At 33.4% G+C, this 112,514-nt stretch overlaps 6 protein-coding genes and 2 long non-coding RNA genes across 13 annotated transcripts; 4 read left to right on the top strand and 4 right to left on the bottom strand.

The window, feature by feature from the left end:
* Positions 1–12,075: 12,075 nt before the first annotated feature.
* LOC120577675 (uncharacterized) lies at positions 12,076–13,637 on the bottom strand. The gene is made up of 3 exons (XR_005643645.1): positions 13,463–13,637; positions 13,197–13,254; positions 12,076–12,857 (listed from the first exon to the last, which is right to left on the bottom strand). It is a non-coding gene; the product is annotated as an uncharacterized lncRNA (long non-coding RNA).
* A 6,964-nt stretch (positions 13,638–20,601) lies between these two features.
* Positions 20,602–26,300, top strand: LOC25501109 (TMV resistance protein N). Of its 2 annotated transcripts, none has more exons than XM_013589708.3 (6): positions 20,602–21,220; positions 21,390–22,497; positions 22,690–22,989; positions 23,110–24,033; positions 24,417–24,941; positions 25,085–26,300. In XM_013589708.3, exons 1-6 carry the CDS (start codon positions 20,748–20,750, stop codon positions 26,156–26,158), a joined length of 4,404 nt encoding a protein of 1,467 aa, XP_013445162.1. In that variant the 5' UTR covers positions 20,602–20,747; the 3' UTR covers positions 26,159–26,300. The 2 variants fall into 2 exon arrangements, with proteins under 2 accessions (XP_013445162.1, XP_024628998.1); XM_024773230.2 differs by having other exon boundaries at positions 24,417–24,947.
* Positions 26,301–28,075: 1,775 nt separating this feature from the next.
* Positions 28,076–35,153, bottom strand: LOC112417469 (uncharacterized). Of its 3 annotated transcripts, none has more exons than XR_005643710.1 (4): positions 34,849–35,153; positions 34,471–34,754; positions 32,139–32,312; positions 28,076–28,555 (listed from the first exon to the last, which is right to left on the bottom strand). It is a non-coding gene; the product is annotated as an uncharacterized lncRNA (long non-coding RNA). The 3 variants fall into 3 exon arrangements; XR_005643711.1 differs by lacking the exon at positions 28,076–28,555 and adding an exon at positions 30,087–31,545; XR_003007948.2 differs by lacking the exon at positions 28,076–28,555 and having other exon boundaries at positions 31,873–32,312.
* Positions 35,154–38,537: 3,384 nt separating this feature from the next.
* LOC112416067 (TMV resistance protein N) lies at positions 38,538–44,385 on the top strand. Of its 2 annotated transcripts, none has more exons than XM_024772132.2 (6): positions 38,538–39,129; positions 39,562–40,663; positions 40,901–41,200; positions 41,306–42,247; positions 43,341–43,428; positions 43,709–43,928. In XM_024772132.2, the coding sequence occupies exons 1-5, from the start codon at positions 38,642–38,644 to the stop codon at positions 43,392–43,394; spliced, it is 2,886 nt and encodes a 961-aa protein (XP_024627900.1). In that variant the 5' UTR covers positions 38,538–38,641; the 3' UTR covers positions 43,395–43,428; positions 43,709–43,928. The 2 variants fall into 2 exon arrangements, with proteins under 2 accessions (XP_024627900.1, XP_024627899.1); XM_024772131.2 differs by lacking the exon at positions 43,341–43,428 and adding an exon at positions 44,288–44,385 and having other exon boundaries at positions 38,539–39,129; positions 43,709–44,194.
* A 12,397-nt stretch (positions 44,386–56,782) lies between these two features.
* Positions 56,783–61,168, top strand: LOC25501105 (transcription factor MYB33). The gene is made up of 5 exons (XM_013589704.3): positions 56,783–56,937; positions 57,128–57,211; positions 58,199–58,574; positions 59,149–60,121; positions 60,513–61,168. The coding sequence occupies exons 3-5, from the start codon at positions 58,215–58,217 to the stop codon at positions 60,818–60,820; spliced, it is 1,641 nt and encodes a 546-aa protein (XP_013445158.1). The 5' UTR covers positions 56,783–56,937; positions 57,128–57,211; positions 58,199–58,214; the 3' UTR covers positions 60,821–61,168.
* Positions 61,169–61,587: 419 nt separating this feature from the next.
* LOC11426110 (serine/threonine-protein kinase BIK1) lies at positions 61,588–66,291 on the bottom strand. The gene is made up of 9 exons (XM_003628036.4): positions 66,125–66,291; positions 65,822–65,937; positions 65,464–65,558; positions 65,197–65,345; positions 64,239–64,859; positions 63,812–63,960; positions 63,363–63,578; positions 62,818–62,967; positions 61,588–62,098 (listed from the first exon to the last, which is right to left on the bottom strand). The coding sequence occupies exons 1-9, from the start codon at positions 66,288–66,290 to the stop codon at positions 61,844–61,846; spliced, it is 1,917 nt and encodes a 638-aa protein (XP_003628084.3). The 5' UTR covers position 66,291; the 3' UTR covers positions 61,588–61,843.
* Positions 66,292–71,372: 5,081 nt separating this feature from the next.
* On the bottom strand, positions 71,373–79,254 carry LOC11411805 (SAC3 family protein C). Its single transcript, XM_003628037.4, has 8 exons — positions 78,970–79,254; positions 77,490–77,590; positions 76,679–76,900; positions 74,030–74,251; positions 73,855–73,940; positions 73,610–73,706; positions 72,688–72,780; positions 71,373–71,897 (listed from the first exon to the last, which is right to left on the bottom strand). The coding sequence occupies exons 1-8, from the start codon at positions 79,199–79,201 to the stop codon at positions 71,739–71,741; spliced, it is 1,212 nt and encodes a 403-aa protein (XP_003628085.1). The 5' UTR covers positions 79,202–79,254; the 3' UTR covers positions 71,373–71,738.
* A 5,671-nt stretch (positions 79,255–84,925) lies between these two features.
* LOC112416111 (zinc finger BED domain-containing protein RICESLEEPER 2) lies at positions 84,926–90,868 on the top strand. Of its 2 annotated transcripts, XM_024772445.2 has the most exons (11): positions 84,926–85,217; positions 85,334–85,341; positions 86,171–86,257; positions 87,055–89,151; positions 89,236–89,332; positions 89,425–89,465; positions 89,542–89,677; positions 89,778–89,864; positions 90,060–90,119; positions 90,212–90,298; positions 90,379–90,868. In XM_024772445.2, the coding sequence occupies exons 3-5, from the start codon at positions 86,176–86,178 to the stop codon at positions 89,319–89,321; spliced, it is 2,265 nt and encodes a 754-aa protein (XP_024628213.2). In that variant the 5' UTR covers positions 84,926–85,217; positions 85,334–85,341; positions 86,171–86,175; the 3' UTR covers positions 89,322–89,332; positions 89,425–89,465; positions 89,542–89,677; positions 89,778–89,864; positions 90,060–90,119; positions 90,212–90,298; positions 90,379–90,868. The 2 variants fall into 2 exon arrangements, with proteins under 2 accessions (XP_024628213.2, XP_039685464.1); XM_039829530.1 differs by lacking the exons at positions 84,926–85,217; positions 85,334–85,341 and adding an exon at positions 85,420–85,468.
* The last annotated feature ends 21,646 nt before the right edge of the window (positions 90,869–112,514 follow it).

Here is a 112,514-nt window from a genome sequence, read left to right as displayed (position 1 = left end):
TTTTGTGTCGGGACATTTAATTACTGATAATGCCTAACTAGCTTTTGAATCTTTTCATTATATGAGGAAAAAAAGAAAAGGCAAGATGGGGTATGTGGCGTTAAAGCAAGATATGTCAAAAGCATATGATCGTATCGAGTGAAACTTATTGATTGAGGTGCTTCAGTCTATGGGTTTTTCTCATAACTGGCAGAACTTGATTTTCAATTGTATTTCCCCTGTTTCTTTCTCTGTTTTGTTAAATGGAAGTCCTTGTCAGAAGTTTTATCCTCAACGAGGCCTCCGTCAAGGGGACCTTTTATCTCCTTACCTATTCATCTAATGTGCTGAAGTTTTTATGGCTTCTAAATAAGGCAGAAGCAGAAAAGGGCCTTCATGGAATTCAAATTGCTAGAGGAGCTCCAAAAATTAATCATTTATTTTTTGCAGATGATAGCCGCATTTTCTGTAGGTATTCTTTTCAAGATTTTCAGACCATTCAAGAAATTTTTAATACTTGATGAGTCATTTATTACCTATTTCTAGATATTATTTAGTTTAGTTTTAATTAGATTTTAGTTTATTTTATATTAATATTATTTCCTTTTTAAGATAGTTTACTACAAATTGCATTTTATTATATTTCATGAATGAATATTGGATGGATTGAGTCTTGGAGCAAAAGAAAGGGACTTGGAGCTGATTCGGTACGAAAATACAAAGATTGGAAGACAAAATATGTCTCCCCTAGAGTCAGAAGCTTGGCATGGCCCGTGCTAGCAATCCTTACCAATCTGCTTCTGCTCAACTTATTAATTTGGACAAATCTGAAATCTCTTTTAGCCGAAATGTATCTGATTATCGTAAAATTTTATGCCATGCTTGGATGCAAATTAAGGATGTTGAGTGTTATTCAAAGTATTTGGGGCTGCCTGCTTTTGTTGGTAGGTCTAAGAAAGAAGTTTTCAATTTTGTCCAAAATAGGGTGTGGAAGAAGCTGAAAGGTGGAAACAAAAATTTCTATCAACTGCTGGGAAGGAAGTTTTGATCAAATCAGTGGTTCAAGCTATTCCTACATATGTGATGAGTTTTTTTTTCTACTTCTGATGGGTTTATGTGAGCATATTGATGAAGGTGAGAAAAACACAAGAAGGGGGGGTTGAATTGTGTTTTCTTTTTCTCTCTTAAATTCTTCTTCTGATAAACCTTCAGAATCAGTTTGTGAATGCTTCTGATGAAATAATCAGAATAAGATATGCAGCGGAAAAGAACAGAGCAGAGAAAAGAAAGACAAAGACACAAGCAGTTATCCTGGTTCCTTCCACAACACGGAAGTAGTCCAGTCCCCCTTGCACTTCCAAGGAGATTTCACTATAATCACAAAAATTACAACTGCTCAATACTATCTAAGTATGAGACTTCACAAAGATGCTCAAGCACACACGCAAGAGTCTTCCAATGCTCAAGCACTAAGCAAGAGACTTCTAATGCTCAAGCACGCAGGCAAGAGACTTCTGATCAAACAAAAATACAGAGAATTGAGTTTGACTTGAACACTTGATATACAATCAGTGGTGTTCTCAATACAATACAGTAAAGACTCTAGACTTTGAATTTCTAAGATGTATCAAATCAGTGCAGAAATTCTGTGTGCTTTGTAGAATCAATTTGACAGAGTTTTGGCGCTTTTGAACTTGTATATGTCTATCTACTATCTTCAAGTCTTCACTCCTTTATATAGAGGCGTGAAAGAGACGTTGAGATAATCAGCACGTCTAAAGAGTCGTTTGAAAACCTTTGATCATCCACCAGTAATCCTTTGCCTGATTTGGGTGTAGTCCTTTGAAGAATAAGCTTCAAATTCATTCCCATCTTGAAGGCGCAAATTCTGCAGGCAAGGCTGTTGTCTTGTCTTGTAGCGTAGACAAAAGCAGAGTAGTGGAGGTAGTGGTTGTACACTTGTACTTTGTCAACTCTGTTAATAGGAGACAAGTGCTCAGTGATATCCATATGACCGTTGATACCTCCCTTTCAATTCTTCGTTCTTCTTGGATAAGACTGAATTGAGAGACAGCTACTTTGAATCTTCAGTTTGATTGAGGGATCAAATGTAGCTTCTGGTGAAGATATTGCTTCTGATGAAAACCTTGCTTCTGATGATCTTCTGCTTCTGATGACGTCATCTCTTCAGAAGCACTTCAGCTTCAGGAGCAGTTTTCTTCAGATGCTTGGAATTCTTTTGCTTTTTATTGTTCTTCCAAGACCTATTGAAATTGCTTGACAAGCTTTTGGTCCTGTATACTTGAACAATCATTAGTAATAACCAATTGACAATTTTTAATACCTTGTTATCATCAAAACTTAATAAGGTTTATTGTGAAACACATTTTGTTCCAACAATTGAAAGTATGATTGGTAAGTTATGTGAAGAGTTCATACCATTTCTTAAAGGCAAGGCGTGAAGCAGATGGCTCACATAGCTCAATGCAGAACAATAATCACCAAGTGTGAAAAAAATTATGAAAAATAAAAAGTATCCAAAGACACGTCCAATTTCTTGGAGGATTCTACATGAAAAACAACCAGTAAAAAATGATCTGTTTGAAAAGGAATAAGTAGTGATCCATTATGTGTTCTTTGTGGGAACATAATGAGACAATTTCACACCTCTTTATGGAATGTCATTGGTCAAAGTAGGTATGGTTTGCTTCTTCTTTAGGTGTGGTATTTAATTCGCATGATTCAGATACGTTCATTTTCATAAGTGGTTGGTGGAAGATATTATTGTTGTCGATGAAGATATTATAGTCCATATTTTGGCCTTGTGTTATAAGATATGGTGTGCTAGAAATAAGAAATGTTTTGAGGGGACTGATGTTGATGTGGCTGCCACTGTTCAAAAGACACAGAGATCTATTATGAATAATTTTAAGAGTGTTAGTACGGTGTTGGTGGAGACACTGAGTGGAGGTCCAATTTTGCCAATATTTGATGTTCATTAGATACCTCCTTTTAGTGGTTTCTATAAGCTTAATGCTGATGCAGCAAGTCTGATAGAGGGTGATAAGTGGGGTAGTGGTGTTGTGGTGAGAGATAATGAAGGTGTTGTCGTTGGTGCTAGTTCCTGACATGGCTTTTCATTACCAAATTAAGAGGTTGCAGAAGTTTTAGCTATGGGAAAGGGTTTGAAATTTGCAAAAGACATGTCTTTTCTGAATCTTATAGCAGAATCAGATGTTTCTAATGTGGTTTTAGCGTTGAATGCTCACTAACAATCTCCCAACTATGTTGACCTTATTATTCGAGATTGTATTAATTTTAAGGGTAGTTTTTGTATGTTCTTAAAGAATTTAGATTTCATATGGGTCGAAGTAACTCCTCCTTGTAAAAAATTATACCCCAGTATTTATACCTTCATCCAACAAATCATTTAAATTTCTGATTTTACCCCTTTTATCTTTTGACTTCACCCCAAATAATATTTTCCACTTAACATTGCATGATACCCTCACTAAGGATTGAGGTTTATCATCTTCGAGAGATCAAAAGGCCGCCACTCGTAACACCATCCAAAAGCAAAAGTTGGAGCATCAACAAAATTCAAATCGCCGACGATGACCGCCGCAAATTGTGTCACGTCCTTGGATTGGAAAAACAACCGTTGTCGCAATTTAGTCGTGGCTTGTGCTTCCATTTTTGCAAAGCAATCACATATCTTGTGATTGGGATTTATCCAACCCTTATGTTTTGTGCTTTCTTGTTACAATGTTAACATATCAGGCAAACTTTGAGTTTAATATTAGTCATCTTGTTTATTAAATTTTGGAATTTAATCCAACACAATTTATTGAATTCATTGGGATTAACTCTATAGATAAGCATCTTCTTGTTTCAAAATTGTTAGTTTCAGTGAAAATCAAAATCCAATTTAACCTAATTACCATTTACAATAAATAAATCTATTACATTTTATTTTCTTCTTTCATCGATTTTTATTTTTTAGATTTGTGATCATGTATTGTTCCAATTTACTGTTGCGACTTGAAATATGATTTATTTTTTTATAAGGGATAAATTTTGTTTGTTAATTATCTTTTATTTTATTTTATACAACTTCATAAGGATTAATTTTTAAAAAATTATGTTAAAGTGTTGCGGTTTAAAATTTGGAGGAATACGATGAATTTTAGTTCCGGAAATCTTTCTTCAATTGTTCCCCTATACAATTTTGACAATTCCCTATTCGTGTGGGTGAAGTCAAATGAAAAAACCTTCTATTTTTGCGGTCTTAGCATTTGATTTATTGTCTGATTTTAGTTAATGAAATTGCCTTTAATGTTAAAAAAAAATGAAAAATAATAAATCAAGTGGAAATTTGTTATATTTCCAAAATTCAAGCTTCCGAAAGCAAATCCAATATGCAGAGTGTATGCTCGCACAAAAAGAAAAGGGTTAATAGTGTTTTTGGCCCCTGTAATATAGTGCACTTTTGGTTTTAGCCCCTGTAAAAAAAAAAATTAGATTCCACCCTTGAAAAATGAAGATTCTTCAGGACTGGCCCCTCACCCCAATGACTCAGCAGAATCTCCTACGTGGCGCTGATGTGGATATTTCTTTTTATTTTTCATTGGCCACATGTACAATTCATTTAACACATCATATTTAATTAAAAAAATAAAAAAACCCAAAAAATAAAATATAATTAAAAAAATCTGAGAAATAATTTTTGAAATTTTTGAAAAATAATTTTCAAAATAAAAAGTTCAGATTTTTTTCTCAAAATACTGAAAAAATAATTTAAAAAATCTGGAAAAATTATAAATAAAAATTTTCTGTATTTCTAAATAAAAATTAAAAAACGAAAAAAACTTAAAAAATAAATTAAAATACTCAAAATTTTAAAAAAAAATGGAAAAATTAATAATGATTTAAAAACATTATATTAATTTTCCAGAATTTTTTGAATTTTACCGGAATTGAAAAAAATCTTGAAATTTGATTTTTTTTCTAAATATATTAATTTTTAGAAACTTTATTTTTTCAAAAATTAAAAAACATTCAGATTCTTTTAGAAAGTTTTTTTATATTTGGATATTTTAGAATATTTTTCATAATTATTTTATAATTTTTCGAAATATATTAAATTTGAGATTTAACACATCATATTTAATTAAAAAAATCCAACAAAAAAAAATAATTAAAAAAATCTGAGAAATAATTTTTGAATTTTTAAAAAATCGAAAAAATAATTTTCAAAATAAAAAGTTCAGATTTTTTTTTCTCAAAATACTGAAACAAATTTAAAAAAAAATGGAAAAATTAATAATGATTAAAAAAATCTGGAAAATTATAAATAAAAATTTTCAGTATTTCTAAATAAAAATTAAAAACGAAAAAAACTTAAAAAATAAATTAAAATACTGAAAATTTAAAAAAAAATGGAAAATTTAATAATTTTTTTAATACAATTAGGGTTGTCTAACATGTGCAATATTGCACATCTTTTTTTTTTTAGCAACCCACAAATGAAAATTTTCCAGAATTTAATAATGATTCAAAAAACATTATATTAATTTTCCAGAATTTTTTAATTTTACCGGAATTGAAACAAATCTTGAAATTTGATTTTTTTTTCTAAATATATTAATTTTTAGAAACTTTGTTTTTTCAAAAATTAAAAAACATTCAGATTCTTTTTTAAAGTTTTTTTATATTTGGATATTTTAGAATCTTTTTCATAATTATTTTATAATTTTTCGAAATATATTAAATTTGAGATTTTTTAACAATTTTCTTCTAAACTAAAAGAATTATTTTTTTCCTAATTAATTCATTTTTTGTAATTTGTCATAATTATCTTGAAATATTTTTCCAGAATTGAAATCAAAATCTTAATTTCAGTTTTTTTTCAAAATTTTTAATATTCTGGAAAATAATATATATTTTCTGAAAAAAATATTAAAAAAAAAATTCTGGAAAAAAAAATCATTCTGAAAAAGGTTGTTTAGACTTTTTATTCCATAATTTTTATATTGAAAATAAATCTGAACTTTTTTAATTTCAAATATATTTTCTATTTTTTTTATTTTGAAATTATGTTCCAGATTTTTTTATTTTTTAGAGAAAAAAATCTGAACTTTTTATTTTGAAAATTATTTTTTTCGATTTTTAAAAAATTTTGAAAATTATTTCTCTGATTTTATTAATTATATTTTATTTTTTTAATTAATTATGATGTGTTAAATGAATTGTACATGTGGCCAATGAAAAATAAAAAGAAATATCCATATCAGCGCCACATAGGAGATTCTGCTGAGTCATTGGGGTGAGGGGCCAATCCTGAAGAATCTTCATTTTTCAAGGGTGGAATCTAAATTTTTTTTTTTACAGGGGCTAAAATCAAAAGTGCACTATATTACAGGAGTCAAAAACACTATTAACCCAAAAGAAAAACCTTTATTCATCATCACTCATTCAATCCCTAATCCTAACCAACCCGAATTCAATTTTTTAATCTCCATTTTTTAATAGCAAAATTTATCATCCAATGTTTGGTTCGAGAGTAGTACATCATTTAGAGAGTACAAGTGTGAATTTTTCCTTCGATCACGAGACGGTGTGAATCTTATAATGTTTAGAAAAGTACGTGAGCAAAAATCAAAAGCATCGAAGAAACATCATAAGATTCACACTCGTCTCGTGATCGAACGCAAAATTCACACCGACTAACTTGCATCACTCAAACAAGAACCTCAATATGTTATATGGTTCAGATGTGAAAATATAATGGTTGGTATCTAAAGGGGTTGTTCTCATTCATGGCAAAGTTCTATTAGAAGGATTGTGCAGCTATCTCCGTGAACTTAGCTCAGTTGGTAGGGATATTGCATATTATATGCAGGAGCCGGGGTTCGAACATCGGACACTCCACTTCTCCATAATTTAATTGTGTGAGCTCTAGCCACTAGGCTACTTGACAAAAAAAATAAAATAAAATTGTGCAGCTACTTATTGTGAAAAGGGTTGTTGTAGGATTTTTTTTGGTAAGAATGTAAAGATTCTTGATTTTTATGGGTTTGAACTTTGAAGAAAAAGTTGATGAATATTTAAGATGACACAATTATTTTTTTATATTTTGTGAGATTATTTTTTTAATAAATGATTTAAGAATAAAATTATTATTAATAATCTTATGGGGCATCCAACTCATATTTTTTCTCTAAGACCATTAATAAATTATTTAAGCATAAATTTATTTTAATAAATTATTTCCTGCATGTTTATGTTTAAGTTTTAGAAAAGGACCTACACGTATTGTGTTGAATAACTTCTAATACTTTCTTCTAAGTCAGAATTAGAAAAGAACTTTTAAAAAGTATTATCCATTACAATAGACTCAACCTACATGAATTGTTTTAGAAAAGAACTTTTATAAGTATTTAATGAGTATTTCTTTTTGTCGGATTTCAACCTTAGTTCGCATGTTGTAGAAGTAGGGGAAGACCCACCATAAGGCACGGTGTGGCAGTTGCCACATAAGATTATTTTCCATTTTTCTTCTTCTAATACTTGACTTAAATAATTATATATATAATATAAATCGTCAAAATATCACAGTTTCTTTCTTGGTCTAGTGGTATGTGCTTGATAGATGAATCGAAGGTCTTGTGTCAATGCTTTACATTGTTAATATACTAGTGTAACGTCCCGTGCCAAGCACGGGATACATTTTATTTAATTTTTTTTTAATATGATTTAAGTTTTAACAGATTTTTTAAATATTATTGTTTTTGTTTCTTTTCATCCATAATTTTGGCGTTATGTGGTATTTTATCTTCGTATTTAAAATTGAAAAATAAATAATCATTTATTGAGATCAAAAAGTTAAATTTTATAGATGACTATTTTTGTGAGAGTGATAAAATAATCAACAAAAGTACAATTAAACACAAAAGGTAAAAACACTATAAATAATTAATATATTTCTAAAAAATTAACTAATTAGTAAGAGTTTGTATTAGCTTTGGTTTGTCAGTCATTCAATATATCAAATGGATATGATTACCTATGTTTTAATTTTTCACTCTTAATAAAAATATTAATTTTTTACTTAATCACAATGATCTCTATGAACGCGATTATAAATAAAAAAAAACCTAATTTCAAAATTTTAGTTACATCTATTATTTTTATTGGTTTCATAAATAATATTCATTGAAATTATTTTTTTAATTTATCAAAATAAGCACATTTTTGAATAAAATTTACCTCATAAATATATGTATATTTTGTATTTCATTAAAAAAAAATGAACTTTTATGTTATATTTTGAATATAAAAAAAGCATTAACAAATCATGTTTGGTTTTATATTTGTGAACAAAAAATAAGATTAAAACACAAAAACAATATTTTTAAAATAATAGGTTATGGCTAATTATTCACACTTAGGGAAACTTAATTTTTGTATTTACTTTAGAATTTGTGTAAAGTTTAAGACATAAGTAAATTGTAAATTGAAAATATGGAAACTGGTTTTTTTTTTATTGAAGTGTCAATACATGCAACAAAAACGATTTGTTCAATTGAAAATTGAAATTCCCAAGACAATAAAAGAGGTGCCCTGCATCACCATACAAAATAACATTATACCAAAAGGTGTACAAACTTTACAAAAATAGACCTGTAATAAAAAATAAAAAAAAAACCTTATTAACATTCTTCAACTCCTCAATAGTGGTCCTAGGAGTAAGTAAGAGAAACTCCTCATTTATAGGTATGCGAGATGAATTTGGTAACTGGATCAATCCCGATGCAGGAGAATTTGTATTTGCACTAAGAAAGCTATAATAAAAAGTATCAATCAATAATATTATAACTTAAGGAAAAAAAATGTTATATTAAAAAATATATATATACCTTTTCCTTAGTTCCTTTGTTTCACCAATTTCAGGATTGAATGTGATTCTAGAGGAAGAAAATGCATTTTGCAATGCTGGTTTTCCTATCATTAAGATTCAAAAGTATATGAATCAAGTATATATATTCGTATAAACAAACAATCACAATTGCTAGTCATAAATTATTACCTTGAAACAATTTAACTTTTGCCAACATAATGACTACAACAACATTTTGAGATTCACCGGACGATAGGAAAGAGTGCAGCTCTTCAACATACTCTCCAAAAAGAGTACATTTAAAACGGTACCTATTTAAAATTGTCAAAGATTATACAAATATTAATAAAAATACTATAATACAGGTCTTGAAAAATTACAATTACAAAAAAAAAATAAAAAATCAAACCTTCCCATTTGAATCCAATTCAATGACATTCATTTTAGTTTTTACACCATCTCTTTCGCACTCTCTTTCAACTCCAACTCCAATCATGACTCCAATTACATTTGCATATATAACACACATTAAAATATCGATCAAATTACTATTTATTATTAAAAGAATATAACGTACAATTGAATCATATTAAACAAAACATTTTATTAATTCAATATATAAATTATTGTGTTATTTTTGTAAGCAAAAATAATATTTAAAAAAATCTACATGAAGAAAATTATAGTCACTTACCAACTAAGTAGTTGTTGTCGTAAGATTCATTGAAAACATCTGGTGCAGGTGTAAACGAATACACGTTTGTTGGGATCAAAACAGTTTTAGATAGTTTGACTTTTGTGTTGATTGTGAAATTCAGTTTGTATTCGTTGCGTGATGGTCGATACAAACCACTGTTGCTAGCAACATCAAATGAGGAAATCGTGAACGCATTCCCTCTTGGAGTTGCTCCTTGAACTTGTAGATCAATGTTCTTCGTATAGACGCACCAATTCGATCACCCTAGATAAAAAAGATGAGAACACTATACTTTAAACAAAAAAATACTAAAAAAAACAAAAAAGAAAAATGATATGAAAAAGGTACCTTTCGATCCATTAGAACCAACTCCATGGAAAATGGTAGTTTTTTATTTTTGTAGTCTTGACCAAACCAAGCACGAACAACCCTCACAACCAATGTCCACGATTGTTTTCTTGGCGAAACATTAGAGATGAAGTCGTGTTTCGTAGACATTTTCCTTTGCAATAGAAAAATTACAAAAATAGTTTAGAATATAGATATCAGAGCACCAAAGAACAGAAAACGAAGAACTATATTTTGTGATTGTTGTGTACTCATACCCAAAATCTCTACTATTTATATAGAAAAATAGTACCATAACGGTTAATATAAATTAATTATCAATTTGACCGTTTTAAAATTAATATAATCAACGTCTTTAATATTATAAAATGTGCATTAAACGATTAAATTATATTTCATGTAATGTACAAAAAATTAACTTCATAACATTTGAAATTTAATTTAATATTTAATAATATCTTATAAATAATTATGTAATATAGTTTTGTAACAAACAAAAATTAATTATACAACCTTAAAAACTAATTAATACAATTAATTTTTTAATTAGTAGGTTAATGCCTTAGTGTAACGTCCCAAAATTCAAAATATAATTTATTCAGTTTATTTATTATAATTTTGTAACCAACCAAATTTTGAATGTTACATATAAATGTTAATTGAATACTAATTAGATTAATAATTATTTGATTTGTAACGTTCAAATTTTTATTGTAAAATATAAATTTGAATCGAAACAGTAATTATATTAATCATTATCTGATTGTAACCAACTATTTACTTTATGTACAATTTAATTTTAAATAAAAAACGATTTTTGATAATAATTAAAATTATTAAGCTTGTATTAAAAATTAGGAGGAATTTTGGGAACATATGCCAAGTAGGCTTTTGATGAGGTGGACATCCTTAGAGGAAAGGAATTTGAAATAGGCTATTTCTAAGAACTCTAAATTGTTAGTATAAAGATATAGTTTATTTGAAAGTTTTGCCACATCAATATCAAATGTCTGGATCCGCCCTTGTGTAGAAGTATAATCCATTACGGTAGACTCAACCTCATTGATAAGTTTGATATATTAGTTTTAAATGTTCATTTTATTTTATTAGTCAAAAAGAAAATTGACATTTTACTATTTTTTCTTTATATTTGATTCCTCGTAAAATTATTGTTGGATTCCCACATCTCATACTAATAAAAAAGTATTGAAATTTATGTGTTTTGGTTCGATTTAAACAACAAAAAAAAAAAGAATTCAAAATCTGATCCCAATCCTAATTGTTTGGCAAAAGGAGATCCAAAAATATTATAATATTCGGTTTTCAATTTGGAGTTTTAATTTGGATAACATAACTTTTTAAACAAGCATATAACACAACATTTTAAGCAATCATCATAACAAAACTTTTTATACTTTTAAGGGAGTATAACCCTTAAAAAAACACTAAGTACACAATCAAATAATATACAGACTCTAAGGGTTTTGTCTAACACTACAAAAATAGATGAATCGAGTTTTGTTAGTTCTTTGAAGGGAGATAATTATAGTTCTTTTTGTGAGTGTTCTTAATCTAAGGTATCATCTAGTTTCAATAAAGACACCATCTCCTCACCCTAGTTGAATATCTATTTTTATGATATTTATGAACAAATAAAATGACTAAAACCACATAAAACTCTCACATAAAATTACACTTTAGATTCAAATACAATTGAAGATACCTAACATAACAATATTAACATTATCTATTACACTAAACTTTGCCAAGTGAATTTGTGATTTACTGAATAAAATTACAATCTTTTTTAATATAATCGTTTTTAATTTAATTACGTTCTTTTCTCTTTGATCTTGTTCCTCCCGCTTCCTCTTTATTTTATTCTATTGTATTGTTAATTTGTCCTTCACTTCTTAATGTAGTTCAGTCCAAAAACATTGAAACACTACTCCACCAACTCTCTTCATTTCGTTTCTAATCCTAACACTGTCACCACTTCACACGTAGATCTTGCGACAATTTTGCCCCTCTTGTTCTAAAATATTAGTACTGTAATAATCAAATGTATCAATTCTCCCCAACTCTTTAATTTCAAAAGGTGCATTTCAATCGCCGAAGATTAAGACAAAGTACAATAAACATGTTGGTGCTAATCAATTTCCTTAAACAAAATTAGACACAAACAGTCTATTTCTGACTTTCAATTCCTTGATAACTGATATGGTTGGATACAAATCAGAATCTAGTTAATATTACATAAGATTAACAATAACAAACATGCAAGAAGTACAATCCAACATAGAGCCCACCAAACACACAGCATAACAATCCACTAACACACATGACTCCAACCTTTGATTGAAAGTACTTTATTAGTAACTAATCCAACATTCAATAATCATCATTCTTTCTCTTTTTTCCTCTTCTTTTATCAGCTCTTGTGCCCTTATCAGTTGCCACAGCCCTATCAGCCTCCGACTCTTCCTTCTTCTGGTTAGCTAAAGGGCTTTCCACGAACCAGTCATCGTCCGAATCTTCCTCCTCCTGATTAGCTAAAGGACTCATATTAGTTGCCCTGTCAGCCTCCGAATTTTCCTTCTTCTGGTTAGCTAAAGGCCTTGCCACGAACCAGTCATTGTCCAAATCGTCCGAATCTTCCTCCTCCAGCTTAGCTAAAGCTTTGTTTCGCTCATTTTCATAGTGTGCTATTATATCACGCCTTCGCGGCCTTGCTATTCTTGTTCACTTCATATTCCTTCTGCAAGTATAGAGATTGATATACTTAAAGAATTCAAATATGCACATAGAAACTACTAAATTTGTGAACCTTGTATCAAAAGCATTACTTGCCTCGAAGTATTTAGGATCACGTTCCCATGACGTATAATCCTTAGTGGGGCTTTTTACTACGAATGTAGCATCTGCATCGTTATCCTGAAGCATATAATCATCAATATCATCGGTTTTGGTGAATGATAAAAGCGCAAAGGGTTGATTAATATTCAGCAAAATAGTGAGCTTGTTGTATTAATATACGGCAAAATAGAAGAGAGACAGAACATCAAAAAATAAACTAGGGTTGATTTCCCAAAAAAGAGTTTGCAGATTCATTCATCATATAAAAGGTAAGTCAAAACAAAAGAAAAAGAAATGTATGTTCAAAATCATGAGAGATGGGTGACATTAATACATGCATGTTAATTGAAATGCAAAGAACATATTAAATACATGAATATTCAAGAAAGAAGATAAAGAACATAGAATTGAGTTTACCCGTTTCGGGCACTTCATCTATTTCCTCATCTGACATGATACACTCGATCGGCTGCAGCTGGAAATATGAACTATCAAAATTCTTTAAAAAAAAGAGAGAAGCTCTAATTCAAAGGTTTTAAACCCTAATACCAGAAGATTTGAATGTTTCCAACCATCACATAACATATTCGAATATTTAGGGTTTAATTTCATCAAAACACACTCAATCAATTTTCCAATTCATCAAAGGCAAAAGAATTATGAATCAACTAAAATGAAAATACCTGAACGTGAGAATGCAAACAAAAGAAATGTGTGAGGCCCACAAAAGTCATTTCTCCAACTTAAAGCTTTTAAAAGAATTATAAATGGAAAATGATAGATCGACCATTCCTTTTGTACACACATTATGCCACTTGCTGATGTGGATGACAATTATGTAATTTTATTAAAAAGTAAGGGGTAAAATTGAGATTTCACGTTCCCTTTTTCCTCACCCTCTGTCTCTCTCGCCTCAAATCTTATATGCATTTTTTTTCTACTCCTTCTCTCTCTAGGCTGATATCGATCTTTTTTTCTCTTCTCCCTCGCCCGAGTTTTCTCTCTATCTGACGGTGGCGGCGGCATGGACGGAGTGAGAGGACAGTGACGAGGACGACGATGTTGATGGAGTGTGGTGAGAACGGCGACTATGGTGTGGTGGTGAACGGAAAGAGTTGCAGATTGTGTGATGGCAACGATAGTGGTGGTGCTGATGGGGTGTTGTGTTGCAGAGGGGGTGGGGCGGAGGTACGATGACAGGGAGACGATGGTAGTGGTGAGGGAGGATGGAGACCGGTGGCTAGGACGGCGGCGGAAAATGAAACGACAGTGGGGAAAAAGAGAGGCACAAGAGTGAAAGAAAGAAAATATTGATTTTTTTTTCTTCCATTTTTTTCGTTCAGATCTGACAATTTCTAGGGACATGGTAAATCCGGCGGCCATAAGACGGAGGGCAACGGTGGGTTGCTCGGAGAAGAGACAGAACTGAGTTGTAGAGAGAGAAAGTTCTGAAAGAGGGCAAATAGAGATTGTGGTTTGAGGAGAGAAGATGTCTGAAATAAAAAAAATAAAAATAAATAAATAAATAAAATGCCACATAAGAGTGGTGGAGGAGTGGTATGCTATCTATGGGTGTATGCCTATCACTACTCTTATAAATTGATCCGACAGATAATTCTATATCGTTACATTTTCAGAAACATTTATTAAAATATTGAAATGTGTGAGGCCCACAAAAGAAATGTTGGTGATTATTTGAGCATCTGAACTCAACTAGCACCTTCCACTTTTTCTCCCAAAGAGGAATGTGTATGTGCAACTGATGTTTAGATATATTATATGATTTTTTTTTTAATAAAAATATTTAACGTGAGGAATTGGTGTCCCGTCGAAGATAAAGAAGATATTAGACCTCTAAGAAAAAGATTTATAATTATCTCATCTAAGACCTATCTTTTTAGTATTAAACAAAATTTTAGGCTTTGTTTGGAAGAAATTTTTCACATTTTTTGAAAGAGTATCTTTTTAAAGAGCAATAAATTACTGCTTATAATTAATATATTTTTAATTTTAAGAATATTATAACTACATATATTAAATTTGAAGAATTCATATAAACCCTCTCAAAATCCTCCTCTAATACAATTTTTTAGTTCCTCGAATGATAATGGTTTCTTATTTTGAAGAAAAATAAGCCCTCAAAACCCCCTTTCAATGTCTTCTATTTCTTCCACTTACTCTTTCCCTTTTCCAAACCCTCCACTCCTTTCTCCTTCAAACTCGCAAACAAAGCCTTGTACGTAAACTATTTGATTATGGTTGCTAGTATGGGTGTGCGAAAGGTATCGCCCACAATGTACAAGTGGAGAAAATTTCAATACTTTTAGTTCGTTCTTCGAGTCAAGATTGATTTTGTTCTCCCTTCTTTGATTTCATTTCTAGAAGGAGTTTCAATTTCGGTTGAAAATTGATGTAGACACGTTAAAGAAGGCTAAAACACACCCGTGCATTACTCAAATTCCCCCTCAGCAGTTAACTGCCGCAAAAATTATCCGGCAATAGTTAACTGCGGAAATTCAATTTAATTCATCGACACTTAAATGCCGTGGAAATCATTTGAAAATCTGCAAGCTTCCTGGAACGATTTGCATAAAACGAGCAGTTGTAGGTTCTGTTTGGTAAAAATAGTGGATAGCTGATAAGCTAGCTGAAGCTTTTAGCTGATAAGCTAGCTGATAACTTATAGCTGATAAGCTAGCTGATAAACTAACTGAAGTGTTTGGTAAAAATAACGGTTCAACTAGCTGATAAATGTAAAATGACATAAAGGATATTCTTAATTCATAATAAAAATTATATCATTAATTTAAGTATTTGTAATTTTGTAAACTAATTTTTCTTTAAAAAAATACTTTAAATTTATTAATTTAATATATCCTATGTATTATAAATTAAATTAAATTTTATTCACTAAAATTTTATCTTATATTTATTATCATTTAAGTGTTTCCACTTTATAAAAAAAATAACATTTACCTCAAAAACAAAAAAAAAAGGTAGCACTAATAGAGTAATACTAATAACAGAGAATAAAGAAAATAACACTTACCTCAAAAAAAAAAAATAACACTAATAGAATAATAGTATTTTGTTTCGTAAAAAAAAAACGAAGGTATATATTTTTTCAAAAAAAAAAAGGTCAGCTGATATATATACAAAAATTGGAATAAAGGGATAGTAGTCTTTATTACGTAGCTTATTATAAAAATTATAATGGATAAAAATACAATTTAAATGAAATAATAAGGGTAAAATTGGAAGAAAAAGTGAGAAGCTATAAGCTATAAGCTCAAACGCTACTTGGAATAGCTTCTGAAAAATAGTTTATAAGCTCGTGAAATAAGCTATAAGCTCATGATGAAAAAGTGTTACTAAACAGAGCTTTTTTTATCAAACGAGCTTATAGGCTATAAGCTAAAAGCTAAAAGCTCTTTTTTGGGTTAACCAAACAGACCCGTAGAGAGATGGGGCTTCACCTCCGCAGCTCTAACGTCCTCCGCCGCCGCAGTCATCTCCGATGGTGGTCCCTTGTGGTTTCACCTCTGGTTCGGACTACGACAGAAAAATCATCCGTCATCACACCTAACTCATGGTATGGCAGAAACAAAAAACTTTTGTCAATTTTCTTAACAGGTTTCTGATGCCTAAACACGGAAACACAAAATTCGTACACCTGAGGAATTCACAGCGGAACAGTTTTCTTCCATTCATTTTTCAATTTATTTGTTTCAATGAATCTAATAGAATTTACAATCTTTAATTTGTTTTTGGAGGTGAATTTTGTTGTTCTTCTTCTGTTACCTCTTGCAAAGTGTAACAAAGTGTTTGATTTGGAAGAAGAAGAAAAGTGAAGCTTGTGGTTGTGAAAGAAAAAAAACAAGAAAAAGGGATTGAAGTGGAAGAAGAAGAACACGTTTTTTTTTCCTCCAAGCCCTTTCTATCAAATGATTTCCACTGCACTTCAGTGCCGATGAATTAAATTGAATTTTGATAGTTAACTACCGCCGAATAATTTTTGCGGCAGTTAACTACCGAATGAGCATTTGAGTAATTTATGGGTGTGTTTTAGCCTTCACTAATGTGTATACATCAATTTCATTTCGGTTTTACTCCCTCCGTCCCAAATTGTATGATATTTTGGGCATTTTACACGTATTAAGAAATGTAATTAATTTTGTGTGGGAAAGAGATATTATGAGTTGTTTTACAAAATTGTCCTTAATAAATGATATGGGAAAAATAAATGAACGACTTGGAAGTAGAGAAGACAATAAATAGTGAAGGATATAATAGAAAAAGTAACATTAATGATTCATTGGTATTGTAAAGTGACATACAATTTGGGACAATTTTTTTTTCCAAAGTGACATACAATTTGGGACGGAGGGAGTATAGGTTTTGGGTATTGTTTCACGTGATGGTTTTCTCGGTTGTTGGGTTTTGTTTTCACGATAGATAGAAATCCCCAGATTTTTGGGTTTCTCAATTTAACTTCATATTTTAATTCTTTTGATTTAACTTTATTTGATATTTTAATCTTTTAATTTAAATTGTTTTTTTTTTTGAACAAGCCAAAATGGAATTATATACGAAAAAGGATAGTCCCAAAAGCACAAGATGTGCCTTAGAGACTACCTCAGAAACCAAGAGTTACAACGGTTACAAACAAAACACAACAGAAAATATTAGCCAATACCCAAACAAACAAGAGGGCTTGACCACCACTGCTGAGTTCCAAAAACAAAGGTAGCTTTTTTAGCTTTCAACCAACCTAGAGATAGCAGCTTAATCTTATCTAGTAAACAAGGGATGGGGGTAACAATATGATTAAACAAACGGTTGTTACGCTCATTCCACACAACCCAGACACATAGAAGCCATATTAGTTGCATAAAAGAACGTCTAGCAGCACCACCACCTGTCAAATGAGTGAACTGGAAAAATGATCTGATATATTATCGGTGTCCACCCCACAACAACCAATCCAAGCTCGCACCAAATGCCACAGAGAACCAAAAGTATCACACAACAAAAATAGACGTCGTGCCGATTCAGGATGACCACAGCCAGCAACACACGAGGACATGTCCGGCGACAACACCCGTCTAGCAATCAAATTTGTCCTTGTTGGTAAACGATCACGGAGGAGCCGCCACGCAAAAACGGAAACCTTCAAGGGAACCTGTTTGTGCCACACCAAATTCAGAGCATAATCGACGACCTGAGACACCTGAGAGATTAACAAACTATATGCACCTCGAACTGTGTGACCACCAGATGGGTCCGGAAGCCACACCCAGCTATCTGAAACATTAGGATTCAAGGAAACATCGAGAAGTAAAGCCCTACGCTCATCTAGCAACTCCTCCTCCCACTGCCATAACCTACGTCTCCACCTCCACACCTCCCCCCACCGCTCCGAATCAACAGAGAGCAAGTCGGCCACAGACATAGACTTATTCTCTGTTAACTCAAACAACCGCCTAAACCGCACACAAAGAGGAGCCTCCCCTATCCACCTATCAGACCAAAACGAAGTGTCAACCCCATAACCAACTCTCCTCAACACCTGATCCTCAAACCACCCACTACCACCATCACCTACCCTGTCCCTAAATCGCCTCACCTCCGACCACCAGCAAGAAACTCTACGGCCCCCAACCTCCAACCTGCCACCTAATTCGCCATACCTGGCAACTAAAACCCTATACCACAAACCACCTCTGTCCACCAACATCCGCCAACACCATTTTCCTAACAAAGCTAAATTAAACTCCTTCAATTTCCGCACCCCCAAACCTCCAAACTCCTTTTTTAAACAAACAGTTTGCCAACTTAACCAAGAAATTTTTCTATTATCCTCACTCCCCCCCCCCCCCAAAAAAAAAAAATTAATTAACAAAGATTCAATAGAGGAGATTATACCTGTTGGAGGTTTGAAGAAGGAAAGTGTATAGACAGGCAGAGAGGTCAAGACAGATTTGAGTAGAACCAAGCGACCACCAAAAGAGAGAAACCGACTATTCCAACCTAACAGTCTAGATTTAATACGGTTCACAATAGGTTCCCAGAAACACAATCTTCGAGGGTTACCACCAATAGGCATACCAAGGTACAAGAAAGGGACATTTCCTACTTTACAACTCAACACGGAAGCAGCTTCGTTTAACCAAGACGACCCAATATTCACCCCCACAAGCATACTCTTATGAAAATTCACTTTCAAACCCGACATAGCCTCAAACAGCACAAGGGCCGCCCTTAAAGCACGGACATTGGCCCAACTTTTAGATCCTAACAATAAAGTGTCGTCAGCAAATTGGAGGTGAGAAACAACAACCGGATTAACGGCCCCAATGCTGTAGCCAGAGAACAAATGAGTCTCAACCAAAGATTTCATCACAATATTAAGCCCCTTCGCCGCCAACAAGAACAAAAAAGGAGATAAAGGGTCGCCTTGTCTTAACCCTCTCTTCAACGGGAATTCATCAGTTGGACTACCATTAACTAAAACAGACGCTGTGGCAGTGCTTACACATTCATTAATCCATTTTCTCCAAAGAACAGGAAAAGACATGCGACCCATAACAGAATCTAAGTAACCCCAATCCACCGAATCATAAGTCTTTTCAAAGTCCACCTTAAACAACATAAGCTCTTTTTTAGATTTACTAGCTTCATCGACAACTTCGTTAGCAATCAGAATACCATCCAAAATTTGTCTATTCTTGACAAAGGCCGACTGAGCCTCTGAAACAACAGAACCAATGACCCCCCGCAATCTATTAGCTAGCAGCTTAGCCAAAATCTTATAAAGACTCCCGACCAAAGAAATAGGACGAAAATCATTGAGCTTCTGAGGGCTAGCTACTTTAGGAATGAGAGCAATGAAAGTAGTATTGATACCTTTGGATAACTTCCCATTGCGGTGAAATTCAGATACAAAACGCACAATCTCATCCTTCATATCAAGCCAGAACTCCTTAATGAAGCCAAAATTAATCCCATCAGGACCAGGGCTCTTATCACTATCACAATCCCACACCGCTTCGTTGATCTCCTGCACGGAAAAAGGCTTGATTAAGCTCCCACCTTCCGACACAGACAGGGACCGAAAGTTCAAGTTCGCCACACTAGTACGCTCCACATTGGGAGCCGGAAAATGGTTCGCAAAATGCGTGTAAACAACATTCCGAATAGGCTGCACACCCTCAACCACCACCCCATCAACAGAAATAGAACACAAGGCATTATGGCGGCGCCTAGAAGACATCAAAGAGTGAAAAAATTTCGAGTTGGCATCCCCATCACGTAACCAACGCACTCGAGACTATTGCCAACAAATACTAGCATTAAGACGGGACAACGAATGAATATCAGATGCAATGCTTCGCACCTCATCACACTCACCATCAGACAACAACTCGCCTTCTCCTTTCCCATCTAACTCTGCCAACCTGTCCTTCAGAGCGGTTATCTTGCCTGGTAAGTTTTTTTAATAAATAGAATAAATTCTAACGTTTTTTTTTTTTTAATAATAACGTGTCTGAGCCAAGTTGGCGTCTGTAGGGCACTTAATTGACTAAAATCTATAACATAAATTTTGATAGAGACTTCTTTCAAAAAAAATTTTTTGATAGCGACTAAAAAGTGTTATTATATATATTTAAGAAAAGTGTTATTTGTTTTTATAGAGTAAAAACAAACATATTTATAGAGATCAAGAACTTAACTCTAAAAAATTAAATTAAAATACATTAATTTAAAAAATAATTTTACTTTTAACTTATTAATTTGTGTCTAAAATCCCATTTCTCTCTTCTCAATTAAAACGTAGCTGAAGTCCCAAAATAGATGATTGAGCGAAGGCATCGTGGCATTCGATTCAATCTTCCTGCTACGTTCGTTGACTTTTAATAGTGTTGAAACTCATCTCCAGCACACAAAGACGTCATCTCCATCGATCTAATGGATGTGCAAGCTTTCTTCACCTACGATGTGTTCCTCAGTTTCAGAGGTTCAGATACGCGATATGGTGTAACGGGATATCTGTACAAAGCTCTGACTGACAAAGGGATCCGTACCTTCATTCATGATTCGGAGCTTCAAATAGGAGATGAGATCACTCCATCGCTTTTTAAGGCAATCGAAGAGTCTAGGATTTGTATAATTATATTTTCTACGAACTATGCCTCTTCTAGCTTTTGCTTGGATGAACTCACCGCAATCCTATACAGCTATGAGGAGGAGAGAAATGGTCGTGTGGTTTTTCCAGTGTTTTATCACGTGGAATCTTCTGTTATTCGACACGGGAGAGGAAGTTACGGTGACGCACTCGCTAAGCATGAGGAGCGGTTCATGAAGGATGGCGTGCATAGGGTCAAAAAATGGAGGACTTCGCTGTGCAAAGCGGCTAATCTCTCCGGCTATCATTTCACGGGGTATATTTGTTAATTTCTCTATTCTTTCTTTTTTTCCTCATTCCAATTGATTTCATTTTACTGTTTTAGTTAGAAAGAAATGCTTCTTTATCTTATCCTTTAAAGTTAAGAATGAAATGAAAGTGAAAACATGCATTATAACTTCACCCAAGCTTCTCTGATTGCGCAGGGACGGATATGAACATGAATTTATTGAGGCTATTGTTGAGTATGTCTGTAAACAAGTTACTCATGTTGTTCCTTTACATACTGCTGATGCTGATCAAGCTGTTGGAATTGAGCCTCGAGTGAACAACGTAAACTCACTTCTGGATCTTGGTTCTGATAATGTACTCCTATTAGGGATATATGGAATGGGTGGGATAGGCAAAACTACAATTGCTCGAGCTGTTTATGATTCAATCAGCGACCAGTTTGAAGGTCTGTGCTTTCTCAATAATGTTAGAGATGATTCAGATAAATTTGGCCCAATGCATCTCCAAGAGACCATGCTTTATGAGACATGTGGATTGAAGATTAAACTTGGAGGTGTGAATGAGGGAATTAGAATCATTAAGCAGAGGCTCAGCAAGAAAAAGGTTCTTTTGGTTCTTGATGATGTTAACAAATTGATGCAGCTAGAGGTTATTGCAGGAGCATACGATTGGTTTGGTCCTGGAAGCAGGATCATAATTACAACACGGGAACATCATTTGTTAGTAATGCATGGGGTTGATATAATATATGAGGTAGATGAATTAAGTGAAGGAGAATCTCTTGATTTGCTTTGTCGGAGTGCTTTCAAAACAAACAAAGTTGATCCAAGTTATGCAGACATTTTGAAACGTGTATTCACTTTTACCTCTGGGCTTCCATTAGCTTTGAGAGCAGTAGGCTCCTACTTGTTTGGCAGAAACATAAATGAATGGGAAAGTGCATTGGATCTGTATGAAAGAATTCCTCACAACGATATCCAAACAATACTCAGGATAAGCTTTGATTCCTTGGAGGAAGAAGAAAAGGATATATTTCTTGATATTGCTTGTTTCTTCAATGGAGATAAGTTAGAATACGTCGAAGATATACTTTTGGCTCGTTATGGTGTATCTGTGCGCTATAGTATTCGTGTATTGATTGAAAAATCTCTCATATACATTGATAAAGGTCTTGTGACATTACATAACCTGGTAGAAGACATGGGTAAAGAAATTGTCCGACAAGAATCACCAAAGGAGCCAGGCGAACGTAGTAGGTTATGGTTTGTCAATGATGTAGTTCAAGTTTTAGAAGACAATTCGGTAAGTAACAATTGATATATGACGGTTTTATTTTATCATTCCCTTTGTTTCTTATCTTCTGTTGACCGTACCAGTTCACAACAGATTCATTTTACTTTCTGCTTTATCATATGTTAGTTTTTCTTAGTATGCATGTTGAATTCCAAGTATTTATAATTGTATTGTGATCAACCTGTACTTTTTTCTTAAAAGGGATCTGCTGCAATTGAAATCTTATTTCTGGATTTTCCCATACATGCAATGAACTCAAATGGATCCAAAGGTGGAGAAGTAAATTGGGATGGAGAAGCTTTAAAGAACATGCGAAACCTCAAAACACTTGTTATTAGAAATGGAAGTTTTAACCAAGGCCCCACACATCTTCCCAATAGTTTAAGAGTGTTGGAATGGTGGGGGTATCCTTCACCATCATTACCAAATGATTTTCATCCAAAGAAACTTGCCATGCTCAAGTTACCTGAAAGTTGCCTAAGGATAAGTGAACCAATTCAGGCAAGTATTGTGTGTGCATGTGCGCGCATGTGCGGCTTCTTTGTATACTAATAAATGCACTTTAAATTATTATGATTTTTCATTGGTATCTTTTTTTATTTCCTTCTTTTTTCATTGCAGGGGGTCATAAATTTGACAGTTCTGGATTTCAGCTACAGTGATTGGATAACTCATATACCTGATGTATCTGGCCTCCAAAATTTAGAAAAAATATATTTTAAACAATGTGAAAACTTAACTCGAATTCACGAGTCAGTTGGACTGCTGGAAAAACTTAGAATATTGAATGTTGTTCATTGCAAGAAGCTCAGTGCTTTACCGCCCATCAGATTGACCTCTCTTGAACACCTCAATCTTTCACATTGCTCAGTTCTTGAGAGTTTCCCTGAAATATTGGGGAAGATGGAAAATCTAACAGAGCTTCATATAATGGGTAGTCCTATAAAAGAATTGCCTTATTCAATTCAAAACCTTATTCGGCTTCGAAAGTTAGAACTACACATCTGTGGAATGGTTCGGTTACCAAGTAGCATTGTTATGTTGCCAGAACTTAGTTTGATGTGTGTTTCGAAATGCCAAAGGTTGTGGTTTTCTGAACAGGACAAAGGTGAAGAATTGGAGTCCAAGTCATCAAAGACAGAGCATCTTACTCTGTCATATTGCAACATATCAGATGAGTTACTTCCAATAGGTCTTGCCTGGTTTGCCAATGTGAAAGATTTGAACCTATCAGGGAATAATTTTGAAACTCTTCATGCATGCATCAAAGAGTGTCCCTTTCTGAGGAACCTTAAAATGGATTATTGCGATAATATACAAGAAATTAAAGGGCTACCATGGAAATTAGAATCATTTTCTGCAAAAGGATGCACATCCTTGAAATACATGGACCTGGCAGGAGAAAGTCACTCTTTGAGAGAACTTATTCTAGATGATTGTGTGTTTCTTCGAGAAATTATAGGGGATCTTCCTAACTTGAATCATTTCTCTGCAAAAAACTGTGTATCATTGACTTCCCAATGTACAAGCATGTTAATGAATCAGGTTCCTCTTTTGATTCCTATTTCATTTAGTCTAATAAAAATGCAGAGTAGTATTCTTCACAATTTCATTTTAGTGTTTGGAATGTGATGATTATTATGGTATTTTCTCTGAAAAATGGCTGATGCTATGGAGTATCAGGCTGATTTGTTGATGTAGTGTTTGGGTATAATTGCAAAAATAGTTGCATAAGTCTAAAGTGCATGATTATGCATTGGCTTTTATCACGACCACAGTTTATAGACGTTGCTGAATTTCTGTTTCTAGATTCAAGTCTTCACTTCTGTGATCAGTAAAATTAGTTTCTATCATATGGTATAAATTTTTATCAATCTCTCAGACTTCCTAGATTAACTTTTAACAGTTTCTGAACCTATCACTGACAGGAATCGGTAGAAGCTGGAAACAAGATGTTTTCTTTGCCTGGGAAAAAGATACCGGATTGGTTTGCACTACAATCAAGGGAAGAGTCAACCGCTTTCTATTTTCGCAACAAATTCCCTGCAGTATCTGTGTGTCTTGTTATTGGACATCTGGATGAGAAACCTATCGCAGTTAATTTTAGCCCAAAAGTGTTTATCAATGGTAATAAACTATCCTCTGGCAATCAGTTTGTCTACAATTTCAGGGTAGCAACGGATCATATACTTTTATTCGATTTGCGGCTGTTAAAATTTGAAGATAATGGGGATGCATTGTTTTTAGACAATGAGTGGAATCATGTGGTGGTTTCATATGTGGATCATATTACTGACAATGAAGTTCCAATAAGAGTGGTTTCCAAATATAGCGGAATCCATGTATTTAACCAAATAAGTGGAATGGAAGATATCCGATTCACCATTCCCCAGAAAACATTGATAAATGCAACTTTGGATTCTACAAATTCAATGATGGTGCCATCTCAAAAAGTAAGGGTAAACATTATACTTGATTATCTTCTCTTTTCCTCCCTTTTTTTATTTAATTTCCCTTTTCCTCTTTTTTTTATTGGTAACTTCCCTTTCACTCCTTTCCTAACCCCCTCAAGGTCTTATTTTTGATTTTTTTGAAGATCATGACAAAGAGACCCGAGGAAGACCAGACCGTGGTGCTGTCACCCACACTCAAATCAATCCAATCTCCCTCTCCAACTTCTGAAGTCGTAAAAGGCCTTGTCCCTCTACCCACATTTCCAGTTAAGAGGCCTTTGCCAGATGTGGGAGAAGAAATTTCAGAGAATCTTTCAGATGAAGAAGTTTGTGTTACTGCAATTCAAAAAGACCTTCCAGTCATTCAAAGATGTAGTGAAGGCGATGACGTCGAGCTGGAATCCATATCCTGTGAAGAAAAGTATTCTTCAAACACTGAAGGTTCTGACTCAGATGATCCCTTCGACTTGGTTAATAGAAAACTGTATGACAGTGGCATGGCAACCATATCTTCTGGGGAAAGATCTGGAGATGCATCTATGAGATCAATTAGAGAGGCTATTAATGGCTTGGAGCTGTTAATGGTTAACGACTTATCCGAAGTCTCTTCTGATCCCGCCAAACTGTCCGAACTTCATCAGTTGTTGGATCTACTGAGTACAAGTAGCCACCCCAAGGTGACTGTAGAGGTGAAGGAGGCTATTGTAGAGTTCAAGAAAAATGTCTTTTTATCATTCCAAGAATTCCAATCTGCTGCTGAGTCTGTCAACAAACTGAAGAATTTTGAAAGGCAGCTGGCCGTAATTCAGCAGAAGACTATGGAAGGCAAGGGTCAAAGAACGGACCTCAAAAACACAATAAAAAAGGTTTCTTTGGCCATGACAGCTGAAATTAGTAGGAAGAAGGAGCTAGAGGCAGAGAATGCAACTTTAAGGATACAGCTAGATACCAATGAAAGGGAACTTGAACAAGTTGTGCTGAATCTCAAGAATCAGGAGGAAATACTCTCAACCTATTCAACGAGTTGTGCTTCTCTCAACGAGCAAGCTCGAGCACTATTAAAACAAACTGATGATCTACTTGCAGCAAGCAGTGGGATCAAGCAAGATGGTGAAGCGGCTGAATTAAAGCAAAGTAGAATCAAGTTGACCTGGTCTATTGACCTAACTAGCCAGCTTAACAAAATGAAAAAAACCATTCTTGGCTTTTTTGAGTAAGATGTGTTTTTTTTTTTTTTTTGACAATGAGTATGATGTGATATTTGTTTTGAAGAAACTAGATCGTCTACCCGTGCTGCCGCACGGGTCATATATAGTTTAAAACATTACTTGCATAATGAAAGTATTTCGTTGTCAATAACGTTAATTGCATTTGGAAAATATTATACATACGCATACATTTTGGAAACATATCCTACTGCAACTTCCATCTAACGATATCAATTCGAAATCCTTGTTGTTCCTATTGGGTATTGATGGAATGATCCAGCAAAATCTGCGAACTTAACATCCAAATCATTTGCAGACCTTCAATAAATATAAGCAGCTGTAAGGTATTAGTGAAGACGTTAACATGCATAAATAAACATTATCATGGTTCAATTCGTAATCTGCCCATTGCTGTTGAACATACCAATAAATATATATGTTCCACTGTATTGACACAATTTTCAGTAACTTTATAGCATGGTAATCACTCATAATTTATATTGTAATCTCACGCATATTTCATCTATACGAAAACAACACATGACAGCTTCACCACCATTTATAGCCAACATCCTCACGTGCACATTGAAATGGCCTACATAAATAGGGAGAAAACAACATGAATTATACACAGTACACAATTGGTATTCTCGGTATGTAATTAGTTTTAGTAAGCAAGCATTTACCTCTTTCCGTGCCAAAATAACTACTGAGCCAAATCAATGGAACTGATATGATTTCATAATTCATACATTACAAATTTTGGAAAATTTCTTTATATACCACATTTGATTTGATGTTGTGGTGATACAATTAGCATCCTCATCGGTCATCAAAATTTTCAATCCATTTCTTGATGTAACTCTCGATATTGCAACATATAGTTGACCATGTGAAAACACTTATTAAGGGAGATATATGCCAACTTGCTTGAGTCATAACTGGCAGCGGCGAAGGGCTTCACACCCATGGGGTAGCATTGGCTGCCCCAAGAGAAAAAATAAATCTTCGAATATTTAACTTAGGTATATATGTAACTACCCCATTATGATGTTATTTGACTACTCCAAACAATTTTGTTGGTTAAAATAGAGATGATATTATAAAAATATTGATAATCTATTTAGTTTAGTGTTAATTATAGATAAATTTGAATTTTAAAAACTTCTTAGGGCTCAACTTTTATAAATAACTATTGTTATCTTTTATTTTATTTTTTTGTTGCAGTTTCGTTAAATATGAGTAAAATTAATTAAGTTTCATATATTAATGTTTAATTTTTTCTTCTTCTTTATATTTGACCCCCTCATAAAAATAGTGCTAACTTCGCCGCTGATAACTGGTGTCAACTAAATAAATTCAGTAGCATTTAGTTTCTCATTTTCGTAAACTTCACCAAAATATCTCTTCAATAAAAAAATAAGTGTGTAAAACCATACATTATCAACTTATAAAAAACAAATCCACAAAGTTAGTAACTTTTAGAGTACTATCATGCCACACATCAACGATCAAAAACTATATCCCATATCTTATCTTATGGGATAGGACAATTTCAGACCACCTTAATTCTTTCAAATGCGCTAAAGGCATAACTAATTAATTGCCCTAGCTCCATTAAACTTAACAACATTGACCATTTCTTTTGTTTCTTCTACATTAGCTGCAAAACCAAATTTAGATTGTATCAATGTGTCTATAGTATTCTTTGCTTATGGGACAGTGACACATTGACAAATTAATAGAATTATAGACCTGAAATAAAATAATTTAAATTTCCTCTTTTTGCATGTTATTTATCAAAGGTAGGATGTAGCTTTTTTTTATCAAAGGCAAGATGTAGCTTTTTAGCATGTCCAACAATAACTATCAGTTCAATAAGAAAGGGATGAAAATAAAATTTTCAGTTTAGTTAAAGAATTGATATTAACAAAATCAGAGAATTTTTTATTTTTGTATCGACAAATATTATTGATACCGAAACTCTCGCAAGATGCTAAGAGGCGGTGAAAGAAATACAAAGATGCCGTACATAGACTTAACATCCACACAAAAACACCTCAATTCACCCGTAAAACAAAAACGGCTAAAAAACACGTCAAAGGAACAAAGACTAAGTAAGCTATGACTCTGAATTCTCATAAGAGTCACCAGAATTCAGTCCCATAGCCATACCCCAAACGCTTCAAGGCGGCCGGTTTCGGTTATTGGTATTGGCTGCTATGGGCAGTTTTTTGTTGTTGCTGTCTTGACAGTTCAGCATTTTTGCTGTTCTGTTTCTGCTGTTCAGCAGAGGCGCTGCAGCAATGCTGTCCTAATCTCCCCTCTGGTTTGGCTGCTGCTAGGCATGTTTTCCAGGGGGTTCCTTTTAGGTTTTTTGTGCTGGAAAAAAAAAAATCAAAGAATCTAATAGACAATGATTAATATATTAGAAAGGGGGTTAATATGTTAGAAAAAACTTGCCAAGATTGATAACACAATCAATTAAAACTTTAAACCAATGACACTCACAATTAATAATAACTGGAAGAAGAACTGAAAGTAGAAACAGAGAAATATTGATATAACAATCATCATCATTGACATAACGCGACGCAGGTTCAATTACTAGGGGGTGTATTGAATTAGGATTTTAAAAGACAATTTTAATAAAAAAAGTCTTTAAGATTTTAAAAGACTTTGTGCGATTGTATTGATTCTGTGAGATTTTAAAAGACTTTTTATGTAAAAAACTTTATACACTCAAGATTTTAAAGGATTTATCACATACTTATAAGGATTTTAAAAGATTTTATGTGATTTTAAAATTTCAAAGGATTCAATGAATTTTAGGGGAAATAGAACAAACTTTCAAGCGTGAATGATAAAAATAATGAATAGGGGTGGGAATAGGCCAGGCCAGGCCAGACTTTGATAGGCCTGAGTCTGGCCTACGAAATAAATCACAAGCCTGAGCCTGGCATATGGCCTATCATAGGCCGTTTTTCTAGGCCTGGCCTGGCCTATTTAAAAGCCTGGACTGGCCTGAAAGCCTACTTACAGGCCTACTTCACATTAAGGTCATCAAATAGTTCATTTGGCCTACTAAATAGGTTAAACATGTCTTAAAGGCTACTTAAAAGCCTATTTCACTACAAGTAAATTTCAACTAGATTAAAGCCTACATAAAAGCTTATAACAACAAAGCCTATTAAAGGACTAATAGATAGAGAGAAAAAGATGTTTATATTTTTAATATATGCAATTATTTTAATATAAAAAAAAATATTTTTTAATAAATAAGTATTAATAGGCCGGCCTATTAGGCTTAACAGTCCTTTTTTGAAGCCTAAGCTTGACCTATTTAACTAAACAGGCTTTCTAAAAAGCCTAAGCCTAGGCCTATCTACTAAACAGTCTAGGTCAGGCCAGGCCGTAGGCCCCTGTAGGCCGGCCTGGCCTATTCCCAACCCTAATAATGAACAAATAAATTCTAGCATTTGAATAAAGAAAAATAAAATAAATAAAAAATTCTTTTACATTGATTTTCAAATTTTAAGAATTTTATGGATTTTATAAGATTTTACGGGACTAAAAAACACTCTAACACATTATTCTCAATACACATTTTTTATTTGTTAAAAATGTTATTCCCACAAAATTCAATTTTTATGCCAGCACTTACAAATCTTTCAAAAAAAAATATTGTGTCAGCCATTGCAAATCGGTCGAATTTACACGAGTTTACCGAGTGTTAATTTAGTCAAACTCGTTAAACCTTCCGATTTTACTAGAAACCGAATTTACCTTAGAGTTAACACGATTTTTGTACCTAAAAACGTAAATTCGATAATCTCATAGAGTTAACACTCGATTTGCGGAACATTGATTACGACATACTCTGTATAATAATATTTTCAATACAATTTTTTATTTTTTTATGAGATAGAGAGAGGGAGAGAGGGAGGATGAGAGATAATGGAGAGATAGAGAAACGAAGAGAGAAATGAGATAATAGGGAGGGGAGGGAGAGAGAGAGAGAAAGGAGAAGAAAGAGATAATAACTTTTAGGCTTAATATATAATTTGGTCCCTTAACTTATTTTTGGTTTTCACTTTGGTCCTCTAACTATAAAGTATCTCAATTTGATCCCATAAATCGTCTGCTGTTTACTATTTTGGTCCTCTCCGTTAGTTATTAACTTTAAATGTCTAAGGTGAACCAACTTTACACTGGTCCACCGTAGACCTCATAAATCTTTCTAATTCTAACCATTTGATTTTTTTGTCAAAAATAAAACCGTTTGATCTTGAAGGTCTATTGAAATTAATAGTGAATCACCATCACCTAATTTATTTATCTTTCTTCATCTTCTTCCCCTCCTCTTCCTTCTCTTCTTCATCACTTTCATCATTATCTTCATCAACTCCATCAAACAAACCCAGAATTTTTTTTCTCCAAAAAATGGATAAAAAATAAAACTTTAAATCATCAAACTAATTACTTAAAAAAAACCTCTATTTCTTGATCTTTATTCCTAAATTCTAAGAACCCATAAAAAATTTAGCACAACACATAATATAGAGGGAACAAATTAGCAAGCAAATAATCCAAAAAAAAAAAAAAATCAAAAAATCAAAAATGGAGAAATCATAAAACTAAAAACAAATTTTTTTCTTAAAATAAAATAGTGATTTCTCCAGTTTTCGATGCTATCTTCTTCAATTTCTTCCTTCATAATCTTCAACATAATCATCATACCAACCCATAAAAAACAACAACTTAGAAAAAATAATCACCATTTTAATGTTTTTTCTCTTTTCTACCCTTTTCCCCTAATAGATTTCATTCATATCAACACATCAGATTCAAATTGAAAGAAGAATCGACGCAAGAAGAGAAGGAATGTGAGCAATTCTGAATTGAATAAACAAAGGATCCTTTATGGACACGTTCAACCACAAGGAAAATTAGTGTCAATCAAACATTTTGGTTGAATTTATCCCTTTGGGATTTTGGTTGAATTTATCTCTTTGGTAGTTTCGTGAACTTATTGTCTATCCTCACTCACGCACGCACAATGTCAACGTGGGATTTGTGCATACAAATTGAAATGGAAATGTTTGAACATTCAATCCATCTCCAACACAACAACACTGTAGTCCGCACCCCCACTTCCAATTGGACATACAAATTGAAATGAAAATGTTGGTACAAGTTGTAATGGAGGAAGAAATGAATTTGAGTTTTAATAATTTCTTGTTCTTGTTTTTTATGGGTTTGTTTGTTCAAACTTTCCTAGGTTTATATGAACTTAATGATTAAGATGGTGAAGATTACGAGGAAGAAGAGACAGAGAGAAGAAGAAAAGGAAAAAATAATTAGGTGTTGTTGGCTCACTGTTATATACAATGTACCTGCAATCGAACGGTTGAAATCATATCAAAAATATTAGACATTAAAAAACTAACGGAGAGGACCAAAAGATGTAACGGTGGAAGATATAAGAGACCAAATTGAAACGTTTTATAGTTAAGGTACCATTTTGAAAAAAAAGAATTAAGTTAAGGGACCAAATGATATTATTAAATCTAACTTTTAAAAGAAAAACAATCTCAAGAAATCTCATCTTTTTATAAAAGATTTTTTCTTGTTAAAATTACACTACAAAATCCATCAAAATCCAATTTATTAAACAATCCTTCGAAATTTGAATGATTTTGAATACCACGAGACTTTTTTTAAGTAATGAAAAGTCTTGATTGAATACCTCAAGACTTTTTTAAAATGACAAAGAGTCTTGATTGAATATCACAAGATTTTTTTTAAGTTACAAAAAGTCTTGATTGAATACCACAAAACTTTTTCATAATTAAAAAGTCTTTTAAAATCCCATAGAATCCTAATCTAATACATCCCCTAAGGTTGCTAATTTATCAGTCCTAATCACTAAGCTTGACACAAATGCAAACCATTGAACCAACTTCACACTAATATAATTCTCACTTACTCTTCTTTGCTGGTGGCTGGGAAGTCTCCTCATCTTCCTCTTCCTCCTTGTCTGACCAAATTCATATTCGCCATTTATGGTGTTCCAGCCACTTTACCCAACACTGTTAGCTTATGTGTGGTCCAGTATTTCTGCGCCAATTTAATCTGAACACACACACCAGAGCATGGCAACCTAATGCGCACATGTAAATACACAAAAAATGAGATTGCATACGTAGAAATAGTTGTCTTCTAAGCAGTTCTAAAGACTATATGTGTGTCCCTTACCAAATCTAGAAGCTAACCCAAACAGTAGCAAACTCATTAGACCATTAATTTTATAAAATAAAATAAAAACTACTAAGAAATTGGAAATCATAGGATAACCGAAGCACAATTAATACAGTGGAGTAAGCAATAAAATAAAGGCAACTCAATACATCTAGAAACATGAGAGAGCCTATAAAATAGGTTAGTGCTTCTTTATAAAATTCATTCTTTTTTTTTTTGGAGGGAATATAAAATTTATTCTTAACAGGGCTTCGTTATCATTTTATCACCTCAACGACTGAGATAAATCCCTTTCTGCCTTAAAGAACATTTGTTTGTCTAACAAAAATTTCAATTCTGCTGATACCCTTTGTCATTATTTCCCTAGAAAGAAAAATCATATCATAACTTTAATTAGACTGATTTATAAAGAAGTTGCCGTAAGTATATTAGACTGATTTATAAAGCAGTTTCCGTAAGTATCAAACTATAGCATATTTTAAATACCTTGACATTTTCAGCAATCTAATCATCAAACAAAACAAATGTGGCAGATCATGTTTCATCCATTACAATAAGTGGAATGTTGAATCTGAATATTAAAAAGAAAAAAGCACTCCTAGTAGCATCAATCTAAACATATCAATAATGCAAGTAGCATTGTGAAACATAAGATCAGAACATTATAAGCATATACCTTCTGAGGCCTAAAATGTCTAATTAAAGAGAATTTTGAGGATGTGTTTGCAATTTTGATACAAATAGGGATTATAATGATATCGCATAACACATTCAAGGAGAAAAATGGTGGTTTACTCTAAATCAATCAAAGCCATAATAGAACCAAAAAATATAAAACCATGTAAATGACCAGCTTATCAAAATTTGAAGAGGTAAGATATACAACTGGGACAACAACTCTCATATGCACTACTGTCAAAATAATTTCCAGAGTGCTTTTTTTTTATCATCTAGTTTGAGCTATTTCTACTACTCAAAAACTGAAGTGAAGTTCTAAATTATTTCAAAAAAACAATAGCACATCAAAAACAATAATCATGCACAGAAAGTCTTCATAAGAAGTTTCACAAATCCTATTTATTTCCCACTGACTTCATTCTTCATTTAAGTGAAATGTGATATATGAACAAATGCAACTTAATGTCTACAATAACGTTCTTTAAAAATAATGACATGTATAGGTAGATTAATAAAAAAAAATAAGGATCAAAGAACACACTACTATGAGTTGTGACATGTCATAAATCCAATTTGGTCAGATGAATTTAACCATTGGTTTTTATGTCTTAATGAATCTACACCAAGGCCTACTCAAGTTCCTAAATACTATTTAGATAGAGATATAAAACTCAATGTAATTAAGTATACGATGTTATAGAATGACATCAAAATTACAAAACCTTTCCTAAGTTACCATGGTAGCAGATGTATCAATATAGAATTTAAATGTTTGCAAGACACTCAAAAACATTTTATAATAAGACCTATAATCAGATGTTAATTAAATTACTGCAATTTTCAAAGCTGCACATTTAGTTTATGTCCAACACATGGGAATTTCATTAGATATGGGCTACATAAAGATGAGCTCTTCATTATTGGTTATAGTTTTTTCTCACAATTTATCCTTCTTGACCTCTTCTTAAACCCTTCTCACAACTTTAGAACTTTTTTTTCTTATTAGTAACCAATAAAAAGGTTGAATAAAGAAAGAAGAAAGTTATCTAAAAAAACCACTGTCATCCAAAGTCATAAAACATAGCAACAAACATTGTGGCATCAAGCAAGCTGTCTTCGGCTATAGAGATATCTTCTTTTCAAACAACAATTGATTCTAAAACTCCTATTTCATGGTTTCCTTTTAGACCTATTGTTTTAATTGTAGGTACTGTTGTTTGGTGAATAGGAATACTACAAAGAACTTTTTCAAAACTAACAAAAAAATTGAGTATTCCATTAAGAGAAAATGCAAATTAAAAAGTTCAAAGGAAAAACAATTAAAAACATAAAGACATAACTTGTGAAAAACAGAGTCTATAAGAAAAAAGTAAGTCATGTACCTTCAACCAAAAACGATGAAAGGAATTAGTCCAATCATGTGACCTTCCACCTTTAATGGTAAAGGGTATTCCGTTCAACAGAGATCTTCACATCTTCCATACCAAGTCCAGTCATATCCAAACGAAGGAGCATAGAATCCTCTGTCTCTTTCGCATCCCAACCACGTCAAGCTCCACCGTCTCCAATTCCACGTGAAGCAGAAAGGACTGGATTGTCCATTAATTGATTCACCATGTTAAGCACTGGCTTAAACTTCTAGTTGGAGAAAACGGATTAAACACATCTAAAAACACAACAGTTTAGTATTTATTTAGTATTAGTTAATCAAATCAATTAAATAAAACAGTGAAATTGAGTAAAAGAGCGATAACAACTACCTGAGAGGAAATCGTTGCGGCGAGTGCAAGGGAAAGAGCGATCAGCGCGACGTCGATCAGAGACGATTGCGGCGGAGACAAAACGATCGAAGGATTAATAGGAAGTTGAGAATAGAAGTAATAGCAATTGCCTGGGTGAAGATGAGAAGAAGGAAGATCCAATTGGTTTGGCCATGGTGATGGCAGCAAAGTCGTTGAGAGAGGGAGAGAGAACTGACCGTGGCAATTTTCTTTATTGGCATGTAGAGAAAGTGAGAGAGAGATAGGTGTAATGAAGTGAAGTTAGGCAGAGAAGAGAGTTTCATAAGAGGAGTATCTTGGAAAACAAAAAACGCGTGGAAAAAGAAAAAGAAAATGTTACATTGAAGACCCTTTAATCATACACCCTATTGTACATCCCATGCATTAAGAATATTTTGATAAATTCATCTCACAACCATACTTTCTTTTTCATCTCCTCTCCCTTTTTCTTGCCACATGTCATGATTTTATGTGGGTATAAGAGGTGTATTGCCATATGGGGGTGTACATGTATCACCCCTCGAAAGAAAACTCCATATATCTACATTTCCTTTGAAATTGGAATTTGAAAGAGGGATGGCGTGTGTACCTGGAAACGTTGATTTTGAAATTCAAATTTGGATTAATGGTGCTTTACCCCATGTAATATAGTTATTTTTGGTTTTCTCCCTGTAAAATATTTTTTTTGATTTACCCCCTATAAATTTTATTTTTTTGGAATATCCCCCTAATAGGTCATAAAAAAACGACTTTATTTTATATTTTTTTTAGAATTTTTTCGTTTTTTTATGACCTATTAGGGGGGTATTCCAAAAAAAAAAAATTTTACAGGGAGGTAAATCAAAAATAATATTTTACAGGGGGAAATAAAAAATGACCTATATTACAGGGGGTAACAAAAAAAAAAACACCATTAACCCATTCAATTTTTTTTAGATAATTAGGGTTTGCATGTTTGCTAGGATTAGATATAAAGTATGTAATATTTGTTCTGTTATGTTGATATTTTAATAATAAAGTAGTTCTCTCTCTTTCATTTTTTTCATAATCAATAGTCAATGAAAATTGATTTTACATCTTCCTATGAAACTTTTTCAAAGAAAACAAAAAAAACTATACTTCAAATTTTTATATTTTAATTTTCTTAATAAGTGTGATTTTTTTTTTTATTTATATTATGATGGAGGGAGTATATTATGTAAATATAGGAATAACGTATTCTATTGGTCCTTAAAAAAACATATTCTCTTATGTTTTAGCATGTTCTATTGTAATTAATGTTAAAGAATCTATATAGTAAGACCTCCCAGGTGTAATTTTTTTTAATTAGGGAACGTCCGTGGTGTAGTTGAAAAGATAATCAAAATCGGATCAAATGTTTATTTTAAAAATAAAATAAAAAGGCTTGAACGCACTTTTGACCCTTATGTTTGCTGTCGTAACAATTTTAATCTCCTAATAAATAAAATGTAATTTTGACCATCTAATTTTGTCATGTTGTCTGATAAGCCGCCACGTGTCCCAAAAAGCGGTCATAATCACAACTTTTTTTATAAAGATAAAGGGTTAAAAGAACATATTTCCCTCAATATGGTAAAATTAGAGAGTCAAAATTGCATTTTTTTTTGTTAGGGGGCCAAAATTGATACAATAGCAAACATAGGGGGCCAAAAGTGTATTTCAAAGAGGGGGCTCATTTCTGCCGTTTCAAATGGCAGGAATGAGGAAAACGACAAAAAAAAAACCATAAAAAATAGAAAGTGGATCATTTTGAGAAATAAAAGTAAAAGGGGTCAGATTTGGATTTTTTTTTTTGGTATATAGGGTCGAAAAGAAAAAAAAAATCCTAGTTTGGAGCTACTTCTCTTTTGTTGCTTGGAGTCTAGTTAGACTTTGAGTGTCGGGACTTTTGCATTTCTATCATTATCCGTGTTGGATTTACTTGCTGATATTGTTGTATGTATTTGAGACTTGAGACATGTTTTCTCAACACATTTTGAGAAAACGAAAATGTGACATCTAAACTCTTACTCCCTCCGTCCCTATATGTAACCACCCCTTTGTTTTTATTTTTGTCCCTAAATGTAAACCCCTTTTCAAATTACAACATGCATTAATTATTTTTTTTCCATATATACCCTTATTTAATACTACTACTAATTCTAAAATTACAATAAATTGACTTTTCACATTATCTCATTAAACAACACCGGGAAGAGAAAAGAGTTTAATTCTCTCTTTGGTTGTATGCATCCGTAACAATTATTCTCTAGTGACTCTTGATAACCTTACTCTAGTTTGATAGGAGTACTATAAAATGAGAAGTCATTGTTATTATCAGAACCATATTAGTACTACGACACAAATGGAGGTAGTCCAAGATTCATACGATTTTGACATTACAATGGAGGCGTTGTCATAAATATGGTGGTGTGGTTCTTGATCTTCATTGAAAAAGTACAATTAATGTAAGTATAATAAAGGCAACCGAGGTAATCCATAAATAGTGGAATGAGGGTAGTTTAGTAAAATTGTAACATAAATCAGACACATTAACTGCACAGACAACATTTTTAAGAAGGGTTAATTAAGTTTTTGATCCCTATAAATATCTGCAGTTTTGTTTTTAGTCCCTATAAAAATAAATCACACTTTTTAGTCCTTACAAAATTTTCCGTTAGTATTTTTGGTCCCTGTTAAATTAAAATTTGTTTAATTATACTTAAAATTTTAATTTTTTTAATGATTTTTAACATACTTGTTTAAAACATTATAAAAGGTTCCGCCACATTAAATTAACTCAAAATTTTATTTTTAGATCCAAATTTTCGTTAGTTTTATCTTGAATTTTGGTGTTTTAAAAAAATTATATTTAATTCATTACATGTTAAAAAAATCTAATTTTTTATAAAAGAGATTATTATAATGCTCTTAACATGTCTGTTAAAAATCATTTAAAAATATAAAAGTTTAAGTATAATTAAACAAATTTCAATTTAACAGGGACCAACACATACTTTTAGTCCGTGTAAAATTAAAATTTGCTTAATTGTGCTTAAACTTTTAAATTTGTAACATATTTTTCACATTCTTACTTAGAATATTATACAAAGTTCCTCCGCAAAAAAGTAACTTAAAATTTTATTATTAGATCCAAATTTTCATTAATATAATCTTGAAAATTTGGCTTTTAAAAAAATTCATATTTAATTCATTACATGTTAAAAAACTAAAAAAATTTACAAAAGAGTGTCTTACGATGTTACGAACATGTATGTTAAGCATAATTAAACAAATTTTAATTTAACAAGGACTAAAAACACTAACAGAAAATTTTGTAGGGACTAAAAAGTGTGATTTATTTTTATAGGGACTAAAAACAAAACTGCAAATATTTATAGGGACTAAAAACTTAATTAACCCTTTTAAGAAATGTGAAAAATGCAATGGGGGATTATATTAAGGGACGGAGGGAGTATGATTTAATTGATTTATTTGCTTGATTTATTGTATTAAGGGTTAATGCGTTACCGTGTATATATTAATGATGTCAACCTAATTTTTTTCTTTTCTTTTTTTATTTTTATTTGAAGGGACTTCTCCGTTGGTGGGTAGATAGATATAGAGAGAGACTCGGTAGATTGTGTCATAAAAATATAATTATCAACAGGCTTCAGTCATTCTTCTTCTTCTTCTTCAAAAAAAAAAAAAAAAAAAGCTTCAATCATTCTACTTGTTACGTTGACTTAGCAGTTCGGTTCGGAGAAAGAAAATGCCTGGCCGAGCTTCCTTTAACTACGATGTGTTCCTCAGCTTCAGAGGTGAAGATACGAGATATAATTTTACGGGAAATCTGTACAATGCTCTGAATCAAAGAGGAATCCACACATTCTTTGACGACAAGGAGATTCGAAAAGGAGAGGAAATCACTCAAAAACTTCTCAAGTCAATTGAAGAATCTAGAATCTCTATCGTTGTGCTGTCTAAGCACTATGCTTTTTCTTCCTTTTGTTTGAAGGAACTCACCGCGATCCTCGAGTGCTATGAGAAGAACAAAACTAATCGTTTGTTTTTACCGGTTTTTTATGACGTGGATCCTTCTGATGTCCGACACTGCCGAGGTAGTTTTGCAGAAGGAATGGCTAAGCAGGAGGAGAGATTCAAGAATGACATGGAGTTGGTCGACAAGTGGAGGACTTCACTACACAAGGCAGCACTTGAGAAGACGGCTGAAATTGCCGGCTACACTTTCAAAATCGGGTATATTGACTCTTTTCAGCTGGGGAATTAATTTCTCATAACTTGTTATACAATACACTAGTGTTTAGCTTATTGTTTGTGATCTCATTTCTGAATAAATGCTTCCATTTTACTCCCTACGATTTCATATACAAGCAAAGATTCTTTTTTAACATGTTCATTGAATAAACCATGTATATCTCTTTATTACAAACCTAATACATTAATTATTCAATGAATCTGAAGAAAATGAATTTTTCCTTATATATGAAACCAGAGAGTATTTGTTAATCATTCTTGGAGAATGGGATAGATTCAATGTTGAGAGCATTTATTCTTTGATTCAGTTTTATAATAGTCTTTACATTCAATTTGTAATGATAAGTATGAAACTGTAGATATGATGCATTTTATTTGACTTGACATGCACATAATATTTTTCCTGTTTTGCAGGGATGGGTATGAGTATCTTTTGATTGAGCGTATCCTTAAGGAAGTTTCCCAAAAGATTAATCGTAGACTTTTACATGTTGCAAATTATCCAGTTGGATTGAAGTCTCGAATGGATAAAGTAAAGTCACATCTGAATCTTGGGTCTGATGACGTAGTCCACATGATAGGTATATGGGGAACTGGTGGTATAGGAAAAAGTACAATTGCCCGAGCAGTATATAATTCCATTAGTGATCAATTTGATGGTTTCTGTTGTTTTCTCGAAAATGTGAGAGAGAATTCAGAAAAATATGGCTTAGTACATCTCCAAGAGAGGGTTCTCTCAGAGATATTCAGAGACGAGATCACGTTGGGAAACTTGAGTAATGGAAAGTCAACAATGGAGAGTAGGCTCTGTGGTAAAAAGGTTCTTTTGGTTCTGGATGATGTTGACCAAACGGGACAGTTGCAGGCTATTGTTGGAGAACCTAATTGGTTGTGTTTGGGTAGCAGAGTTATCATTACAACACGCAACAGCGGCTTACTAAGGAAACACAATGTTAATATAACATATGATGTGGAGGAGTTGAGTGAAAATGAAGCTCGTCAATTGCTTACTTGGAATGCTTTCAAAGTTGACAAAGCTGATACAAGGTATACCACCATTTTAGACCGTGCAATGGGTTATGCTTCCAGGCTTCCATTGGCTTTGGAAGTAATAGGTTCCAACTTGTTTAAAAAAGGGGAAGAAGAATGCATGCGTACATTAGATCAGTATGACAAACATACAGATAAAGAGATCGATGACATTCTTAAAGTAAGCTATGTTTCCTTGGATGAAGATGAGAAGAAAGTTTTTCTTGACATTGCTTGCTGTTTCGAAGGATGTAAATTGTCTGATGTTGAAAATATACTACATGCTCATCATGGTTCACCTATGAGACTTAGTATTGAATCATTGATTGAAAAGTCTCTCATAAAAATTGACGATTATCTTGTGACATTACATCAATTGATACGAGACATGGGCAGAGACATCGTGCGGCAAGAATCACAAGAGCCTGCGGAACGTAGTAGGTTATGGTTTTGGGAAGAAGTAGTCCAAGTTTTAGAACAAAAGAAAGTGAGTAAGACAGCTTTTGTTCGTTTGAGTTTTCGTCTGTAGTTTTGGTTTTTCTCTTATAATTATACTACACTTGATGTATTTTTATTTATCCATCTTTTCTAATATTCTGTTGATAGTATCAATTCACAATTGGTCATTTTTATCTTCACAATATGTTATCAATTTGCAATTTGTCTGATATATATGTTCCCAATATATTCATATATTGTTATTGACTGGTGACTTTCTTAAAAGGGAACTAGCAATATTCATATCTTAATTCTGGATTTTCCCAAAGATGAAGCACACTTGCAAGGACCCAATGGCGAAGTAGTGAATTGGGATGGAGAGGCCTTCAAGAAGATGGACAAACTCAAAACACTTATTATTCGAAATGGTCATTTTTCCACAGGCCCCACACATCTTCCAGATAGTTTAAGAGTTTTGAAATGGCAAGGATATCATTCACCATCTTTACCATGTTATTTTTATCCAATGAAACTTTCCGTACTTGAGTTGCCTGATAGCCATTTAGAGTCATGTGAACCAATCCAGGCAAGTCTGTGCCTGTGTATATCATTTTATAATTAAATTCACATTAATTTCCTATGATTATTCATTCATTTTTCTCTTTAATGTTTTTTATTTTATTTTTTGTAGGCATTCACAAATTTGAGAATTTTGAATTTGAGCAACAGTGAATCTATAACTCACATACCTGATGTATCTCGTGTCGAAAATTTAGAAACACTGTCATTTAGAGATTGTGTGAATTTAACTGAAATTGATGAATCAGTTGGACGTCTGGGGCACCTTAAGATATTGGATGCTTCTGGTTGCAAGAATCTGAAAACTTTTCCGCCCATCATATTGACCTCTCTTGAACAGCTCAATCTTTCACACTGTTCAATTCTGGAGAGGTTCCCAGAAATATTAGGGAAGATGGAACAAATAACTGAACTTCGTATAACTGGGAGTTTCATAAAAAGATATCCATTTTCAATTCAAAAGCTTGCTCGGCTTCAAAAGTTGAAACTGCAAATGTGTGGAATGGTTCAGTTACCTAGTAGCATTTTCATGTTGCCAGAACTAAGTTTGATGCATATTTCTGAGTGTCAAGGATTGGTTTTATCTGAAGAAGACAAAAGTAAAGAAATGGCATCCAAGTCTTCAAATGTGGATCATCTTGTTCTCTCAGACTGCAATATATCCACTGACTTCCTTCCAAAAGGTCTTACTCATTTTTCTAATGTGAAAGATTTAAACCTATCGAAGAATAATTTCACAACTCTTCATGCATGGATCAAAGACTGTCACTTTTTGAGGAATCTTACGCTGGATGATTGCAACCAACTACAAGAAATTAAAGGGATTCCAAGGAAATTAGAAAAACTTTCTTTGAAAGGATGCAAATTCTTGAGATGCTTAGACCTCGCAGTTCTTCCTGATTGCACTGCTGAATGTTGCTCTTTGAAGGAACTGATTTTGGATGATTGTAGGTGTCTTTTAGAAATTAAGGGGCTTCCTAAAAACTTGGATAATTTCTCTGCAAAAAGCTGCACATCCTTGACTTCCCATAGTATGAACATGTTATTTAATAAGGTTCTCTCTTTATCCTTGTTTTCTCTTTTAATTTAGTATTTATGTTGACTTTGTACTCGTATTTGGAATGTCTGGACATGTAGATTGGTTGATGCTTTAGAGGAGAAAAATGTGGACAGTTTGGTGATTTGATTGAGTAGCTCAGTCTAACTTACAGCTACTTTGCATAACATTAAAGTGCACGATGCCTATTTATTAGATTTTTATGACCGCCATAGCAACCCAACAACACAACCAAGCCTTATTCCACTAAGTGGGGTCGTCTACATGAATCAAACGATGCCATAGTGTTCTATTAAAAACCATGTCTTTCTCAACTCATTAATCTCTAGATCCTTCTTAATAGTTTCTCTAATAGTTTTTCTAGGTCTTCTCCTATCTCAAGTGACTTGACTCCCCTCCATCTGATCTACTCTCCTTACTACATGATCCAAAAGTTTTCTCTCTACATGCCTAAACCACCCAAGTCTAGTTTCTACTATAGGTGCTACCCTAATTCTCTCTCTAATGTTGTCATTTCTAACTCTATTCCGTCTAGTCTTACCACATATCCAACGCAACATCTTCATCTCATCTATGCTTAACTTATGTTCATATTGGTTCTTTACCGCCCTGCACTCTGTCCCGTACAACATCAACGGTCTTACCGATATACGATAAAAAATTTCCCTTCAACTTGAGCGTTACTTTCACATCACATAAAACACCTGAGACACTCCTCTCTCACCTTGAGATGACAATAATTCCATTCCAATTTTCTCTCTGTTTCCTCATCCCAAACAGATTCCATGGGTTGTTACTAAGGTTGGAATTCCTTGAGCACTTCTTGAATGTCCACACAATGTATTATGGTAACTCCATTATCAGCAAGGCTGCAATTAAATTTAAGAGCACGCCCTCCAAATCTTTTGCAGCCCTAGATATCTCCTCCTCCTCCTCCTCCTCCTCCTCCTCCTCCTCAAGTATAATGGCCTAATATTGTTTTACGTTGTTCAGCCATCAATTAACCTCTTCTCTGTTAAATGTTGGTATCAATTAACCTCGTCTCTGTTAAATGTTGGTATCTTCATATGTTTCTCCTTGGTTCCCTCAGGTAACTCACAAGATTTCTCTGCAATTCTTCAAGAATCTGCCTCTCCATTCCTGAACAACCCATGTGCAGCTCTTGGATCAACTTCAAGGTGCAATACCCACGATTCTAAGATCGGAACTGTGATACTATTTGAAATAACCCAAATTACAGAAAAATGTTGCCAAACTACAATTATCTGGATTCCGTGCATTGTCCAAATGGCCAAAACTCTCCTCTCTTGATTAACACCACCTGTCAAATTTTCTAGACTAAAATCTTCACTTTTATTATGATCAGTAAAATCTGTTCCTATAAAATTTGTGTCAATTCATATGGATGTCTCAATGATTTTAGCGAACTTTTAACAGTTCTATACTTATGATTGACAGGAATGGGTAGAGGCTGGAAACAAAATGTTTGTTTTCCCAGGAAAAAAAATTCCAGAATGGTTTTCGCATAGTGCAAGAGGAGGGTCAATGTCTTTCTGGTTTTGCAACAAATTCCCTGCCATTTCTCTGTGCCTTGTTATAGAACTGGCAGATGAGCAATCTATCGAGCTCAAGTTCAGGCCCAAAGTATTCATCAATAATATACAGTCCCCTGTATGCCAGAGAGTTTACGAGTTCATGATAGAAACTGATCATATACTTTTGCTGAAGTTTGAAGATGTGGACATAGTGTTTGAAGATGATAAGTGGTATCGTGTGGACGTTTAATACGCTGATCATATTACCCACAAGAAGGTCTCAATAAGACGGGTTGCTAGGTCTAGTGGAATCCATGTATTAGCAAGTGATCTGAGGGATGTCCGATTTAGTCCCCCACAAAACACGTCACATCTGATCCAAACTGAGGGTCCGCAAAAAATAGCAAAGGTTAAAATTTCTTCTTGATTCTTTTCTCTTTTATTCCATTACCATCCCACTCAAGTTCTCATTTCTTTTTTTCTTTTTTTAAATTTTCTCCAGAATATGGTGTTATCTTTGCCCATTCTCACGTTGACCCAACCTCCACCTCCACAGACTGATAAGGAAAAGAACTCAGCCCCTCAACCAATACTTCCAATTAAGAGGCCTTTGGAGGATGTCAAAGGAGAAACTTCAGGAAGTGTTCCAAAGGATGAAGTTTATGCTATTACAGTTCAAAATGACCCTCTGTTCACTGAAACATGTCATGAGGGTGATGATGTCCAACTTGAATCGGTATCAGTTTACAAACTTCAATCTGATCAAGGGTCTTCTTTAAACACTAGAGGTTCTGATTCAGCTGATCCCTTCGACCGGGGTTATATAAGTCTCTCCGATAGTGGCCAGGAAACCATATCTCATTGGGCGAAATCTGAAGAGTCTTCTTCCAATACTAAAGTTTCTCAATCAGATTATCCCATGGATCATCAGGTTGATAGAAAACTCACTGTTAATAGCCAGGAAACCATGTCTTCTGGGGTGAGTTCTGGAAATGCATCTCTTGTATCAATTAGAGAGGCTATCAATGACTTGGAGCTGTTAATGGCTAAGGACTTATCTGAAGCCACTGCTGATCCTACAACACTGTCTCGACTTCATCAGCTCTTGGATCTTTTGAGTATAAGGACAGTTGAGGTGCAAGAGTCTATTGGGGAGTTCAAAAAAAAGGCTCTTGCATCATTCGAAGAATTCCAATCCACTGTTGACCCTGTGAATAAACTGAAGAATTTTGAGAAGCAATTGGATATAATTCAACAAGAGACTGTCACAGGAAAGGATCGACGAAATGACCTCAAAAACTTGATGAAAAAAGCTTATATGGCCAGCAAGGAAGAAAATCAGAGGAAGAAAGAGCTAGAGGCAGAAATTGCAATTTTAAAGGCACAACAAGCTACAAAAGAAACCGACCTCCAACAACTTGTCTTGAATCTCAAGAATAAGGAAGATACACTTTCAACCTATTCACTGAACTGGGATCCTTTGAACAAAAAAGCTCAAAAGCTATTAGAAACAGCTGATGAATTATTCGCTCCAAGCAGTGAGATAAAGGATGAGGGTGAAGCCACTGAAGGAAAGCAGAATATGCTCAAGTCAACATGGTCTTTTGACATAACTGAACACCTTAGTAAAATTAAGCATAACATTTTTGGTCTAAATGACTAAGTTTATATTTGTTTTGTTTGTAGTTAGAAAGCTGCAGGGTGGGTTTAAATTTAAAGTAAATAAAGATTTTTGCAGAGATCAACATTCATTCAGGATCCTTTCAAATAGCATGAGGTAGCTGTGGCTATCAAAAAACAAAATTTGATTGGGTCTTTGTGCATGTAAAGTATGCCTTGAGTGATAATTTACTCGAGTTATCTTATCTCACGTTGATATTATATTTCTTTTTGTAGATAGACGAAATGAGAAATAATCAATGAAATTCACACTCGAGTGGAGTGGACGAGGCTCGAACCTCGGCCACGATGATATTATGTCTATTATATAGCCTTAGAGGCTTTGGGTGTGGAAGATCCACGTCCCTAAAACTTTTACCTTATTTTGTCAATTTTATCAGTTTTTCTTCAATTTACGAGAATGGAGTATTGAAGAAGCTTTACTGATCCTGGAATTTTACTACATGAGTTTGTGCATCTGCAAATAAAAACCTATAAGTGCAATATTAATTTGTAATATTGGCATAGTTTTTTTTGCTTCCATTTTCAGAGTATTATTTGTATAGTTATTATATGAGGTATTGGTTTCTTTTTTTCTTGTTTTTTTAATAGAAAAAGTTTAGAGCAGACCTCAAAACTCAAAAAGAGCTGACATAGATACTTACAAACTACTTACCAACAAGGTCTTTACGTTGGCAAGCCAGCGTTGAACTCACACTCACAAAAAAAAAATAGAGTTATCTTTAATTACACTTTCTATTCAATAAGACAAGGGAAAGTAAAAGTTTTATCTTGCATTCATTCAACTTTCTTTAATATCAAACAAATAATTTTTTTTTCTTTGTAGTTTGTACTACTATCTTTATTTCTTTTCTTCTATATGTCCTTCCTCAATCCTCATACTTTTATTTCTGCAAACAAACCATTTGTTTTCACATTAGTAAGGACCATAGGTTTTGAATTGTTATTGGTGCTAACAATATTTCCACTACACTTTGTGATTTACCTGTGATGGCCTTCTCTGATGAGCATGGCAATTGTTGGAATGTAACACGTCTCTATGCATTAGTATCTATGCATGGTTTAAAACAGGACCCTTAAGTAACACGTCTCTATCTGGTACTTGTTAAATCAAAATATCATTTTTGGAGTGCATGTTGACTTAAAACAAATCCCTTAAAAAACTTAGTAAAATTTATATACGTGTTTTGGTTTGATTTTTAAAAAAGGAATTCAAAATTTGATCCAATCTTAGCGTTTTTTTTTTCTTTCACAAATGAAGATACAAGATATTCATAAATGTTCGATGTTACATGGTTTTCAATTTACATATTTGATTTAGAGTCTGTTTGAATTGCCCTATTTGAACTTAGCTACGTATAAGTTTTGTGAGACTGTTTGGGTGGCCTTATGAAAACAAGTTAATGACACTTTTCATAAGCTTTATTCAGCTTAATATCATAAGTTCAACAAGATAGTTTATAAAAACAAGGTTCAATACCTTAAATAGCCCTTGTAATTTGGGAGAGGTCTAAAAAAGAACCTCTCTAAAACGAAAAACACATCTCACATATCTCCTCGATGTAATTTTGGATTCTTCATAATTTAACTCTAAACAAGGGCTATTTTCAGACCTTTTAACACTGAGGGTATTTTCATATTTCGCCATAATATATTTTTTCAAAGTGAGGATAAAATATAAAAAATCCAAAATTACAAGGGCTAAATACGCGCTTTTTAATTTTACAAGAGTTGTTTTCTGATCTCGTGTCAAATTACAGGGTTATTTTAGTTATTAATTCTAAAAACAACTTGTAACATATACAAAAACAATTGTCATCACTCGACTACTTCACATATATATATATATATATTTTTTAATCAACTAATATTATTCACGACGAGACGTACTAAAACGGTACCGCTTGCGGATTAAACAAAAAAAACCGGAACAAATCGAAGGTGCCACATTTAGACGGAACACCTAAAGATGCCACCAACACAAAAATTACAACTCCACACTAAGAAGCCCAAAAGCTGCACATGATGCTCTCCAAATCTTTCGCAGCCCTAGATATCTCCTCCTCCTCGTCCTCAAGTATAATGGCCTAATATTGTTTTACGTTGTTCAGCCATCAATTAACCTCTTCTCTGTTAAATGTTGGTATCAAACCTCGTCTCTGTTAAATGTTGGTATCTTCATATGTTTCTCCTTGGTTCCCTCCGGTAACTCACAAGATTTCTCTGCAATTCTTCAAGAATCTGCCTCTCCATTCCTGAACAACCCATGTGCAGCTCTCTGTTAAATTTTTTTGAAAATTAATTTTCAAATTTTTTTATTTCTAAATTAATATAAAAGAATTTTTATTATTTTTAAAAATTAAATTTCAGATACTTAGGTGTTGGTGATACACGGTTAGATATGATGAACTTCCTTTATCCAACGGTCTTCTTTTTTATGGATTTCAAATTAATAAAATAGGACCAAATCGATGACGATAACAAAGATAAGGACCAAATTGAAACGTTTAATAGTTAAGGGACCAAACTGAGAAATTAAAATAAGTTAAGGGACTGAGAGATGTATTAAGCCTTAAAAAATTGTGTAGAGGTTGGTAAGAAAAAAATAAAAACTTATATTTTCAAGACAAAATTTTTATTAAAGGATTACTTGACCAATGCCTTTAGGACACTTGTTAGCAAAACCCTTTCATTAATATTACGTGCTTGGGTGTCTCCTCCATCATCCCTAGTGTGTCAGCGCAGCGGATTACCTCAATCAATTTGGTTTTGATGGGGGTAACTGTTCTAAGGCGCGACAATCCATTTTGCAACTGATTTGGTATGCTACTGTTTCATAAATTTGGAAAGAAAGAAACAACAAGATCTTCAATGGCAACAAATGCTAGTCTCATCAGCTGGTTGACAAGATTAAGTCTCTTTCTTTTATGTGGTTGAAGGCGAAAATCGCAAATCTCTCTTTCAACTACCACGTTTGGTGGCTTAGTCCGTTCACTATGTTGGATATTGGCTAATGTTTTTACCTTCTTTGTTTTTGTTTCGGTTTTTCCGTTTGTTTACTTTTTACATATGTTTGTGACTCTGTTTTTTCTTTCCTAGTACACCTTGTGCTAGGGAGAATTCTTTGATTGGGTAATACATATTCCATTTAGCCTTTTCAATTTTTTTTTACATGTTATATAATTATTTTACCATGCGTTCAATCATTTTTTTTGACATTACTTAATTACTTCCTCTGTCCCATATTAAGTGACATAGTTGACCTTGTCACACATATCAATGCACAATTTTGATCTTAAATAATTTTACTAATCTATTAGAAAAAACTATAAAAATTTGATATTTTGAAAATATTTATCGAGACGAATTCAACGACATCTTATATGATATTATTTATCTTTATATATTAGTAGATCATACGGTTAAAGTATTTTAGGTCAATATTACATATTTTCAAATAGGTCACCTATTGTAGGACGGAGTATTTGAGGAATTTGTGTTGACTTAAGACTTGCTCTCTTAAGGTCTTATATTAATTATTCCATGTCTCTTTTTCGATGAAGTAGTTGATACATATCTTTGTCCTACTTTAAATAGGATCTCCATGGTAAAATTTGAACTCATCAAATTAGTCAGTTTTTTGACTAGATATTGAATCATGCATATTTGATTTTGAATATCTTATGAATAATTTTCACATACTCGTTTGTTCAATTTGGTTTATACCCAATTTTCATTAATTTTTTAGTTTAATATTTTTTTTGTCTAAATCGTGAAAGAATTTCGTGTTTGCATCACCTTCATTTAACCATATTGTGAGAGATGTTACATTCGGACAATCAATGAGCAACCTTCTTGAGAAGTAGAGTGGTCAGGAGTAATAAATTCATAGGATATCACATATTTTCTTCTTTGTGGAGTGGTATCAAAGCTGAGGCTTACCATGTTCTAAATAATTGTAGATGGCAACTTAGTGATGGTCATAAAATTAATTTTTGGACAGATGATTGGTGTGGATCCCCTTTGGTTGACTTGCTTCATATTTCCCATAATCTGCACAATCTGCAGTCCAAAGTGAATGATTTCATCCAATTCTCAATGGCATGTTCCAATGGAGTTGCAGCTAGCCTATCCATCCTTAATGCACCATATTAATAAAATCACTATTCCTTGGAGGCATAAAGCTGATAAGTTCATATGGAAAGACACCCCTTCCACTGTACTCATAATAGCAAGAAAGATTGGTCCAAGATAATCTGGAACTCAGCAATTCCACCCTCAAAATCTTTTCATGTTTGGAGAATGATTCATAACAAAATGCCAACATATGACAACCTTCAGCGCAAAGGGCTCTCTTTCCCATCAATGTGCAGTTTATGTGGCATGCAGTCTGAAACCTCGCATCATTTATTCCTTCAATGTTCTTTCTCTCTGACCTTATGGAACTGGCTTACAAATATAATCAACATGAACATCAACCTTACCTCAGTGCTAACCATTTTAGATACTTGCAAGAGAGGATGGAGTCCTCAAAGGAAGTTGGTTATTATTGCTGCAATAATCAACATTCTGAATGCCATCTGGTTTTGTAGAAATAACTTGAGATTCAACAACACCAAGCCAGTTCCTCTATCTCAGGTAACTTAACCTCATTAACAACAACAAACTCCATCACTGATTTTGTTTTGTTGAAAGCTTTTAATGTTAATTGGCACCATTCAAAAGCTCCCAAAATCATAGAAGTGATATTTTACCCTCCTATTCAATCTTGGATCAAATGTAATACTGATGGTGCAACCTTAGGTTCTTCTGGTTTAGCAGCTTGTGGAGGAATCTTTAAAAATTGCAGTGGGGAAAGTCTTGGCTATTTCGCTTATAACACAGGGCTTGCCAATTCTGTTTATGCTGAGATCTTTGGTGTTATTTTGGCTATTGAGTGTGCTCATCAAAGAAACTGGAATAACTTGTGGATTGCAACTGACTCTATGCTGGCTTCCTTGGCAATTAAGGAACAGATGGGAGAACTGCTTGCTTATGATTAGTAGTATGCACTTCATGATCACTCACATCTTTAGAGAAGGAAAACACTGTGCAGATAAGCTAGCCAACCTAGGTTTAACGGTGATCAATTTTGCTTGGTGGGACTATGCTTCTGTAGAAATTTTGGCAGACTTGACTAGTAATAGGTTAGGTCTTCCTAATTTCAGATTTTGCTAATGTTTTGAGGGTTAGGTTTGGCCCCCCCTCTTTGTAATATTTTATCTTATTATATATATTTTGGTCACTGTCCCCCAAAGACAAACCTTTTTGCTAAAAAAAAAAAATCATACTGAAAGATGTTATTGAATACTACAATTTATCTACGATATAGAGAAAATTTCATGTATCAGCTCTTTTCTTAGAACCTGATCTCTAAAGATGAACTTACCTATTTTTCTTTACTGTCCAGAAGTCGTAAAAACAATTTAAATTTTGATACCGTTCTTCAATACTTTGACTATGTTTTTTGTGTCAATCACGAAGGCAACACCTTATTCTTTTAATTTTTTTCCTTCAACGCAAAACAACCTTCACTCAAAACTTGACAATCATTTTATATGTCTTTTACCAATTCTTGATACCCAGCAAAATCGCCCCCAACACTCAACCGTCCTAAAATGATGTCGTCCCAATTAAGTTGTAACTTTCACCACTTAGTTTCAAGAAACAAATTATAAGTTTGATTTTCTCTTGTTATTTTTATACTATGAATTATTATTATTTTCCTTTCAAAAATGAATTACAGAAAGATTACTCACGCACGTGACTCGATTTTCTACAAACTTTGTTTGTGAGTAGAGTTTTGTGGAAGAAGGAAATACATACTTCGAAAAGAAAATAAGACAGCGTATAATATTTTTAAAAACAAACAAAGTACGATTGAGATATTATATGATCAATTTCTATATTGTCGTTTTTTTCATCTTCCAAATGCAAACTATATATCAAATTACACACTTACTCCTCCAAAACTCTCTCTTCCAAAATTCAATTCACAAACAAAGCCTTATTGAATAACTATAGGGTTTAGTAAAATTTTAGCCATGGAAAAGATAAACAATGTGAAAGAAAATTTAAATGCTAAAATATGAGAGATAAGATACTATTTGTTTTCATATAACCCCCATCCAACTCACATATATCTTTGTCACCTTGAGTGTTCTGTGTAGTTTAGATCAATAGAGATATCAAAGTATTTGATTCAAGGATTAAAATCACACGCATTTTGTTTGATTTGGATGATTCCTTGAAAATATTTGATCCTATTAAATATTGTTTAGATTGAATCGATTTTTGGATGATATGATTTACGATTGTGTGAAATTTTATTAAATATTGATATTATAAAGCGATGATAAAGTAGCATTTTTTGCATATACCAAACTAAAAATTAACATTACAAAAAAAAAAAATTATGTTTAAAAAATACAAAATCGTTAAAGAAACAATAACTTCAACTTATGGTCCTTGGTTCGAGACTCAACATTTTTAGAGAATAAGAAATTTAATTACCACCATTTTACCCCCTTTGAATATAACTTAGTTGATATGACATCACAATATACAAGAGTGTCAGAGTTTCTTCACTTATTCACCTTAAAAATGGTGAAATTTTAGTCAGTTATTTGACCATAAATTATAGAGCTATTTGAGGTATCAATCCTAAAAAAAACCTATAATATACAAAAGCAATTTGACTCTATTTTATATTTTCCTATGGAAACAATTGCAAATAATTTTTTTTATCCAAACAAGCCCTTGGTTTAGACAGCCATAACAGAACTTTTTAAACAATCATAACATAATATTTTTAACAACCGTAGTTTCTTCTTCTTCTTCTTTTTTTTTTTTTTTTTTTTTTTTACTTTGAATACTTATGGAGCAAGTGCATGATAAAAAAAAAAATTCAAACTCCAAAGATTTTGTCTAGTTTTAAACAAATAAGTCTTACATGCAGAAGTTAGAGTTCAAGTCTCGTTAATTTTTCCGAGGTTAATTATCGTAGTTTTTTTTATTAGTATTCTTTAAGCTTTAAGGACTTCTCTATCTTCGATAAAGACACCATCATCTTAAGTATATTATTCAAAAAAGAAATCAAATAATTTACCTAAACATTGTCTATTGAATTCTTTCAATCTTCATTTTTCTAACTAACTAGTTCTTAAATTTTTATTTATATTTTTAGACTTAATTGGACATTTGGTCCCTTAATTAATTTCCAAGTTTCATTTCGAGTTTCAATGTGTATAAAGATGGATGAATGAAGACGAAGAAGAAAGATGCAGAAAAGGAAAGAAAAATCATATGTTGATGGGTCATTATTAGATTCAATAGTGTTGCATAATCTAAGGGTCTATTTTGCTTCAAAATGATCAAAGAGATAAAATTAAATAAGTTAATAAGGTCTACGGTAGACACCCTTTAATGTTGGTCACCTAAGACATTATAAGTTAAAAATTAATAGAGAAGGACCAAATCGGCTAATGGAAGCATATTTGAGAGATCAAAATGTAATTTTTATTAATTAGATGACAAAAATGAAACTTGAAATTTCATTAAGGATCAAATATTCAATTAAGCCTTATTTTTAATATCCAACTCTTTTCTAGTTCTACAAAGTTAAAACTTACAGGTTAGCTTTTATTATTGACCTTATTTACAAGCTGTTTCGACGGTGGAGTCACAAATAAAAAAGTTAGGATGAATCACTAAAAGAAACAATATATTTTTTTTTTTGTTGAGAGAATGGAAATAAGCTATAATTTATATACACTAAATTTATGTTTTAATAAACATTAGGCACAAAATAAAATTTAATTAATACCTTAAAAAATTAAAAATAATTATCTACACATTTCGAGTGATTTGAAAGTATGATAGTAAAATGTATTGAAATGGAGAAAAGAATAGGCCACAAGACAATATTTGAATAACTTCCTCTATAAAAAAATTAATATTTTTTTATAGGTGGATTGTGATCAAGGGCGGATGCACGTTATAGAGTTTGCGGGCTTGTGGCTACACAAAGTTTTTAGAAATAATTTTTTTAGTAGTATAATGTATCAATAGTTGACATTTTAGCCACATGGTCTACACTTATCACAAATAATTTCTATCTTGACCCACACTTATCGTCATATATCTAAAACTATTATTAAGAATTAGATGTGAAATCAAATCGGAGATGACTGGTTAAATGATTGTTTAGTTTTTTTTTTTTTTTTTTTGGTAGTGGCTGAGGATTGAACCCCGAACCTTACATATTTTATGCGTTGTTCCAACCAACTGAACTAAGCTCACGAGGACAAATGATTGTTTAGTTATTTATACAGAGATATTTTTTTATTGATATTGAAAATAAGAAAATCATTCACAGTTTCCGTAATATGAATAATTGTAGAAGACTATTATTAATGCTACAATTTTTTTTTATAGTGCCTCCATTGTTCAAAAATCTTGGATCCGTCGGTGACTGTGATCCACCCATGCCCTAAAGGAACCCTAGTGAGTTTTACATGTTTATAAAATCTAAAATAGCTTCTTCACACCTTAAAATTGAACACTCTTTTCATTTGATTCATGTACATATTATATACTCCTACATGTGAAGATGAACGGATATTCCTAATGTCCGTTTGGTGTGATACTCAAATCAACTAAACACTGTGTGAAGTTGAAGGTGCTCACACTCACACCTAGTGGCAAGACCCAACCCATACTGGTTGAATGAAGTTGTGAAACAAGTACACACAAAAACTCATGTGCATTTGCAATTTGCATGTGCTTACCATCACTTGTATAGACCTCATACCTCATTTCTTACTACACTCTCTCTCATAACATTACCCTAAATCACCCATTCACTTTCTGAATTTATTTAGTCGAATATCTATTTTTCTGATATTTATGAACAAACAAAAAGATCTTGATTTTCAATGATGTCAAATAACTTTATCATTATTTTAACTTGCAAGGATTAATTTGTTAGCAAATTAGATACAAGTTAACAGGAGATTAAATTGTTTCACATAATTCAATATTGGGGACACTTTCCTATTAGCAAATTTGAGAACGTGAATCTCCTCTGGAAAAAATAAAAAAAAGAATGTGAATCTCTCAACCTACAATTTAAATATATGAATTTGCGATTTTTTTTTTTGTACGTCAACAAAGTAACAAATATTACGTAAAACTTACATACACAACTATACAATCTTTCCTTAAAAAAAATAAAAATTATACGATCTAAAATTCAAATACAATTGAAGATGTTTAACATAATAATATTGACTATATTTTTATGAAGTAAATTCATAATTTACTGAATAACATTACTATATTTTTTAATACAATTGTGTTTTTAATTTATTTACGTTATTTTCTCATTCCTTGTTCCTCCCATTTCCTCTCCATTACGGATCTGATTCTACTTATTTTATTCTATTATTAATTTGTACTTTACTTCTTAATGTAGTTCTGTCCAAAAATATTGAAACAACACTCCACCAACTTTCTTCATTTCGTTTCTAATAATCCTAACACTGCCACATCAAACGTAGACCTTGCGACATTTTTGCCCTTTCTAAAATATCAGTACAAATAATAAGATTTGTCAATTCTCCCAAACTCTTATTCTCAAAAAGAGCATTTCAATAGCCGAAGATTAAGAAAAAATACAATAAACATGTTACATTATCTTTCCTTTCACTTTGCAATTTTTGTGCTGGACTTCCGGCTATATCTACTCAAATTCCATGAACTTGTAATTTTTTTTTATCATTGTGGCAACTTTTTCTTCTTCTAATCTATAATTTAAATTAGGCCAAATAACTCGTTTGCTCCTTTAAGTTTGACAAATATATTAGATTGAAGTTTCAAATAAGTCCTTTAAGTTGGTAATTTAATGCACTTTTACCCTTTTTAGAACCTATTTGAAACTTAAAAGCTCAAAAAGCGTCAAATATGTGCATTAAATTAACGATTTAAAGGATCTATTTAAAACTTAAAAAACTTAAAGAATTAACCCGATATTTTTGTAAAACTTAAAAGGAATAAAATTGGTGTTTGGCCTTAATAATAATAACTGAATCATCCATTGTAAAATCTAAATTCTTTTTAACAAATATATGTATTCTAAAATAATAATGATTTAATTTTAATTTTAAGCGTGTAAAAATATATAGAGTAATAGTCATTTTGATCACTTAATTAGTAACGACTAGCCACAATAGTCTTTGAGTGTATTGAAATTTCAAAGTAGTCTTTGATTGTGCGTTATGTTAGTTAAAATAGCCGCTTAGGTTAAAATGCTTTGTTAATATTGTCATATTTGTCCATCAATATACTTACTTATTGTCATATCAGTAACTAAACACACTAGCGTTCAAACGTACACTTTGTGTCCATATGTCTGCTATTTTTATTGCGTTAGTTTATAAGCTATGAACAATATACTTTTATGAAATTTTGATTTTAACTAAAATTATAGGTCTAAATATTTTACAATTTTATATTGTAATAAATTATACTTTCATTTTCCGAAGATATAAAAAAAAACAAATATAATATAATTGTTTATCTTTTTAAATGACACCAACAATATATCATTCTTATAGACAAATTTGTTTAAGAGTGTAAGTAAAAGTGAAAAAGTCACCCATATTTTCTCTATATAATAGTGTGTAATAATGTCTACACACGTTAGCCATTTTAGAAAAAGGTCAAATGTACTTTTTAAAGTCTCAACACAAATCTCCCAAAAAAAAAAAAGTCTTAACACAAAGTATACATTTAGCTGAATAATAAGCTAAATGTTAAAGAGTTATTTCATAAATAAGATAAAGTTTTTGGCAAGTAGTATGTCAAACAACTTACTTTTATTAAAATAGGTCCGATCTATTTAAGCAAATTTATTCTTGTCTATTTTCACCTCTAGTGGGTGTATCAATTCATCTTTGTCTTAATAATAAATCATTCAAAACATTTTTAAAACATCAAATAATTAAATATAAATATTTGTTGTCTAAGACGACTATGATAATTATTTACATTTATAATAATGACATAGACAAAATCCTACTAAAATATATTTTACATGATTATGAAAGATATTGGTCAAGAAAATAGATTTTAAATGAGAGTAGAATCTTAATAAAAGAATCCATCCATCCATCCATCCATCCACACATTAAAAGCATGCATGCATGTGTAGGAAAAAATGAATTAAGAGTACAAAAACATTGATTGAAACATAAAAGAAGTAAAAGTGTTGGCATAGTACTATTTCATTTCCATTCTCTCTCTACACTTTCATATAATAATTCCACTTTCCTTTTCTTTTCTTTCTCTTCTTCACAGAGCAAAACCCTCTTTCTCTCTCATTCTCTGTAGAGAAAAAAAAGATGAAAGTTTTGTTCTGAATTTTCTTCCAAGGTTCGTTGTTAATTACTCATTCAATTTTCAATTTCATTCTTCATTCTTCAATCTTCTTCTTCTTCTTCACTCCATTTCCAAAATTCAGAGCACTTTCTAAATTAGGGTTCTTACTCTTCTTTCTTTTTCCCCCAATTTCTAACCTAGTAAACTGATTTTTGTTTTTGAATTTCGTGTTTTTCAATTTTAGCAACAAGAATTTCACTGTTTCTTAGCTCAATTCAGCTTCGGATTCATAGTTTTTGGATTTTAGCGTTTCCACGTTCTAATTCAGGTATTGTTTTCTAGTTAATTTTTCATTCTTTTGTTTTCAATTTTGATGGAAATTTTGGATTTATTCACATGAATACTGAATAGTTTATAGTTTATGGAGTAATTACTAATCATTATCATTATACTCAGTTATATTTATTATTATTTCTCATAATTAAGACGCTGTTAATTCCTCTTAGCTTGTGTTAAATGTTATTGATAGTGAAAATTTGTAAATTGTAACGTAATTAATGTGTACTTTATTTCAATGACAGGATTTAGTGCGTTTGGTTTGTTGAAAAAGAATTGAAATTTGTTGTTTTTTCAAATGCAATAATCATGTGTTAAATTTCTTTAACTTTTGATTGATTTTGATTTCAATTAACTAATTATAATTCCCTAAACATAATTAGGGTTTGGAAACTTAACATATTTTGATTGATTTTGATTTCAATTATAAATACCCTAAACAAAATAGTTTCGTATTTGATTGATTTTTTTCACATGGAATATTCATGTGTCAAATTAACTAATTATATTTTAATATTTATTTAGTTCATTTTGTATTGGGTAAAGATAATTAGTTCATTTGATACTGTAGTAGAATATAGTGATTTGTTCTATTTTGGGTTTGGGAAATCTTGCTTTCCTGGTTCAGAGCAGAGCATCATGAATTTGCCGAGATTAAAAGTTGCTAAATTAGAAACTTTTTCGATTGAAATTTATGTTTATTGTTTGTTGTATTTGTAAAAGGATGGAGCTGGTTTGTTAATATGGTGCTTCTGATTATTTTTGTTTCCATTTAAGGGCTTTGGAAATTATGTTTTAGTTTTTGAGGCGTTTGCGCACGAGTCATCATTAATTTTTGTTCTATTCCCCTATGAAAACGAAATATCTAAATTTTTGTGGCTGTGAATGTATATATTTAGAACTTTTGCTAGTTTTATATGTTTTTTTTTTATTATATATTTAAAGGATTTTGTTTCTGGTTGTGATATGCTTTGAGCAGAACCCATATAATATATATGATGAGGCGGATGAAAAAGGAGATTGAGGATGAAATGCTCGACGATGATCGGATTGGGTCAGAGTTTAATGATGAGGAGTATGACAGAAGTGCCCGTGGAGTTCTTCTAAAGAAAGGGCCATGGACATCAGCTGAAGACGATATTTTGGTCAATTATGTCAAGAAGAACGGAGAGGGGAACTGGAATGCTGTTCAGAAGCAGACAGGCCTGCTACGTTGCGGAAAAAGTTGTCGATTGCGGTGGGCTAATCACCTTAGGCCAAATTTAAAGAAAGGGACATTTACTGCAGAAGAGGAGCAGTTGATTTGTGAGCTTCATGCAAAATTGGGAAATAAATGGGCACGCATGGCAGCACATGTAAGCATATTGTGTATTGTTTCTCTTTGCCTTACATATTTAGTTGTAGTATTTATTTTTTCTTCAGGTTTTACTGCAATCTTTGAATTCCATTCATTCTCCATTAGTATGCCATCGTTATGTCTTCCTTGTATTTTGCAGTAAGGAACTTCCACCTAATGACTTCTTTTTTAGATTCTCTAAAAATATGGAGCAAGCTAGTTAGATTTGTGTATTCAATAAAGAATGTTAAATTAAATGCTGTGTATGGTTTGGGATATCCTAGTAGGCGATAAGATGACGTAGAGATTCACACTAACAGATGTGGTAGGATAATGTTCACTTGTCTTTTGTTAGATTCCTAATGCATAACGTCACCCACTGTGTATAAGAATTGAATTCTAAAATTATATTTCTGTCAACTTTTACGCAATGAAGAGCTTTAAATGTCGTGGTACTTATGATTAAAACATAAGTATTGAGATTCACAGGATTTTATAATTGTAGCAATCAGTAATTTCTTCCATTTTGTACTTACAATATTTTGTGCTTATTTTCTTTATCCATTAAAGTGGTTTATTTCTTTGGCTTGCAGTTACCTGGTCGTACAGATAACGAGATAAAGAACTATTGGAACACTCGGATCAAGAGGCGTCACCGGGCTGGCTTGCCACTTTATCCTCCTGAAGTATTGCAACAGACTCTTCATGGCCAAAGCACCGATGGAATTAACAGCGGCAACAAAGTGCATCCTGATTTCTTGCAGAAAAAGAATTTTGATATACATGATGCAATATATGACTGTATGAAGGATAACCAGGGAATGTTACCTTATGTTGCTGAGCTTCCTGATATTTCTGCTTATAGCAATATGCTAAATGGTTTTGATTCTTCTCAGTATAGTAGTTTTGGGCAATCAACATCATCTAACCACAAACATTTTCGAGATTCAACAATTCCATTCCTTGATTTCAGTTGTATCGACAGAAATGGTTATTATCCATTTGATCATATTCAGGATGATACTTTTTATAAGTGGACACAATCATTTGGCATGCAATCACCCCTTCATCATGCTGGCCCCTCCTCTCACAGCTCAATGTGTTACAGCCATTCACTAAAAAATGGAAATTCCTCCACTTCTAAGCCTTTCGAGGAGCTTCCTTCAATCCAATATCCAGAAACTGATTTAGGTAGCTGGGGCACATCTCCCCCACCTCCTTTACTAGAGTCAGTTGATGATTTCATTAAGTCTCCTACACCAATTAGTACACTGGAGTCAGATTGTTCTTCTCCACAGAATAGTGGCCTGCTACAATCTGTACTTTATCCGCGGAAGACTCCAAGCAGTTCAAAAAACCAATTTTATGGCAAGAGTTCAAATTCATCTACTGCAACTCCTGGTGAAAGAGCAGACAGCTCTGCTTTGAACATGTATGATACAGAATGGGAAGAATCTGCTGACCCTGTATCTCCATTTGGCACATCTTCAATATTGAACGAGTGCCCTGCTGTTAGTGCCAACAGAAGTTCACTGGATGAGCAGCCACCAGTTCATACTGTTAATGGTGAGTTCCTTTTAGCATGTGATATGATGGTTGATCATTGAAAATATTCCCACTCATACACTTGTTTATATGTTCTTTGGCACAATCTGATAATCTTTCATTATCATGGAGATTTCATGTCCTATGTGTAGTTTGTTGTTTAATCAAGTGCCAAATTTCAAAATAATGTTTAAAGTGTTCTATAGGAAAAGGCTTAATGAAATTCTTTTTAATTCACAAAGCATAGAAGTCTTCATGCACACCATAAAAATATTTAACCGACTCCTGGCTGATAATTTTGAGAAGACAGTACATTTTATTGTTTATGATAAAGTTGGAATATCCCAACAAATTCATTGATCAGTTTTTCGAAAATCCATGTTTAAGATTTTTCCCATTAATTCATTTGCAGGCAACACTGTGAAACTAGAGTATGTTGACCCGGTTTGGACCCCTGACAGTGGAAATCAAATCACGTCTCTGTTGAACTTTAGTCGGCCAGATTTCTTGCTTGGTTCAGATTGGTATGAGCAATGTTCTGGGAATGACCAGAACCAATCCATCTTCTATGATGCTACGTCGATGTTTCTCGAAGATCAATCAGCCACCGACTATAAACACATGACTGCTGGAACTTCTAACCCAAGTCAGGTAAGGGAGTTTGGTTCTTGTGCATGGAACAACATGCCTCCTGTCTGTCAAGTATCTGATCTTGGTTAAAAAACACCTGAGATGCGGGATTTGAAACTCCTGTACTAATTGCATTTGTGTTGGTTTTCTTAACATGGTCGTTAGGTGTTAGTATCTCCTCGGCTGAGAAAGATGTTATACGTGTGTGATTTTTTAGTACCGTTACACTGGTTTATAGACTTTTGCTGTCACATGACTTTGTAGTTTCATGACTGTATACCTCCATGAATCTTTTGCACACTAATTTGTGCAGAATAACTTTGCATTTGAAACAGCATGTAGCTGGATGGATTGAGAATGAGTTGTAATATTTTGCTTGTTTTTCGTTTGATCTGATATTTTGTAGTGTTGATATGATTGGGGCTAAGGAATTCTTGACATGTCTGACCTTTTATCAAGTTTCATTAATTTTGCGTTGAAAAAGGGAATTTTTAAAATTTCAAGAAATTGAGTGTATAATTTCCAATACAATATTTTTGAATTTGGTTTACTAACAATTAGTACCCAAAGGGTATATCTTAGCATAAAAACAGGAAAAGAATGATCATTAATTAAGGTGATACTAATAGTAATAGTTATTTTGCACAACCTTCTTGGAGGGGATTTGAACTCCGTCTCTGGAGGTTATGTAATCAAATTTTTATCACAGAACTAAAACCTCATGGAAAATTTCATTTATTTGAGTTATGTCTAGCTATCAAAATTTTAGATGGCGAACAGATAATCAATAAACCATCTGTGGTGCCTTCAATTTTTATTGAAATACTCTACATTTTATACATTGACCACCTATGAAAGTGGTCCTTAGAATTTGTCTGTCATTTGTTAGTTTATTCATCAAAGCTTGAGATTAGTCATATTACCATCAGTAGTAATCTGCTCATCTTGGAAGAGCTAAATCAAGAAAACTATGCTTACAACAAATATCTTTTAATGTTGGATACATTTTTATTTTTGTGGAGTGAAGGAACATACAAAATAGGAGTAACATTATTTATATAAATTAGAAAATTTCAGCCTTGTTATTCATTAGTTCATGAGAATGAGATTCATTCAGCCTTGTGAACATATATGTTTTGAAGTACTCCATGAAGTGCTTCCTAATGGAGGAGATGGAGGGGGTCGTAAATTAACTGTGGTACATCCTACACAGACGATTCCATCTTCTTCATCTTCTATTTCTGGAGAGACATCTGATACAGGGGATTCTGACATGTCATAAGAGGAATCTGACCGTGCTGGGGAGCAGTCTCTTAGTACCATGCTGCATGTGCTGCCTTCTACTATATGAGTTAATGCACTAACCACCTATACTCAATATAACAACAAATTAACACCATATCTAAATATTCACATTTGTGAAATTAATTGGTTGTGAATAGAATACAGTATAATTTTAAGGAAAATAAATGCCATGTTCTATAATTCAAGTCAGTATTTTATCCAATGTAGGATATTTTCAATACTACCCCTCTGGTCCAATGGAAGTACGTCTAGTGGTCCAATTGCTACTCACCTATCATATTTGTCTTATTTTTGTACTCAATGGAGCCAAGCTGTATACCTACACGTACCTTTTTCTGTGTTGAATCAGACACCCTATTTTTAAATTTTAGATTCTTAGGTTTGGATCATAGTACATGTTTTTAGGGATAATTAGGCAATGATACTAAGTTAGTAATTTTAACTCATACCCAAATAAAGGAGTGTTTACATGTTGGTTTTAGTGCTAAAGGCTTGGTTGGGTGGTCTATGGTCCAAAAGGTCTATATTTATTTCTTGTAAAATTCTTCTACCGAAAGTAATCTTATTCGATATGCATCATTAAATATGAATATCTCTTTCAGCCGGTGAAACACACATCCTTCGTTTAAGTTTCAAAAGTAACAACCAAATATTGAAATTGATATAGTTAGAATAATTTGATGTAGTTATTATGGTTTAAAATTGAAGTAAATTGTTTTTCTTTTGAGTGAAATTGAAGTAATTTGTTGTTTACTAAGAAACTCACTGATATATAGACTTACAGTATCCATTGATAATCGCTTTTGAGGATCCCTTGTGAGACATTTTTCTGCTAAACGAATCATCCAAAAAAGCTGATGACAATCATAGGTATCCATCATCCTTTCATCAATTAGATCTGGATAGTTCCTTTCCTTCAGTAGTGGCCTGGCCTGAAAATTAAGCAAGAGATAAATTTTTTGAAAGGAACATGCAAATTGCAATGAATTTAATGTGACACTTATTCACTTTCTAACATCGACACTTCATATTGAAGACGTGTCTGATGCCGAGACGGTACTGACACATGTGGTTACATTTAATCATTTTCATTTTCTTAAATTATTACTAGTGTCTACATGTCGGTACAAATGTCATGTCATTTGTCTATGCTTTAGAGCGTATTCTCCATCAATATATCAATGGAAAAGATTATGATTGCAACATCACATTGAATATATGTATCAGTAAAAAACCAACTCATAGTATTTTGATTGAGGAGAGTAATGGAACAAAAATATATGCTATATTCATTCATTAAAAGTGCTAGTTTGATGAAGATTGTTACCCATCCCACAAGACTTTTGTGTCCAATTCTTTTGTCTGTGGTCCTCATTCCTGTTATTAACTGAAGAAGCACTACTCCAAAGGAATACACATCTGACTTGGTTGACACTTTACCAGATTCTGCATATTCTGGTGCCATATACCCTAATGTTCCAACAACATCTGTTGAGTACACTGAGTCCATTTGTTCAGTCCTAGCCAGACCAAAATCTCCAATCTGATAAATTTATTAGAAAAAAATATTGTTTAGGGTAGTAAATAATATTGTTATATTTAACCATAGGCACATGTTTAGACTAGGATCCTACACAAGTCATGTTAAGTATCAAGCATCATAATATAGTTGAATGAGTTCTCAACCTTTCAATAGCATATGCTTTTAAAAGATTATATCAATGATATAGTATTTCAAATTCAATTATTAGTCTCTAAATCTCTGTACTGCATTACCATTGCTTCAAAATCATGTGTAACAAGGATGTTACTTGGTCTCATATCTCTGTGTATGATGTTATTCTCATGCAAATACAACAAGCCTTTTGCAGCCCCAATTGCCACTTTGATCCTGGCTGCCCAATTAAGAGGTTTCCTAGAGTGTTCTGCATGAAAGTACAATGTAGAAAGAGTTAGCATATCCTAAATGTAATAATCATAACTTGATTGTTATATATTGTCACCGTAAAAAGTTTTACACATGCATCCTATCATATCTTACCATTATTCCACATTGTTATACAAAGTTCCTAAATTATCTCCACAAATATCTAACTGGTAAAATGTGGTTGGATGCATGTCTAAAATATTTTTATACTAAGAGTTTGATGACAATAACTGTTATTCATTGCAAGAACTATTTCAAAGTTCATTTTTCTCTTACGCGATAAATGTTGATCAAGTGAGCCATTGCAAACAAATTCATATACAAGAAATCTGTTCTTTCCCTCCGAACAAGATCCTAGCAGCATGACCACATTTTCATGTATTGCTTTGTTGAGTGCATTAACTTCAGATTTGAATTCTTTCTCTCCTTGGAGGCTTGCAAATTTATGTTTCTTAACAGCAATCTTGAGTCCTTGCATCTTTCCCCAATAAACCGAACCGAATCCGCCTTCTGACAAATAGTTCTTGGGAGAAAAACCATGTGTTGCTTCATGCAGCTCCCCGTATGTGAATTCTTTCATCAATTCAAATTTTGGCCTTCTGTTATCACACACTGAGCAAACAGAATTTTTAAAATTTTCAACGATCTGATACGTTTTATGGTTTCTGATATGTTCAAATGTTGTATCTTTGTGACGCATTTCAAGAACACTTGTCTTTTGACTATCAGGAGTTGGTAATAGGCAATAGCCTCTTGCCATATCTAGATCTTTATCTTCAGGTGTTTGTATTATTTGACAATGAAGTTGATGACAAACAATCTTCGTTAGATTAGAGCTCGATTTGGAGCGGAAAACAGCGTTTGTCATGCTCCACAAACTTGGCGAGGATTCAGAACCTGATTGATGATTTTAATCACATTGGTTACAAACAAGGAAATTAAGATTGTACAAGTTTTCATTGATATAAACCTTTTGATCAAAGGACTGACTCTAACTCCGATGATATATTGACGACTTAAATATGTTTTTAGTCCCTGCATATATAGCGTTTCCTATTTTAGTCCGTCCAAAGAAATTGCGAGCTTTTGATATTTAAGGATTGAAAACTCAACAAAAATCCTGGACAGACTAAAAGCAGGAGACATAATATATGTAGGGATTAAAAACAAATTTATGCTTATATCAATTTTGGGATTGGAAATGAAGAATATGAATATTGGTTAGTTTCCTTACTTTTTACTGAACTTGCATCATCATATCTTCTGAAAGAAATCTTTTCTTTTCTTGGCCCTCTCAAGTGCTTAATGGAGTTATCACTTTTCATTACTAGCAAAGCACAAGAGAGACTTTGCATGAAATCCTTCTTATATTTCTTCATGTCTCTGCATGTTATACATAAATCCCCACGACTCATTAAGATACAAAGGCATTTTGATTGATCATTAAATATGTGTGAAATCCTCATTGAAAATAAATGTTTAAAAGAGTTGGAGCAGTGACCTATCAATTATAACTGATGTTGCATTCAAACGGATGGCGGCATTTATAGCATGCTCTGGTATTTTGCCTGGAATCACTTCTATCAAGAACTGAATCTGAGTAATTTCATTCATGAAAAGGATTCCGTTAGGCAATTTATCAAAATCTGAACAAAACTAATAAATTATACAATTTACTATAGTCTTGCTATAAAATATACGACAACAATCAAACTTCACCTCACCGGATGAGGTTGGTCCACGAATCAAACGATGTCATATATTCTAAGATATATTTTTCTAGTCACATTCTTTAATCTTTATACATATATCTATGGAAAGGAAAAATGATGGATCATCTAACTCGAAGTTATTAATACCTTGTGTGTTTCACAGTGCTCAGAAATTTTCCTTATGCATGCATTATTATACAACTTTTCTTTCTTCTTGGCAACCTCTTCCTCAACAATATTTTGGTCAGTCCCAAATATTGCACCTAAAGACCAGGTCAAACATGTCTATAAGAAATTTTTCAGCAAAACCAAAGTGTGAAGTCTATAATCTTAATTTTCTCTATCAAAAAAAAAGCTGAAAAAATGTAATAAAAGATCAAGAGAAATTTGGAAAGAAGGAAAATTCAATAAAAGTAAAACTATATTATAAATGTAAGTTTGGACCCTCACGAAATCTAGCACTAGTAGGACTATTTACTTGGCGAAGAATTGCAACAAGTGTAAGGTTATCTCCATTCTCAAGTGAAAAACCATTGAGGGCCCATCTAAGAGCTCTAGCACTGAAATTTATAGATGCATGGTGGATCACCACTACCCTTTGTGATTCATGAGACATGATCAACTCTACTTGGTTTAATGTTCAAATAGGATTTGTTACTTGCTTTTGTTTCTTTGTTTGTTTCTTTTTCTCTAATGTAACTTGTTGATGATGTCTTTGGTTGGTTTATATTCATGAAAATTGGGAGAACCAGGGGTATATCTAGTTGGGGACTAATCTTTTATGATACCAAAATCTATTTAAAGAAGTGTTCGAGAGATTCTCTTCGACATGAGTCTTGGAAGATATCTTCGGGTGAAAGTTAAGACTAATTCTTTAAAATACTGAGATCTATTTAAAGACATAACATCTTTAAATATATATTCTTTTGCATACATGATTTGATATCAAACCTCAGATTATATACTTACCTTAGTTATCTGTCAATTGTGTCACACTATGTTGATTTTAACTTGATGCCAAAAAAATTAGAAGTATTCAAAACAAAAAAAATTGCAAAATCCAAAAAAGACAACTATATGAAGATTCACAAGAATATGAATAATAAATTTCTGAATAAGATGTGTATAGGCCAAAATCAGAAACTAAGACAAAAATAAGAATTAAGAAAAAAAGTATATTAACCTTCAGAATCAATTATAATTTTTTTTTCCCGGAATCTATTGTTATTTTTTCAGAAATGATATTTAAATATCTATTTTGCGACAACTTTTGCGACAACTTTCTCTCTCATACTCACATTACTTTTTACTTTATCTCTCTATTATTTTGGTTTTCTTGCAAATACACTATTTTTTCTTTGTAAATTATAGTTGTTCCAAAAATTATTAATCAAATGATTGTTCAAATAACACTTCTCATTATTTTTATTAACTGTCAAATGGTGCTGATTCCAGGAGGAGTGTGTTGCATTACCTTGTGAAATTTCTATACTTCCCTAATGTTTGACAGTTCATTAGTAAGAACTAGCGAAAAGATGGGCGCTCACGTGCCCGTCTTTCTGCTCTTTTTATTGTGATAAAGTTTAAAATTATGGACGGTGTTTTTTTTATAAAATTTTAATTTTGATTAAAAGTAAAAATATAAATGTTTTTTTATCTTTTAAATTATAGCAAATCAAACAAACCATGATTATATTTTTTTTATAGAAAAACTAACCATGATTATCTATTTCAATAAAACCAACAATATAATAAAGAAATATAATCTAAATTTTTATTTTTTTTAATGACACCAAGAACAATTTTTATTATATAAAAAGTTGTTGTTTAAGTATATTGGGATAATAAAAAAGTAAGTATAGATACACTCATTTAATTTGTTACATTTTTAAATGATAAAGGAAAAAATTGAACAATTGTGTTTGTTACATTTTTATTTTAATATTTAAATTTATTCTTATCTATTTGTCATGTGTTATTTGTATTGAAAATTGAGGATATTTTTTGAAAAAGAAAAAGTCAACCCAAAAGAGTTGAAAAAGTTTATTTTAAACAAACTTTTTAAATAAGAAATATTGTTTTTGAGACAAGTATTTTCTTACTTACAAAATTGTTTTCAAAGACACATCAAACGTCAAATGATGCTGTCTTCGTGAGCTTGACTTAGTTGGCAAGGACAATTTATAATATATGAAAGGTCTCGGATTCAAACCCAACAAAAAAATTCAAATACTGTTGCTTTAACAAGAACCAACTCCCTTTGATTTAATGAACCAAATAATGTGTATTAGCTTTTCTTAGGTTGTGTAAAAAAATGTTATTTTTAGCAAAGTAATGGATAATAGTAAATTCATTCAATAACTAAACAATGCATATAATTCATGAAACAATGAAAGTTTTATATCACCATTTTTTGCGAGGAACGTTCACTATCAAAAATCAAACCTCTAACCAAAATTTAAAGAACTCAATCTATCAATTATTTTTTAAAGAATCATAATCTATCAATTATGTTACACTATATTGACACTTTGCGTTATTGTATCAAATTTTTATTTTATCTAATCTTTTACTCTACTTTAAATATGCACCAAATTTAAATCCATTCATATCTTTTTTTTTTTTGTTTTACATTGTATGTTGTTTGTTGCAGTCTGTTTTCGTGTTTTCTGTTTTCTATTTTGTTTTTCTTCCGAGAGTTTTGGCTTAGTCCCCCTGTTCTTGTAAATATTTTTTTTTCATTTTTTTAATAAAATTTTAGAGTGGCGGCATAGGATGGAGGTTTTCTGAGGTGCCAACCTAGTTGAAATGTCAGTGTTTTCTCCTAATGCCTGTCCTTACTCCTTGCTTAGAAAAAAAAAAAAAAATTGTCTGTTGTTGTCTTTAAAAAGAAAAACATTGTCTGTTGTTGCTTTGTAATTTTCTGCAACTTAACAGACAATACATTTGGTTCATCTGGCTTACCAAAAATAAAAAATATATTTGGTTTATCTGGATATTTCTTTCTTTTTATCATACTTTGTAGAAGTGATTAAATATGTTTTAAAAGACTTCACTTATTGAAAATTTATAGGGTTTAATTCGGAATTTAGGAAAATTTATAGGGTCTGAATTCAATTTTAACAAAATGTTTTATAAAATATCTTCATTTTGAAAATTTCTCAAGTTTATCATCCAACCAATAAATTATAGAAGAATATGAATTATTCTTTCATTACCCCAAAATATTAATCTATCTAAACAAATTCATATTTAAAAGTTCAAAGTAGAAAGTAATGGAAATAGCGAAAGAACAAATCAACGAATGTCGAGTTCGAGTATGCTTCATTTAAGCCAAACTCCATTTACTCCATTTAGGGTTTGGATGCAAGACATGTATGGTAAAAAAATATCTAACGGTTGAGATTTTAAATTAAAAAACAAATATTTGTTTGATAAAAATACATAATAATAACAAACAAATCATGTTCCCTTCTTCTCTCATATCGCAACAACCTTTTATTGTTTTTTAATTTAAAATCTCAACCGTTAGATATTTTTTTGTCACATGTCTTGCATCCAAACCCTAAATGGATTAAATTGAGCTTAGCCTAAATGGAGCATGCCCGAACTCACAAATGTCAGTATCATTGATAAAAATTCAACTCATTTTTTATAAAGATATGATTTCAAATCTTGCTATTAATATAAAGATATTAATCGATAAACTTTAAGTAACTTTATAAACACCTTTTTTACGAGACTTTATAAACACTCTTTAAATCTTAAAACTTTCTACGACTCTAATGAACTTTGAATATCAACCTCATCTAAACTTTATTTCTCATAAAAAAACTATATGACTAAACAATGTAAACAACTAAACATTACGATGTATTTACCGGTGATATTGGTACAAGTTCACGCTTATGAACCGTCTTGAACGAGAAACCATAAAAGGCTTTAAAAAAAAAAAACTATAAAAAGAATTGATGAATAGTTCCACTTTTAAGAGAAAGGTTCATTTTTCTTAATTATATCGATATACTACATTGGAAGATGCTTCATTCTATTTCATTTCGTTCGGCACCCATATAAAATATTCAAATGTAAGCACAAGGGGACAAAAACTAAAGTTGTTTGGCACAAACAAAGACAAGATACATGTCACAAATTGATCTAATGTTTTTTCCTCTTTCAATAAAAAGTTACATTCAATATGATGCAAAGATGTGAACAGATATTTGAGAATTCCCCAAAAATGATAAGAAACAAAATAATGTAGTATTTAGTTGCCTAAAAAAAAAGAGAGAGAATGTATTTAGTCGACATTTTAGTAGATATGCAAAACATATAGGTACTATTATGGATATTTAATTACTTGAGAGCTTTTAACTTGGTCATTGAAATAAAAACAGACTTAACTACTCTTTTTGCCCATTATATATGTGTGTGTGTGATTTAATAAAAATTAATTACACATCTATGTTTTTTAATGTTTTGATTTAATTAAGGGGATTTCCACGGTACACCTGCAAATTAAGGTGTACCGATACTCCTACTTTAAAAATCTTTAAATTAACTATTATTTTTATGGAATAAAGAGCTATTTGTTGATATTTATATTTTAGAAAATGTCATTTCATAAGAAAAAATATCATTTCATTGTTTATCAAAATCATATTAATTTTGTTCACATTTTATTGTAAAAAATAATCAAAATTCTCTATTATAAGTACTAAAAATTCAGAAAAATTAAATTTTATTTCGTCGACGTTTTTGGTAAATAAGATTTAATTATCACAATTATAGGTGATAGAAAACAATTTTTCTCTTCAAATAATAACACATTTAACTATTAATTTATTGATTTGGTGTACCAATACACTCAAATCTTTGGGTGTATCATAGAATTTGCCTTTGATTAATACCCACGTTAGCATAATGATAACCAAACAACATCACTAAAAATTGGCAACTCAACACAGTTGGAGAAAAATGAAGGATTTGGATTCTCACCATTGAAAGTACGCTTTTTTTATGTTATAATGAGTACGGAGATTACAACACTGAAAATGGACAAATGTAAATAAAATTTCAAAATCGTCTGAGAAAAGTATGAGATCAAAATTAAATTAAGCCAATAATTATTTTTTTGGTTAAATTAAAAATTTAACCCTTAAAATGAATTTTTATCAAATCAATGTTTAGGTTTTGAGTACCAATAAATATAGTTCATCATATTAAACTTCACAGTCTATTTAAAAAGTCTCCCAACTATTATTGCCATCTCAACACTAACTATGGCACATTATCAAAATTATTTCACGTTTGAAAAAAATCTTTTGTGTCACTCTTAAACTTCCTTTAATAACTATATCTATTTTTTTTACTTCTCTCACTTTTAATATACACCCATACAAGCTAGTGTACACACACAAACACACACCGTATTTCTGTATGGTCGATCCTTCATTTAGCTTTTTTAAATATTTTTTCACCACACATAGAGTTCCACAAACATTTTACTATGGTCACAAACATAAACAATTAGAGTTTAGATACACATGTTTGTAACCATAGAAGAATGTTTTGGGTTCCATGCAAAACCCACATGCCTTGTGTCACCTTTTCTTGTCGCATATGATGTCCACAAATGTTGTGTTCAAATAGCATAGCTCAACAAAAAAATGTATAGCCTTTTATGTAAAGAGTTTTATTTTGGCCTAAGAGTGAAATTTTTCATTTATTGGTGCGTATAAACCTTGCAATGTTTCACATGTTTACAAATTAAATAAACACCTATACATTAGTAACATTCTATATAAAGTCAAATGTACATTTTACAAGTACAAACGTGTAACAAGATCTGCTTATAGTACACAATATGTTCCCATGTTTCCTGAAAGCATCACAGAGATTCTAATGAAATTATATAATTGGTCTATGCACACAATCAGTTACATATTTAGGAAAAGTGATGAAAATAGTTGCAACAGTCCATGGATCATCCAATCTCGTAGGAGTACTCGGGATGCATATATCGAACAGATGTTGGGGGGTGAAGAAAGTAGCACCCCTAAAACTATCTTTCATAATCTTGCAAGCCCAAAAAACTATATTTCTGGAACCCACCTTTAGGGTGACTGAAGGTGGTTTGCTTTGTGTGAAGTAACTTATTTCCAGATTCATCTGTACATGTCTCAAGACCGCAAGAATGACAAAAGGATTCCAAATCTGATTCCTGTGATGGTTGAAAATAGAATATAGGAAGAATGAATTTGCATTTAAGACTGACATAACAAAACCAATCTACAACTTAGATCAATATATTGAGGAAGAAACTTTTGAAAAAAATTAATGTTAGACTGATATATCCCATCGTTAACCTTGAACGATTACAAACAAAGTTGAAAAGGTAGGCTTTGTTTGGTTTGAGAAAACGTCCTCTGTTTTCATTTCATATATTTTTTTTTTTAATGGCAAAACTGCCACTTGTTTTCATTATGTTTTCTATTTTCAAAAAAGTAGATACCTATTTCGCCCCTAAAATTGTAGTAGGACTATATAGACATTTTTATCTACATTAACAATATTCCAAATCTCCAAAATTACAAAATGATGTTAGAGATGCATTTAAATTTAAGTGGATAATGTCACAGATACATTTAATAACAAATTCAAACAAAGGGACAAATCTACTTAATATTTTGCAATTCTATGGTCATTTTGGTAAATTGACAATGTAGGGGACTATGTTGATATGATCCTACGATTTCAAAGACCAAATTGGATATTTACTCATTTTCAAAGATTTGCACTAGAAACAAAAAAATGAAAACAGATCTCATAATTTAAGTACCACATTGAGACTTCATGTTTGTTTACAGGGGAACATAAATGACTCACTCTTGGTATCCATCCGTTTAATGCAATTAACTAACTACAAATGCATTTAGTAATAATCTATATGACATATAGCAACAATGTTCACATGTTTCTATAGACTTGGTAGAAGAAAACATAGTTCATACCTCTATCATCAGGTGTTTTGAGAGCTTGAACAGAGGATATGGATGAAGTTTGTAGCCACCAAAATTTATGTAAGATAAAGCCAGTGAACGAACCTATAAGTATACACAAGCAAAACCATTAACTTTCATTAAATGTAGGGAATAAAAGTTCTTAAAAGCATCTACATATTTGCAAATAAAGTTATACATCTCCCAAGAACTATAAGAAATATTTCCTCCGGAACACAGGTAAAAGTAGTAAAACCACATATTAAGTTTATTTATCATTATGTATTTCACAAATACAAGAAATAACCACAACATGCCTTCTGTAATAAGTGAACAAGCCACCACAAGCAAGAATAGAATTCTATAAAATAAACAACTGGACATTGAGACAGTTTTTCTTTATGCCATCTTTTTATTATTTTCTTCAGAAATCCGAAATATTTGATAATATTTTATTTTGGCAAGCTCTATCACAACTAACATAAGTGTCTATGTCATAAGATAAGTCCAAATAAGCTATAAATAAGCTTTATTAAATACACCCTTAATGGGAATATAGAATGAGCATAATAGATGATAGAATGGCATAACCTAGTAGCTAAGACATTTCTTTTGAGTTGACATATGGGAAAAATAAGACCAGAAGGGAAAATTTACAGTGCAACGATCATGATTATAATATAACTTTCACTGTCTTTCACCAGCATTTCATCTTTTATAGATCTTTTCTTGTTTTAGCCATCATGAACATACCTTTTAAGGTATTCTTTATGATGGTTACTACAATGACAAAAGATGCTTCATTTGAAGATAATTCAATACATATAAAAGAAAGTAACAGGCACAAGTGAAATAGGCATGCGACAAAGCCAGACATGATAAAATGAGAACAGAATATTAGGAAATGAATGCAATCTCTGGTTACAGTAATTACTTCATTGATATAAGGTTCCATAATGCAGTACTGCAGATATGATGCTTCGGCTGCTACAGTATGGAAGAAATCGATATAATTACCCATTCGGAACGAGCTGAAAAGAAAAAATAATATCTGTAATTAGCAAACATTCAGTTTTAATATATTATATATGAGAAACAGGCTAATGAGAAAACCAACGAAAAAATCCATTCGATTGAATTTCTAAAGTAAAAAATTTAAATATATAGGAGAAAGGCTACCGTACGATTCTCCTAGCAAAGCGCATTTCTTTTGACTTCAATATTGAAGTTGATACATGACTAAACCATAAAGAAAGTGGTTCACCCTGTGGATCAGAAACCACCACATTACATGGCTGGAATTAATAAACATAAAGAAGAAAAACTAATTAATCATATAAAAGAAAGGAATTACCATTGGTTTGCTGTGAGAACCAAGATTTAAAAGCACATATAATGAATGGAACTCGGCTTCATTCTCATGAACATCATTTGAATTTCGATTTGCTTCGTATAGATTGAATAAAGAAGACAGTGTCTTTGTGAGCTGCTCCATGTTGAGATGATGCGTTGATGCAATATTCGGATCACCCATAGAACCCCAGAGCTTGTGATGTGATATAACGTGAAATTTCACCTGCGTGATTAAATATACTTACTGCTAAACTTATTACTTTAGTCTGAATAATGAAACCTTCATACATGTAAGAAATTTGAAATAACATTCTGTTTTTCATCTTAAGGTTTGGAATTAGAGCCTATCACAAATTTGTTAATAGGACACCCACATTTGTCCATTATCCAAATGTCTATTTAGTCATGGGCATAAGGAGTGGAAAATGTAGCCACCTTCAGTGCAGCCTCTATCATCCTCACTGTACTAGCGATGAAATCCCCCATCTGCTAGTGATATCGCCAAACCTGTCCTTATAAAGCTTGGACAATCCTCACCCCTTGAGCTAGCTTTTGGGATAGATTTAGGTCTAGCCAAATTTTAAGATTGTATCAGAACCTTTCCTAGATCTGTTTTTAGACCACTCTAATTTGCACACGCTTGTCTTGGGAGACATTTGCTCACCACTGGGAAAATGAGTACAGTCAAAACTATCCTCTCTTTGGCAGCACACATTGGCAAGTAGTTACAATTTGATGATAAACGTACATTTTTGCATGGAGAATTGGTGGAGCACGTTTGTCTGGTGATTCCAAAAGAATGTAATTCCACTGATGGAGAAAATAAGGTGGTTAGACCAAGGAAGGTCTTATATGGCCTCAAGCAGTCTCCTCAATCTTGGGGACTATTCAGATTTGTATGATTGGGAGTAAATCAACGTAATTACCACTAACATGAATACTCTATCTAGTGCCATATGTTGATTGTCGAAACACAATTTTTACTCTCAGCACAAGTTTCAACCCATATCCCCCAATAAATCCCTTCCTATCAGTGCATTTTTTCAACGAGTACCATGCAAACCAATTTAGGTGTTCTTTACATCATAACAGAAAAGTAACTGGATAAGCCAGTTAGGAGCATTTTGAACAGTTATTTAAAGTATATTTGGCCTTGCTTAATGGCATAAACACTTATATTAGTGCTTGAATACACTTACAAAACTAATATATTACATGTCCATAAGTTATTTTAAGCTAATCTCAATAAGTTCCCTAAAATAGCCTATCACCAAGAGGTTAACCAAACTCTCTAGAATAGCTTATGGAGTACAAACTTAATTAAACTGCTATCCTTAACAAACCCCTCCAAGACTTCGGCTACTTCATTAAAAAATGGGTTTGAAGAGGAAAGGCAATCAGACCTCCTAACCACAGTTTGAAAACATTCCAAAGGCTAATTTTTCTACCTAGAAGAAAATTGATGGAAAAATCCTACTTGTTCTTGAGCAATCCATTGACACTGAGACAGTTGACGTCTTTCAATCTGATAAGCACCCAAGCATCTGGAAATTCAACCTCAAGTATCTCATACCACTTGATGTACGATTTAGGCACCCGTAATATCCAAATCATTATATACTCCACCAAGCATCCCATACTACCATATGAGGGAGGCACTCTAATATCCATGTCCCTACCGTAATACCACATCTGAGAGCTGACCAGTGGTAGAAGTCCCCACAGATGCACTCTACGAAGCTTCACTCGACCAATTTTCTGATCAGTCCCATCGTTGGTAGTCCATTTCGAGAGCACAAAAACCATATATCTAATAATACCAAATGATAGGAACTCGATCAAATTATTGAGAAATATGGTGTTTACGGATTATAAAAACTATTACAAACCCTGAACCTGAATATTCGAGAGACCACGACTCTCCTCAATTCTTATCTTACCAATTACCTAACCCTCTTCATCTGACCGTTATTAGTATTTATAAGCAGCATGCCTTATTTCACCTGACTAACTCCCTAATTAACCCACTAACTATAGGTTATCTATCAAACTCACACAATTTTTTGTTCTAGAACTTTTGATTATCAGTCTTGTATATCAAAAGGGATGGCTAACAAATTACACACAGAGCATCAAAAACTATAAGGATGTATACAGAACCAACCCATAGCAAGCACCACACAGTACACATTGATTTGATCAACCTATCCACCCAGGTTCATAAGAAACAGGAGAAGTAATTAGATCTCTGGTTCATGCAGGAATTGTGATTGGAGCTAATAATAGTATGCATCAAAGATCAGTTTAATGATAGATATCCATCTAATGTGTTAAGTAATATTTATGCATCTAAATAGAGCCTAAATTTTTGTTTTTTGAAGAAGCTAAACTAGCCCACTGAAATTGGCACCAGAGAGAATCGAACATGAGACGCTGAGAGGAGCACACTCTAAGGTCCCAAGCCAACGCAAGTGGGTTTAAATAGACCATAGAAATTTACTTAAACTGATACATGGAAATCAAGTATCAGAAATGCAACTTAAATCATGTACCCTAACCCTAACACAGTTATAAGAGAAAAGTTCACGTTGATAAATGATGAAAAGAAGAAAGCATATAAATCAAAGATATCTAAATGAGAAAACTATACCATTCCCTCATACATGTAGATTGCTTTCTTGTTTACTATATTTTGCATAGTAAGATCTTGACGTATAGACCTTGTCCTATCAAAAATGAAGTCATGAACTACTTCGAACGGATGCTCCTTAGAATCCAGAAGGCCCAAAAGGTAATTTAAAGTATCCTCCAATACATTAAGAGGCCGCATATCAGATGCTTGAACATCTTTGATGGATATAGTTCTGCAAAACTGATACATGAAATGCAATAAGATAAGCTGTGAAACTAAAAGATATTGAACAACAGGAAGGGTGGCTCCGATAAATTCCACTAAAATACTACAACCACCAAGCAATGATTATACGGAATACGGAAAATATAAACTTATAGAAAAGGAGAAAAAGAAAGAAAAAAAAAAAACAGTGAAAAAGTGGAGTCACATGCTTTACAAAGTATATAACGTACTACACCCTGCTAATATATATATATAATCATGCTGCACCATTTTCGAGCCAACTCGATATTAAGCTAGACAGTAATTAACAATTCCTCCTTAGGATTTAGAACTGCGTAATCTGTTTATAGTTTACGTATCTTCCGCTGACACTTTAAGGATACAAAGACAGTTACTTGAATGTTATTTTTATCTCTTTCGAAATTTCAAAGTATAACCATTGAAATTTCAAAATTTATTGCTAAATAAATTTATCAAACTTGAACTGCATATTGAGCCACAATTTATAATTTCTTATGGGGATTATCAACACAGGTAGAAATGATAACACACTGGTATTATCAATTTAATCAAAAATAACATAAGAGAACAAATTTGATCTTACCTTCTTGACAGCAAGAACTGGGGATGATTTTCTGGGATTACCATTTAGCCTCTCAAAAACTGCCAAATCTCGAAGTTTCTCGCGCTGGATTCGCTCTCTTTCTGTAGACAAGGTGAAAATGTTTGAAAATAGACATTTCAAGTATATTGTATATGAACTCCTTATAAGGAACAGTAATAGTAACTGATAGTGCGTCACTCATGATTTACCACGCAGCATGCAGAAATATTTAGGTGACAATTCAACAAAGCTAAGAAAGATGACAACAACAAAGCCTTTAATCATTAAATAGAACTAACCATACAAATGAAATGACACCACTACTTTTGTCAAAAACCAAATCTTCAAACAGACTACTCGAGTATAAGTCATTTTTAATAGTTTCAATTGGAGTTTTGGTCTTCCTTGACCTTTAAGGGGTTTAACTGTTGGGTTATCATGGATCTGATTAACTCTTCATAGCGGTGCTATTGGTCTTCTCCTCACATTACCAAACCATTTTAGGTGTTATTTACAATTTTTTCCTCTCCAATATATTACTTATTAGTCTTTTCTATTCTTGTAAGTACACTAATTCATCATAACATCTTCATCTACGTGATATGTAGCATATGATTTTGTTTGTTTTTTATTTACCATCTAACAATACTTAATGAATTGGTTTGTCAGTAAATACATCAAAAAAGATTGAAAGGTAAAGGCTCAAAGTTCACCCTTGTTGTAGCCTTATAAGTGTAGGAAAATACTCTGAATCTAGTCATCTACCTTATTGCCGTGCACTAGTTTTAGTCTCATCATACATACCCTTGATTGCCTATATTGTACTTGTGTGGCAAATGTTTTCGTACTCTCTGATAAGCTTGAGCAGCACCCTCTGATTACAAATAACACCAAAACTCTCCATTTTATCCACCTACTTGAATCCTAGTGTTTACATAGTTCTCTACCTCTTTGCTGCTTTGTATGAGATAAATCAATTACATCTAAATTATGCAGCATATGCGATGCGAAGTATGTTCTCCAGTTTTCTTTGTCAAGCTAGTTAATCAGTGCACATTTTTCTCTACTTACAGCCTACTAATCTATCTTACTTTTACGTAAATGGAAAAGCGTGCAATTAAAAAAAAGTCGCTCCAAATTTCTACTTTAACTGAGTAGTGGCTGCGGTGCCAAGCCAGTTGGGATCGCTATTGCGATCCCTTCGCATGCCAATTTCCTTTTAAGCAAAAAGTATCCTTAAACTGCATCATCTAACAAGTAACAACCAATGTAATTAACATAAAGCAACTCTTCTCAGTCCTGAAGAGCATTTAGCCCTCAAAAACATACTCATCATACACTACAATAAATCACAAAAAAAAAAAAAAAAAAAAAAAAACTTTATGATATGAAGTCCAATATTGCAACTGTGGTAGCATTTAGATATGATTATAATAATCATACTAATTAACAAGTACGAAGAAATCATGAATTAATTTACCTGGGCACATATAAGAACAAGTTCCAAGTAAAACCCCAAAACTGGAATCATCATCATTGAAATCAGATGTAGATGCATTACTATTGTTGCCAGTGGTAGGAGGAGGAGTGACCCTTTGAGAAAAAGTTGAAACTTTGGATCGATGATGGGTAGCAGTAGAAGCATTCAAAGGGAATTTTTGGCGCCGTGATTGGGAAAACGAAGAACGAGGGTTCCCACTTCCACTCTCCATCGTCTCTCTTCTTTCTTCACCATTTTTTTCAACATCACTTTTTATCCTTCATTATTTTGTGGTTTTCTAGTTGCACACCCAATGTTTTCTTTGTTACACCCCTTAAACTCAATATTAAACAACAATTTCCCAAAATACCCTTAGCGTGATCCTACTTGAACTGAGAGTTTCCCTAAACATGCTTGAAACTAGTTTAGACAAAGATGCAAGAACTAGGTTTGAGTGAAATATACAAATTGAAAATGTACATGTACTACGTGATCTGAGCTTATACTTGAAATTGAGTTCACATCAATGTACTTGAACCAAGTTTGTGTAAGCTATCTGAATTGAGTTTGCATAAGATATATAAACTTAGAATCTATTTGTGGTATGTTGACATCTTGAATTGAGTTTGCATAAATGCATTTGAATTGAGTTTACGTAATATTTTAAAAAATGTAAATATGAAAACACAAAATCATTTAACATATGAAGAATGTTAGTGACACTTTATTTTAAACATTCTCTCTTACACTCACTCTTTTATTGGATAAAATTAATGTATGTTCCACCACTTTAAGTTGAATCCATTTTTAAAATGTGAGACCCACCTTGATTTAATTTATGTTTTGTTAAAAAACTTTAAAATGTGAGACCCACCTTAATTTCAAAATGTGGAACCCATTTACGGTTAAAAACAAATTTAACCCTTTTATCCACTCCGTTTTTTTCTCACTTCTGATATATAAGCGTGGCACAACAAACTGAACACGCTTAGATGCTTGGTAGAAGTCTTGATGCCTCCTCAAGACTCAATAGATATGACCCCTTCAACAATCATAGGAAATCAATTTTAGAGGTATTATAGTGTATATTTCGAGTTAAGATCTCTCCATTTATTAAAATAAATGGAGATTGTCATTATGAAAGAGATAGATACAAAAAATAGGTTGTGGGTCCTATTATTAAATGGGGCTTACTATCATTAATTATTTTTTAAAAAAAATTGTGTTTTTATCTCTCCAAATAGAAGAAACTAGTATGGAAACCCGTGCTAAGCACGGGCTAGAATTTCGTGATATTTAAAATATTAAGGGTGTGTTTGTTTCAAGTTTATCAAATTTATTTTTAGGAATAACATTCCTTGGAATATAAAGATGAGAATTTTATTCCAAGGAATTTAGGAAAAATATGTTTGGTTAGCTTTATAATATTCCTAGGAATCATAAAAATAGGGATTATAATAGGAAAATTATTTATGAATTTATTCTCATCTCCATGGGAACTTTATTCCCACCATTTTTCTTGGGAAATTTTTTCTATTCCCAGGAACATTTTATACCCGGGAATAAAATTTAGTAAACTTGTAACAAACATAGGTATATACATTCCTATCATTTTATTCCCGGAAATCAACAATTATAACTTGAAACAAACACACCCTAAGTAAAAAGATTTGATATCATTATCATTTGTCTAGTTGTTCTCTGTGCAATGGGTCAATCCATGCCAGTGTTGGCTCCCTCGTAAGGCCCAACAATGATATCATAGCTCAGATCGACTCTGTGGAGAAGCAGAATTGGTTTATGGTGGTAGATCTCATATGCAGAGAGTCTCGTACTTGAGGGAGAAATGTTAATGTGTCAAGTGCGAGTTAAAGTCACATTGGATGTAAGAGTAGATGTTGAGTAACATATAAGTGTTATGATCCATATACCTAATTTCATAAGGTTTGGGGTGAAGATGTGTTGTCAAACTCACGTGTATTGTTCTCTTTGTTTAATGTGATTATCAAACTCGATGCAGAATCTCCCGAAAGTCACAAATAAATTGTCTTTTAATTTTTTGATGTCGTTTGTTTGCATTTTTTATCTTAAAATTTAGTTTTTAAATGTCATTGTTTTTCATCTGAATTTTTTTCATTCAACCTCTATTAATTTAAATTCATCAACTTTTGGACTTTGACGGCAAGTGGCAATGGAAAATTGCAGATGTGTTATGCTGAGTTCACAAAATAAATGTTTATTAGACATTTAAAATTATGTGGCATTTCTTAATTGACTCAATTTTTTTTATTAAAATAATTACCCAAAAATCTCCAACTCCTTTAACAAACTCATAAAATCACCGATAACTCACACTACTCTCTATACTCTCACGAACATAACGCACAATAATTATTTTTTTCCTTATCTTCTTTCATGTTCAAATTCCTTTTTCAAATCTGTTACTTTTCCTTCTAATTTCCTTTTTGTCTTCACATAAAAGAAAGGAATATAAAACTCTCTTCATGAAACAATCACCAACCAACCTTCTGGAACATGGTGTTCCTCCGCTTGACCTTATTTTACTATGTCACGTGATTACGAACATGAATAGTTGCCCACTTGGTTAAGAAATATTAGTGTGTCTAGTGTGAGTCAAAGTTCTATGTTAGGATGGGATATATGGTAAATTTTAAACAACATATAAGTGAGATGACATATATATCTGATGCCTTAAGGTTTAGGACACATATTTGATATTAGTCAGACATGTGTGGTTTTTCTCAGTCTAATATGGTGATCAAACTTAGACTATGATCCCTCGAAGGTTCCAAAATTAGGATGAAGTGTTATGTCAGCTTTTGAATGTCATTTGTTTAATTTTTCTTTATCATAAAATTTAGTTGTTTCATGTCACTCTCTTACATTTTTTTTTGTTCAACTTTCATTATTTCAAATTCCTTGACTTTTGTCTTTGGTGGAATCTGAAATGGAAAAAAAGATGTATTATGTTGAGTTGACAAAATATATGCTTAGTAGAAATTTGAAAATGAAGTGTATTTTTTAATTGAGTTAAACCCCAAAATCTCAAAATTCTTCAACAAACCTACAAATTACCAATAACTCACTTTATTTCCTATACTCTCATGGTTAAAATACACACTCCTTTTTTTTTTCCTTACCATTTCTTTCATGTCAAAATTTCTTTTTAAAATACACCCACCTTTTTTTTTTTTTTATCATGTTATGCATCAATATGACCTTATATGACCATGTCACCATCATACAAATGCAGTCGTCGCACACTTCAGAGAGAGATATTAATGTTTCATATGTAATTAAAGCTTCACATTGGATAAAAAAGTAGACGATGAGAAAAATATAAGTGAAATGACCCATATACCTAATGCCTTTAGATTTTGAATAAAAATATGGTGTGAATCTCACTTTTATGGTTGATTTTACCCTACTGTGATTATACAACCCAGTTTAGACTCCCCCGAAAGTCTAAACATTATGATGGGTGGTTTTGTTAGTTTTGGATATCTTTTATTTATTTATTTTTTAAAATTTTAGTTTTTGGATGTCATTCGTTTTGATGCTATTTTTTTATTCAACATCTATTATTTTAAATTACTTAACTTTTTATCTTTGGTGGGATCTGACAATGGAAAATTGTAGATTTGTTATGCTGAATTGACAAAATACATGTCCATTACACATTTTAAGTTAATATGTAGTGTCGATCTCACTTGTGTGATTGCTCTTAACCTAATATGATGAATCAACTTAGTGTAGACATCCTCTGTGGTCCCAACAATATAAACAATAATTTTATTAATGTTTGAATGTCATTTTTTTTTATATTGAAATTTAGTTTTTGGATCTCATTCTCTTTCATGCTGTTTTTTTATTCAATCTTTATTATTTGAAAATGTGTTATGCTAAGTTGACAAAATACATGTTTATTATACATTTAAAATGATGTGATATTTTTATAATTAAGGCTAAATTTTTGGTAATGTAGTTACCCAAAAATCTTCAAATCCTTCAACAAACTCATATAATTACTGACAACTCAGCCTATTCCATTTACTCTCATGGTCAAAACACACTACATATATTCTCCCTTATCGTTTCTCTCCTGTTCAAATTCCTTTTTCATATTCATTCTTTTTCTTCATTTCTCTCTTTCCATGAAAGAAATGAACTTAAATATCCATTCATGAAACCACTTAAACTAACCTATTTAACATGTTGTGACTTTATTTAACCTGATTTGACTATATCACATAATTACAGACACAAATAGTCGCACACTTGATTAAGAGTTGTCAAGTGTGAGTTACCACTCTACATTGACCCAAAAACGGAAGCATGAGAGTTAGGAAGATTAATATTGTCCCTAAAATGACTATTCATGTTACAAACATGTTTAGAATTTGTGCTGATATAGTTCGGATTATATAATTTGAACTGTTTTACCTTGAAAAAGGGTGTTTAGGGAGTTTCTGGATTGTGTAATCCGGAAAAATCATCTAACGCACCCTATTTTTTGAAGTTTCCGGATTACAAAATCCGGAAAAACCTGTAACTCCATTTTTCACCCCATAACAAAGGAAAACACCATTCTGGATTATGAAATCGAGAAACTCAAGGGAATTTTTGAAAAAAAAAATAGGGCGCGCGAGGAAACCCACAGGGTGGGAAAAGTAATAGTCAAAACTATTTTGTTAGTTTGTGGATATCATTTGTTTAAATTTTTCATCGTAAATTTTAGTTATTGGATTTCATCTATCAACCAAGACCACGTCAAGTGAAAATGGGAGGACGCCACTTTTGAGATTACGAACATATCAAAGTATAACAGTATGAACTACCAAACTCCATGATTATCTTACATGATTAATTAAATAGATCAAAATATTTTTAGGGATTTAAAGAGATCGAATTAGTAGTTGCAATAGCAAGCATGAAAAATGTAACAAAAAGAGAAAATATAGGTTTAACGAAACTTTTGAAAATAAGAACGTTGAATTGAAAGTGGTGTGGAAGTTTTGAGAGTATCAAATTAAGCTCCTTGATTATATCTGCATCATTCCTACGTTAAGCCATTAGATCTTAAGAGTATCATAAAGTAAATTTGTGAATTTGGGCAACATACAATGGTGATAAAAAAAATAGTGAATTAGAAAATGGGAAAAAAGTGAATAATAAAATTGTTTCAATATAATAGAAGATAGATTTTAAGAAGAATTTCGAAGTTTTTATATAAATTCCAAAATGGCATGAAAATATTGAGACTAAAAACAATATTTATAACAAAAAGAAGCAAGTAGTCAAATCAATTACCCCCTTAATTTAATAGTGTAATTGTATTAGATTAAATGGTTAAAATGAAGATCTATTTTGGTCCCTGACAAAAATGTGTAGGGATCAAATTAGTCATACGCAAATAAAAAGACTAATTTAATATGTCTTACAAAATCAAATAGAGATAATATAGTCATTGAATCAATTTCCATAGTTGAATCTTTTACGTATATTGTTAATTTAACTAAGTGGCGTTAAAAGTGTTAGTTAAGTGCTAACATACATTAAAAGAATTTTTACGGGAAAAAATTAATCCCTCGTTAAAAAAAAAGAAGAAGATAAATAAGTAAAAAATCGAACGGTTTAGCAGTAAGAAAAATGACACATTATATTGAAGACATAAAGAGAATGAATGAACCGTTTATTGTAAAAACTAGGGCTGGACAAGGACCCGCGACCCGGCCCAACCCGAAAAAACCCGAAAAAAAACCCGAGCTGAGTGGGTTAAAGCGGGTCCGCGGGTCAAACGGGTCATATAAGCGGGTTCACAAGGGTATACATGGGCAGAGGCGGGTAACGGACCTTCACCCGCGGGTACCCGAACCCGCCCGTTTTTTTAATATTGAAGAGTGGGGAGACAGAAACACTAACCCTAGAAGACTCATTCATTTCATTCCATTCTTCTCTCGCCTCACACTGTCACACACACACTCTTTCACCTTCCTCTTCAAACCCTAGTGCCACCGCCGCCGCCGCCGCCTCCTCTAACCACAACCACCTCACCATCAAATCCTCCTATCAACATGAATCACCACTTTCCAACTTGATTCCCTTTGTTTTACGCCTTTCTCTATCACTTAAAACAAAAGATTTAAGTGACAATCGAACTTGAATCATCCACGAACCCAGATCTTGATCTTGTTGACTCTCTCTGTGTTACTACACTCAAATCAAAGGTTAGATTTTCTCTTTTTAATGTTTTCCATTTTTTCTTATTTTTGTTCGATTTAGGGGTGTGATTATTTTTATTTTTTGTTTCATGAATCACGTCTCTGCTCTGCATATGCTTCAGATTCAAAGGTTAGATATTTTGTTTTTAATTTTCGTAATTTTTATTTTTATTTAGGGTTTATGAGTTTCTAACCACATGTTTTTGTTTTTGTTTCATGATTCACATCCATGCTCTGCATATGCTTCAAATTTAAAGGTAAGATCTGCTGTTTTTTTATGTTTGTATTTTTATAACCTTTGATTTAGTGTTTCTGATTATTTTCTTTTGTTTTTGTTTCATGATTCACATAATCTCTGTCCGGCGCATGCTTCAAATCTGAAGGTTGGTTTTTGTTACTTTTTTCATATTTTGAGCTTTGATTTTTTCACTTAATGATTCTAACATTTTTTTGTTTGTTTCAATCTCATCTCTGCTGCTTATGCATCTGCTTGATTAACTCCTGGTTTTGGTTTATAATTATAATCTGTGTGTGCAGCTAAATTGTTTATCTTCTCTGATTTAATTTTCCCATTAACGCTTTTTATTTTTTACTTTTGTGCTATACGTGCATGTCATTTTCATCTTTGTTTTCACATTTTTTTTAAGAGCTTGGTTTTCCCATTTGCGAAAGGAAACTTTGTAAGAAACAGCTGTAAAAACTACTATCATCGTAAAATATATTAAAGCTGTAAAAAATATTGAACTTTTCGTGTTAATTGGATTTTTTGCTCCATAATTCAAAACCCTTAAACTAATAAGCTCACTGTTTACGCATGGTGACTTCTGATCACTATTTTTCTGAGACATGTCACTACTACTAGTAACAGGAGTGTGCATTTTAGTCCACTATTTATGTATAAAGATATCTCTATGTATCTTCTATTTCACCACTAACTTATCTTTTGATATTATGTCTAGGAAAGATGAATCAAGAGGTTAATAACATTCAAAGCCCAAGTGCAAGGACTGTAGCAAGTGGAGGAGTTAATGAGCAAGGAGAGCATTGTAAGTATATTATGTTGCCTTGTCATTTGTGTATACTGTATGGCTGCCGAATTGTTGATGCTAATGCTTGTTGAGTTTATTCATGGCTTTGATGCACACTTTGTTAAATTTATGCATGATTTTTAATGCCTATGGCTGCTGAGTTGTTTATGCTCATGTTTGCTGATTTTATCTATGTCTTTATGCACACTTTGTTGAATTTCTGCATGACTTTTAATGGCTATGGCTGCTGAGTTTTGTATGCTCATGTTTGCTGATTTTTTCCATGTCTTTATGCACACTTTGTTGAATTTATGCATGACTTTTAATGGCTATAGCTGCTGAGTTTTGTATGCTCATATTTGCTGATTTTTTCCATGTCTTTATGCACACTTTGTTGAATTTATGCATGACTTTTAATGGCTATGGCTGCTGAGTTTTTTATGCTCATGTTTGCTGATTTTTTCCATGTCTTTATGCACACTTTGTTGAATTTATGCATGACTTTTAATGGCTATAGCTGCTGAGTTTTTTATGCTCATGTTTGCTGATTTTTTCCATGTCTTTATGCACACTTTGTTGAATTTATGCATGACTTTTAATGGCTATGGCTGCTGAGTTTTTTATGCTCAAGGACAGGCTAAATGATTACTATAAACACTTAAAACTTTTTTACACACCCTTAAACATTATTACAGTCCTAAAGTTGGGGTAAATGATTAATAAATACACTTTAAATCTAATAAACACACTTTATATCTATTAATACACACCCTTAAATATTTAATACTCACCTAATAAATTTATAAATAATGAAGCTGGTGCAGCAGCATCAACTCAAACTATGAATAATGAAGCTGGTGCAGCGCCATCAACTCAGGTTGCTGGACCTGAACTAACTAATACTCAACCATTAAAGAAGAGAAAGGCTAATGCAAATGGTCCTAGGCAAACAGCGGCTTGCTGGGAACACTTTATAAGGTTACCTGATAGTGAGGTTGACAAACCAACTGCTGCTTGTAAACATTGTCACCAAAGATACCTGTGTGACCCTAAGACTCATGGTACCAAAAACTTGAACACACATATAACTAAATGTCTTATCCTTCAATGTTTTTTAAAAAATGGCCCCAACCAAACCATTCTTTCATATCCAGCTGTTGAGGGTTCTAGTTTGGTTCCGGTTAGCTCTAGATTTAACCAGCTTGCTTGTAGGAAGTCTTTGGCAGTTTATATAGTTTTAGATGAGAAGCCATTTAGGACAGTTGAGGGAGAAGGATTTAAACACTACAGTAATACGATGCAACCTTTGTTTATTATTCCTTCTAGGAGGACAATTGCCAGGGATTGTTTTCAGTTGTACTTGGATGAAAAACTAAAATTAAAAGCTTTCTTTAAGTCTGACTGCAATAGGGTAGCACTTACTACCGATTGTTGGACCTCTCTTCAAAACCTTAACTACTTGACCCTTACGGCACATTTTGTGGATAATGATTGGAAGTATCAAAAAAGAATAATCAGCTTCGCTGTAATCCCAAACCACAAGGGTGAGACTGTAGGTAGGAAGATTGAAGAGGTGTTAAGGGATTGGGGGATTAGATGTGTGTCATCTGTAACTGTTGATAATGCATCAGCTAATGATGTAGCCGTGACATATTTGAAAAAAAAGATTAAAACAATGAATGGGCTGATGGGGGATGGGTCTTATTTCCATATGAGGTGTTGTTCACATATCTTGAACTTGGTGGTTTTGGATGGTTTGAAAGAAAAACATACCTCCATTACTCGTGTCAGAGATGCTGTTAGGTTTGTAAAATCTTCTCCTCAAAGGGCTGCCAAGTTCAAAGAGTGTATCGAATTTGCTGGAATAACATCTAAAAAACTAGTGTCTCTTGATGTTTCAACTCGTTGGAACGCAACATTGTTTATGCTGAGTAGTGCTGTAAAGTTTCAAGTAGCTTTTGAAAAGCTTGAAGACGAAGATTCTAGTTATAGGGAATACTTTGGACCTGCTGGTCCACCAACGAGTGATGATTGGGAGAATGCAAGGGCTTTTTGTGTTTTTTTGGAGATGTTTTATGAGGCAACAAAATTGTTTTCAACCTCCCAACATGTGAGTATACATACAGCCTTTCACCAAATTTCCTCAATTTATGTTGAGCTGAAGCGTGCCACAATGGACTTAAACTCAATTTTTGCAAGTGTGGGTATGGAAATGATGGCTAAGTACAACAAATATTGGGAGAACGTTGCTAACATGAACAATCTTTTGTATTTTGGCACCATCTTTGACCCGCGATACAAGTTGAGATATATTGAGTGGGTTTTTAATAATGAAATGTATTATGATAGACCTGTGTTTGCCAAAGAGTTGGTTAAATCTATTAGGGAGAATCTAGATAAATTGTACTTTTGGTATAAGAAAGCTCATGACCAGACTGTCAACAATGCACAACCACTTGCGAGTTGTAGAGAAACAATTACCCATGTTGAAACCAATACAGCTGTTGCTGCCCGCCGCCCTTCGGGTATGGCAAGGGCCAATGCTTTTGACCAACATTTGGAGGAGCAAAACTCAATTGACCTACAGAATGAGCTTGATGGGTATATTAACAGCAAGTGTGTCAAGCGAACTGATAATTTTGACATTCTTGTGTGGTGGAAAAATAATTCAAGTCAATACCCCATTTTATCTACCATGGCAAAGGATATTTTGGCCATACCGGTGTCTACAGTTGCTTCAGAAAGTGCTTTCAGCACAGGGGGGAGAGTCATAGAAACCTACAGGACCTCTCTAAAGGAAGAAATGGCAGAGGCATTAATCTGTACCCAAAATTGGTTGAAACCGTCGTTCACTTACTTTAAAGACTTGCAACTTATGGAGGAGACTGAGCTTTCTGAAGACATCATAGCAGGTGAAATATTTTTATTATTGCTAAACAACAGCCATATAATAAATTTAAATGATTCTAAAAATTTGTATACTTGAATATGTGTAGAGTTTCAAAAAATATCTGTTGGAGAAGGATCTGCAAATGCAGCTGCTGCTGGTTGCTCATCATCACAGCCACCTGGCTGTGTATGATGAATTTGGATGTAAGTTTACATATTTTTATGTTCATCTTTTTTACGGTTTGAAACAATTTAATTTTTGTTCAATATTGTCTAATACTCTTCTTTTCTTGCAGCTTTTGATTTTTTGGCTTGGCATAACAACTTTTTGTCATAGGTATATTATTAACCCTCTTTTAATCTAATAATATTTACTTATGTTGAAATCCTAACATATCTATTTTATTGTGTAGTGTTGTTGCCTGCATATAATTTAGAGGTGGGATAGGAATGTTTTTTTGGACGACACCAACCTTGTTATCACATAATGTTGTGACTTTTTGAGCATAAGTAGCAGCATAACTTTTGTGATTATGAGCAGCTTTGGAGGTATAAAATCTCAATTTATTATTTTTGTTTATTACGCAGCTGTGTTTGATTTTGTTCACAATAAAATCTTAATTACATATTTCTATTTTGTTATCACAAGGACTATTTTGTAGCTGTTTTTACTATTATGGCTATGGCTGATTTGGAGAACAGTTTGTTGACATTTGAATCATTGGTACTGCCTCAGGTATGGTCTGATGTGGGAGTTTTTTCAGAGTGTTTTTATCTGCTTAGTGGGTCTGTTTGTTGCTGGTAGCAGCGTGAGTATTGTGTTGGTTTTGAGGCCAGTATGTGTCTTTTTGTAACAGGGGGCATTTGGCTTTTCTTTTGATTTTCTCTTATTTTGGTTGAATACCGATATCATCTAATTTTGATTATGCAGAACCAGAAGATTAATTTGAGTAAAATTGAGCAGCTTGTGATTTTCATTTGTTGATAATATGTACGTATTTTTGCTCAAAGTCTTGTGGTTTGAATTGGTATCAATATTTTCAACATTTTTATGCTATTGGCTTACTATTTTTGTATCTGCAGCTTTTGTTAAGCCTGCCATTGCTCTCTATTGATGTGCAAATTTGCTTTGAATCTCAAAGCATCAAGATGCAATTTACTTTGGATGATGTAAGTATTTTATCAAGTTTAGTTTATTTGTTCTGGTTGTATAATTATAGTTTATCTAATGTCTTGTTTTTGTTGTGTAGATGATGCTCCATTTGAATTAACTTGATATTGAACAATGCATTATATAATGCAAAATGCTGCTACAGCTGATACTAAAGACTTTTATTTTCCATCTGGATGATTGTACTATTTAAATCTTTACAATGGTGTGCAAGGTTATTTATGCATCTCCGATGATTGTTCTGAACAAGTCATTGTTAGTAGAGGTGCCACTATCGTTGGATATCCTTTTGGCATTAAGTATGAGAGCAGTTCCATGAAAGTTGCTCAATTTTCGACACAGGATAGGTTCTTTGCAGGCTTGAACAATCAAATTTTGATGTCATTATATAGCTGCACTTATCACCAGAATCATGAACTGCTATTGCTGTACTGTATGAATATAGTATACATGAAAATTGCATGGAAAATTTGAAGGATTGGCTTTGCAACCTTGCAGACATGAGGGTTGGAATGGTTTGAAGGTGCAACTACCAACTAGTATTGGGGCAATCGACCATATTTTATTCACTAAATTTTCCATCTCTTTGTTTTAAATATCTAGTTCAAATTCTTAATTTCACATTATAAGTTAAAAATCCAACAAATCTATATAAACGTGGCAGATGACCTCATTTTTATTTTAAAAAAACATAGCAATTATAAAAAATCATTTTTATATATAAAAACACACATAAATTTAAAAAAAATAATAAAAAAATTCAATTGGGCTTTCAAAATCATATTGGGCCAGATAAGGTCCAACCCGTATATATCCGCCCGTTAACCCGCACAACCCGATAACCCGAACCCGAACTACCCGCTTACTAGTTTTGGGCACAATTGGGCCAGAGGTTTGAACCCTTCGGGTTGGGATGGGCTGCCACTTTGGGCCCGAACCCGCCCGATGTCCACCCCTAGTAAAAACAGAGAATGAGTTAAGAAATTGAAAACCATAAAAAGACAATTGTCTATTTCGGTTTCCTGCATCTCGTTTCAAGCTTTTGTGTTTTTCACCACTTTTTCGTTTTCGGTTAGTATCAGCAATGTCGACATGTGTTTCGATCGATGAAGATGACAAAAAAAGAAGTAAAAGTACCAATTTGTTATCTTAAAATATAAAAATTTGAATTATATATTTATTTTTGTAAATAAAAAATCGAAAAATAATGATATTTTTTTTAAGGGGATCAAATTGCCAATATCTGATTTATACTCACAGAATCTGCGTGTAGAAGTTTAATTACCAATAAATATAAAATAAATTATTATTAATATTTTCTATATAATAAAAATAACGGAAAAAAATCATATCTAGCTAGATGAAATATAATTTTTTTATTAAACGATTTTTTCGACTGAATTTATTGAAAAACATACATACTCGTTAATTTTATGTTCAATGCATAATAATTTACATAATAAAATTGATTTTCCCTAAAAAAAATTGATTTTATTTTGAATATGATTTTGAATTTGTACCATTCAATATTGAAAGGATTGTGCAAAGATTCAGAACAATTAAGAATATAAACTTCGCTTTCTCTCCCTCAAAAAAGATAGTTTGCTTTTTTTTTTAACAGAAGATAATTTTCTTCTTGAGTGTATGCTTTTTTAACAATGTATTGATATATATCTTGTCTGATAAATAAGCTCAATATGTATATAGCTCTAGTTTGCCTTTATTTAGAATTTTGATGTAATATCCTCATGTTGTTAAGGGTCTGTTTGATGGTCATGATATGATAGAGGCATGACATGATATAAAGCTGGATAGAGATATGATATGATAAGGACATGATAAACATTAATCTTATCATGTGTTTGATGTGCACATGATAACAAACAGGATATCATTATAATTAAATGAAAAAATTGCTCTCATAATTAATTAAATATTGTAAAAATGGTATGTTATTAATTATAATAGAAAATACATGCTATAACTATTTTAAAAATGACAATATTTAAAAATGGTAGAATATCAAGATAATAAATAAGGAATGATCTTCCAATCCCATCAGATAATTTCTAACCTAGTCTATACTCAGGATATAAATTACAAAGGAAAGTCAGGATATGATAGGGAAATTGTTTATTGTATGCTATCTCTTTAGTGCATCAAACATGATATTTAAGCAGGATATGATTAATGTATCATATTATGTCTCTCTATCTTGACCATCAAACAGACTCTAGTTAAATTAAAAACTCCATTAAATAATTATGAGTCTATCATATCCTGCGCAGGATAGGATATGATAGTTTAATTTATTTCATATCATATCAGGCCCCTTCCTACATGTTTAATGCATTTCTTTGATTGTTTAAAAAAAAATAAAAATTAAACTACTCCATTAAATAATTATGACTTTTTAGCATTTATTAATTGAAATTTTTAATGATTGAATCAATAGTAGTTGAATGCGCATAATTGCAATTAAGAAAATGATTGTGATACTTAAAACTTTTTATTTATTGAATTTAATGGTAAATATTTCTTCATTTAATCCAACATTTAATTATTCATTTATTGAGTTTTTAATTCATATTATAAAGATAAAGATAAAGAAAAATATTTGTAGTGTGATTGAGAATGTGCTTATATTGTAGATATATGATGATTTAGTTGATAATAAATTGACTCCTACCCCTATTAAAGTGTGAGTACAACTCTCGATACCAGCGTTAGGACATCCTAGATGGATAATACATAAATACCTTTGTAATATCTTTTTTTATCCTTGTGGCTTTCTCTTTGGATCCAACTTACCAAAATAAAATTATTAAAAAAAGATGAATATGTTTTTTTTAGTGGAAAAGAGAGTATTTTTATATGAGTAAAAAAAAAAAGGAACACACTTATATGGTGCGCTATTTTTGGAGCTATTTTTTATTGTTATTAAAACATTAAGATATTTTAATTTCCAACTTTTATTCACATGATATAGATCAATGCAAGTTTTTGCTAATTAATTCCTTTTCATTTGGAAAATATGTACACTTGATTTTATCAATCTTTATGATTAGGAGAAAACTCTGAAGAACAAATGTTGATTGCAATTAAATTGTAGAAATCAAATAAGAAAAAGGGGACAATAACCTTTACTGGTTTTCATGAAAAATAATTTCATGTCATTGGCCTAATGATGAATGCTAACAACATACATTTTAACACAATTTTCAATACACTCTCTTTGATTTATTAAAACTATCGAACCCCGGATCTTGGATATTTTATGCATTATCCCTACCATCTGAGCTAAGCTCACGGGGACGTTGAAACGTGTGTTTAAATTTATATGCGTGCTGCTAACATTTCTCTTAGCATAATTCTACCTTTTTAGAGGTTTAGAAAGACCATTTCAATAATTTTATTGGTAGTATAAATTGTTATACTTTTTGGAGCTTAAGGAATATAGATTTGTGTCAAGTTAAATTATTATAATTTTTTTTACAAAGAAAAAAATTCCTATTTCGATAGGTAAAAAATTAATTACTTCACAAATATTTATAATTTAAATTTAATCTTCATTAAATACCGATATTACTCATATTTATGTGGTTAAAGGTCAGTGCACGAAATATATTAACAATATAAATATAAATTCCATATTAATAAATATGGGAATCAGTTCTTGGATTAATTTCAAAGTAACTTTTTAAAATTAACAACAAATTTGCTTAATTTTTTTTTGGTACTAATTCGTCCAAGACAAAGAATTTGTAAATTGCTATGAATAAGAAACTTCTATAATAATTTGAAAAAATTAAATGTATATAATATAATATTTAAGGCTTTAGTAACAAAATTAAGGCATTTTTTTTTACAAAAATTTATGGCATTGTTGTATTATTAGAAATATTTTATCGCAAATTAATTTTAGCGCATTTGGTCATATATATGAACAAATATCGTTTGATTAAATGCTATAATATTTTCAAATAAAATTCAATATGATAAATAAAACTATTGGGACAACGACTATCATTGAATTGAATAGAAAATAAATACTTTTTTAATGTCAAATGTTAGTAATTACTTTTGTTTCCCGAAACAAAATTAAATTTTTCTTCTTCGTCCGAGTTTGTACCAAGAACCTATAGCATCATAGAAAAAACACAATCAAAGGAAACCAATATTAAATACATTGAAATAAAAGAAAAAAATGTCACGTCAACATGCCATGTTATGGTTGAAAGTTGAACGGAAAAGCACACATTTTGTTTGTTAACAAATACGTGTATGATTGAAACCTTTGATGATTTAGTTAAATCTAATTGGTCAAAAATTAAGACAAAGGGTACATGAATCCATTTGATTGGAAACATTGATAATAATTTTATGGTTGTCGTTGAAACATGGGGGCAAATTAAAGGGACATTGAAACATGTTTAATGAGTAATCAAAAATTTATTTACTTGTCATTTTAAGACTTTTACAACTTTCCGCTTATAAATATGGGAATTAATAAAAATATTAATACATTTTTAAAGCATATGTGATTATTAGTTTTAATAATAGAATGAATGATGGATACAAAAATACGATGTGAATAAAAAATTAATATTTTTTCACTTAAAAAACATAATAAATTAATAATTTTTAATGTGATATATTTTTTTTTGACAAACAATGTGATATTATTTTAATAATAGTATAAACTCTTTTAAATATTTAATTAGGATGAAGGAAATAAAATATAAATGATTGTTAAGTTTTTTTTTTTTTTTTGAAAATGCACTTAAAATTTTAGGATAGCGCCTTGCTCCCTTTTAGTTAAAGAAAATGGAACTTTTAATTTTGACTCAAAAAACAAAAATCAAAGATGTCATAAAATCGATTTTCTATTATGTATTTCTTATCTTTTTCACTTCAAAGTTATCGATTCAACCAATTTTGTGAAAATGGATGTGTTTCTTCTTATATATCGATTGATTTCCATTTCAAGCATAAAGTAGCAAAAAAAAATCAAAAAATCACCAAAATAAAATATAAAAGAGCAAGGTTTTAAAAGTAAAATAACAACATAAGAAAAATTAAACAAAAAAGAATAGATAGATAGAAAAAGTTGTGAGTATTAAGGGATTAAAATAAATCAAAAGGGGGATGAAAGTGATTATATTTGAACGTGGTGGTAGAAATCCTTTTTATATGATGCATTTCTTCTTTTCCCTTGATTGGCTTCCATGTCCAAAATATTCCGAACAAAAACAAAAAACATATAAACACCAAAAGAAAATTGAAAAGAGAATATGAATAAGAATCATCAACCTAAGAAATCATAATAAAATGGAACATAGCAATAAGAAATGTTAAATAAACAATAAAACAATAAAAAATAAACAAATAAAAGAAAATAGAATGGAGTTGAAAGTAGTGATTTTTTATGGGAGGAAGAGGTAGATGAAAATAATAAAAAATCAAATTGTTTATATATAGTGAAAAATCATGTTATGATCAATTTTGATTGACTCATGAAAAATAAATGAGTCATGATCCATTTTGATTGGATAATAAAAAAGGAATAAGTCAATATTCATTTTCATGATCCATTTTGATGTAGAAAATTTAGCCTCTATCTCACTATATGCTTAAAAATATTTTTTCAGATTCCGTGATTGGATCTATGCGATAAGTTGATAGAACTTGAGTATATTAAACTTATATAATTATATGATATTCTCATGTTCTTCAATAATTTTTTTTTTTTAGAATTTTCCAAAATTTAGTCTTCTCAGTTTGAAAAAACTAATTGAGCCTTTTTAATGACTACTATAGAAATTTAAAATTGACAACTTAAATAAAATAATTTTTTTTCTAATAATTTTTTTATGTGAGTTGGACTCCGAAGACTCATCTGGATCAGATGACATCTCTCATGATTCAAAAAGTATTTAAAAAAGTATTTGCACATTACTCATTGAATATATTATCATGATGGCAACAAAAGTTGAATCAACAACTTTGTGGTTGAGTGAAAAGAGTGGTGACTTGTGAACTTTTTTTAAGCTTTTCTTTATGTACCGAACATTTGTCATTTATTTGAATTTATTTTTGAAGGAAACATTTATTTGAATTAAAACACATATAATTAATTTCCATGTAAATGATAGTGTGTTATAATATTCACATCAATGTATTTATTTAGATCCGTTAATTTAGTATGATCAATATTCATTGCATTGTCGGTTCGATTTTCAGGGGGAACAACACTTGGCCAGTACACATGCCTCTATGCATGAGCTGGATTAGTCGCTCACCTTTGGTGGGTCGAAAACCGGTGTGAAAGCAAAACAAAAAATATTCATTGCATTGTAACATTCTATATTTTTTTGTACAACTTTAAAAAAAAAACTGTACAAAAAAGGTACATTTTAGCTTTAAATAAGATATTAAAAACATATTTAAATTGAATTGATTTGAAATGTTGGTGGACTTTTTTTTTTTGTGAGATGTTGGTTGGGTTTATCAATTCTTATCCAACCATTCTTATTTTATTAAATACTATTAATATGATTCAAAAGAATTTAACGAATTTTTTGAGCAAGGAGAAAGGACAAACATCAAGAGGCAACACCGACATCCCAACTAGGTTGGCACCCCGGGAAACCTCCATCCTATGCTGCCAAACTCTAAAATATTATTAAACAAAGGAGGAATATTGTACAAGAAGAGGGGGGGACTAGGCCAAAACCCTCAAAAGAAAAAAAGAAACAAAAGCAAGGAAACCAACAGCAGACTATAAGCCCCTAAGGAAATCTGTAGTTAGGCAAGCCTAGTCTGTCCCTAACAAAGTCAAAAAGCAAATCCGGAGGAAGCACATCCAACCAAACCGATCCCTGGATAGCATGACCCAAAGTTGCTAATCCGTCCGCACAACGGTTACCTTCACGAAAGATGTGAGAAGAGAAAATCTGAATACCAAGGTTACGGGCATTATGCCACCTGTTTCGAAGCAAGATGGGCACCAAAGAAGGGTTGGAAAAAATCAACAAAGCACTAGATGAGTCACTTTCCAACCAAAGATTGCGCCATCCACGAGAGGACGCATGTTCCATGGATAAAATAATAGCAAGAACTTTAGAATGATAGACCGATGCCTCCCCAACATTACAACAGAAAGCACCAAGAAAAGAGCCCCTAGAGTCACGAAAGAGGCCACCACAAGCCGCCTGGCCAGCGATAACAGAACCATCAGTATTAACTTTCAACCAAGGAGGGGATGGAGCCTTCCACAACACCGGGATGATCTCTTTGACAGTGCGACAATGGGAAGCAACCGCAAAAGAGTCAAGGAAATGGGAATCCGAAGGTAAACATTTCCCAACCGAGGAATTACCAGACGAGGCTACTCAGGAGTGAATGCGGACCTTTGCGGAGTGAAAGGTTGTAGCTTTCGAGGAAAACCGAATATTATTACGAGCAAGCCAAATGGTATGCACGGTGTGAATCACGGCTGCTAGGAAAATATCCGCTATCTGAGAAGAACAATGAGCAGGAATGCAAGATAAAAGCGAAAGAGCTGAGGTACAATCTATCAAACAGTTAAGCTTACCACCAAGCCAGTTCTAGAGAGTAGTTGCAAAAGGGCACTGAAGAAAGATATGATCAGAAGTTTCAACGGTGTTTAAACAAAAGCAGCAAGTAGAAACTATAACACATCCCCGCGTCCGGAGGTTCTCATCTGTAGGCATACGACCATGGATAAAACGCCACAACGTGAAAGAGTGCGAAGGAGGGATGCACCCCTTCCAAATCAGCTCCGCCCACGGTAACTTTGGGGCTTCCGGTTGAAGAAAATGCAACGCAGATTTTGATGAAAGTTTACCATCTGTAGAATGAGACCAAACCAAAATGTCCGGCAGAGGAACACGTGGTAAAATAATTGAAGAAAGACTGCCAGTGACCTCGGCAAACAGCAGAGTCGGGGGCAATCTCCAGCCACCATCAACAATAACGTCTGACACGTGTCCAGTAAAACTCGCATGAAAGTAGGGATCAATATTTAATAAATCAACAAGGGCAGTACCAAGCCAATTGTAACACCCTAGTTGTTATATTTAATTATTTTGATTTATGTGGAGTCTATATATATATATATATATATATATATATATATATATATATATATATGTGACTTTTGGGTGATTTATGTGGTGTATTATTTTATTATATGGTTTATTTAATAATAATTAGAATAAGTATGAAATAATAATTATTTTGGTGTTTGGGGGATTAATAGGAGTTAATAGAAATTATGGGGAGTTAAGTGAAAATAGAAGGGAGTTAATTAATGGGAAGTTAAGAAAAGATTAGATGTCAGAACTGTTTTACGTGAAACCAACTTTTGGGAGAAGAAGGAGAGAAGAGCAACTTAGAACCAAGGGAACCCTTTTTGCTGTGCATTTCTCATTCTGAATTAAGGTAAGGGTGAGGTTTACTTCAATAGTGTAGATTTTAATTTCTGATTTTGAGTTTAACAGGTTTTGAAGTGAAATTGGGGAATTGGGTATAAGTTAAATTAATGATTTTTGGGGTAGATATTGCTGTTCTAATGTTAGAATTGGGTTCTGGTTGCATAGAAACATTCATTTTTCATCTGTAAACTAATTTGGGGAGTGATTTGAGGAAAAATGGGATTTTTGGGAAAAACCTGTTTTCTGCCCGTACAGAAGTTCATCGCTCGCCTTGCGAGTAGCCTTGCTCGCCATGGCGAGTGAGCAACTTCATAGCTCGCCTCGCGAGCAGACCAACTCGCCATGGCGATTAGCCCAGATCAACACTTGATTTTTGAAAAGTTGTTATAAGATGTTTTGGGGATGGTTTAAGGTACCTAGATGATATTAATGATGACTGGAACAAGTTTTAGGTTAAAAAGATGAATAGGGAGCTTAGTATAGAAGTTGGAGTGAGAAAATGTCATTTTTCCCGAGAGCACCTATTTTTCACTCGCCTCAAGTTCGCCTTGAACTCGCCATGGCGAGCAAGTGGTTTTGTGAACTCGCCATAGCGAGCAGATGTGCTCGCGAGGTGAGCTGTGCATTGATGAGTGCTGTTTTGCTTGCATGAATTGTAGTGATTGAGTGTTGTTGTTTAAGCATAGTTATATTTAATTATGCATATTTCTTGATGGTTGAATCTCTATTGGTTGTTGATTGTTGTTGAGGACTGAAATGTATGTTTTAACTATTAACCGTACATGTTGTTTAAGTGGAGTCACATGGAGTTTGTATGCATGGTCAGTTGTATGTAGATATATACACAAGTAGGTCCATTGCATATGCATAAACAGCGGAGAGGACTCATGTCCTGGAGCACTAGTTGCTCAACAGCGGTGAGAGCTTCGGTCCTGATGAATGCTTTAACCATTCAAAAGCGGTGAGGGCTTCGGTCCTGGTTGGTACCACATGCATATTTGCATATTTGAGGAGTCTAAGGTGTTTTCTTAGCAGTGTTGTCATGTCCATTGCATGAGTCTTATTTGTTGGTTGTAGATGCCACTTGATGTTGTTGATGAATATATGTAAATATTTATATACATATGGTGATGTGTGGATATTGATGATGGTTGTTGTTGCTTGTGAATTATATGTTTATATTTGCAAGATGATGTATTTGATGTTTAGGGTGTTAGATTCAATTGAAGATTTTGATATCTATATTTATTGTTGTGAATCTCACCCCTTCCGCTTGAAAACGTTGCCCTTCCTATGGGTAACTTGCAGGTGATCCTGAGTAGTCGGTGGTGGCTCAATGTCGTATCTAGGGCTCTGATACGTGGGATGGGAATTACTATTTATATTATTGTTGTTTTTCCTTCCTATGTATCAATTTTTGGAACTTGATGATGTGGCCCTTGATGGTTGATATTGTTGTTAGGCTTTATGCCCAGATATTATTTGGAGAATTTTAACCGTTGTTGTGGTTATTTGAAATGCAAACTTTCCGCTGCATAATTTTTGAAGTTATGAATGATGTCGAATTAAATAGTTTTATTTTCTATTTAAGGAATTTTGAATTTGCAATGTAGCATGCCCGTTTGGTGCTTAACTCTGATGAATAATTGTTATTTAATTACTTTTGGGTAACGGGGTGTTACAATTTGGTATCAGAGCAGGTTGGTCCGTCCGGCCAAGTAGTAGAGTCGTGTTGAGCCACCTAGGATAGAGTGTCAACTTTAATGTTGCTTTTTGTTGTTGTTCTGAGTTGTTGTTTCTCGTGTAGAACTTCGAGATGACTGGAAGTAGTGATGCTGCCCTTGTTGTTGCGCTTGAGGCTATAGCTCAAGCTGTTCAACAGCAACCTAAGGCTGAAGCTGGTAGTGATGGGACCAGAATGCTGGAGACCTTCTTGAGGAATCATCCACCAACGTTCAAGGGTAGGTATGATCCTGACGGTGCTCAGAAATGGCTGAAGGAAGTTGAAAGGATTTTCAGGGTCATGCAGTGTTCTGAGACACATAAGGTGCGGTTTGGGACGCACATGTTAGCGGAAGAGGCTGATGATTGGTGGATTAGTCTGTTGCCTGTGTTGGAACAGGATGATGTTGTTGTAACCTGGGCTATGTTCAGGAAGGAGTTCCTGGGCAGGTATTTTCCAGCGGATGTCAGAGGTAAGAAAGAAATTGAGTTTCTGGAGTTGAAACAGGGTGATATGTCCGTTACGGAATATGCTGCAAAGTTTGTGGAACTTGCTGCGTTCTATCCTCATTACAGTGCGGAGACAGCTGAGTTCTCCAAGTGCATCAAGTTTGAAAATGGTTTGAGGGCCGACATCAAAAGGGCTATTGGGTATCAGCAGATCAGAGTCTTCTCTGAGTTGGTTAATAGTTGTAGAATTTATGAAGAAGACACCAAAGCTCATTACAATATAATGAGTGAGAGGAGGGGTAAGGGACAACAGAATCGTCCTAAGCCTTACAGTGCTCTTGCTGACAAAGGAAAGCAGAAGATGAGTGATGACAGGAGGCCTAAGAAGAGAGATGCTCCTTCTGAGATTGTTTGTTACAAGTGTGGTGAGAAAGGCCACAAGAGTAATGTTTGTGGTAAAGATGAGAGGAAGTGCTTCAGGTGTGGTCAGAAGGGTCATAGCCTAGCTGAATGCAAGCGTGGGGATATTGTCTGCTACAATTGCAATGGAGAGGGTCATATCAGTTCACAGTGTCCTGAGCCGAAGAAGGCTAGAACTGGTGGAAAAGTGTTTGCTTTGACTGGTACGCAGACTACCAATGAGGACCGACTTATCAGAGGTACTTGTTTCTTTAATAGTACTCCTTTAATTGCTATTATTGATACTGGTGCTACTCATTGTTTTATTGCTATTGAATGTGCCTATAAGTTGGGTTTGGATGTATCTGATATGAAAGGGGAAATGGTTGTTGAAACTCCAGCTAAGGGTTCAGTAACTACTTCTCTTGCTTGTCTGGGGTGTCCTATATCTATGTTTGGTAGAGATTTCGTGGTTGATTTAGTTTGTCTGCCGTTGTCGGGTATGGATGTTATTTTCGGGATGAATTGGTTAGAGTATAACCGAGTTCATATCAACTGCTATAGTAAGACGGTGCATTTTTCTTCTGCTGAAGAAGAAGGTGAGGTTAAGCTTCTGTCTACAAAACAGATGAAACAGTTTGAACGTGATGGAATTCTGATGTATTCTCTAATGGCACAATTGTCGTTAGAAAATCAAGTTGTGATTGACAGGTTACCTGTAGTGAATGAATTTCCAGAAGTATTTCCTGATGAGATTCCTGATGTGCCACCAGAGAGAGAGGTTGAATTTTCAATTGACCTTGTTCCAGGAACGAAGCCGGTGTCGATGGCACCATACCGTATGTCAACTTCTGAGTTAGCTGAGTTGAAGAAACAGTTGGAAGACCTGTTGGATAAGAAATTTGTAAGACCCAGTGTTTCACCTTGGGGAGCACCGGTGTTGTTGGTTAAGAAGAAGGATGGTAGTATGAGACTGTGCATAGATTACCGTCAGTTGAACAAGGTTACGATAAAGAACAGGTATCCGCTTCCGAGAATTGACGATTTGATGGATCAGTTGGTTGGTGCTAAGATTTTTAGTAAGATTGATTTGAGGTCTAGTTATCATCAGATAAAGGTGAAGGATGAGGATATGCAGAAGACGGCCTTTAGGACACGTTATGGTCATTACGAGTACAAAGTGATGCCTTTCGGTGTTACTAACGGGCCTGGTGTGTTTATGGAGTACATGAACCGAATTTTCCATGCTTTTCTGGATAAGTTTGTTGTGGTGTTCATTGATGATATCTTGATTTATTCCAAGAATGAAGAGGAGCATGCAGAGCACCTGAGAATTGTATTGCAAGTGTTGAAGGAAAAGAGGTTGTATGCAAAGTTGTCAAAATGTGAGTTCTGGTTAAGTGAAGTGAGCTTTCTGGGTCACATTATTTCTGGTAGTGGTATTGCAGTGGATCCTTCAAAGGTTGATGCGGTATCACAGTGGGACACTCCGAAGTCGGTAACAGAGATCAGAAGTTTTCTGGGTTTGGCTGGTTATTACTGCAGGTTCATAGAAGGGTTTTCAAAATTGGCTCTTCCGTTGACTCAGTTGACCTGTAAGGGTAAATCTTTTGTGTGGGATGCTCAGTGTGAGAGTAGTTTCAATGAGTTGAAGCGAAGATTGACAACTGCTCCTGTGTTGATTTTGCCCAAACCAGAAGAACCGTTTGTTGTGTACTGTGATGCATCTAAGCTGGGCTTAGGTGGTGTTCTGATGCAAGATGGTAAGATGGTAGCATATGCTTCTAGGCAATTGCGTGTTTATGAGAAGAATTATCCTACACATGATTTAGAATTGGCTGCGGTGGTTTTTGTTTTGAAAATTTGGAGGCACTATTTGTACGGTTCCAGATTTGAGGTGTTCAGTGACCATAAAAGTTTGAAATATCTGTTTGATCAGAAGGAATTGAACATGAGGCAGAGGAGATGGTTAGAGTTACTAAAGGATTATGATTTTGGCTTGAATTACCATCCTGGTAAGGCCAATGTGGTTGCTGATGCATTGAGCAGGAAAACATTGCACATGTCTGCTTTAATGGTAAAAGAATTCGAGTTGTTAGAACAGTTTAGAGACTTGAGTCTTGTCTGTGAACTGTCACCTCAGAGTATACAGTTGGGGATGCTGAAGATTGATAGTAATTTCTTGAACAGTATCCGAGAAGCTCAGAAAGCGGATGTGAAATTGGTTGATTTGATGACAACTGGTAGTGACACCGAGGACCGTGATTTTAAGGTTGATGATCAGGGTGTACTGAGGTTCAGAGGAAGAGTATGTATTCCTGACAATGATGATTTGAAGAAGTTGATTCTTGAGGAGAGTCACAAGAGTAGGTTGAGTATTCACCCGGGGGCTACAAAGATGTACCATGATTTGAAGAAGCTGTTTTGGTGGTCCGGTTTGAAAAGAGATGTTGCTCAGTTTGTTTATGCCTGTTTGATTTGTCAGAAGTCCAAGGTTGAGCATCAGAAGCCTGCAAGGTTGTTGACACCGTTAGATGTACCGGAGTGGAAGTGGGACAGTATCTCTATGGATTTTGTGACGAGTTTACCGAACACTCCGAGAGGGCATGACGCTATTTGGGTTGTTGTCGACCGGTTGACGAAGTCGGCACACTTCATTCCGATTAATATCAGTTACCCGGTAGCACAGTTGGCAGAGATTTACATTCACAATGTGGTGAAGCTTCATGGTGTTCCGTCGAGCATTGTGTCGGATAGGGATCCGAGGTTCACTTCTAGGTTATGGAAGAGTTTACAGGACGCCTTGGGTTCGAAGTTGAGGTTGAGTTCGGCTTATCATCCTCAAACAGATGGTCAGTCGGAGAGGACAATTCAATCATTGGAAGATTTGTTGAGAGTGTGTGTGCTTGAGCAAGGTGGAGCTTGGGATAGTCACTTGCCTTTGATTGAATTCACTTATAACAACAGCTATCACTCGAGTATTGGTATGGCACCGTTCGAAGCCTTGTATGGTCGGAGGTGTAGGACTCCTTTATGCTGGTTTGCGTCGGGTGAGAGTGTTGTGTTGGGACCGGACTTGGTTCATGAGACTACTGAGAAGGTCAGGTTGATAAGGGAAAAGATGAAAGCTTCGCAGAGTCGACAGAGGAGTTACTGTTATACCCTGATTTTGGACCTAAAAATACTCATTTAAATTTCTTTTTTTAACACTGATATTTGTCAATTCGCTGTTGTTTTACTCTGAATCTTTACTCTCTTTTCATCTGCATATTTTTACTGTCTCTGTCTCAAAGTACGTTCAAGCTCGATTTTCTTGCATAAAATTATTCAAAGTGTCTTTTCTTGCATTATAAGTCATTTAAGAGCTCTCTAAAACATCGCATTACTTTTCTGGCGTTTTATTTCAAAAAAACCATATAAAAGGGTATTTTGGTCATTTCCTGCAGTGGAACCTATTTTAGTCCCTGTGTTTGCCTCTAAGTCTTTTTAACTTGTCTGTACAAATCACTGTTGAGTCTTTGTTTAAAAAAATCATTTCAAAAATTGCATCTGAGTCAGTTTGAGTCAGTTTAGTCCCTAGGGGCATTTTGGTCTTTTCCTGTCAAAATTTCGACAGGGAGGTAGTTTAAAATACCTCATGTCAGTAATTGGTTCGTTTTAGTCCTTTTGTTGATTTTATTTTTGGTTTCACTTTACGTTTTTTTTTTCCAAATTACCAATTTTAGTCCAATTTTATTTTAATTACATTTTAGTCCCTCAAACAATTCCCAAAATTGCACTTTAGTCCAAAACTTTTCAAAATTACATTTCTAGTCCATTTTTCTTATTTACAGTCCAGTCCTCATTTTTTTTACATTTTGCAGAAAGGTCCTTAAAGTCAAAAGTCCAAGGCAGAGCCAAACAAAGTCTAATTCCAGGTGGCATTACCCCATTGGTCCAGGGATACACATGGCAGCCTATAAAAGGTGCACAGTGCCACACAGACCCATTCAATCAGTGCCAACTCACAAACACGTGAGAAGTTTCTCTCTCCATTCAGTTAGGATCAAAACAGAAAAATCACCAACAATTCACAAACCCTAACTCTCCAGAACCAAATTTCATCAGAAATTGCATCAATTCTCAGAGATTCATGGTGAATCTTCATCATTGAATCGTTTTTTTCTCTGCAATTCAAGTGCGAATTCATCACCAAGTGGTGACAAACTCAAGCACGATCACAGAGCTTTTTTTGAGAAGAAGAAAGAAAAAAGATGAAGAATCTGAACCGGTGAAGAAGAGGAAGAAAGAAAACCAGTGAAATAACCGATTTATTTTCGGTTCTCAAGCCAAATCAACAACAAAAGCCAGATCAAATTTTCAGAAAAATCTTCATCAAGAACCTTCGAATCGAAAAACTCAGGTAAAACCTAAATCTCATTTTTCTTTCTCAAAAAGCATCAACAAGAACGAATCGATGTAGATCCCAAGGGTTTTCAAAAGTTTCTTTCAAAAAAATTGAAAACCTAAAATATTTTTCAAAACCGTAAATAAAAAGTGTAGATCTACAAATATTCAAGCTTCCTGTGTAAAAACCAATGCCAGAATCATGTTTAGAACGAAGAGAGGATTCGATTGAAGTAAGAATTTTAGGTTTCTGGAATTTAGGTCAAAATCTGGGATTTCTCACCGGAGAGGATGAAGTTTCCGGCGAACCTTGAAGGTTCTGGCCGATCTTCATCGTCTCCAGCCGTTTCTTGAAGAAACCGGCGAAGAGAGAAGAGAGAAGTTGGAGAGAGCGAAGGAGAAGAGAGAGAAAGAAGGAAGGGAAATGAATTGGACCGGAGTCCATGTGCTTTTATAGGCGCTTGGACCGGTCCGGTTCATCTCCGGTTCGCCTTCCTTCATCCTGAGCGTTGGATCTAGGGTTTCCTTCCCTGGATCAATCCAACGCTCCCTGTGAGTCCGGATCCTTTGGTTTTGGGTTGGGCCTGTTTCCTTTGGGTTTAGGTGTTTTCTTGCTATGCGCACCTCCTGTTTTTGCTATGTGAACCTCCTGTTTGCTCTTATTTTCTCATAAAAATTCCTAAAAATTTCTATGTGCTTCTTGATATGTTTCTGATACTTTTGTGATGCTTTTCACATGTTAAAAAAATGATAAAAATATAGGTGTTATTTTCTTGTTTAATTTGTTCTTTTTGGCCTAATTTTGTGAATTTCTTGCCATATTTTTCTTCATAAATTTTGGCACATGTTATGAACAATTAGTATGCAATTTTATGATAAATGTGATGTTGATTTTATGATTGTGCTACTGTTTTGGTATGATTTGTGTGTTTCTTGCATTTTAAGCAACTTTTCTTCTCAATATGTCTTGGTTATTTTCACCATTTCTTCACCATTGTATTTCATATTCAATTGATTACTTTTTCTATCACTCATGTTATATTTTTCATCTTGTTTTGCTAACATTGTTGACTCATGTTTCACTCATCTCATAGCATCTCACCACATCATTCTCATTTCTACTAGATTAGGTTTTATTTCTTGTAATTTTCCCTTCCTTTATTTCCAATGGTTATGTAATATTTTAGGCTAGTTTAAATTCATCTTTTAAATCCTTGCAAGACCATAGCATGTATTTAGGACTCGATGTAAAGGACTATGGACACTATAAGTGATGTACACCGACACGAGCACCGACACATGCACACACCTCACATGGATATTCTAGATGCATGATTAGGGAATGTATGTTTAGATGTATGCTTAGGTTTTACAACGCTTAGACAAAAATCATTTTCCCAAAAAAAAATGTGAATAACCTCACTTGAAAACCTTTTTCCCAAAATAGGAGTCAAAACTCCTCATTTTTCTTTTATTTTCTTAAGTAAAAATCTTAATGAATTTTAATCATACTTAGACTTTATTTTGCAAAATAGCTAATTCCACCTCACATTTTCCAAATCTCATGCCCTTGAGGCCTCTCATCTCCATTCTTCAAAATTCCTTTTTCAAACTTAAAATCAACCAACAAAAACAAAAACAATTTTCGAGAATGAACTACGTTTGGTTTTGATCCCAGGGTACGTAGGCAATGAGTTAAAACTCCTCCAAGCCAAGTAAAAATAAAATCTCAACCATCTTCTCTCCCCCAATTCTTCACTCAAATAAAACTCCTTTTTTTAATAAGTAGGCAATAAAAATAAAGCGTAAGAATAAACTTAGGAGAACGGTTCTTATGGAATACCATAATCGTTCCGGGTGCCTAACACCTTCCCGTAGCGAAAACGACCCCCGAACTTAGACTCTAAGGGTTTTTCTCAATTTTGCCCTTCCCAAGAAAAAATAGAGAATATCAAAGATTGAAAGGTTCAAGCCTAATTAATGACTTGACACCCGAAAATCGCGATAACAGAAATGGCGACTTCACTGGGGATTTTTTTAAGCGGGTCACGCCTAGTTTTCCTTAGTTTATATTTACGCTTTGTTTTATTGCTTACATATGTGAATACTTGTTTATTTTCATTTGACGTGTGGGGTGAGAATATCAAAAGTCCTATACCCGGGCTGAGTGAACTTATGAATAGGTAGAGATATAATCGACAATTCGATCCGAGGGTTGCCTCGTGTATTGGGTTATGCGATCAATCTCACATAGCTGAGGCATTTTGGAAGTAATATTGTCGGCGTGTGTTGTCATGCTTAGGCACTTTGCTTTCAATTGTTCGACGATGCTATGGACCGTAGTTACCAAACCCATCCCTGGCCTTTTTTAGGACGTAGTGCGGTGGCTAAACCGAGTGTTGTCTCGAGTTTTAGTCGTCACGCGATACTACACTCAAGCTAGACCTTCTTGCGAATAAACATGGAACGGACGTTGTCCCGTGCTACCATGATATACGTAAGAGAGGTTGCAGTTTGGGAACTTGATTAGAACCTTGGTTACTATTATCCTAAGCCCTAGTTTACTGGGCCCCGTGTCCGCCCGTGGCTCCTCGACTTTTAATCTCAACCCTCCATGTTTTCTCTGTAATTGAAAAAAACAATCATGCATACATGCATTCATGCATAAATTTTTCTCATGCATTCATCGAAGGATTGGACAAATTAAAAACTTTGTAAACATTACAGGTATGAAGAAGACTAAATCCTACAAGTTCAAGGAGGTTGATTTGGTTAGTTTGAGAGAATTGACACTCAAGGTTAAGAATCAAACAGGTTTCCGACTCCGATATGGTGGTTTGCTTACTATTCTCCGGACCAATGTTGAAGAGAAGCTCGTGCACACTCTAGTGCAATTCTATGACCCGAGTTTCCGTTGCTTCACTTTCCCGGATTTCCAGTTGGTCCCTACTCTTGAGGCTTTTTCCCACTTGTTAGATTCACCTATAGCCGAGAAGACACCTTTCACCGGTCCCGGGACTTCTCTTACTCCTTTGGTTATTGCTAAGGATCTCTATCTCAGGACTTCCGATGTCTCCAATCATCTTACTACCAAGTCTCACATCCGAGGGTTCACTTCAAAGTATCTACTTGAGCAAGCTAATCTCAAAACCACTTGTCAGGACACACTCGAGGCTATTCTTGCATTGCTTATCTATGGACTCATTCTCTTTCCGAATCTCGACAACTTTGTGGATATGAATGCTATTGAGATCTTCCATTCCAAGAATCCGGTTCCTACCTTGCTAGCTGACACATACCATGCTATCCATGACCGGACTCTCAAAGGTCGTGGGTATATCCTTTGCTGCGTGCCTCTCCTATATAGGTGGTTTATTTCTCACCTTCCGAGCTCTTTCCATGACAACTCGGAGAATTGGTCCTACTCACAGCGGATTATGGCTCTCTCTCCTAACGAGGTGGTCTGGATCACTCCCGCCGCTCAGGTTAAGGAAATTATTACTGGTTGTGGAGATTTTCTCAATGTACCTCTTCTTGGTACCCGTGGGGGAATCAACTACAATCCGGAGCTTGCTATGAGACAGTTTGGGTTCCCAATGAAGGCAAAGCCCATCAATCTTGCTACATCTCCAGAGTTCTTCTACTATTCGAACGCCCCCATCGGACAAAGGGAGGCTTTCATAGAGGCTTGGTCTAAGGTCCGTAGGAAGAGTGTGAAGCATTTGGGTGTGAGATCCGGTATTGCTCATGAGGCCTATACTCAGTGGGTAATAAATCGAGCTGAAGAGATTGGTATGCCTTACCCTGCTATGAGATATGTGTCTGCATCTGCTCCATCTATACCTTTACCTCTACCTCCCACAACTCAGGGAATGTATCAGGAGCATCTAGCCATGGAGAGTCATGAGAAACATATGTGGAAAGCCCGATACAATGAAGCTGAGAATCTAATCATGACTTTGGATGGTAAGGATGAGCAGAAGACTCATGAGAACCTGATGTTGAAGAGGGAATTGGTTAAGGTCCGAAGGGAACTTGAAGAAAAAGATGAGTTACTTATGCGGGACTCCAAGAGAGCTAGAGGACGACGCAACTTCTATTGTAGATACTGCGGTTCGGATTCGAAGTCTGAGTCTGAGGATCATCCCACCACTTCCTATGCTTGAGAGTTTTATTTGTTTATATTTCAAAATCTTCCCTTGGCTTAGTATTTCAAAGGGATTCGCCTTGTAAACACTTCGTTTTGCTTTGCTTGTTTAGATATTGTTTACAAAGCTCCTAATCTGTCTAAAAATCCTTCGATGTCCAAAAAAGAAACTTTTTTGCATTTGCATTTGTACATATCATGCATCATGTGCATCATTCATCAAGTCACAAAAGGTTTCCAAGTGCTCACTGCCTCCTGGTTCTTCTGCCACAGTTTGAAAGGTGGCTCGTGCTCGGAAAGTCTACGAACCTGACAGAATACATCGAACTAGACTCTACATAAAGAAGAATTTGGTAGCTATGGAAGAAGAAAATGCTCAGCTCCGTACCGAGTTAGCTTCTCTGAGGGAAGAATTGGCTAAGGCCAATGATACCATGACTGCTCTGCTAGCCGCCCAGGAACAATCAGCCACAGCTATCCCTATAGCCGCAGCTATCCCTATAACTACAAGTGTGATCCCAACTGCATCTACTGATGCTCGCTTCGTTATGCCGACTGGGTTTCCGTATGGACTTCCACCGTTTTTCACTCCTAGTACTGCAGCAGGCACTTCTGGTACTGCTAACAATGGTCCGATTCCTGCAACAAACGTTGTCTCCATCAATACTACTTTGCCTCAGACAACGGCAACTGTCACTGAGCCTCTTGTGCATGCCATACCTCAAGGTGTTAACATCAACACACATTACGGAAACATCCCCGTGATCAAAACCATGGAAGAAAGGATGGAGGAACTTGCTAAAGAACTCCGTCATGAAATCAAAGCTAACCGAGGGAACGGGGACTCTTTTAAGACTCATGATCTCTGCTTGGTACCAAAGGTGGATGTTCCTAAGAAGTTCAAGATCCCGGATTACGACCGATACAATGGGCTGACTTGTCCCCAGAACCACATCATCAAGTATGTCCGAAAGATGGGTAACTACAAAGACAATGATTCACTCATGATTCACTGCTTCCAAGATAGCTTAATGGAAGATGCTGCAGAATGGTATACTAGCTTGAGCAAAAACGTCCATACCTTTGATGAATTAGCCGCTGCTTTCAAAAGCCACTATGGGTTTAATACCAGATTGAAGCCAAACAGGGAATTCCTCAGATCTCTCTCCCAAAAGAAGGAGGAAAGCTTCCGTGAATATGCACAGAGATGGAGGGGGGCAGCTTCCCGCATTACTCCCGCTCTTGATGAAGAAGAAATGACCCAGACATTCCTAAAGACTTTGAAAAAGGATTATGTTGAGAGAATGATCATCGCTGCCCCGAATAACTTCTCGGAGATGGTCACCATGGGAACTCGTCTGGAAGAAGCCGTCAGAGAAGGAATCATTGTATTCGAGAAAGCTGAATCCTCTGTGAATGCATCAAAGAGGTATGGTAACGGACACCACAAGAAGAAAGAAACGGAAGTAGGGATGGTGTCTGCCGGAGCCGGTCAATCCATGGCTACTGTTGCTCCTATTAATGCTGCCCAAATGCCTCCGTCGTACCCATATGCGCCGTACTCTCAGCATCCTTTCTTTCCGCCATTCTATCATTAGTATCCTTTGCCACCAGGTCAACCTCAGGTACCCATTAATGCAATTGCTCAACAGATGAAACAACAGTTGCCGGTTCAACAACAACAACAACATCAACAAGCTAGACCTACCTTCCCTCCGATACCGATGTTGTATGCTGAGTTGCTTCCGACTTTACTCCTTAGAGGGCATTGTACAACCAGACAGGGCAAGCCCCCACCTGATCCGTTGCCTCCCAGGTTCAGGTCCGACCTCAAATGTGATTTCCATCAAGGCACCCTGGGTCATGATGTCGAAGGGTGCTATGCTTTGAAGTATATCGTGAAGAAGCTCATTGATCAAGGAAAGCTGACTTTTGAGAATAATGTCCCGCATGTCCTCGACAATCCTCTTCCAAATCATGCCGCTGTGAACATGATTGAAGTATGTGAGGAAGCTCCTAGACTTGTTGTCCGTAATGTCACAACTCCTCTGGTGCCTCTACACATCAAGCTATGCAAAGCTTCTCTGTTTAGCCATGATCATACCATTTGCCTAGGATGCCTTCGTAATCCTTTGGGTTGCTATACTGTTCAAGATGACATCCAAAGCTTGATGAATGATAATTTTTTGACTGTCAGTGATGTCTGTGTGATTGTGCCAGTTTTTCATGATCCGCTTGTCAAGAGTATGCCTTTGAAGGAGAATGCTGAGCCTCTAGTGATAAGGTTGCCCGGACTGGTACCTTATACTTCAGATAGGGCTATCCCTTACAAATACAATGCTACCATGATCGAAAACGGAGTAGAAGTGCCTCTGGTGTCCTTGGCCATGATGAGCAACATCGCCGAAGGAACTTCAGCAGCCCTGAGAAGCGGAAGAGTCCGTCCACCGTTGTTTCAAAAGAAGGCAGCTACGCCTACCATGCCACCCATTGACAAAGCAACCCCGACTGATGTTTCTGCTGTTACCAGAGACGCGAGCCAACCAGGCCGGTCTATAGAGGATTCTAATCTGGACGAGATTTTGAGGTTGATCAAAAGAAGTGATTACAAGATTGTGGATCAACTGCTGCAAACTCCGTCGAAGATATCCA

The sequence above is a fragment of the Medicago truncatula genome, chromosome 8 (genome assembly GCF_003473485.1).
Source record: "Medicago truncatula cultivar Jemalong A17 chromosome 8, MtrunA17r5.0-ANR, whole genome shotgun sequence".
NCBI classification, from domain to species: domain Eukaryota; kingdom Viridiplantae; phylum Streptophyta; class Magnoliopsida; order Fabales; family Fabaceae; genus Medicago; species Medicago truncatula.
This window is presented reverse-complemented; position numbering and strand designations above follow the sequence as displayed.

What these genes read in the sequence shown, in the direction of transcription:
- LOC11411805 (XM_003628037.4), bottom strand. Translation starts at nt 79,201, where the DNA reads ATGGAGAGTGGAAGTGGGAACCCTCGTTCTTCGTTTTCCCAATCACGG. An exon ending in TCTACATGTATGAGGGAATG is followed by an intron (nt 74,252 to 76,678) that starts GTATAGTTTTCT and finishes TTAATCACGCAG; the next exon opens with GTGAAATTTCACGTTATATC. An exon ending in TTTGCTAGGAGAATCGTACG is followed by an intron (nt 73,707 to 73,854) that starts GTAGCCTTTCTC and finishes TTTTCTTTTCAG; the next exon opens with CTCGTTCCGAATGGGTAATT.
- LOC25501105 (XM_013589704.3), top strand. Translation starts at nt 58,215, where the DNA reads ATGATGAGGCGGATGAAAAAGGAGATTGAGGATGAAATGCTCGACGAT. An exon ending in GGGCACGCATGGCAGCACAT is followed by an intron (nt 58,575 to 59,148) that starts GTAAGCATATTG and finishes TTTGGCTTGCAG; the next exon opens with TTACCTGGTCGTACAGATAA. An exon ending in ACCAGTTCATACTGTTAATG is followed by an intron (nt 60,122 to 60,512) that starts GTGAGTTCCTTT and finishes ATTCATTTGCAG; the next exon opens with GCAACACTGTGAAACTAGAG.
- LOC25501109 (XM_024773230.2), top strand. Translation starts at nt 20,748, where the DNA reads ATGGATGTGCAAGCTTTCTTCACCTACGATGTGTTCCTCAGTTTCAGA. An exon ending in TCCGGCTATCATTTCACGGG is followed by an intron (nt 21,221 to 21,389) that starts GTATATTTGTTA and finishes CTGATTGCGCAG; the next exon opens with GGACGGATATGAACATGAAT. An exon ending in TGCCATCTCAAAAAGTAAGG is followed by an intron (nt 24,948 to 25,084) that starts GTAAACATTATA and finishes ATTTTTTTGAAG; the next exon opens with ATCATGACAAAGAGACCCGA.
- LOC112416111 (XM_039829530.1), top strand. Translation starts at nt 85,441, where the DNA reads ATGCTCTGCATATGCTTCAAATTTAAAG. An exon ending in CATATGCTTCAAATTTAAAG is followed by an intron (nt 85,469 to 86,170) that starts GTAAGATCTGCT and finishes TATTATGTCTAG; the next exon opens with GAAAGATGAATCAAGAGGTT. An exon ending in TTCTGAAGACATCATAGCAG is followed by an intron (nt 89,152 to 89,235) that starts GTGAAATATTTT and finishes GAATATGTGTAG; the next exon opens with AGTTTCAAAAAATATCTGTT.
- LOC11426110 (XM_003628036.4), bottom strand. Translation starts at nt 66,290, where the DNA reads ATGTCTCATGAATCACAAAGGGTAGTGGTGATCCACCATGCATCTATA. An exon ending in ACATCAGTTATAATTGATAG is followed by an intron (nt 65,346 to 65,463) that starts GTCACTGCTCCA and finishes TATAACATGCAG; the next exon opens with AGACATGAAGAAATATAAGA. An exon ending in AGCGATTATCAATGGATACT is followed by an intron (nt 62,099 to 62,817) that starts GTAAGTCTATAT and finishes TATTGAGTATAG; the next exon opens with GTGGTTAGTGCATTAACTCA.
- LOC112416067 (XM_024772131.2), top strand. Translation starts at nt 38,642, where the DNA reads ATGCCTGGCCGAGCTTCCTTTAACTACGATGTGTTCCTCAGCTTCAGA. An exon ending in AAGTTTTAGAACAAAAGAAA is followed by an intron (nt 40,664 to 40,900) that starts GTGAGTAAGACA and finishes CTTTCTTAAAAG; the next exon opens with GGAACTAGCAATATTCATAT. An exon ending in AGTCATGTGAACCAATCCAG is followed by an intron (nt 41,201 to 41,305) that starts GCAAGTCTGTGC and finishes TATTTTTTGTAG; the next exon opens with GCATTCACAAATTTGAGAAT.